The sequence below is a fragment of the Camarhynchus parvulus genome, chromosome 1 (assembly GCF_901933205.1).
Source record: "Camarhynchus parvulus chromosome 1, STF_HiC, whole genome shotgun sequence".
NCBI classification, from domain to species: domain Eukaryota; kingdom Metazoa; phylum Chordata; class Aves; order Passeriformes; family Thraupidae; genus Camarhynchus; species Camarhynchus parvulus.
Genome location: NC_044571.1, coordinates 7,838,801 through 7,971,508, shown reverse-complemented (window position 1 = coordinate 7,971,508; position 132,708 = coordinate 7,838,801). Strand labels below are relative to the sequence as shown.

The 132,708-nt window shown below is 39.6% G+C and overlaps 1 protein-coding gene across 1 annotated transcript; it reads left to right on the top strand.

Annotated features, from left to right (window-relative positions):
• The first annotated feature begins 32,377 nt into the window (after positions 1-32,377).
• Positions 32,378-130,453, top strand: USP9X (ubiquitin specific peptidase 9 X-linked). Its single transcript, XM_030955314.1, has 45 exons — positions 32,378-32,719; positions 56,359-56,612; positions 60,195-60,340; positions 60,644-60,723; positions 64,745-64,857; positions 65,197-65,415; positions 66,629-66,744; positions 66,998-67,249; positions 67,327-67,465; positions 68,964-69,116; positions 72,872-72,976; positions 74,463-74,669; positions 75,509-75,645; positions 80,708-80,841; positions 85,145-85,232; positions 86,816-87,158; positions 88,544-88,639; positions 90,232-90,443; positions 91,977-92,217; positions 92,426-92,575; positions 92,670-92,790; positions 93,257-93,387; positions 93,646-93,924; positions 97,084-97,209; positions 99,232-99,357; positions 101,529-101,695; positions 104,858-104,966; positions 105,538-105,684; positions 105,814-105,960; positions 106,756-106,978; positions 109,287-109,507; positions 109,905-110,095; positions 110,526-110,699; positions 112,596-112,737; positions 112,909-113,659; positions 114,165-114,288; positions 115,481-115,706; positions 116,762-116,891; positions 118,502-118,687; positions 120,371-120,591; positions 121,643-121,731; positions 124,099-124,255; positions 124,639-124,851; positions 125,297-125,392; positions 126,817-130,453. Exons 2-45 carry the CDS (start codon positions 56,517-56,519, stop codon positions 126,949-126,951), a joined length of 7,659 nt encoding a protein of 2,552 aa, XP_030811174.1. The 5' UTR covers positions 32,378-32,719; positions 56,359-56,516; the 3' UTR covers positions 126,952-130,453.
• The last annotated feature ends 2,255 nt before the right edge of the window (positions 130,454-132,708 follow it).

Sequence of the window (132,708 nt, the reverse complement as noted above, 5' to 3'; positions counted from 1 at the left end):
AAACTGTAATGATCTATGTAGAGCATTTTTGCTCAGTCTCTACTCTTAAAATGCTCAGCATTCACTAAAAAATGAATCAGGAGAAACTGGTAAAAATAAGTTGCAGAAACAGAATGAGATGGCTCTTCAGATTTATATATAGAAGGCTTTTTAGACGCCCACATCCCCTATATTAAAAACAGTGATTCAGAAAATCAGCCAGCGGATTCCTGAACCAAAGTATTGTGTGTGATTTTTGCAGTCCACATTTAAAGAGATGCATTGTTTACAAGAATGGAATGGGTATTACAAAGCACTTTTGCAATACTGCTGCCTTGTAGTGTGGTCTCTTTACTTGGATGAGATGATGCTAGTTTTAATTTACCAGTTTAGTTTGCTATATGCATCTATGCATTTATAAAAACAAACTTTCTTCTCAGAAATAAATATTAAACAATTCACCCAGAAATGTATGTGGTAATATTAAATAACCAAAACAGAGTGAGCCTGAAAATAGTAGCAAAGTCACATATCTGATGCCTACAGCAAAGAACTGGAGTTGGGAAGATATTGTGGTTAAACCTGCTTGCAAGTCAAATATTTGCCATCCAAATCCAGAATCCTCTTTTTGAAAGGACAGAAGGAGCTGACTACAGCCCAAACTCTCTACATCACTCTTCCAATCCTCCTTAAAGGTGAGGGGCCACCACTGGAAACACTTTGGTTTGTTGGTCAAACCACAGTGGCAAAAGTTAATTAAACTTCCTGTCACAACCTGTGGAAGTGAGATAAGGGGGAGGTTCCCAAAATGATGCCACCTACTCCCCTGGCATGGCATGTCCAAGGCCAGGGAGGTGCCTTGGGGCCTCGGTGCCAAGGATCCAGCTGGCAACAGGACCTGGTACTGGGGCAGCAGCTGCCCTGGACCCACCTCCCAGACTGGAACTTCCACAGCCTGGAACCTAAGGCAGTGCCAAATGCAGGATGATACATTTTGAATGGTCATGTGCCCCGAAAAAAATTTATATTGGTGTGTACTGATGAGCCTAGGTCTAGTTTTCAATAAAGTTCTTAGTGTTATTGACCCACCTCCCCAGGAGTGTGAGCCCAGACTGCAAAACTCCAAGCAGACTGACAGCTTGGCACCAAGAGTGGGGACTCTGCTTTCCCAGATGGAGAGGCTGCTGTGCAAGAGCTGCCAGCCCTGACAGCAGCTGCCCAGGGGGAGGCGAGAATGCCCCAGATGGACGGCTCCTTGCTCAAACCCTGCTCAAAAGACAGGAAAGAGAGGAATCACATACTGCAGAAACCCTCCTTCCCCACCAGAGAAAACAGCCTAGGACATCATTAAATGCCCTTGCTCAGCTGAGTGCTTGATTTTTGTCCTGAATTATATTCTAGACTCAGTATGGAACAGCACTGATGGTGGCTGTGCATGTTATATAGGCATGTGAGTAGACTGAAATCTGATAATTTTAAAATTATCAGATTTAATCTAAAATATCTAATTTTTTTTAAACATACACCCTAATGACATTTTAGGCATTATGAGTACCTAGTGGGGCTGAAGAACTTTAGTTATTCAGTTTAGTTATTTAGTTATTTAGAACTTTAGCCCTTCCTGGCTCCTCTGCTAGAAGAGCAGCGGAGAAACTTTTTAAAATATCAGTCAGTGTTTCACCCATGTATGATGCCATGTATGATCTTTTTCTGGACAGAATTAGCATTGGAAGGGCTTTTCTGGATGGAAGTTAAGAGTAGGTCTGGTACTTCAGAGAAACAACAAGCCTTTGTTTCCCTTCCAGTGTTAGCAAGGAAGAGAGGTTTGCTGTACAAGCTATGACATAACTAAAAGTAGCTGTCACAGAGGATGAAAGTTAAGAATAAGGAACATATTCAAAATACCTCTGTGTGCTCTTTCAGACTAGAAATCAGTGCTGTGCCATCTTCAGAGTTATGTGTGGATCAGGCTTTGCTGGATGCTAACACAAAGGCAGCAATCACTGGCAGAGCTCCCGTGGGCTCTAAGGAAAGGCAGGACTCACACCGAAGGAATTTGAAGCAGTCAGTTCCTTTCTGAGTGTGGCCTCTTGTGTGCTATTTCTCCTCTACTTTTCAAAACTAAGCTGGTGATCACAGAAAGGCATGTCCTGCATGCTTTCATTCCAGAGGAATTGATTCCAGAATAAAGCCACCCCTCCATGCATTAGCAAGACAAGGCTTGCTGCTCAGTGCCCTTCTATCCTGTCAGGCTGTGCTGGAGCAGCCTGCTTTTAAAGGAAGTGTGAGACCCAGCTGGGGTTGAGCTCTGCCAGCAAATGGAACAGCAGCTCAGCCAGCATGGCCAGTGGAAACAGCTCAGGCAGGCTCTGAGATGGTCATTTGTGTATGGACAGTCCAGGACAATTTCAGGAAGCAATGGGCTAAGTCCACACTGCTGACAAAGATGGTGACACACACATGGTGAGTTTTATTCTGTTGCTGTCACTTGGGGAATTAGAGACCTCAGAAGTGGCACCAGGAAGAAGTGAAGGGTCAGCCCTCAAAGAATGCTGTGTTTGAGGCAAAGGAGATTCCCCTAATAAATCTCTCACCCTCTCTCTCCCAGATTGTGACAGCCTGTCACAAGTCTGCAACGCTTTTGTCTGAAACTCCACGTAACCCAGAGCTAGAAAAAACAGCATTTCACAAAATGCACAGGCTCCTGCAAGTGATAGTTGCCTGATGTGTCCTAGGGGGAATCCACCAGAGGGATCCTGCTGTGGGGGATTTCTGGGAAGGGTTGCCTTTAACACTGGGCTCTGGCTGTGGGAGCTGCCCCTGTGGGGCATTGTGCAGGGTTGTATAATCCCAGTGAAAGACCTCATTGTGATGGGTGCTGCTTGTGGCATAGGAAATTGTTGTGAGATTCTCAGGCTGAAGTCTCCTGTTAACTCTATCCCAGCGCTGTGCTATTTGTGCAGAGATTGTGCCATGTTCTCATAAAGAGCTTTTGGAAGACAGTCCAAGTGAAAGATGAGTATGCTGGAAAGGAAAAAAGAAAAGAAAACCAGTGTATGGGTTGCAAAAGTAGAGGTATGCTGGAAACCTCACCATCTTCTACTCTAGCCTTTCTAGAGTGAAGCATTACATCCATTGAGCATAGCATTTTTCTTTTTTCTTACCCTGCAATTTTGTATTTAATGAAGAATATTAATGCATATTTAATGCATATTTAAATTAGGATAGAACCACAAAGTTGATAAAGCCCAATGTGGACAGACTGGAGCATTAGAGAAGAATCCAGGAGACTAAACATAAAAGATCAAGACGTCAATAGGACTAAAAATTGTTTAAACCTATGTCTGGACTACCAAAATATCAACTGTCACGTTAGATCACTTTTCGGATATTTGGAAGCCATACAAAGTTTCCTCTGTTAGTTAATTACTCCCTTAACTGTCCACTACAGAGTTTCTTTCATTTCCTCTCCCAAACATCTGGCAGTAGATGCTGCAGAAGCCCACAGTCAGCAGGATACACAAGCAGGGGCCTAACTTTAGTTCATGAGTCATCTCCGTGGCTCCAGTGGGACAGTTCAGGTGGTTAAAGTTAAGCATGTACTTAAGCACTTTGCAGAAATGAAATGGATCTGTGCCAGAGGGAGGTTGCTGCCTAGGTCGGAACTGGTTGTTCACTTGTCCTTAACCATTTATAAAAGGGATTTTTATAAAATATAATTTAAAGACACCCCTCTGCTGTGAGAGCAATGATTCTTGATTTTTAAAAGTGGACCCCTATCAGCCTTTACAGTCTCTCTCAGCCCCACCTTGTTTTTATCCAGCCATTGGTTGGAAATACTTTGATGGGGTTCAGCAGAGCAGGGAGTGACTGCTCACGCTCACCTTCCCCAGCTCAGTGAGCCTGCAGGGCACAGAGAGACAATCCCTGCTCCAGGGTTCCTGCTCTGTTACAAACCTTCTGCTCTCCTGGTAGCCCCAGTGCAGCTGCTGACCTGGAGCTGTGTTTGCAGTCTGTGGAGTCACCATCTGCCAGCAGCCCTTCCACTGCAGAGGCATGGAACCAGAGCGCTTCCTCTCCTTCATCCAAATATTCACGGCACTTTAAAAAAATCCTGACTCTTTAAAATTCCATTTGGAGCTCTCTTATCCAGGCCATGGAGAGCACATTCTCTGGAGCCTTGGTCACCACAAGGCCTACAATTAATTCTGCTCGGGCTGTGCTCCTGTCTCCACCACACCCAGAGCGTTTGCCTTCCCCTGGCTCCAGTGCCACAGCCCTAGCACAGGTGACCAGGTGGTGGGTCAGGTGAGCTGCACAGGTGAGCTGCAGGCTTCATGGGAATTCTGCTCATGCAGGATACAAGACCTGTATTGTTGTACCTATACAGGAGCTGTAAGATGTGTCCCAATAATCCCTTTAATAAAATCAGATAGTGATTTGTAGCTGAAAGAATGGTTTCAAAACTCTTTAAGAGTACCTGTGTCACCAGTAATTCCTTTTTTTCTGAACATAAAAAATGAAAATCAACTTTTTCCAAATAGAGAGCAATTTTTCCTGAGCCCTAATATCTGTGAAGTATTTCTCCTTGCACATTTTTCCCAACCTGTCAGAATCGTAAGACTGAATATTATAAAGCCAGCAGCTTTGCTAGAAAATATCAGGTAGCCACACATTTTTCAGAAGAACACAGTCTACTTTATGCTGGGTAGCATTGTTTGAAATTGAGTTTTCAAAGTGCACAATTTTTCATTTCCAAATCAAGGCTAATGGAAAAATTTCACTTCCAAAGGTGAGATATGGAGCAACTGAAAAGAGAGGTTTAGAAAAGAACTGCCATCTCAGCAATCATTTTGAACATCAGGATCATTTGACATTTTAAAACTGGTGGCAGTGATTCACTTATCAGGGGGACTTAACTAGGATTTGTTTATATGTCTTTCAAATGCTAAGTGTAAATCATCAGTCTTCTGTGTCTCTGTTTTCTCCTCTGCAGGGTTCCTCTAAGCTCCCAGAGTTTCTATCACCTATTGAATCATCATGTGAAGGGGACTTTAATATTTGCATTAAGCAAAACAACCTTCCTTCCTTCCTTCCTTCCTTCCTTCCTTCCTTCCTTCCTTCCTTCCTTCCTTCCTTCCTTCCTTCCTTCCTTCCTTCCTTCCTTCCTTCCTTCCTTCCTTCCTTCCTTCCTTCCTTCCTTCCTTCCTTCCTTCCTTCCTTCCTTCCTTCCTCCCTCCCTCCCTCCCTCCCCCCTCCCCCCCTCCCCCCCTCCCACCTCCATTAGGAGACTCTAGAACTCTAATAGGACTCTCTATTCCTACCCGCCTCAGAGGCCAAGATCATTCACATGAAAGGCAGATTGTTGCAAATTAATTAAGAAAATGAGGGTGAGTAACAGCATTATAGAAAACTACAGAGGAAAGTTTTGGGTTGACATGTTTGAGTCAGCTCAGGGGACTTTTTTTTTCTTACATTGCATGGGAAGGTTGCTTTGGCCAGATCCCAGGGAATGGATGCAGGGCATCATTGTCACACTCTAATGCCCTTCCTGCTGCTAAGCAAATATCATGGCCTTTATTTAAATACACATGCATAATAAATCTTTGGTAAACAACCCATGAAAACTACCAGCAGTTTCCTTGAAATTAAGAATGCTCAAGTGTTTCTTCATTGCAAGAAATTTTGGTGCAATGCCTCTGTTTTACCTGAAAAGCCTTTTCTGGTCCTGCCACACAATTAATTCCCACCTTCCACTGAAATTCCTGCTAGAAAACACTGAGTGGCAGCCTGCTGTCCTGGGCCAGGGTGCTCTCTGATTTAATTTCAAGGCAGGCAGAGGAAAACATGTGGGAGAGGAGCAGCATTGAAAGGGGACATGGGAATGACCTACCATGGCAAAGGGGAAGAGTGGTGGAGTCAAAAAACAAGGCCATTTTCTCCACAGGATCATCATCTGCACCATTTAATACACGTGGTCCTTGCAGAAATGTTTCCTGCTTGTTTTGACTAGAGGAAATAAGGTAGCAGGGAATATAAAAGTGTCAGGCAAAAGGATTTGTGTTGAATTACGGCTTGTACAGCTGTCCCTGGAGCAAGACTAGGCTGCCCAAAGAAGACTACAGAGGAGAAAAAGTCTAGTAGAAGAAATCCTTCTTTCTGCTCCTCACATTTCTTTTCCCTTCCCATACCTTTCGCCAGACTCTTCTGTCCTGCTTCCATTCCTTGTAGTAACCTAAGAAAGTTCTGGTAGCTTGACATTAATCTTGTCACCATTTCTTGTGCAACTGAGTAAAGAGTACAGCCTGAGCAAGAAGGCTGAGCATCACACACCAGAGTTTTGAATTAGTCTTGTACATCTTGGATTTTCCCTCTTGTCCCCACCTTGTCCCCATTTAGGTGCTTCATACTGAATTTATCTATAGCCTGGTCTCACATGCTGCTGTCAATGAGCTTTTCTTTTAGCAGTCATTTATCTATGATCCAACAGGCTCATAGATTTCATAAAACTTCCTTTAGAAAGCCTTTTACTTTGCATTAATAGCAGCCAGGATGTATTCTCTTGAAATGCATGCCTGAACTTGCACATCTATTGTATCTGCCACTTACAGAATCACAACAATCTTCTGGATTACTGGTCCCTAAACATGGAGTTTATCACTCAAAACACTTGAAAATCCTTCTAGAGGCCAAAGGCTTTTATCCAGGGCAATTATTTACCTATATGCAAAATTTTCTGAGGATCACTTTCATTTAGAGAAGAGGTTAAGAAAAGAAAACCTGCTGAAAAAATTAATTTTAAATTGCTTTGTGTGAAGGGAATGCAAGTGTTTGATGCAGTAGTCATATTAATGTGCTTGCTAACTGTGTCTGGAACAGGAAAGGAATATAAACAAATTATTTCATTCAGTGTAGTTCTCTCTGTCTGAGAGGAAGTGAAACTGCAGTGACACCATTTAACCCTTGCAGGATCAGGTATTAGCAGCCTGGTTTAAATTGATAGCATTATTTTTTAAGTTTTGTCATCCCAAGTAGAAGCAGAGGCAAAGGGATATGCATTCTTCTTAAAGAGAAAGGACCTGTCAGTGTATGCCTGCCTCCTTTCAAAGATGTTACAGGAGGGCATGGTTTTTACAAAACCAAGTAAATGTTGTTATTCAATGGCCAGTTGTGACCCTTCATTTAAATAAAACAGCAAATGAAGCCAAAACTTAAGGAGGGAGAAGAACTTATTGTTAAACATCTATTTTAGACTTCCATGAGCATGTCATACATATTAAGAAGAAATGTAATTTGAATAGATGCATATTATTTAGTAAGATAATGTAAGGGAAGTTTAGCAATCTGTGATGAAGTGTGACTGGCTGAGCAGTGTTTATTCCCATTAATATGCTAAAGAGCCCATCACCAGCAGCCCCAGAATGAGGGAGTCAAAATCAGCAGTGTGTGGTATTTTCAGGGTCCCCCATGGCAGGAGGGAAATGATGAACCTGACTCCATGTTCTTAGAAGGCTAATTTATTATATTATGTTACTATATTATATAAAAGAATGCTATACTAAAACTATACTAAAGAATAAACGATACAAAAGGCTTAACAAGATACAAATGAAAAACCCGTGACTCTCTCCAGAGTCCCAACACAGCTGGACCATGATTGGTCATTAAGTAAAAACAATTCACATGAAACCAATCAAACAACCACCTGTGGCTAAACAATCTCCAACCACATTCCAAAGCAGCAAAACACAGGAGAAGCAAATGACATAATATTGTTTTTCTTTTTCTCTGAGGCTTCTCAGCTTCCCAGGTGAAGAAATCCTGCTGAAGGGATTTTTCCAGAAAATATGACAGTGACAAACAGTGCAAACCTTTTACTTAAAGAAATAAAATGCACAGACATCAAGCACAAGCACACTTCTGCTGCACGAAAGTCCAGCCTGTGCACTCTGTTGTCAAAATGTCCCTGCTGCAGGTAAAAGGACCAGCCTCTGTTCCTCGCTGCCACAGAGATGCAGCCCCTGGAGGGAAGGAGTGCTGCCAGTGCTGCCAGTGTGACTGTGTCTGCACAAGGGGTTTCTTCTGGCAGCAGGGAGGCAGCTCTGCCTCTTGATACCCCCAGGAGATGGAGGTGGCAGTTCCTCACAGCTGGCAGAACTCTGTACCAGCAGCCTGGGCATCCCCACTGAACAGTACAGTCTGTTTCTGAGCAATTATTGCTTTGAGAGCTCACACACCTCCAAAGGTAGATTGATGTTCAGAAAAAAATTCTAGCAGCATCTACCTTTGGCTTTAGAGGGGCCAAATAACATTTTGTTAAACAAAAGAATACATCTGAAAATGCTAATGGCAAGAGAAACCAAACCAGAGTTCAGTACAGGTGTCGAGGCTTAGCTGCAAAGATGCACCTGGGTGGTCAGCATCACACTGCATGGAAATATCTGCCCCAGTCCAGAATGAAGCTGAATTTGTGGCAATTTTCTTCTGCTTTCTAAAGCTTTTTTTGGTTTTCAGAGAATGGAATGCAGTTCCTTCTTTCATCACTACCTTTCCCTTGGAGTCTGATGCAATTTTTAGTTATTGCTTTGCGAGGAGAATTGTTTATGATTCTGCTAACATGGAGAAATATGTTACTCACATTTCCTCATCCTTCAGCTCCTGGGAGAAAAATGGTGGGATTCTTCTGGCCAAGTGTGCACTCCTGAAGCCACAAAAAGATCTCTGCAGTGTCAGGTGGAGAAAAGCAGGCCCTCACAGGGCATGACCCTCTCATTTAAAAATAGTTGCCAATGGAGAACTTAGCCTTTTAAAGATATCAGAGAAGTATTTATCACCTTTAGCTGTGTGTATCTACAGCAGGATGGGATGAACTGCATCCTAAAAGGGCTTGCTCCTCCTCAGTTGACTCCAAAGGGAGCCTTGCCAGCCATGTCATTGCAGCTGTCTATATTGCAGAGGTCTAAAGTTCATAGAGACCAGTTTTGTCCCAAAATGTCCCTCCACATCAGCCTTTTCAGACACAGCATTGCACAGACATTGTGCTCAGCGTGTGCCTCATATTTCTGTAATTCTCATCTGACATCCCATCCCTGGCTGTGTTTGCCAAGAACCCAGGTGCTGTCTGTGCAGCACACAGAGCTCTCAGCTCTCCAGGGCCACCCCTGCAGCTAATGGGGCTCACCTGGTAATTGAACACTTCCTTTAAGGCTGCAGGGAATGCCAGCCTTGGCTGGGAAGGCCATTGCGCCAACAGTGTGACAGTAAAGTGGAGCAATGGCAGAAATCCATGTCACGCGTCCCACACGCTCACAGCACCTGGCTCTGTGCTGCTGTAACTCCAGGTGTGGTTTGACACACAGCAAAAGCCTGTCTAACCACTCTGTGCAGCTGAAACCTCCCCCTCTGCTGTGCCCAGCACCTGTTCCCACCCTTCCTCCCCCTCCTCCTCCTCCTCGCTGGCACTGGGAGTTCTCTTGGGAGCCAGTTAACTCACCCTTCAGAAGAAAGGATTTTCATTCTCTCCTTTTGTGTCCCTGGTCTGGCTCACATCAGTAGCTAAGGAGTGCTGGTGGGGAGGGCAGGAAGACAACAATAAGGCCACCAGGATGGGAAAGGGCAGGCACTGCCCTGGCTGAACCTTCAGGGAGTTTTCTGTCAAGGCTCAGTACCTCCCAGCTGAAGCTTGCTCAGAACAAGTTACCTTACCTTGGGTGATGAGAAGTAACATGTTCAACTCCAGTCACTTTATATTTACCTTGAACTTGTGCTTCCCAGCTCCTAAAACATGGGAGTATTTAATTTGAAATGCTGCTTGTTAATGTGCTGGATGTGCTTCCATCAAGGATGGTGTGGTGGGTTCAGTGCTGGCCAAACACCAGTGCACTCACTAGAATGTACTTACTCATTTCCTGCTGAGAGATAGGATTAGGAGGAAGGTAAAGCAGGCTCCAAATTTTGAAAGGGTATAAAGAAAAGTTTATTAACAGTAACTAAAAGAAAGGGTAATAAGAAACAGAACAAAACCTTCAGAACACTTTTCTTCCCCCTACAACCTTTTATTTCCCACTGACAATGTCAAGAGACAAACCCTAAAATTTTCAGTCAGTTTACCACCTCTATACTAGCCTTTCTTCAATTCACACAGGGAGAGAAGTCCCTCTTGTTAATGTTAACTTATTTCTGGGCTAAACAGACAAATGGGGATGCAAGCATCATAAAGTCACCCCAGGACACAGGGGTAGCCTTCTTCTCTAAGGCAGAGATAAAAGGTAGAGTTCAAAACCCTGAGATTGTTACCTGCTCATCTACTGCCTCTTCTGCTTCAGAGAGGAGACACTGCACTGACAGGAGACAGATGCCTTCAAACCTTGCCTAGGCTGCCACCTCAAAGTTCACCTGCCACCAGAATGGCAACACAGTAGAGCCAGCAGGTGAGCAGTGAAGAAGCAGTGATCACCAGAACTGTCTTCAACCACAATGGATTGTGGTTTTCTTAGTGCCCTTAACAGTAATTTATGATTAATCCATAATATTTTCAAACAACTGTCTCTTTATTATCATCTTTTAGTTCTTGGCATTATAAAAAGAGATTAGTTTGATTATTTTCTGTAATTTGAAGTGGTCACCAGTCTGTGATCTCTTTTCATCTCCTGTTTCTTGTTTCTCCAACAATGGACCAGCCCAGCAGCTCGTGAGAAAACTACTTTCAAGAGCCTGAGCTTAGTTAAGTCTAGCCTAAATCATAGGATTCTCAAATAAGGCTTCAACAAAAAGGCAAGTAGGAACAAAGACCATGCTGAGTTAGAAAAGCTTTTGTCATGATCATTTTCATGACCACCACAACTTCTCTTCCCTGATCCAAAGAGACCAACACAAGGCCAGGGCTGGGTCCTTTTTCTTGCTAAATGAGATGCCCCAATTTATCTCACAGCTATATATGTGATAAAAGCTTGAAAGAGCTTTAACCAAAGTCATTTGCCAAGTGCTTGGTCGTCTGGCAGCCCTGAGGACAAGAGCACCTCTCCCTGCTCTGCTTCCCTGGGGCTGCTCTCTGCAGTGGTGGGAGGCCCTTGCAAGCCTCATCTCCCTGTGGAACGATCTAGATCCTGCCCTCATCCCAGGAGGTTCCTCTCAGGTCCCTCGTTGCCTGGCAGCAGCTTCTGATCACTCCTGAGCAACACATCCACATCCTTCTCAGGAGCAGTTGCCATCATCCAATCCTCCAGGCTGTCCTGATTTTCCTATACCACTTATTAATGTTCATAATTGCAAAATAATTGGGCCTGCTGAGTTTGTAATGAAGGCACAATTTTAAATGCTGTAATCAAAGAACTTTCAATTGGATTAAGACTCGAGTGTCCTGGTGGTTTAATTACAGGCCCAGGTAAGCACAAACAAGCTTTGGGTTTACTCCTGTCTTTCAGATAGGCCACAGCAAAGTCTTTGTGCCCACTTGGTATCCCTGAATATCTGACACGAATTGAAGGTTGAGCCCCAGTAGCCAGGACTCCTGTGTGGCACCCCAGGCAGTGAGATCAGCCCCAGACAGGCACAGATCCCAGGGTGAGGCAGCCCTAGATTTACTTAGTCAACATAACAGATATCAGTGAAGAATTCCTTAGGAGACATCATCCTGTGAAATAAAAGGCTGAACTGAAGGGTGTGCAGCTTGACAAATGCTCCAAATCAGCACAGCCACTGAAAGGTGGTGTCCTCCTCTCCCCTTGCTCCCAGCCATCATTCTCAGCCATCCTGCCTCCTCCTCCCTCTGGCAAAATCGCTTCAATATTCGCATGGAAAAGTAAATATGGTTAAAGGCCACTTTTTTATTTCTTTCCTTTTTTTTTTAACCTGGAGGAACAGCACAAATATTTACAATAGCATGGTGAATCAGGGAGCCCAGGGACAGGGACAAGGTGCTGGTGGTGAGAGGAACCCCTTAAGAGAGATGGGAGCATCAGAACCCATATGCTGAAATGTTGGTCAAATTGAATCCTAAGGAGAAAGGTGAGAATGACTAAGTGTAAAGGGGGTTGTTGGAGCTTGAGTCCTATAAGGACAAATAGTTATTTCTGCCCTGCACTTCTGGAAAGGGCAATGTATTTCAACAGCGTTGGAAAATGGGATCTATCAAACAGGCTTCAGACAGTCCCTGGTGACAAACCTCCTAATCTGGGGCACGGGGTGGCACTGCAAAGGAGGTCTGAGCAATAGGCAAAACACTCTGGGACTTCAGTTTCACTTCTGCTTTGGCTCTTTGCAGCCCAGTCCTTTTCTAGTTGCAGTCTTTGAACTCCTCCCAAGCACACTCAGGGACTGGTTGGTAGGCAGGATTTGCTGCAACTGCCACAGAGATTAATTGGAAGAGAAGTGTAGATCAACACCATCAGCTGCACACACACAAAAGTGTCAATTTAACTACTCAAATTTAGAAAAGATTGAGATAAATTGGTCCAATCTTCTTTCTGGACAAGGTTAGAATGTAGATGCTTTCAGCTTGTCAGGTGCAAAACCAGACAAGCTACAGCATCACCAGGAAAGGGAAAATACATCTGTGGGTCTATGCCAGTTATAAAAGTGTTATAACCAAATATGTGAACATAGGTAGGGCCTGCCCATATTTTTGCAAAAATTGCATCTACACATGTCATACTAAGTTTAATTGTAGTTGGTAGCATTTTTCTAGTAGCACAGTGGTTGTTTTATTTTACTGTGGGGTGGTTTTTCTTCCTCTCACTAGGATGTGTCTGCTTTGATGCCCTATTAAAGCCCCTAAAAAGCTGTGAGTTATTTTGGGATCACCAGAATTTCACATTAAATGATAAACCTCAATGCAAGAAGAACTTAACAAATGCAAATCTGTAGTCATTGAATTTTGACTGTTATGTAATTCCTGAGGTTTCATGGACATCCACATTATATTTACTCAGTTTAGAGGTAAGAGATACAAACAGAAATGTATTATTTCGAAGAGAAAAAACCAACAAATTGCCTTTACTAGGCTGAAGCATCCATGAAAGTATCTAAATGCAATTTATCTTCATTATAAAGACTCAGCATTGAGACATGGGTTCTCTGCTGCTGCTCATACTAGAAATTATTCCAGCTCCATTTTCACATATTGATAAGAATTATACTAAATTACATTTCATAATTATAACGATTATATTGTATTTCTACAGATCTTATTTAACAGGTTAAAATTACAATCTAATCTTATTGGCAAATAATCATCTTTGGTCTATCTTTGAAGGGGGCAAATGGAATAAAAGGTACAAGGTGGGAGATTCAGCTGTCCAAAGGTAAATGTGTTGCTTTTTCAGAGAGAGGCCCTTGGGCTGCCTTTAGGCAGCACAGAGGTGGGTGCCATGGGAATGATTGCTCTTAGTCTAGAGCAGCCCAAACAAACCTATTTTGCCACTTTTTACACTCTTAAATGTACACAGGGGCACCACCTGATGTTTTATTTACTCAGTAAATTTGAGCAGACATCAGGCATTAGTCTTTCCAAGAGGAGAGAAAAGCCACAGTTTTGTCAAATGTGACTGAAAATGGAAAATTATGAGGGAAACAGCTGCTCTGCCTTTCGTCTGTAAGTGCTGCACAGGATCCATGAGCACATTTAGGGGGAAAGGGGAAAGCAGTGTTTGCTAAATTGATCTATTTGATAGCTATGCAATATAAACATCCCAGCAGCTATTCCCAGATAATTTCTCTTAACAGGGTGATGAGAACTGAACCTCCCCTGTGGTCCTGAACCAAGCCCATCACCTTCATCCAGGAGCCCCTGAGGGGATGTGGGGATGTTCCAAACCCCTCTACAGCTGCTGAAGGGGAAGTTTAAATAAACTGTGTGCTTCCTCTGCAATAAATCCTCCTGCTCCTGCAGTACTTGCTGACAAAGTGAAGTGGATTTTTCTTGAAGCTAATGTCCCTTTAAGGGTTCATGTAAATCCTTCATGGGTTTTGCTTTCATTTTCAGAATGACTGAATTTTATGGTAGAATCATATCAACTCTTCCATTTTAAATTCAGTCTTGCACCAAGGGATGGTTTCATCATTATGTCTATAGTTAGTAACAGCAAGGCTTTACCATCTGAGCTGCACAAAAACCAGCTAAAACACTTTACAGACTCTGTTTTCCTTTTCACAGTAGTTAGTTCCTCAGACAATAAGCAAATATATCACTCTTCTAGAGAGGAGTTTCATTTTCTCCTTATGTACATTACCTCAGGAATGATTAAACTTTGGGCTTAGTTTGCAGCATCCAATTTCTGCTTCCTCCAGCAGCTCTTGGCAGGTTGTTTTTTGGGATTATGTGGCACAGAGTCAATGTTGGCAGCACTGTCCATCCATGAGGATGCCCCTGACACATCCCAAGGGGTGTGAGGAAGAAATGCCCTCCTTTGGCTTTCTCAGAAGGCAGTGGCAGGAAAGAGGGAGCTCAGAGCCACCCTCTTTGGAAGAGCAAACAAGACATCAGCTGCTTCCTGAGGTCTCCCTGGGAAACGCACAGCTCATAGGAGCTCTGGATCTTGTGGTTCCCCTCCATGAATGTTGCCTAAAAATAGAGCTGAAATGTGGCTGTTCAAGATACAGCCTTGTGGTAAACAAGGAAATTGAGCACATAGCTCAAAGGTTTGCTTATTTTTCTATTGTGGTTTGTAAACTGTTAAAATCTATTGATTGTAGCTTTTTATTTTAGGGTCAATTGCCAATAAGCTTAAGGAAATCTTATGTTGTTCCACTAGTCCAGCTTGGTGCAGACCTCAGGGGCTTCTTGCCTGTTTCCAACCTTTTTCCAGCAGGAACTTTGATTCAGTTAGCTTACAATGTAAATGTTATTTGTAGATACAAGCCAAGTAGTATAGACATTTACAGGATGATTGCTTGAAACTGTCCATTATAACTTAATTTTCAGTTGTCTATCACTTGGGTAGACATTTTCCAGAATTTCCATCAGATTGAAAGTAGAAGCCATTTGCATGTGCATGCTGGACTCTTTCAGAGCCACAGACAGGCAACATCACACACTGGCCTTGCCACAGTGAGCTGAGCCTCTCAGGGGAGACATAGACAAAACTGATAAAACTTTTCCAGGCTTGCTTTGTCAAGGACAGCCATGATTCTGAAATTGCCAAACTCATCCTGAAGGATCCTTTAGTGCAGATGGCATTACCTGGGGTGTTTCCATGCCCATAGCTTTGTTTCCATGTCTCAATCCTTCCCAAGGCATTTTGGAGAAAGGCTGCTTGGGAGGGACTGCTGCTCAAGAGAGATTCTGGAGGATCTGACAATAAGGAATCCAGAAAGCCTAATGATGAACTTCCCTCCTTTCCCAGCTTCCTCTGGAGGCGCACAGCTCTGCCTGTCTCAGGATACAGGAGTGGGAGGAGGGGTGAGACAAGGATGTGTGAGACAGCTGAACTCAGCTACCAAAAAAGCTGCTGCCCTCCCTTGTTTAAGATGTACACAAGCTGAACTTGCAAGCCTTGCTTTAATGATGACTCCATACCCACTGTGAGCTGCCTTCCCAATTATCCATTTTATGCTGTGGAAGTAGAATAGGCTCAAATGTAGCTGAAGCTTCTCCAGCACTTTTTAAATCTGCTGTACACTCCTCCTTAGGCTCTGCTTTTGCGAGCTGGGATGTTTTATTTTATTCTGTGTGGTCTTTAACCCCACAACTCACCTGGGCTCTGCCAAGCTCATGCAGGCAGGTCAGGAGGCCATGCAGACATTCTCGAGAGTGCATGGAACAAAGGCTCCAGAAACCTCATTTTTTTGTCACAGCACTACAGTTGTTCACCATTATTGTGCCAGAAATGGCACCTCTGGCCATTGGCAGGACAAGCTGTCAGCACTGGTGGAGGAGTAAAGATGTTGGGCAGCAATACTGCAAGGTGGAAGCCATAAACTGGGCTGCTTTTCGCCTCTAACACCAAAGCATCAAAGACAGCTCAGAAAAGACAGAAAGAGGACAAAACCAAGAGCATGGACACTTGAGCAATGAGGATTCAGCAGTGTCCATGTTAAAGGCTTGTAAAAAGCCATGTAAGCCTTTAGAGACCAGCTTACACAGGTCTTTTAGGGGCCCTGCATCCCATGTCTTGCTGTCCTGCCTCCCCTCAGCATGCCTGACACGTTTTGCATCTTTGGTTCCCTCACCACCACTCCCCTTAGGGATATCTATCACCAGCCTAGTTCCTTTCCTAAAGAAGGAGTTAATTTCCTAAATCCTTCCATCATGCTCTTGGCTTCCTCTGGTTTCTCCCACATTCTTGCTGTATCTCCTTCCAGCTTGGGAAGATGATGCCTGCACATTTGTCATGCAGCAGGAATGTCATCCAGCCCATGAATGTAGCCAGGAGGGCAAACTTTGTGGGTCTTTTTTCCCCCCCCTGCAACTGACTGAGCCTTCCTGTCATCAATTTATCATGCTTTCATCTAGCTCCGAAAAATCCTGTTAGAGTGTTGCAGTAGGGCACCACACCAGTATGAGATGCCCCTTCTCTTCCTTGCAGAAGAGAAAGGAAATTTCAGAAATTTCATGGGTGTTTTTCTTTGGTGTCTCACCTGGAAAAGGATCAAGGAACTTAACCTTGAAATAAAGCCCTGCTAGCTACCATCCAAAACTCAATATGGACAACCAACTTTACTTTACATTTTCTAAAAACCATGGTGCTGAGTGGTGTAATGTTTACAGATGTATTTTTATTAAATTTACACCTACAGTTTGTGTGCAGTCAATCTCACAAATGACAAACACAGGCCTACTAATAAGTCAGCTGAGAACTGCACAGAGAAACCAGGCTGGGATGGAAAGGATTTTGTTGTTGTTGTTGTTAAGGATGACATGAACAAGGGGAAGCAATGAATGCATGGTCTTTCATTGGTGTGGCAGGATAAGAGCTCTGAAGGAGCCCAGGCATGCCCAGTCCACCAGAAGAGGAAAAAAGAGAACTGCAGATAACATTCTCTCCAGCGTGCAAAAGAGGAACAGAGACTGTAAGAAGATGTCACAGGGAAGGCAGAAGTAAACACAAAGCCAGCTGGAGAGTTCCTGGAACAGGGGAGGAGTGGCAAGGCCTGTGAGGTTGGGAATTGACTGAATCCTCTGTGCAGTCCCTCTGGTCACAGTTTCTCCTCTCTTCTCCCTGGGGTGGACAAGCAGGAAATCGGGTTATGCTCCCTCAACTTGTGGCTGCATGTGCACATGCCCAGGGAGAGGCTGCAGAGGGACCAGGCAGGGAACATATGGGATGGCACAATGTGGATAAAGGGAAATTTTGCCCAGGTCAAACTGTCAGGACAGAAGATAAGGTAGGAGTATGCAGTGGGGTTAGATGTACTCCTGACTTGTACAATACAGATGCTTTAAATGCCTCAGTCCAGAAAACCCAGCATTCTGAAAGCAAACTGTCCCTTGTCCTCTCCAACAGGCACACCTTTCCAGCACTGCCCCTCTCTTGGCACGGCTGGGACAGAAGAACATCAGAAACTAAAGCTCCAGGGCAGCTGGAGTGAAGAAAGGGAACCCAGAGAGAGAAAAGGCATCTCCCAGTGAACCACACGGCGCAGAGGCAGAAGGGTGAAAGGCAAAGGGCAAGGGGTAGAATGGGAGATAAAATGATGATGAATGGTATGGGAGAGGTAATTGTGCCACTGAAGGTCAGAGAAGAGAGAGGAGAGGAGAGGAGAGGAGAGGAAGTGCAAGTGCAAAGAGAAGAGAAGAGCAAGTGCAAAGAGAAGCCAGCAGGACTGGAGGAAGAGGAGAATATGCAGGAAGGATTGGGTGATGAGATTTCCTTGGAAAGACGAGTGTGGTTTTCGGATAGTGGCTTTCACAGCACTCTGGGAGAGACTCCCAGCTCCATGACCTGCACTCACATCCCGAGGCTGATGCTGCCTTGGAAGTACAAACCTAGGTGTCCTGAGTGGTGACTCTTTCTTCTGGGCAGCAAAGAAGCTCAGAAGCTGTTGCTGCTCACGCTGAGGGCTTTGGCACTGGCAGGAGCTGTTGCCATGTGTGGCACTGGCAGGAGCTGTTGCCACGTGCATTTACAAAGGTCCCCACCTCCAGCAGCATCCAAGCACACCAGGAACTCTCCCCAGCTGAGGCAGCCAGGTGCACAGCTGCCTACAGAGTGTGATGGTCACTGCTAACAATTCTGTAGCTCATTGAGGCAGCCCCTGCCCATTCTGCTGTGCACTGAGGGGAAAGCTCCCAGCACAGCCATTTAACTCACATTCATAACAGATTATAATTTTCAAATATTTGTCAAGAATTATCAAGAGCTATGCCAGAAATTATCTGTACATCAGAGTCACTTATAAAGTGCAGGAGAATGCCTGGAGAAGCTGAGGTTTAGATTGCAAATAATGTGGCACCATGACAGCTTTTCACTGGGAGTTGCAACACGTGCGTTTGCACTTCTATTATAAAACCTTACTCAGCTGCTGAAGGGGCTAAAGCCATTCTTAGGTTCTCTAAAAGATCTTTTTAATTTTCAGCTCTCCCTGTGGGAGGCTGGAGGCCAGCTATTCTTTCCACTTGAGGAGTAGGTACCTACAATTCTTGACAAGCAAAGTTCTTTGTAGGCAGACAAAAGTAGGCTAAAAGCAAAGATGCCTGTTAGGGGTTTTTCACCACATGAGAAACTGAGAATTGTTGGTTCTTATCCTAACTTGTCACCCCATTTCTAACATATGCTAAAGATGGTTATTTTTGAAGAAAAGACCTTTATCATAAGGAAAAAAAATCATATTTGTATTGCTCATAACGGAGAGTATAAAATGTCACTCATAAAACTATTCAGCAAAGGCCAATAATGTGTTTAATGCTCACCTATAACAATTTAAAATATTCACTCATTTATGTGTCAGTGGATGAAAAGTAACCCCTCTAGAACAAGTTTATAGCAATCTTCTCCTGGTTTTGTGTCAGTGGTGCTCTCAGGTGTGTCCTGGACATGGCTGGGAGGTTTGAAAGACAGCATGGTCCTGATGCAGAACCCAAACCTTTGTCCTCCAGACTGTACCCAGGAAGTCACATCTGACAGATCAAAGCAGTTGGACTCCTCAAGAGCCAGGGACTTATCTCAGCCATCATTGCAGTGCTGAGCTTCCTACAAAAACCTCTGAAATGTCCAGCCTCCAAACAGAATAGAAATATTCAATAAAGCATCAGAAAACTACCATTCTATACCTTTAACACAAACACAGTTATACTTTTAAATAAATCTGATTTTGTTTTTGTAGGCAGAGTTTGTTCCTCAGTGCCTAATTTTATCTCAGGAGACTTAGTTGCCTAAATCCACATTTACTGCAATGATTCAGTAAAACCTTCAAATGCAACATGTTATAGAATCACAGCATCTTAATATTGTATTTTAAAAGACATCAATTTTAAGAACTGGAATGCATGAAATGTAAGCCTGGAATTATCCACCCTAATTTTTGTGCACTAGGTAAAGTTTATTTCCATAAATGAATGCCTGTAAAGCAAGACACTATTTTTATCATCCCTTTAAATCATGTTAGATCAACAAATTAGGAATCATTCAGATAATAATATGTGGTTTAGGTTATAATAAAAAGAGGATTAATAGCACCAACATTATCCACATGATATATTCCTTATGCCACCAGCTCTCCGCTACCTAAGACAGCCTGAGCCTGACACCACGGACAGGAAAACCCAGTGGCAGAACTCTTGCAGACTCCAGAGTCACTCTGGCATCCCTGTAGTACATTCCAGTTTTTGCAAATGCTCATGAGTGGAGCTCCTCACAGATAAGAAATGAAAACATGGCACAGTGAACTCATGGCTGAATAATCTTCCCATGGGCTTTGGGGGCTGAATGATCTTAGCAGTCAGACTCTCAGAAACCCAATTTTCTAGATCTTAGACAATGTTCTTCCTCCTTGTCAACAGAGAAGAAAGCAATGAGGCCTTTCTTTTCTAGTACTTTGTTTAGCAGCTTTTCCCAATATAACATCTTAAACTGGCCTTTAAGGATGAGAAATACCTTCATGTATACAACAGCCTTCCTAGAGGCAATTAATGAATCCAGAGAATGATTTTTTAAAAAATTATAACTATTATTTGAGTTTGATTTCATTATCTGTTTGCTGCACGTTTGTTGAAGACCATTTGAATTTTTGCTTAAACTGGAATGCACTCCTAACACAGCATAAAATATTAAACATTTATATTTTCCTTTTTTTTCAGCCAGATCCCATCTGCTAAGACTTCTTAGATCTTTCAAATGTTCATCCACTTTCAAACCAAGGTTCTCAGAGTCCTGCTCCAGTACATAGAGGTATGCTGTGGGTTTTTTGTTTGTTTTTTTCTTCAGTTCCTCCCTAATACCCAACATTTTGAGCTTTTACATTTTAAGAAACGCAATTTTGTCATCTGCAAGTCCATCACATTATGCTTTTTTAATGCTTTGTTAATAAAAAGGCAAAACCTGGTACATTTCCTTTTATGATCTTGGAATAAATTTTCCGGGATAAATAAAAATGAAACAAACCTTATTGCTGACTGCATTAGAGATATTTACCCTTGGCATTAGTTACTTATGAACTTTTCTCCTGCATTATCTCATTTCTTATTGGGGAGGTGAACTTTTTCATGTTATATAATGTTCTTGTAAGTTTTACCACTGACAAAAATACAGCAGGAGTGAAGCTGGTGGTTTTAAGCAAATACCTGTGTTTTACTTTCACTCTCAAGCAGAAATAGCTCTTTAAAGTAATAAGTTTTATTTTAAAGAGACACTCAGTGTGAGGACCTCTGACTGTTGCATACCTTGCCTTCTAATCTATGCAGAAAATCATAAAGTCCTAACATTCCTTAGAGGAGAAGCTTTTACTTGGTAAGAGGGACAGAGCTGTCCATCCTTGCCTTCAAACCATTCTTCATTTCCACCAAGGGTGTGAGCAGAAGAAAAGTCACAGTCTTAAGTGAACCAGTCACATCCAGACTGCACCCAGCCAAACAATGTGGAACTCAGCAGCTCCTGCCCATCACCACTGCAGAGGAAATACCAACTACAGCAGAACGATCTTGGATCCTATCCCTGAGTGTCCAGGAATGTGACATGTTTCCTCCAGTGCATGACTGAGAGAAAGTCAAGTAAATAACCATTGTGACTCAGGGAGAATTCACTCAAAATGCCCCTACGGGAAGAAACACCTACTTGGCAGTCAGTGGTTGTTTCTCAAAAGGGTCATTTCATCCTAATCCTTCAGTCTGGACCCTCGGGGGAAACCTTCTGAGGGTGAGTCTGGTAACTATGGACTCGTTTATAACTCTGCACAATCCCCAGATATAAGAGGATTTTCAGAGATATATTTTTGACATTTTATAAACTCTCTTGTCCACTGCTTACCTCTTCATGCTCTAAGGTTATAGACTACAAGTCTCTCTATTTTTTTGCCCCAGGAGAGAGCAAGCCTGAAATTTCTCCATATCTCATGCATCCTCCTCTCTCTTGCAGTGAGGAGCCCCATTCACCTTCACAGGGACCCATCACCTGCACTATTAAGCACTATAACTAACCCAAGCAATCAAATTGGTTCATACCCATCTAAGCCCTGAGCCATCATCCTCCATTCATATTTATCTTACAGACTCAAAGAATCACAGAATAGTTTGGGTTGGAAAGGATCTTTAAAGATCATCCAGCCCAACCCCCAGATTTTTGAAATCTATTTCTTTTATTTCAGAACAATGCCTTTGTGTGTCTGAGATATTTTCTGAATTCTTCAACTATGACAGTTGGCATGTTAGAAAATTATTTCCTCTCCCTGTAAGCCTCATAGCTGCAGCAAAATAACCCACACTACCTTTAGCTGATGTTCCACCATCAATATATCTATGCCTTGTTAAGGTGCAAGAAAAGCCATACCATACTTTACAGTCATTTCTTAGTTTTTAATTAAGCATGCATAATTTGTCCATCATTTAACAATACACTGCATACACAAGCATGACAGGGAGGGGCTGAGGACTGTGTGGGTTTTTTTCACATTTATTCCTATGTGAACTGCTGTGTGGTTGTACCACTGCATTAAACACTTCTATATACTTATTTAATACTTCTAATAAAATTGACACTGATAGGTCATATTTTGATTACCATAGGATAGATCTTTCTAGTGTAATTTTCCTGTGTGGAATACATAACCCATTTCTGCTGTACAAAGGAACAGAATTTACAGATGAGTTCATCTTGCAATGCTAGGGATCTCTGTGAAGTCGAAGTTCTCTGCATCCACGGAAGGAATAGCAAGTCAAAGCTAATTAGTGCAGTGAGAATCTGGGAGGAGAAGTTGCTTCCTGTCTTTGAAATTTTTCACATCTTGGGTGAGCTGATCAGGCAGTGAGTGCTTTGTGACAAGCTGCAAGGCTGATTGTGCACCTTCATTTGCTATGAGTTTTAAGTGATATTTCCACACTAATATGGAGTTGTTTCCTAAGTGAATATGTGGTGTTTACTTAGGCAAGAAAAATACTCTTTTTTGTATGTACAAGACAGTTGGCTTAAAAATTTTGCATTCATAGAAGCTGAGTAATGTACTTAATGGCAAGTAATTTTTCTTGCCTTTACTCCCCAGTAGCTTTTAGTGAGAGAAGCTTCCTTAAGAGATGCGTCAGAAGAGAGGAAAATATGCTGGTCTATTACAGCTATGTGGGAAACAGTAATGCAGTAATTGTAATATTTATTAAGCTTCAGATTTTATACAAGCTACAACTTTTAGCTTGTATTTTTCTTTCATCAGATAAAGAAATCAGGGATTTAGCAAGAATAACAGAGCTTGCTGTCCCTGTATAATATGAAGACAACATGAATCTGTGAATGTGCTCCAAGTTAACTTCAGTAGTGTCACAAAAGCAATATTCAATTTCTCATCTCCCTTTTTGGTCTTTCACTAAGAGATTAAATAGTTAGGAAACAATATTCCTTCCAGAAAATAAAGAAATAGAGATTGAGAAAACTCCTTTCCAGAGGGTTTTGAATTAATCAGGTACTTATCCCAGATAGTAAGATATACTGGCATGACTTAAAATACTTGATACTAAATTTTGCCATTGAGGGCCTCTGTATAACTTTGAAGGATGACCTTTGCATACTGTTAAAGGTATGCAAAAACTGATCAGCCAAAGTAGAAATTGAAAAAACCCAGGTATGATCTTGATGAATTCTTCACATGTATGAGACAGAGCCAATCTGTAATTTATTTGTTCTTGCAAGCACCATCAGCATCTAAATTTAGCATTCATAGGGCAACTCCAAGATTCTACACCTGAAAAATGTGTGCAGTGTGATAAACCCTGCATTTCCAGAGTCCATGTGAAATTTTTTTAAGCAATTCTTTGAAGAATAAATTTAAGTAAGGGTCCCAAGAAAAGCTGGACAAAGAATTTTCAGTTTACACATGAAGCAATGGTTGTCTCGTAGTCTCTACTCCCTGATAAAATGAATTAAGCCTTTCAAGAGGGAAATGAACAACAGTGAAGTTGAGCAGTGAGGATCTTCCTGTGCAGGACAGACAGAAGATCAGCCAGAAGAACAGCTGACCAAAGCTGGAATCACACAAGTGACCACAAACACTAAGCAGAGGGCATAAATGTGGTTCAGTCCAACAGCTGTTTGCTATTAGAATGAGGGTTTTCAAGTACTAAGTAGGTAATTCTTGGACAGTGTAGCCCATTGTTTAGGGTAAGTTAAAGAAACCATTCCTGGAAAGAATTGTTTGTGGTCAGACTTTCATTATCAGAGCTCTTTTCTCACCCCATCTTTCTCTCTCACTGGCTGCCCTGGCACCTCATCTGTGTCTGGTGAAACAGATAAGTGGTTGTCATGAAGCCAGGACAGGCAGCAGTCATTCCATCTGCTCCCTGAGCACCTCTGGTGCTGTGGGCAGCACATTTCTGTTCCTGTGGCCCAGGCAGTTTGTGCCCCACTTGCTGTCTGTGTGCTATGAGGGGAACTGTGGTGGGCTCACCCTGCCTGGTGCCAGGTGCCCACCAAAGCCCCTCTGTCACTCCCCTCCTCAGCTGGGCAGAGCAGAGCAAATACACCAGAAGGTTCATGTGTGAGATGAGGACAGGGAGAGGTCACTCACCAGTCACCGTCATGGGCAAAACAGGCTCAATTTCAGGAAATTACTTTAATTTATCATCAATCAAAACAGAGTAGGGTAATGAGAAATAAACCCAAAGCTTAAAAAGCACTTTCACCCCCAGCCCTCCCTTCTTCCTGGGCTCAGCTTCACTCCTGATCTTCTCTACCTCCTCCCCTAGGCAGTGCAGAGGGATGGGAAATGGGGACTGCAGCCAGTTCACTGCACATTTTCTCTACCACTTCTTCCTTCTCAGAGGGAGGACTTCTCAAACTCTCACCTGCTCCAGCATGGGTTCTTCCCATGGGCTGCAGTTCTTCATGAATTGCTGCAGTGTGAGATCCTCCCTCAGGGTGCAGTCCTTTGGGAACAGCCTGCTCCAGCGTGGGTCCCCCATGTTCCAAGTCCTGCCAGCAAACCTGCTCCAGCCTGGACTCCTCTCTCCATGGGGACACAGCTCCTGCCAGGAGCCTGCTCCAGTGCAGGGGTCTCAGCCTCCTCTGGGTATCCACCTGTTCCAGCAAGGGGACCTCCATGGGCTGCAGGTGATCTCTGCATCCCTGTGCCCTCCATGGGATCCTCCATGCAGGTGATCTCTGCATCCCCATGCCCTCCATGGGCTGCAGGTGATCTCTGCATCCCTGTGCCCTCCATGGGCTGCAGATGATCTCTGCATCCCTGTGCCCTCCATGGGCTGCAGGTGGATCTCTGCATCCCTGTGCCCTCCATGGGCTGTGGGGGAATCTGGGCTCCAGCCCCTGGAGCAGCTCCTGCCCCTCCCTCTGCCCTGACCTTGGTGTCTGCAGGGCTGTTGCTCTCACATCTCCTCATTCCTCGCTTTGGCTGCTGTTGAGCTGCAGGGTTTTTTCCTCTCTCTGAACTAAGTTATGCCAGAGGTGCTCCCACCATTGCTGATGGGCTCAGCCCTGGCCAGCTGGTCTGGCTCAGAGCTGGTTTTGACTCCACAGGACACAGGGGAAGCTTCCAGCAGCTCCTCACAGAAGCCACCCCTGTACCTCTCAGCACCAAAACCTGGCCCCACAAACACAGGGTTCTTCCTGGATATGTGACCCATTGCTCATCTTGATTGCAGCTGCAAAACTCACTTCTGGACAGACACCCCACTTGCTGAGAACCCAAATTTCATTTCATAACTATGCCAAGATGAAAGTTACTTAGCCATTCACTTTTTCTCTGCAGCTCCTGGGGAAGGGAAAGCAGCTGTGGAGGGCAAAGGTGGAATGGGACAAGCTGTGCTCAGGGAGTGCTGCCTTTCCCCATGGTCTGCCCAGAGATGCCAGGGAGCCACCTCTGACTGCTGCCCCATTTGTAGGTGGCTACAACCCAGCGAGATGGATACAGCTGAAATGAGTATTAGTTACCATGTTGGGAGCCTCGCTCTCCTTTGAAATAGAGACAGACTTATGATGGATTTAGCCCACTAAGTAGAGGCTGGAGCTGTGCAGTCGGCCGCAGTCTTTCTGCCATATGGTTTTGATACTCATAACTTTCCTCGAATTAGGGTTCAAGGAAAACTTCAAAGTCTACTATTACTTGGTGAAATTAATGCTATTAGAGGCATTAATCTGTGGACTTCAGTTGGATTCTCCACCTGAGAAGAATAAGGAATTAGTCTTTTGTATTGATGTGTAGTCACAAAATCCTTAAGAGCTGTTGGCCATTTGGTCCATCTTATTCAGAGGGGAAAAAAAAGAGCACAAAACATGGGTGACTTTAGATTTTTTCCTGTTATTTCAGAAAGTAAAGGAATAATTACCTTGTCTCTGAGAAGTTAAAATACATTATTTTGTCCATTTTTGTTTTGGTTTATATTTCTATTAAATAGGTTAAGATTTTCTGTTATAGATTTAAAAAAACAGAAGTATGTCTAACCATGTCTTCCTATATGTACATCTAAAAGTACAAACACAAGGAAAAAGCAGATAATTAAAGGGATGTTATGATATGAAATTTGATTCTCATTTTAACCTAGGAAATAACCAGCAATAAGTTTAAAAACAGAAGAACTCTGGAACTGTAGTAGTTTAGAATTCAAAAAGAAAATTAACTTGTAGATATCAGTTTTGTCCATTTGGTCTCAATTTGTAACTGAGAGCAGTGCAAACTACAGAAGTCAATTCTAAAGAGCATTTTGCTTGATATTCACAAAAGTCAAATCACAGAAATAATCCTCTGTTTACAGCATAAATTTTAGCTTTTTTCTGTTGATGTTATTTCCACATATTTAGATTCTGAATTATACTTACCTTCCCAAAATAATGGTGTAGAAAAAAATAAATGGAAAAGAACTAGTGTGCTGAAAAAAAGCAGATTGCCTCTGGATGATAAAAGATCTACTTAAATATTGTTTCAGTCGACCAACGGATATGTCTAGTAAAAACAGCCAAGCTTTGATGCATACAAGCCTGTTTTCAGATCTAATAAAAGATATTACCCTCCATACAAGTTCTGGCTTGCTTAATGCCTTATACCATCCTGGCTACAAAGACACAGCTATTGCTCAAACATTATTGCTACTGTGAACCTTCCAGCCAAAATATCACTGCTGCTGCAGAAATCCTGGTATGAGTTACTTCACATTTATCCAACATATTTTAATGTAATCTCTCAGAAAGGCTGCAGGGCTACATAAAATACAGCATGGCACACAGTTAATCTGCATTATGTTCTGAAGTGACCTGTCACAGACACATGATGGAACAGCAGTAGCAGCTATCAAAATTCAGTCCTTGCAAATCATCCATGTAAGCTGGCATTTGCTTACTGTACCACTTCATCAAAAGAGAAATAATGATTGTTTTGGACAATGGGAATTATTTTTGTAGGTAACTGGCAATAAAATAGTTGAGAAAAACTTCTGGACAAAGTAAAGAAGGAAAGAGTGGAGTGAAAGCACATAACTAAAGTTCCAAAATCCTACTAGTCTGCATGCTACTGTATGAAATCACTCTTTAGACTGAAGAAAGAAAATCTTTAGTCACATGAAAGGAAAAAAACCTAGCTTTACAAAATTGCAAACTTTATTCCTGTAAATATTTTTAGATTTAAGCCTTTCTCAGAAGCTATTTTTATAAAGCTCAGATAAAACCATTGATACAAGATCTGAAATGGATCTGTGCTTTTGTTCAAATCATGTTTGCATGTCTGTTTCAAAATCTGTGGTTTACTCTTAAATAATTTTTTCCTATGGTTTCTGATCACACTTTTTTTTTCTTTCTTTTTTCCATTCCAAATGTGTAGTGGCAACCCTTCTCCTTTCAGGCTACCTGTTTTGAAGTTTTGGAACTTCTGATGGTTTCTTAATGACACTGGTTTCACATGAGCCCATTGTCTGGCTCTGCCTCTGCCTGTTGGTTCCCCTTGATTGTTTCAGCCAATTTCAGTAAACCCTGAATGAGGAAAAAGGGCTTTTCAAAGACATACTAATTCCTACAAAATTTTAGGAAGAGGAGGAAGAAATGCCAAAGAAATGCCCACTGTGAGAAAGGGAAGTACAACTCGGTTATTATTCCTCCTGCTTGCTATTAGCTAATTAAGCTCCTGCCTAGCCCAGCATATCCAACACAAACCAGGCACTCCAGCACATGAGGGATGTCATTTGGGGTTGAAGGGAGATCAGGGCTGGAAGGGTGGAGGATGCTCAGCCCTAGGAAAAGAAGCTGCTTCCCTTCTGCTGCACCCATGGCAACACTGGTGTTTACAAACCCTGCTGAGGAGGAGAAGATGGCCATGACATGTGGTGGATGGCGTTTGTGAGCAACAGGCTCCCTCAAATCCCCAGCAGTGCCATGACAAACACTCTGTGTGCAGAGGCATTCAAAAAAGCTGAGGAAATTGCAGTAGTTCACAAATCTACAGAATTTCTTGCTGGTTTTTTTTTAACAATGTCCTCATCTAGCACACTTAGGAAAAACATTGACAAGTTTTAAGAACAGTTTCCCTTCTTCCCTCACTCTACTCTTAAGGCTGGAAGGAAGTCAAACTTCTTCAAGGTTCATGTGGATGAAGAGGACCATATGGCTGTCAAATCCATTTTTTGAACTCTGTCCAAGTCCTACGAGATGGATGCTTTTCACATGGACACCACATGGTTTGTCTGAGGACAGTTCAGCTAGCAATGAACTAGACAGGGAAAATATTTTGAATTGCTCCCTCTCCAAAAGATAGGGGAGATATTCTTTTAGGCCTATAAACAGACTTTTTGACAAATGGTCTCTACAACATCTGAGCATTTGGTAGGCACACTGAGAATTTCTTTTCATGCTGTTCATTTAACCCATAAGTGCACCACTAAATGAATAACATGAAAATGCCACACCATGTTTCTCTTATCACAAGAACTGTTCTTCATCAGATAACATCCTTTCCTCAACATCAGAGACCACAGAATTTTTTCCTTATAAAATCTACAGAATCTTTTTCTTATAAAATTTCTATGATTTCTGCCTAAGCAACTATTCTTTTACACCTGTAAGTATGGAGCACAAACTGGATTTAACTGCTTCTATGAGTCTTTAAAGACTGACATTATGCCCATTCCAACATCACTGTTAATATCTCTTACAACCAGAAAACAGAAGTTGAAAGATGGAAAGTGAGTGACCACTATGAAGAGAAGTCTTACACTGATGTGAGGAATGGTAATTAAAGCAGATACCTCAGGAGAAACTACTACTTGACCTTTATTTGCAACAGAAAAGAGATAGAGCATCACTCCAGGAAAGTTTTTACAACTTTTAGATTCATCATTATCATGGGATTTTTTCCCTAATTTTGAATGTTAATTTATATGTAAAGTACTGTCATACAACCTGTTGTCTTCTGAGTGTTGCTGAACAGTGTCTGATGCAGCATCCAAGGGGCTGAACCAGAAAAAAAAGATCTTTTGTGGGTCTGTGGAAAAATTCTGCTTTCTCCCATCTGTTATTCCTCCTTTTGCTACCCCACTGCAAAACTCCACAGCTTTACTCTGCATCAGCAGCATTGTAAATTTTGTTTTTGTCTACTCATGGAGCAGTGCAGCATCAACCAGAGTTTAAGAACTGGGGATAAACACACCCATTAACAGAGATTTTCTAAATTCTGAGTAATTCCCTCACCAGAATGTTTTGGTTTTCATTTTCAGTTAGTTGACAACTGGTTTCACTTTTTGTTTGATGGGCTAGCTGCAGTGCTGGAGCAGGGAAGCCTTCAGGGAAATGCTTCCCTTCCCCACATTTTTACACTGAATTAAAGATGTCATAAAAGCATTTCTAATCATATCAACAATTTCTAATCATACCAACAGTTGTGTACAGCGGGGAATTAACCAGAATTCTGTCATAGAATTTGGAGCACTTAGTCAGATTTGTGAATTCCTACTGACTTCTGTCTTCATCTCATGGGTATTCTTTAATCAGCAATTTATCTCGCTTGTATTCTTTTGTTTCCACAGCTGCTGCACAAAGACAAACTGGTAACATTTATTTGCAGTGTTGGGGTGTGTGAACCTATTGAGGCAGAAGAGTGTAGCCCAAGGTGAGCCACAGCAAAGCCCTCAGAAGCCTGAGCAAAGAGGGGAAGGCATAGATTCCTGTCTGGGCAGGAAGAATTCCCCAGCCAGAAGTCCGTGTGCAGATTGCTGGTTCAGGAACCACACAGGGTGATTGCAGACCCAATACCATCTTTTATTTGGTGCCATAAATAGCTGTGTGCTTCAGCCTATTGTGACCTTTGATTAGCACAGCTTCAAGCTGCTGCTCTGTCAAGGCACTCCAGAATACACCTTTACACCAGGCAGGAGGGCAGATGTAAACAACAATAGTTTTGGTTTTTTCCCCATGCAAAATCCCTCCAGTATTGCTGTGCTTCTGCAAATTGTACATAAAGTAGAATCTAAAACCTGAAAAGTACCAGCAAAGGTCCTGGGGAGCTGAAGAGGAATCAGTTCTTCATCTCTTCCAAGCCTAAGGCTTCAATTAAAATAATCAAAGCTTCCACTCTTGCTCTTGGCTGAAGGAATGCTTTTTCACAAGAGGGAATTCTTGCCACAAGTTGTACCACCATTGTTCCCACAACTACTGTTTGTATCTTTTTGTTGTTGTTGTTGACTTTTATGTGAACTGACAGTCAATTTCTTGGTGGACAATTGCCCACATTATAAAAATCCACTGATGTGTCACTCTTTGGCTCTGCCAAAAAAAGCCATGATATTCAGAAGGAACACAGTATTTGGCCTGTCTTTAAAACAAGGGACTATTAAACAATAAAAGAAATTACCATCAACAAACATAGTTTATTTTTAAAGTGTCAAAATATAGGCAGCTACAATTGTCTGAGGTGCCACAATGCCTCTGTAAGTTATCATGAACAGTGAAGGGCTTGAGGGAGAATACTGTGGTGGCAAGGGAAGGTACAAGGATTATAGGTGCAGCTATTTTAAATGCTTTCCCTGGAAAAAAAAAAAGTAGATTAATGGGAAATACAAGGAAAAGCTGAAAGTAGTTGATAAGGGACAAAAAAGGAGGCCACAATAACATGCCCAGAAGCATGAAAATCCCACAGATAAAATGGCTGTTTTGATATGATTACGTGTATTTCTAACCCAAACATGAAACACAGACACTTGCAAACTTTCACTATGGTTATGGCTTGTTTTTATTGCTGAAGAAAGTGCACATGCAGCTATTCGTTCAGTAAACAAACTGTTGCATTTGTACAGTGATGAAGCAGCTGCATCCCTTGTTTTGTTTACTGAGTGGCTAACACAGCAACATACTTCAGATTTCCATCCCAAATCATACCATCTAATGATCAGCAAAAAACCTAATAATTCTGCTAAATTAGGAAACATCAGAACTTATCACCACTTGATTTTGAGCTCCAGCTTTTTGCTGAAAAACACCCACCCAACGTTGTTTCATCTCCTGCAATGAGCAATTGGTATTTTAGTTTTTTAGTCTTTTGTCACTGCGTGGTCCAAAAGATAAAACATTTTGCACTAGAGTTAGGATTGTTGGCCTGAGCCTCTCGAGCAAACTCCAACATGGGGAGCCTAAATTCCTCCTGTGTTTTCAGCTCAATACCACATCTTTCACTTCCTACTCCAAAACTCTTGAATGGTGTTGTTAAAATGAGACTTTTTTCTTGGAATACAGACTAACAAAACTGTAAGCAGCACTTCAGGTATTCCTGAAGTCCGAGTTCGCCCTATCTGCCACACTTCTGTCCTGCCCCAAGGCATCCTTTCCCGTTTTCCCAGGTTTTAAATCCAGGCTTGAAGTCCTCCCGGTCGCTATATAGAGCAGGTTTGGAGTGGGGTTCTACCGATCTCCTACTGTGGCCATGTAAACGCAGACGTATCAAAGAGAGGAAGAACCAAAGAATCACAGAATATTCAGAGCTGGAAGGACCCATGGAGATCATCGACTCCAACCGCAGGCCCAGCGCAGAACACCCTGACAGTCACCCATGAGCCCTGAGCGCCTTGTCCCAAGGCACCCTGAGCTCTGCCAAGCTCGGAGCTGTGCCCGCTGCCCCGGGGAGCCCGCAAGAGGAACAAAAGCTCCGTTCAGCTTTCGAAAAGCGCCAGCGTTCCGGAGCGCGGTGCGAGTTCTGCTCTGCGGGCCCTGAGGGCCGGAGCCGCCGCCGCCGCCGGCGCTCCCGTCCCGGCCCCAGCGCGGCGGGAGGCGGCCCTGCTGACGTCACTATCGTCACCACCCTGACGTCACCATCCGGGCCCCGGCGCGCGCCCGGCGGCGCGGCGCGGGCCACAATGGAGAGCGCGCGCGCGCCCAACCGACGCCAAGCAGGCCCCGCGCGCGCCCGCGCGCCGCTGGCCGTGCGTGCGTGTTTGTGTGTGTCCCACAGCCCTCGTCCTTCCCTCACCGCCGCCACCGCCCCGCACACCGACGCACCGGGGAAGCGGGGGCCGGCCGGGAGCGGCGGCCCCGGGCGGGCACACGGGCAGCGCGTCACCGCCGCGCTCGGGTGGCCGAACCGCCGCCGCGCTGGGCCGGGTGCGGAAGGCGCTGCCGGCGCCGCCATCTTGCCCACGGGGCCCCGCCAGACGCGGCTGCGCCGCCGCCGCCGCCGGGAGCGCGAGGAGCCGCCGCCACTGCCGCCTCCCTCCGCGCTGCCTCCCCCCGCACCGCTGAGCCCCTGAGCGCGGAGCTCCCGCCGCCCGGCCCGGCCCCGCCACCCCCGCCCGGCCGAGCCCCGGGCGCGCGTCCGCCCACCCCCGCGTGCGCCCGGTGCCCGGACGGGGCGGAGCGGGAGCGCGCAGGCCCCGGCCCAGCCCCAGCCCGAGCCCAGGCAGGGCCGCCGCCGCCGCCGCCGGGCAGCAGCTGGTGACGCAGGAAAAACGCCCCAGAGAGAGAGAAGCGCTCAGGGCCGGCACCCCGAGCGCGGGCAGCGGCGCCGGATTTGCCCTCCCGCTTCCCGCCGCAGCGCAGCCGAGTGGGAGCCGGGGGAAGCGGAGCCGCCCCCTCAGAGCCGCGGCCTGGCATGAGACCGTGCCCCGCCGGCCGCCGGGCATGAGGCAGCGCCCAGGAGGGCTCCGGGCCGCCGCAGCAGCCGCCGCGGGACGAGGGGAAGCGGTGCGGGGGTGAGTGCGGAGCGGTGCCCGGGCGGGGCCGGGCAGCTGTTTGTGCTCCCCGGGGATGGGGCTCCGCGGGCCGGGGCGCGGCTGGGGGCGAGGACGGAGCTCCCCGGGACCCGCGGGGCGTGAGGCGGTGGCAGCGCCTCCCTCGGAGCACCGGCGTGTCGGCCCCGCACCGCCGTGTTTTGGAGGGCGAGGGAAAATGGCTGACGGCTCCTCATCCCCGGCTGCCGGCGGGGGGGAGCGCCCGGCGCCCTCGGGGGGCTCTGGCCGCCTCTCCGGGGCCCCTGTGGCCGGAGCCCCCCGGTGAGGAGGGCCCGGTGCGTCCCCGCAGCGCTGCACCGGCATCGCCTCCCCTGGCTCTCGCTTCCCTTCGCCCCGAACGCCATTACTGAGGTGGAGTGATTGGGGCCGCGTAGGCCCGGGCGACGCCTGGAAATCAGGCCCTGCCGAGGCGCTTTCCCGACGGTCTCAATGAAATCAAGCAGCAGCAGCTCGTTCACGCCCGCTGTAAACACTGTTAACGCGTAGGCCACTCCTCTGGCCTCGGCTTCCAGCGCCCCGGCTTCCATGTACGAAAAACGTTCGTGGCTTTTTCATCTAATTCCTGCAGTTCACCTCGCCGCTTCTGCTCGGAGTTGTGTTTTAGGGCTTGTCTGTAACAATTTATTTTAGGCAGGACAGCCCTCTTCCCTTGCCCGACGTGTACGGCAGAGGTATTGCGTGTAATTTGGCAGCAGATACTCAGTGTTATTGTCCTCGAGAAAACGGGATTTCGCCAGTTGGATGGGTTGTTGGGGTTTTTGTGTGTTAGTTACCACTGTCTTAACATGTGCTGTCCCACTTTGTGCAGCTTTGTTTGTATACAGTGGGAATAGCTTTTGAAAATTACTTATTTTGTTCTTGGGTGATTTTTTTTTTTCTTGTAGAGGTATCCAGAAATGTTGGGGTAGTTTTTAAGATGCCATATTTAATTTTCAGCTTGCTCCTTCAGAAGTCCAGTTAGGTATTTTGAAGATTTGCAGTAGCTCGCAGCTGTACAGGAAAAAAAGAACCTTTCAGAAAAGAATTGTTCTAATTAAATGTTCAAAGGACTCCCAGGCTTGCTGCAGACATATTGTGTCTGTCTCAGCTGTTTTCATGTTATCTGTACAACTCGGTTTATATTCGCAGTTTTGCAGCTGTGTTCATATCACTGGACGTTTGTATCAGCCCGAAGACCCTCTGAAGTCGCAGGCTCAAAGCCAGCACCAGGCCTGCTTTTGCTGACCTACTTGCAGAACTGAGGCCTGTATTTTTTAAAAAGTTGTTGAATTGAGATACTGTTATGCATTCTTCAGTATACTTGTGGCAACACTTGCTGTGACAGATCACGTAACCTGGGTTTTTTGGCAGCTTCTCAGAGGCCTGACAAATGGCTGGTAAAATTGTTATATTTAGGAAGGGGCTATTGATGGGTGTTTGGGGGATTGACCTTTATTGATTATGGAATAGAAACAGTGTCCCTAGTAAGAAAGCGTTAGGGGTGGCTGAAAACTGTAGGCAGCTAACTTTATTATTCATATTGTACTTGGGAATTTTCTTTTTTCATATTTTACTTGAGAAATTGTCAGGCCTCCCCACCAAAAGTGTTGCTGATCAAGTTGCATATTTATTTCAGCAAAACCCAAGTCATACATGAGGGAGTTGGTTTGTTTGTTTGGGCTTTTTTGTTTTGTTTTGTTTTCTCAAACAATGCTTTTGATTCTTGGAGTTGAAGTAATGTTTATTCTTTGAACCAACAAACTACAGTAGTGATACCAAGAATTTCAGGGAGGCATATAGAATACATGTATTGATTATTCTGTTGCAATACACCAGACAACAGTGATACTTAATGATAGCTGTGTACAAAACCCAAAAACATAATCATAAAGCTGCAGTGGAAGAAACTCAAATTATCAGCATGTTTATGGGGAGGGAGTAAACCAGAAAGAAATGTAAGATTGTATCATAGTAACTTTTCCCTCTCCAGAGGGTCTTGTACTTTCCTTTTGTGTAGTTTTCTTCAGGGTGTTTCTTTTGGGAAGCTTCTGTCTTAATCTTGCCTGGCTGCTGCTTCATGTCTTGCAGAATTTGCCTTTGTGGCAGTTTCTCTGCCCATGGAATTGACAGGAAGACTACATCTGGAGGTGGTAATCAATAAAGATAGTGGTAGCAAAACTGTTTTCCATCTTTGTGGAACACTGTCACCCTTACATAAACATTTTATCCCCACATTGTGGTGCCTTTGTGCTCAGACCAGTGCAATTGCTCTGTGTTCTAAAGGCACACTTTTAGGTTTTTGCATTTTATTAATATGCTGAAATTCGTAGATGAGAGACTCAAAATAAACTAAAATAGTTATTAGTGTCTATTTTGCAAAATTAAAGAGACTTCTGAGAAAATAAAGGTACCTGTAATACTTTTGTTCCAAGACATCTTATATTTGAAATTAAAATTAGTTTAGGACCTTCCAGTATGAATACACCCTTGGGTAAAAATGGATAGGAATTCATTTATTTATTAGTTTGAACAATTTATTTTTAAATGGCTTTGAAGTCCTGTTTCTGTCAGGTGTGTATTGAAAATATATTAAATTCCATGGAAAGTATTTCTGCCCTTCCTGCTGTGGTTTAGACAAGTTCAGAACTTATTTCAGATATTTGAATGGAAAGTACTTTGGTGTTAAGCAGTACTCTGAGTGTAGAGATATATCTGTATATATGTATATAAATTTATATGTGTGTGTTTGTATTTACTCGCTTTTTTAAAAAGAAATATTGTTTTATCTAGTCTAAGAGATCAAAAATAGGTATATTTTGCAAACATCCAGATCAAGATAGCCTCATTTGTGAATGAATTCATTCATAAATGAATGAATCAAAGGTGTTCCTTACTGTTTTTAACTTAGAGCAGGATTTTATTTTTTTAAGGACAATCCAAACCCTGCAAAACCCTTGAAACTGTAGTACTAAGTTTAATTCTTTCTCTTGTAATCACAAGAGCCTTGCTTATCCAGCACTTGCAGAGACCAGAGTGAAGATGTAAGAAACTGCTGGATTTTGTGTTAATTTGAAAAGTTGTAAATGTGAAGCTTTTTTGCCCGGTGTGAGCATTAGCAGTAGTCTGGATGTGGATTCTCTTGTGCAGGTATCCTAAGTTTTCCTTACGTGAATGTGTCTTCTCTTCAACCTCTGTGTAGCTGCACCCAGTTTTATTGTCCATAATCACCCCTGTTTTAAATCAGAATTCCAAGTTTAAAGCAGGACTTCAGGGTATGTTTTGGGAAAACTTTGGGTATGTTTTGGGACACTACAGCTTGGTAGTGTCTGTCTTTCATTGCAGTCCTTGTCTTTTGCAAGGCTGGCAGCATTGTGTGCTGTTCCTGTAGGTTTGTCTCCTATCACACTTGTTATCTGTGATCTGTAAATACACAGCATTGCCTTTATTTTTAACATAACTGAGCGTTGTTCTGATATTGCAGAGCAGAGGCCAAGAAGGTTTTCTGTTAGCCCATACTTGCATGCAGTGAGACTTGAATTTTTCTATCTGGGAAGTTGGAGCTACTTCAGATTCTGTATTAGAAAAACACAATTACTTTTTTCCATGTATTAAATCTAGTTTTTTGTTCTCTTACTAATGTAGGAGCATCTGAAAGTTCTCACACTCTTATTATGAAGGCTGCAATTCATTATGAGTTCCCTTTTTAGAACAGTTATGTTGTATTGGCTAGTTCTCTTATGCTTAAGGCTAAAACATGACTTGAGAATATGGTTAACAGAGGTGTCTTCTGTACTTGGGGATTTATATATTTTGTTTAGAGTCTTCAGTAGATAGGGCAGAAAACTGTTCTGTCACTACCTTGCACCCTCAAAATGTCAACTGCTGCCTTTCTGATACATTACAGAGCCCACCTGAGCCCATTGGTTCATTGAGCATGTTCTCTAGATCTGGGTTGGTAAAGTAATTTAAAATGGGGTGTTGGTGACATTAGAGGAGAGCTGTTAATAACTGTCCTCACTCTAGAGGGTAGGAGGAAAGTAAGTAAGGTCTTAAACTAGCCAGTTGTGACTTGGTATTAAAACTTTTTCCTTCTCTTTTGGTTTTTGGTTTTGTTTTTTCTTGAGGGAGCTTAACAGCACAACTGGTTTCTTCTGCATTTTCTGTATTTGCTTTGTTTTATAAGAAGCCATTAGTTACTCATTTTATTAGAGAGTTGAATTCAGTCTGCTTGTTATTAAGGCTTTTTGGTTGTGAGTTGTTGACACATTTTCAAATACAAATTATAATGCTTGAAATGAAAACCACTGGAATATAGGTATGTTCCCAAGCTTGCTTTTTAAGAGAACATTGTTGATAAAGGATTTTCTTTAAGAATTAGTTACTCTTGACTATGAGAATGATTACTTGCTTTTGGTTGACTTTGTGTCAGTACAGCTCTGAAAGGTGTACATGGGATGTAGATTTAAGATCTAGGTGTATTTTGAATGCTGGTATTATCAACCATTTTCATGAAGTCAGATTAAAGATGCTTTGGAAGTAATGGGTAACTATCAGAAATGTTACTGTGGGAAGCTTGTATTTGTAGCATCCTTGATCTGCTTACAAAACCACTATGTAACCCTGTTTGGTGACTTAGTTTTTGATACACATGTAACCGCTAACAGAAAAATGTGATTTTCTTGCATTTAGATCTTTGCATGGACATTTCAGCAAATCCTACTGTTTGGTTGTTAGCATTCAGCTGTGGATTTACTCAGAAGAGGGGAATTCCACATTGCATCATTCCTTAGAGATGTGCTTTTTTTCCAAATTCCGTTTTTAAGCTGGGATTCAAGACTGTGTGGAAGGCAAGACATCCTTGTTGCATGAGTTTCTTCATATCCTCTCTGTTACAAATTGCAAAATACTTCTTTTTTTAACAGAAGTGTACAAGTGACTGCTTCTAAGTAATGAAAAGTATGTGGAGGGAATTTCAGGGCTGTCTTTTCATTAAGCTTTCGTGTAAAAAAGCCAAAACTCAAGTAATAGAAAATTGTCCCTAGAAGAGCCTTTAAGACAAGTAGTAGTTCTTTGTAACAGTCGAATGGCACATGGAATGACAGAAAAATGCATGTTCCTAATTCCATAGGGTTCAGTCCTTAAGTAATGTAACTGCTGCTTAACCTTTTCGCAAGCTTCAGCGGGACTGGGTGTGGGAAGAGGAAAAGGTTTGGTTTGTCTTAGCTGTAGCAACATGAAAATAAGATTGTTTAGAAGTGTGTTCAGTAGGAAACATCAGTAGTGATGTGTGTCAGTTCTGATCTCTCTGTTACCAGAGAGGCTGTTTTGGTTGGAGGATGGTGTCCTTGCTGCCGCTGTGCTGTGGGATAGTGGGGACAGGCCTGTGTTGGCTCTGGGTGGACCTTCAGTTTTCTTGTCCAGAAATAAATTTGACAGTGGGGTGAAAAAAAGTCTCATTTTAAATATAAGATAGGAATGAACATTTTCAAAATGTACTGGCATCTTGGTAAATTACCCTTGAGTTGTTTATGTTTTTCTGTTGTTTTAGCAATAAAGTACTTCAGTGTGTTTTTTAGTACATTTCAACAGGACAAGTTCATAAATTTGAAAGTTAAATGAGAAAGATGTATCTGTTTAACTTAATTCATAAGTAAATATGTTGATGTAATGCTGAAATTTTGATAAACCAAAACATTAAGCTATATTTTAAACTGCATTTTAGACTTTGTGAATTTCTGATTTAGAAATAGAATATTAATTGTTCAATAATTTCTGATGTTTTCTTTTAATGTGTTTTCCTGAGTCCTTTAGCTGTGAGGATTTTTTTTTAAAATCTTAAATTGTGACATAAATCCTCTGGAGGTTGAAGGTATAACTCAAGTGGCTAGTTGTACAGTTTCAGGTTCCAGTTTTGCACAGCTCTCCATGTGTGTTGACCTGTCTTTCAGACAGTGTTTTATTAACCACAGTGGGACCTTAAAATCCCAGGTGCTATCCCTTGAATACTTATAGTGCTCTGTGTGTGTATATAGAAACACATGTGCAGACATTCATGCAATGGGACTTCTTCTAGGATGTTGTACTGAGTTTTTTCGTAGGTGATGTGGTAATGTCAGATTTCTGAAGTGCTTTGCAGTTCTCTTGCTGTGTCAGGATGTCTTTGTGATAGTTTTGGTAATTAGGCAGGAACATAGACTGAAAATTCTTACAGTGTGTGTTCTTGTAGCAGTTCAGCCAGGTTCCTGTGGTTGACAGTTTGTCACATGTCTGGTGAAGATGCAGCTGAAAACGTGAATTCCCTTTGTGCCATTTGGGAAGCCTTTTTTTTTTTTTTTTCTTTCCTTCCATGTATAGGATTGCAAAACTGAGGTTGTTTTTTTGTTGTTTTTTTTTTTTAATGGATGCAGCAGCCATCAGTTGAGTGATGTTCAGTGAGATGTCAGTGAGTTCAGTGGTAGTGAAGCCTTGCTGTAAGCTAATGTGTAATGAAAAAACCCCAATCAGTCCCAGCCTCTGGTGAGCAGGTGTATGGCTGGAATTTTCCACTTACCTGCACCATTCTGAGATTTTTGACTAGATGAAAGAGGGTTTGATAATTTATCCTGTCATGAATGTTCCTTTTATTTTCTGTCACTTTCCTGATAATGGTATGAATATTTGGGACCAGTAGAACTCGGGGTATGTTGCCTGGAGGCAGCTGGAGGAGGACACTGGTTAGTTTAGTTTTATTGTTGGCAGGTGAGAGCCAATAAAAGAGTTTAATTTGAAGGTTCCACTGCACTGTGTTGGTTGATCCTTAGATGGTCCTTGAGAAGATCATCTTTGTCTGAACATGAAATTGTACTGGTACTCGATGCACTGTTTGTGTCACATTTGCCCAGGTACAAGTATCACCCTGAGGGCTGAGGTGTTGTGCAGGTTATGGGCTCATGTAGGCCAGCAGTGAGTAACTCAACAGTTTAAAGCAGAGGATCAAATTCCCTCCTGCTTCGTGCTCTCAAGTATGTGCTTACACTGTGCTACACCTGAAATACACTTGGAGGATTTGGCAGTGTTGATGTGTCACTGCAGCTCTTTGTGGGTGTGAAAATACAATAAATAAGTAGTAGTTCACACTTAAAATGAAGACTAACCCTGTAGTTCTACTTTCAGTTAGTCTAACAGCAAAATTTGCTTTAAATGTGAGTTTATCACTGTATATGACTTAAGTTCTAAATTGCAGTTGCCCACTAGAATTCTTTATTCCATATATTTGACATAATCAGTTTCTCTTGTGTTTTATCAGTTAAAGTTCTTGTCTTAGAACTTCTTCCAGAAATGAAGTGGGGGGAGGAGAAGCCTGAACAACCATGTTGACTTTTAAACAGTTCAGTTGCAATGATTTTTCCTTTGATAGGAATTGTGAAGAAGTTACTTGAGGAATACATTTCTATAGGTGTAAAAAAATCTTTGCTTCTCACATAGGCTGCCGAAGTGTTTGTTTTCTCTTAAGCTATTTTCATGGGTTTTGTGATGATTTTCTCTTAATAAGAAAATATTGTTAAAATCTTTGTAGTTTGCTCCTACTTGCCTTTTTGGTCAGGTGTTAGTAATCTGCTTTCAAGGAGAGTTGTCTTGTCTCTACTGAATAGCTGATGTTCTGTTTCCCCAGAATTGGTGATGCTAGGGGTGTACTATGGAGACACTTTCTAGCTGTGAATAAGAAAGTGCCTGCATTACGGACTACAACTTGTCACAGGGTGCATGTGATCAGTTGAGTTTTTTCTTTGCCTTGCTGCATTTGTAAATATAAGGTTGACGTTTGAGGGGCCTTGTTCTTGCACAGATTCTTGATAAATGGAAGTGAAAAGTTTGTTTTCTTCATATTATTTCATCAGGACATGGGGTTTGTATTTCAGAGTGGATTTCTCAACAGAACTAAAAGCTTATTTTTTAAAATGTGTCCATTATTCATTTTTTAGGTAATTGTCAGATGGCTTAGTGAAGTTACTTTAAAATTGTGTGTAGTGAAAAACAAATGATGCAAAGAGCCTTGGGAAAAAGTTATGAATCATGGCATTTTATCATAAGCATTTTATGATCATTTAAGAACCATTTAGGGGGATAGCAAATGGATCCTGTGGTCCAACCTGGCCATGAACACTTCCAGCAATGTGACCTCCACAACTCTGGGCAACCTGTTGTAGTGCTTCACCACCTTCACAGTAAAGATTTTGTTCCTGGCCCCTTGTCTAAACCCACCCTCTTCCAGCTTAAAGCCACTCCCCCTTGTCCTGTCTCTACATCCCCTTGTCAGAAGTCCCTCTCCAGCTTTTTTGGAAGTCCCCTTTATGTGCTGGAAAGTGCTTTAATGTGTCCCCAGAGCCTTCTCTTCTCTAGGCTGAGCAACCCCAGCTCTCTCAGCCTGTCTTTATGGCAGAGTTGTTCTGGCCCTCTGGTCCTTTTCCTGATCTGCTCTGGACCTGCTCCAGCAGGTCCATGTCTTTCTTGTGCTGGGCACCCCAGGGCTGGACACAGCACTGGGGATGGGATGTCACCAGAGCAGAGCAGGGAACAGAATCCCCTCCTTTGCCCTGCTGCCCACTCAGCTTTGGATGCAGCCCAGGACATGTTTGGCTTTCTGGGCTGGAAGTGCACATTGCCTGGGTTGTGTTGTGCTTCCTGTCCCCCAGCACCCCCAAGTCCTCCTCCTCCTCAAAGCTGCTCTCATTCCATCCTTTACCTGGCCTGTACTTGTGTTTGGGATTGCTCTGACCCATATGTAGGAGCTTGCACTTGGTCTTGAACTTCAGGTTCCTCTAAGTTTATATAAACATGGAAAATGGGGAAATAGGAGAATGAAGCTTGTCATTAAACTGATGTTTCCCTCACACCCCTTAATTAGGAGCTCTTCCTCCCGTTGGATCCTTGACTCATTCAGTCAGATGGAATTGGATTGTCATTCAGTATTTTATCTGTGGAATTCTTTCTGTAAATGCATGTGTGACATCAGTCTAAATACTGAGTAGAATTATTCCTCTGTTAATAAGGAAGCTTGATAAGCTTGATGGGTTCTTTAGGTTCTTTCCATTCTCCTCCTGTACATTACCCAATCATTAATCAAAAAGCTTGCGTTGTCTTTGTGTTATTGGTGAAGAACTGAGACTCAGAGGCTGTGAACTTCAAACCTACCTCCTTTCATAGCTTTTCGGAGGATTTTTGTTAGATATTCAGGTGTTACACAGTTTTGGCTTAAGTTTCTGTTGTGCCTCCTCACTCTTTCTCAGTTTTCTCTTAATACCAAGAAGAATGAGAGGAGGATGAAAAGGTGAATCTGAAAAAGGCCTGTGTGTTCTCCAACAATGTTTTTGAACAAGACATAGATTTAACTTTGGGGATTTCTGTAGAGCTGCCTTATAAGCCAGAGATCTCCCTTTTATTTCTGAAGTTCCGTTTCTTTCCTTATAAAACATCATTAAACTTCTGTGACAAATAAGGTACAGACAATTTTTCTTCCTGGTGCCTTAGTTGATTACTGTTTACCCAGGGGACTTAGTTCAATGGAAATGAAATTACAGTGGAAACCAGATTACTCTGAAAATTCCAATTAGGTAGGAGAAAAATGACAAATTCAGCCTTTGACAAATACAGAGAACATGTTGTGTCTGTCTCTCATGCAATTTTGTTAAATGAAAACTTGTGAAAAAGTCCTAAGATGTTGACTGTCACAGTGGATGTAGCTGTTGTGCTCAGCTACTCATGCTCTATCTCTAGTTGCATTTTGTTTTTTACCTGAGTTTCCATCTAATGTTTGAATTGTAGAGTTTTGCTTACAGTATCATAGCTCTGGCTTTTTTGTTTTTGTTGTCATCAGAAGTAAAATCTTGCCACCTTCTGAGTTTTACAACTTCTGTGTTGCCTGCTGTGGCTTTGTCATGAAGTTATCTGCTTGTAGTGAGAATATTCAAAGTATTACTGCCAAATAATTTTCCTGACTCATTGTGATCTGCTGAGTATTCCACTGGCTTTATCATAATTTCCAGGACAGTTTGTTGCCTTCACCTTCTCAGACTTCTTGCGCTTGGCATTATTTGCTGTGGCTGCTTAATATTTCTTTCATGACTGAACTTGTGCTGTTGGTGGACTGACATTCCTGGCATTTATCATCTGCTAAACTGCTTTCTCTGTGTGCATTTTCCTGTGAGATCCATTGTGCTTGGGAAGAATTTTGCTCTTTATGACTTTTCTGTGTTGTAAAGGCTCATTTGTGCTATAATGTACATGAACCTGGATTATATATTAGTTACATATGTGCTAATTCTAGTTGACTGTATTCTGTTTCCTTCCCTTTCCCTTCTCTTCTAGGGTGTAATTTCATGAGATTTGCAGTGATGCTGAAAGAGTTGGTTCTATTCATGGTTGTGTTCTTCCTGTTTCTCCTGCCATTGTTAGTGTTCATATGGCTTATGATGCAGCTGAAAACTAAAATTATTTTATTCCTATCCTCCAGTTACCTTTCAGCCAGCTTGACTTCTTGATCTGGCTGGTGATGTGGTGATGCAAGGGCTAATTCCATAGTGCTGAAAAAGTGGTTAGGATGGAAGCCAGCAGGACCACCCTTTTTCCATTCTTGTCACAGTGGAGATTTCCCTGATTTCAAACAGACTTGAGAGACTTTACACTGGCTGAAGGCTTGTCCACATGCAGAAATACAGTGAGACTTATTTTCTAAAACTGATCAGGATATAATACTTGCACTGGGGGATGAGATTGCTGTTGCACACTGAGATTCCAATGGTAGAAGCAGAATAGATCCACGCACACACTGTGGTAGCAAAACCACCTTATTGGAATTCTGTCACTCTCACATGGTGCTGGTTTAAGCACTGTCCCTGAGAAGAGCAGGTCCAGTGCTCTTCTTGTCTCTCCTGGCCTGTTGGTAGGCTCAGCTCAGAAGTGGGATCTTTGTAGGCTGTTTTGTGATGGAATGAGGGCTCATTAGCAAGGGGGTTTATGGGATTGGCAGTTTATGGGATTATTTCAGTGCAGGGAGAGCAGCAGCAGTGTGTGTTGTGGATTTTTTTATTTTGTGTGTGGTGGGTTGTGGTTTTTTTGAATGACTTTCTGGTTTTCAGATAGCTGCAACAGAATTCTTAAACCCATCCTCAGCCCTTAGGATGATTGTTTTGTCCCTTAGTTGATTGTTTTCTCCTGCATTTCTCAGTAAAGAGGGTTATGACATGCTTTTTAATAGGCTTTATGGATACAGGAATGCTGTATTTCTGGGACAGTGGTGTCACTTCTTGGCTCTGTGGGGGAGGGAGTGAACATAGTGGAAATAATTCTCTTATTTCCAGCCCTGCTTTGTTCTTAGTGTACTTTCTGCGGGCTTCTTGTTCCTTTCCAACCTCCTCTGCTATGTATCTTTTTGCATTTATATCAAACTACAGCCTTTTGTGTTGGCAGAAGGAACATGAACACAGAAGACAAAACTGCTGTTCTGTTGCCACTTCTCACTTCCCTATAGAGAGGCCAAGATTTTTAAGGGGAGTTGTTACGCAAGTTCTCTGGAGCAGGTGGATAGTTTTTGGGGATTTCTGGAGCATTCAGGGAGCATTCTGGAGCATTTCAGGGATTTCTGGAGCATTCAGTCTGCCTGGGAAGATGGGCTTATATGAGTTTGGTTGGAATGGAGCACGTTTAAGGCAGACAATATTAAAACACATGAGCTATCATCTTGTAACACCTCTTGGGAGCTTGTGCAAGCTTGATTTTTCAGGCTAAGTACCTTCTGACTGAAATGGTTGTAAGGCAGCAGAAAATGTCAAAATGTTTACTTGCAGTTATCTGGCATGGAGCAGTACAAAAACTGCCAGGCTGAGTAGGCAGTTGGTACGTTGAAACTAGTTGGAAGTTTGGCTAAGTTTGTTAAATAGTTGTGAAGAAGCTTATTGAAACACAAATTTTAATACTGGTGTCACTTTCTTCTGTATTAGAGGTATTTGAATTACACTTGACAATGATGATGGTAGAGTTTGGGTTCCTGTGCTTACTTTGTGCTGATTAAACATTACATGAAAAGCAGAGTTTAAAAAAAAAGTGAAATTAACATTAATACAGTAACAGGAATGCTTAGATATTTGAATTTAAAGCATTTAAAAATACATAGATATTTCACAAAGTTGTTATGATTCAAGAATGTAATCTGCTTCCAGCTTAATACCTCTGTTAGGTGTTGTATCATGCTCTAATTATTTACAATTAAACAAGCAGTAATTTGTGTTGGTTTTATACATTGTGTGAAAATTTCCATAATGTGTTGATAATGTCACAGAATATTAGATGTAAAGACTACTACTAGTTAATTGATTTTCTTTAGAACTGTGTTTAACATAGTTTAGAAAAGCGATGAAGTTTTCCATAGGGAACATGAAGCAAGCCAGAGGGGCTGAGCCTGATTTTTGCAGGCCAGTTTTAAACTCCACTTTTGTACCAGAATCTTTACAGTCCGGTTGCAGTGTTGGCATGGGGTGCTGCACACCACAGTGACACATCAGGAGCTGGGCATAAGCAGGGTTTAAGAAACAGTGCACAAGTAACATGTAACAATAATGTTGTAATATCCCTAATTTACTGGCCGAGTGACTTCAGCCAACATTTCAAATATTTATAGCCCTGAGTTTTGCAAAGCCTTAAGTGCAGTATATACACTATAAATAAGGCCATGTTTTAAAGCTGCAAGTGGGACAAATCTGCAATGCCATTATCCTTCCCTTCAGATACTTGAGAAAGAATGAAGGTAGCAGAAGCTGTTCGGTACTTACCAGTGGCCTCATAAAATGCATGAATCTCATCAGAAATTACAGAATCCACAATGTGTTTATGTGTCTCAGGAAGAAACCAAGGCCAGGGATGGCACTGAACATGAGTGAGGATTTGGACCTCGGTATGGTTTGCACAGTCTTCCAAGCATGGAATGTTGAAGAGTTATTTTGGTTTTTACTCTGTTCCATAGGAAGAATTGGAGTTGTGAACAGTATTAAATGGCTCTAGTACCTCAAAGGGAGTGTTTTGATTTAAGCTTTTTTAATTAACTTTTTTAGATTTTTGTCTGCAGTTAGTATTATCTGTAATCCTGAGGCAGTTGGACTAGATAATCATTGGAGGTCCCATGTAGATGAACAAAAGAATTCTATTCTTAAATATTCCTATGATAGAAGGAGGAAGTAGATACCTCATGATCTTAGCTTCATCAGTCCTGCCTACAAAATTGTGTTTTAAAAAAAATCTGAGCTTTCTTTGTGAGCCCTGCAGCAAAAGAAGGAAACAACATCCAAGGAAGTTTCAGAGGTTTATCTTCTGTTTATCCTCTGCTAGAGGTAGGGTACAAAAGTTCTTAATGAAGGGTTTGTGCCCCACTCATGAAAAGAAGTGAGACATTCTGTGGATGTCTTTTGGAATTTATAGGACCCATGTTCTCTAGTTAACAGTAGGACCTGGCTTAGAGAGACATTCTGGCTTCTAATGCAATGTAAAATAACAGCAAAATCTTCCTGCATAAATTGCAGAGCTGAAGTACTATCAGTGGCTTCACCAGTACTCTCACAATATTTCATACAAACCCCAATGTTTTTAGCAAGTTAAAGGTCCAAGCATTTCATGATGAAAAGAGAAAGGAGCCTTAAGCATTGCCAGGGTTGGGCATCCACAGCCTCCATGGGCAGCGTGTTCCAGTGTCTCACCATCCTCAAACTGAAACATTTCTTCCTAATATTTAACCTAAATTTCCCTTCTTTCAGTTTGTGCCCATTACTCCTTTTCCTGTCACTGCTATTCCTGATGAAGAGTTGCTCTCCAGTTTCCCTGTAGACCCCCTCCAGATACTGGAAAGTTGCTGTGAGGTCTCCACTCAACCTTCTCTTCTCCAGGCTGACCAGCCCAGCTTTCTCAGCCTTTGTTAGGGAGATGCTCCACTGCTTTTACCAGCTTTGTGGCCTCCTCTGGACTTGCTCCAACAGTTCCATGTCCTTGTGGGGACACCAGAACTGTACACAGCACTCCCAAGTGGGGTCTCACCAGAGCAGAGTAGAGGAGAATCAAAAGATTTTAGAGACTACCTGAATTTCTGTACTGCACTATAACACGCTTGTCTGATTAAATTTACAGGAAAAAATAGAGTTTTTAAAAAATAAACCTTTACTGAGTGAAACCAGAATTATTAACATGATTTTAACAAACAGGAACACATTCCTAGCCAAACCCTTCACCTAGCAATTCACAATTTCATGGTGTTAATATATTACCAATTACATAGATAAAACTATAAAATTACTAATAAATATTGCACATGGCGCCCAAAGGAATGGGGTGACAAACAATGAGAGCACATCACAGAGTAATGTGAGTTATCTGGTAAGCCTGGCACAATAAAATGTGCACTAACACAGCCAAGTGTCAGGTCATTTACCTAAAAAAATCACATACAGAAAACTTTGTATATATTGGTGAACATGACAAAAAGCAGTTATTTACAAAAGCAGCTGCCTGTGAACACCACAATTGTATGTTTGTAGCAAGAATAAATCTTAAATAAATCTGTTTTTTTAATAGAAACATCTCATTTTGGTCACAGAACTGATAAGAAACTTGTGAATTACAGCCTTTTACATCTAGGAAAAAATAAGTAGCCAAGAAGTTCTCCCTCCACACCAGTTTGCTGCCCCAGTGAGACGAGAGTGCAGTGGGATGAATCAAATATCTGAGCCCATTACAGAGCATGAGAGACCATCTGTTGCCAAGGTAGCCTGGCTGTTCTGGGGTTTGCAACTATTTGTCTACTCCCTTGCAGTTAGGGAATAAAGATGTCCTTTTAAGATTTCTGTTTCTATTCTCTTTGACTTTTGGGCTTATCAAAGAAGAAAAAGAACTGAGAAATCAGCAGAAAAGAACTACACAAACTGTACTTTTAACTGGCACTTTCCTTTCAAAAAAAATCAGAACTGCCAATCAGGCACATAGACAAAATCAGGAAGAGCAGAAGAACCTACCTTTTCCTTCAGCTTTTGAGAAGAGGTACAGCATTTCCTCCATGTGACATGGCATCTCCTCCTTGGTCCTGAAGCCCCAAATTATAAGTACAATAAGGCATTATTTCGAGCTAGGAGCTTTTAAGCTGTGGAGTTCAAGAACAGAACCAATACATCTAAAATGTGTGTTCTGCAGGTCTTTTAGCTTGTGCTGCAAGAAAACACCTGACTGCTTGAATTAGCACACAGAGCTAAGAAAAGCAGCTGATACCACTACCACCTATATATAGTACACTTTCAATTAAGAATAATGTACATACAGAGAAACCATCTCTAAACATAACTCCTAAAGTACAAACGATAAAGAGTAACATATTCAGTAAAAGTGTTCTTTGTGCAAGTGAAAAGGGAGGATGCCAGATGCATTCTCAGAACACTGAGACTGTTTTGTGCTCAAGTGTGATTGAACTTTGATGATGAATTTTGCTCCATGGCTTGCAGAGGTGTAGCTGTCACATCCATTTTTGAATTGGATGAATCCAGGACCAAACTGTGGCTTTAATAATCAGAAGTAAGGGACCAAGAGCATTTAATCAGTCTTCAGTGCAAACTTTGGACATGCTATTTTCTTGAAGTAGTGACAGATGTAACGATACAATAACAATTACTCCATAGATGATAGATTACCAACTGCTAATGTATTCCTTGTCCTTGCCTGAACTGTTCTATGGCTGCCTGAAAAGGACTGGGTTTGCAGTTGGACCTGAAGCATCAGCTCAGTCCTGATTGGCTCTATTGCCAAGAACATGTTTTTTGGGTTGCAGAAGGACAGCTTCGTGCCTAAATAAATTGTAGCATAATTGGAAAAAATATAACATAACAGTGTGAATTGGGTCTGACTAGAACAAATTACATTCTGAAGTTCTTTGATATTTTTGTTGTTTTAGTTTTGAATGTATTTCCTATTGTAGCTCATTCTGTTAATACTAAGGTAAAAGGAAGTCTTACCCACTTCTTTGCATGTTCATTGGGAATTCAAGAAAAGGGCTTTATAGTAAGTGAAAGTCATGGTTCAAACAATTTAAGCATTTTAAGATAGATTTTTGCATTTACTAGATAGAAGTCACTTAGTAAGTTTGCTTTTCTTACGTTCCAGTGTGTGCATTTTCCAGCACTTTTTATATTTACTGGATTCTGTTCTTAAAAAGTCTGGGTTATTTTACTGTCACAACTACAATTTTCATCTCCCGTCAAAAAACCCCATATTATTTAGCTACTTACCAGAATGTAGTTTCTTTATTGCTGGGAAATATTTAGGGCAGTAGTTTAAATAATAGAATTTTAGGAGCTGAACATTTATGTCCCTCTTCCTTCTGTCCCTGAGATACACTGAATATCCTTGAGGATGTATTTTGATACCAGCTGAACCAGTGTGACTCCCAGTGAAAGCTCCTGAGTGAAGGAGTGGTTGTACAGGATGAGGCCCACTCTTGCTCAGCCCTTTGTCTGTGACAGTAGCCTGGGACGTGCAGCTATGGCAAATATGACAGCAGGGTCACAGCTCCCTGAGGGGAATCAGTTAATTGTCTTAACATTTGGTGGGGTTTTGTCTAAGGCATTGACTGAGTGCTGTATATTTGGATTTGTCTCTGTTTACTGTCACATGAGCTAAACACTTCTTCAGAACAGGAGCTGAAACTGTTTTTTCCATCTGGTAGCCAGAATGAAGTGTGTGATCTGAAGGTCTGTCCTTCCAATACATTATTTGTGCAAAAGCATCATGTGCTGTAAGTAACCAGGGGTGCACTCTCTGACTGTTACATGTCCCAGGAATTATTGGCAGGTGAATGTCTTTTGGAGAAAGACACTTGCTGCTGCTCTCCAGTGCCCTTTCAACACCTGGCCTTCAGCAACTACTGCTTTGAAGCAAGACAGTCCTTTGATGTAAAGGGTTTCCTTTTTTTATTTAAGTCTTTTGGGAAGTTACTCCACGTGGAAGCACCTCTCCTCTGAAGTCACACTGACATGCTTGGGAGTGTTCAGCCTGGAGAAGGCTCTGGGGAGACCATAGAGCCCCTCCTAGTGTGGAGAGGGGGCTTACGGGACAGGCATGTAGTGATAGGACAGGGAGAATGGCTTTATACTGAGAGTAGGTTTAGAATGGATGCTAGGAAGAAACTATTTCCTGTAGTGAAGCACTAGTGCAGGTTGCCTAGAGAAGTTGTGGGTGCCCCATCCTTGAAAGGCCAGATTGGATCAAAGGAACAACCTGGTCTAGTGGAGGGTGTCCTGTCCATGGCAGGGGTTTGGAACTGGATGATCACTGCAGTCCATTCCAACCCAAACCGTTCTGTGATGCTGTGAAACAAGTTAATACATTTTGAGTAGATTGGCTTTGTTGCCTTGATGTGCAGAACCAAATCCTGTTGTCAGCCCTGGGTTGAACACAGTTTGTTTTGATTAGAATTTCTTGGGCTTCAAGTTTGACAGTTCACTTTCTTTGCTCTTACTGCTTGCTTAAAATCATGTGAGTGCTGCATGTAGGAGCATCTTGAACAAGGTGAAGTTGGATACTGTTAAGTAGATGTATCTTAGCTGAGCTTAGCCCCAACACCAAGTTTTGAAATTTAAAAGTAAAGAATCCTGAAAGAACTGAAGTACGTTGCAGGACAATTTCCTTTTATTTTGTTACCTGAATTTGAGGGCAAATAGAATTGCATGTTTACATGGATGTTCTCAATGTTTCAGAAACTTATGCTGCCAAATGATTTAATTTCAGGTGTATTATGTGGAACAATCACCAAAAAAGGTTACTTGAAGTAACCTGTTTTTCAGTGAGAATAGTTTAGTTTGTAACCATCACAGTTACTCAAATTCTGTCCTGTACTGTACCATTAAGACATTTATTGCTTTGAACTAATGTTGGAACCTGATGCAGTTGACTGTGTCTCATATACACTCACTTCTTTAGGAGGAGAAGGAGCTTAAAGGGTTTTTTTCTGTAATATTTGCTATTTGAGATAACATTTTCTGACTGCTGCTTATCAGGTATTTTTTTAAATGTTGAAAGTTAGATGCTTCTTGCTCTTCTGAATAGTAGCTTAATGACAGGTTTTGTATTAATCATTGAATGCATTTCACTTTCACTGCATGTCAGTGTTAATGAGTGAAATGCTGTGACCTCCAGTTCTCTATTCTGATTATGTAAATAATTTCCTCCTTCCTGAAAGATACAAGGCACAGGGAGGAAAGAAAATGGAAAATGTGTGGGGGTGTCTATGTGTTGTAACTACTGAATTAGGTCAGTGTTACAGATTTGGGGGAGGTGTTTCTGGTTGAAAAGTCATTCTGGTTGAAATAAAGGCATAGGGTAGAAGTCTAGAATTTTTAAACTAGAATCACATCATAATCCTTGTGATGAGTCAGTACTTATTAAGGTTTTAAGAAGGCAGTTCCTAGAATCCTGTATGAAACAAATCAGTGATACCTTTCAACCCCAAATTTGTATTGCTGCTGTTAAGCCTTTTTGCAGTACACATCAACTTGTAATGAAGCACATCTGTGAGCTCCCATTTCATGGGAACATCATTCTGTGAATAAATTGCTGTATGGTTGTTAGAAAGCTCTGTTGTTACATGTTAAGCAGCTCTTACTCTGGCATTCATTGTTACCACATGGCAAAGTAGATTTTGTGACATATGTCCTCACTTGTGTATAACCAGAATACTTTAGTTAAAGGAAAAATAGTTCTGTCCCCCTAGATAGGGCTTAGGTAAGGCTTATGAATAATAAAATGTATTTTGAGGTCTGCCTCTGTTATCTGGTACCTTGCATTTGCTTTTTTCTGAGACTCTGTATTTTAAGTAGCTAATTCAGGGAAAAGGACTGTATGTAGTGGGATATTTCAGTAACTTTTGAAGAGGAGACTTTGAGAAACTCAAATGAAGGCCATTCTAGAAGTCAGCTGTATTAGAAACATATATTTGTTCCTATATCATTGCATGCTAAGATGCCATCCTTTGTGTTGTCCTGTAACAGAGTATTGTGTACATGTTTGCTTCTTACCTAGCACTTATCCAGGAACCCACATCTGATTTTTTTTCCCCTGGCTTTTGAAAAGATTGATTTCTCCCCAGAACAAAATTAACCTATTCTGCCATGTAGGTATGAGACTGCAGCCTGTGGAAGCTGAGGTGAGGTTCAGGTGTGCAGCTGTACTGGCTGGTTGAGCCTGGAAGCAGAGGCCCCTCCTGGAGGACAATGTTGTGCCTGGTGTCTTCTGTGTGGGCAGCAGGGGCTCTCCTGGAGCTCCTGGGTGGTGCCTTCTCAATGGGGACCATGGGGAGTCAAAAAATCTATAGTAGTCTTTTTCTGGGGCTGCTGAAATTCCAAGGAGTCAGGTGGAGCAAAAACTGGCTTTCATTTAGTGGTGGATAAGGGTGACAAAAGGAGATGGGAAAAACATGTCAAATAGGAATTTTCTCAGTTGACATCAAAAGCAAGAGTCAGTGGGATTCATTTGACTCAGTCTTCATAGCCTCATAAACTGCTTGATTAGCAGTGGAGGAGTGAGTTTGTCACTTAGCAGGGTTCTGTCTCCATCTTGGCCCTGTGTTAAAACATCCATTCAGAGCTTTGGGTAAAGGTGGTACTTTTTTTTAATGTGACTTGTACCTGTTGCTATAGGGCAACCCTGGATGTATGGACAGACTGGGCAATGAGGTACTGGCAGGCAGTGCTGCAGAAAGGGACCTGGGGTCCTGGTCAATGGAGAGTTGAAGGTGGGTTAGCAGTGCCCTGACAGCCAGGAGGGACATCTGTGTCCTGAGGGGCATCAGGCACAGCATCACCAGCTGGGCAAGGGAGGGATTGTCAACTGCTCTGCTCTGGGGTGCGCAATGATGTAAGAAAGACATGAAGTTCTTAGAGAATATCCAAAGGAGGGCCATGAGGATGGTGAGGGGTCTTGAGGGGAAGCTGTATGAGGAGCAGCTGAGGGCACTTGGTCTGTTCAGCCTGGAGGAGGCTGAGGGGAGACCTCACTGCAGTTACAGCTTCCTTGTGAGGGGAGCAGGAGGGACAGGCACTGATCTCTGCTCTGTGGGGACAGTGACTGGACCCCGAGGGAATGGCCTGAAGTTGTGTCAGGAGAAGTTTAGGTTGGCTGTCAGGAAAAGGTTCTTCCCCAACAGGTGGCCAGGCACTGGTAAAGGCTCCCCATGGCAGTGGTCACAGCACCAGCCTGGCAGAGCTCAAGAAGTGTTTGGACAATGCTCTCAGGCACATGGTGTGACTGCTGGGGAAGGTTCTGTGCAGGGCCAGGAGCTGGACTGGATGATCCTTGTGGGGCCCTTCCAACTCGGTGTATTCTGTTGATTCTAGGATAGTATGCTGAATCCAAAATCAGAAGTAGTAGAAATGAGATGTATATAAAAACTAACAGGGTATTCAATAGAATTCAGCTGAATTGTTCTATTGGGCTGTCTGTACACTTGTATATACATATATGCCACTGCATCAGTTTACATTTGTTTATAAATTATCAAATTCATTGTAAATAGGTATAAAGGCAATTCTTGAGCTGAGCCAAACTGTGCCTTGATGCGTTGTAACTCTAAAAAATTGAATTGAATAGCCTGAATTTAAAAAGTGATGGGAATTCAAAGTTTCATGGTTAATTAGTTCTAGGGAGGTTAAAGCAGTGATGTGTTCTCTGTGGGCCTGCAGTTTGATGTTTTCTCTGAAACAGAAATGGTGAATGAGTGGCTGAAAACAGGACTGGTGAACCACTGCCTTCTAATACTGTTTAAATTGCATGCATTGGATTATAATTGCATTTACGAAAGTATGTTTGTATATTCTGTAATTAAAAGGAAAATACCTGAACAAGGATATCCCTGCAATTGAGAACATGCCTCAGACTACAAGAAGCACTCAGATGATTTATTGGAGGTGGAATGTTTTTAGTTAACTGCAGCATAACTTGAAGTTACTATTGTGTGTCTTGAGGACATCACATAAACTTGGAGGGAGAAGTGATGGACTCACTTAGGAAGTTGGCCTTGTCTAATGCACATGACTAAGACAAGTGAAACTCTGTGTAAGCCCTGAAATACGCTTTCCTGGGAATGTAATTTAAGTAATATGCGTGGAGAATCATCATTAGACTCTAAAGCAAACAATCCCTAAATAAGAGGAAGAAAAAAATAGATGAGTCCTTTATGTAAATGCTTTGTATTTACTGGCATCTACAAAATTCATAATATTTTTCTTAGATTTTATTTCATTCTATGAATTTGTAAGATTTCAAGTAAATTGGTTATTTCAGTAGTAGCTTTCTTGTATCTTCTTAAGTTGTGCTACTTGTCTTGAGCAGAATGGAATTTACAAGAATGCTTTGCCCACATCCTTCAGCTAAGCACAGAGGCAAAATGTGAGGGTAAGTTCACACTAATGTCAGTCAGTCTGGCAGGAGGGCTGCAGTTTGTCCTGGTTCCCTGGCTGGCATTAGGGTGAGTACTGTCTGGCCTTCACATAATTAAAGAAACTGAAAAATAATCAGTCTTTGTACATTTGGTGGGCTTTTGTTGTTGTTTCCTTTAGGAGTCCGAACCAGCTCACTTCATGATAATTCAGCCCAAAGCATTAGAATAGGGAAGAGATGAAATCAAGCAGCTTGCCCTTGGCACCAACTATTTTGGAACTGCAGCTGCTGGTGGACACTTCTGCCTGCAGTTTAAGCCGGCCTGGACCAGGATTGCTGCTGAAATGAGCTGTTTTACTATTTTCCTGCTTCTTTGCTACCTCGCTCCTTGTGCCAGCACAAGGTTTTTATGTGGCTGTTCTGTGACCCAGCCCTGTTAAGGAAGAATGGTGGTGATTAAAGGTTGATTGTGGTGGTGGCTGGCTTAGGGCTGCGGAAGAGTGCAGTGTGAGTTGGCAGCAGTTTGATTTCACTGGTTTTATGTGAGTACCTCCAAACCTCCATCAGGTAGTGCAGAACTGACTGCATTGAATTGCAGTAGACTGCAGTGTGTGTGTGTGTTTGTATATATATATATATGTGTGTCCGGAAACTTACTCTTGCTGGTACTATCTACTTAGTGATCTTTATAAACACCAGTAGAAAACAATTAAATACTCAGGAGGGCATTATTTAAAAAGCGCGAATTAAATACCAAATACATTCATTTCAAAAATTGCATTTCAAAAATCAGTTTCTTCCTGAAGAAAGCTTTGAGTTGGTAATGCATTTGTTCTGGACTTAGTAGGCTTACTAAGCCTTATGAATATGAATTATGAAAGCTAGAGATGGATAACAGTTGAGTGTTTTGAAACAGTACAATTTTACTGAAAAGTGAACATTATTCTAATGACATTATTAGAGATCTCTAAGTTTGTTGGTGCTGTTAATACTAGAGACTAGACAGAGGAGTTGGAGTGTATTCAGTCAGTTTTTATTGTATATGTCATGCCTTGCAAATTCACACAATATAAGAAAAGGTTTTAAAGTGTTTTGGAGAAAGATAACAGCATTGAAACTTAACTTGAGATGAGACATCATAATAAAACACTTAGGAATATGTATGCATGGTGTTATAACAGAAATTTCACTCCAGTTGTTAACTTGAGGTTTTGGTGATTGGATCAGGAACTCAGCACTGCCAAATGCATCTTCCTGGAAGCTCATACAACTCTTTGTATCACCTTACTTGGCTTTTTAACTTCCTGGGAACTGTTTTTGTTTTATGTGGTGCTTGGAGGTCTGAGTTGCTCTGGGAAATTACATTTCAGCTTCCATGGTTATACAATGCCTGGGGTATCGAGTAGAATTGCTGTTATAACTTCATGCAGCTCTTTTTGTCTGTATATAACACAGTGAAGTTGAAGCACAGTGAATATGGAACTGTTGGCATAGCATTACAAGGTCAACAAATCTGATGTCACAATTTTCTTCATATAACCTGCTAAACTGCTTGGTGGGGATGTGATGGGCTTTGTAGTGGGGCTGAAAAACCAGTGGACTCAGGCTTTCATAGGCACATGCTGGGTTAAGGGAATACAAGTCAAATTCCCTGGGTGAATACTGATGTGCTAAGAGGAGTTTGGCTGCATGGTCTCCATTACTCTCAGCTGAGGTAGGATCAGTCTCTTAACTCCCTCTGACATCTGCAGTTAGACAGTGTCAGGAGGAGAGTATTGCAAAGATTACAGATTTGGCTTTTTAGGCTCTTAACCAAGTCATTTCTACATAGACCTTGAGCAGCACCATGAATTCAGATGGAGAATCTACTGTAGGAATCCAGGAACAAAAGAATCAGAGCAAAGAGCTGCACACATTTACTCTGAACACAGGGTAAACAGACACACATTTGGAGGGTGTATCAGTTTCTCAATGGTATAAAGGTGATTGTAAGTGTAATTTTTACTTAGAACATTAAAATAATGTTAAATATTTCAAATGTGGCTTTGTCAGTTGTATTGAATAAGAACTAATAAGTCTAAAATAAAAGACTCTATAGCAATGTATTTGTTTCTGTAATGCTCTTTTCCAGGTGTGGATTGAGTTTCCTGCATATGTTAATACAGGATGTTGTCTTTTTTTTTCTTCTCCAGATTATGCAATGGTCTCTGCAAGATGGCATGTTCTTGAGTTGGAGCTTTTTAAGGCAAGCATATGCTGGTACTTCAACTTTACTAAGTGGACTATAATTTCTTCTCTCACATCAACTACATAAGCAGACAAAATTGCAAAGATCTGCCCTGTGTCGAGTATGACAGCCACGACTCGTGGCTCTCCGGTAGGAGGGAATGATAGCCAGGGCCAGGCTCCTGATGGACAGTCCCAGCCTCCCCTCCAGCAGAATCAGGTATGGTATTAACAATCAATTCATCTAAAAATAAAGGACTTTGTTCTTTAGAAATAGTGTTCCTGAATTATTTGAATTTGTATATTTCTGGAGATCTCTAGTTAACTTAGGACATTTTTGTGTGCGTGTCTGGAAGTACAACAATATTTTGAGGGATGAAGGCAGTGGTATTGGCAAAGTAAATATGGTTAGGGAGTATGGCACTGCAAAAATGCTCCCTTTCCAGGCAGTGGCATAGTTCTTTCAAGCATACCTGTTTTGGATAAGAAGTCTTCTTGGATTAATACCAGAAGCTTTCTCAGAACCACATTGTAGAACCTGCCACAGATTGGTAAAACCACACTACATCTGTGAGTTTGGTTTCTGCTCAGTTTTGCAAAAGCACTTTGTGGATAAGGCAACTTACTCAGGTATCAGCCCTTCCAGAGCAGCTGCATCCTGGTCTCTGTTCGTTGTACTTGACTTCCTGAACAGCTTCTCATGTTCCTTGCTTTCAAAAGAAAAGCAAAAGCTTTCATATATTACATCACAGTGTGATGATTCTTTTTTGTTGGGGAAAAAAATACCAGAGAAGATGCAGTATCATGTAAAACCAAAACCATTTAAGAGAAGAACTATGCTTTGTTATTTAACTCAGTGTGAAGATGGCATTTTTTTAATACCATAAGGTTTAGTGATTGCTCCTTCCTGAGAGTGGATTGTACTTCGATATGTGTGGTGGGCTGGCCCTGAACTGCCAAGGAAGTCTCCACTGTCTGACTCCCTCTGCCTCAGTGGGATGGGGAAGAGAATTGGAAGGAAAAAGTGAGAAACTGTTTGGGCTGAGATAAATGCAGTTTAATAAATGAAAGGGATAGGGGGAAACAAGTGATGCAAGTGCCATCACTCACTACCAGCTGATGATGCCCAACTGGTCCCCAAGCAACAGCTGCCTTGGGAAAAAACCCCCTTTGTTTTATTGTCAAATGTGATGCTCTGTGGCATGGAGCGTCTTTGGGTCATTTCAGGTCAGCTCTCCCGGCTGTGTCCCCTCCCAGCCTCTTGCCCTGCTGACTGCTGGGGGCAAAGTGAGAATCAAAGGATGGGTAAGATTCAAAGGGACAACTGGTGGTCATCTAATCCAGGTTGCCTGCTCAAGCAGGGTTCCCTAGACCACCTTACTGAGGATTGTGACCAGACAATATATCTCCAGAGAAGGAGACTCCAGAACCTCTCAGGGCAATCCATTCCAGTGCTTACTCAGCCTCACTGTTAGGTTTCTTCCTTGTGTTCAGGTGGAACTCTGTTTCAGTTTTTGCCCATTGACTCTTGTCCTATTCTTGGGCATCATGAGGCAGAGCCTGGGCCATCCTCTGACACCTTTCTGCAGATATTGATGAGATCCCCTCTAAACCATCTCCAGGTTAAATAGGCCCAGCTCCCTCAGCCTTTCCTCTGTGAGGTGCTCTAGTTCCTTCATCACCTTTGCTGTTCTCTGCTTGACCTGCTCCAGGAGCTCCACCTCTCTCCTGTACTTATGAGCCCCAAATTGGACACAGCACTCCAGGTGATCCTCACAGGGCTGAGCAGAGTGGCAGCATCCCCTCCCTGACCTGCTGGCAGTGCTCTTCCTAATGCACCCCAGGATCCTATTGACCCTCTTGGCCACAGAGACACGGTGCTGGCTCAGGGACAGCCCATTGTACACCAGGACCCCCAGGTCCTTCTCCCCAGAGCTGCTTCCCAGCAGGTCAGTCCCAGCCTGTCCTGGTGCCTGGGGTTGTTCTTCCACAGTGTAGGACCCTGCATTTGCCCTTGCTGGGTTCCAGGAGGTTCTCTGTCCATCTCTCCATCCTGTTGAGGTCCTTACCCAGGGCTGCAGGGGTCTCTGGGGTATTGGCTCCTCCTCCCAGCCTTGTGTCACCAGAGAACTCTCTGAGGAGGCATCTGCCCTCAGCCAGGTCATTGATGAATAAGTAAAACAATCCTGGGCCAAGTATTGAACCTTGGGGGCCACCACTGGTGCCAGGCCTCCAACTGGACCCTGTGCCACCAAGTAGCAACCTCTGGGATCTGCCATTCAGGCACTTCTCAGTCCACATCACTGTCCACTCACCCTGTCCTCGCTTCTTGAGCTTGTGAATGCAGAGGCTGTGAGAGACAGTGTCAGAGCCTTGCTGAAGTCGAGGCAGACAACATCCCCATCCAGGCAGTTGTTTCATCATAGAAAGCAATCAGGCTGATCAGACATGATTTACCTTTAGTGAATCCGTGCTGACCTCTCCTGATGTCCTTTTTGTCTTCCATGTGGGTAGAGGTGGCCTCCAGAGTGAACTATTCTGTTGCCTCTCCAGGGGTTGAAGTGAGGCTGACTGGCCAGTAGTTCCCTATGTCCTCCATCTTGCTCTTATTGAAGGCTGGGGTGACATTTGCTTTCTTCCAGCCCTCAGGCACCTCTCCTGCCTCACTATGATTCCAGCAGTTTTCTCAGCACTTGTGGGTGCATCCATCCCATCAGGGCCCATGGACCTGTGGATATGAAGTTTATTACATGGTCTCCACCCAGTCTTCTTGGCCAAAGGAAAAGTCCTTCCTCTAGACCTTCTGCTTAGTCTCCTGGCTGAGGCAGCGACAGGACCACATTTTCCCATGTATTTATTTTGGTTATAATGTATTTGAAGAAGCCCTTGTTGTTACCTGAGACCTCCTTAACCAGGTTTAATTCCAAGTGAGCCTTGGCTTGCCTCATTGCCTGGCATCTCTTCATACTCTGACAACATCCCAGGTGGCCCTTCCTGCTTCCACCTCATGGTATCTCCTGCCTATGTCTGAGTTCTGACAGGAGTTATCGAAGAGAAAAACAGGCCTTGAATCTGTGATAGCACTGTTCACCAAGAGACAAAACACTGATGTGTTCCCAGTGCTGTTTTGGTCCCAAATCCAAAACCAAGAACCCCACAGGCTGCTGTGAAGTAAATAACACTTTCTGCCAAACAGATGTGGCGCAGCAGGTGAAAAATGTTCTTGAGCTTTTGTCTTCCTAAGTCTTGCTCTTATTGTCAGTTCATACTACTTCTGTGTATGAATAATATGAGACATCTGCATAACGTGTTGTATTTTGCATGGCCCATCAAAGAGGATTTAACTTTTCTTCAAGGTTGATTAGTAGACGGTTATAGTAGTGAGTCACTTATGTGTAGCAAAGTCTTTTAGAAAATGTTTTTCATTATTGTTTCTTCTGTGCTTTTGTTGAAGACTTCATCTCTCTACTTAAAGTAATCAACTTTTCTGGACAAGATTTATAAAAACTGAAGCTTCAGTGTATTTATTTCACCTTCTGGAAAAATGATCTGCTGAAAATAGAAGCCGTTACCAAGAAAACCCCACTTTCCTTGCTGGGAAAGTAGCTTGATTTTTAACTGCCAAGATAGAAAAATATAGCACATTTTATGCTCTATTTTTGTTGATAAATCTGAAATAAAACTATTTTATATTGATACGTACTTGAGATATTTCTTTGGAATACATTATGACCGAAAACTGCCAAAACAAGTGGAACACAAGTGTAGGTAGTACTTGAAGTGTTTTCCATCTTCATTTTAGACTTCTTCACCTGATTCTTCAAATGAGAACTCTCCAGCTACCCCGCCTGATGAGCAGGGCCAAGCTGATGCTCCACCCCAGCTTGAAGATGAGGAGCCTGCATTTCCACACACAGACCTGGCAAAGTTGGATGACATGATCAACAGGTATTTTCACACTTTTTAAAAGAGGTGTTGATGAGTTGTGTAAACATCTTGATAGTGGAATCAGAATTTTTATATCTTTGTTTCACTGGACTTCTTGAAATGCTTTTTTTGTTGGGTTAAAGTTGTAAAGAGAAAGAAGCTTGAAGCAGAATATGGTTTTCTTTGGGTTGGTTAGTGTAATACTTGTCAGGGCATTTAAAAATCTATGTATTGAGCCTATATTTAAAAGCATTACAATGGGGCAAGAATTCTTGATTTTTCAGAAGCACAATTGAAATTGGGTTTGTTTGTTTTTGAATATAGGCCTCGATGGGTTGTTCCTGTATTGCCGAAGGGGGAATTAGAAGTTCTTCTAGAAGCTGCTATTGACCTAAGTAAAAAAGGTAACTGAAAGACATTTGATTATTGGACTGGTGTGCAAATTTTTTTTTGTCTTTTGAATCCCTGGTGAACGTTTAAAATTGTTAATAATTTCTGTTACAACCCTGGTTTTGAAGATTGTATCAGAGTGCTATGCAAAATCTTATGAGAACTTTAAAAAAGCCATGAATGTAGTTAGAAATAGGTGCCTTAGCACGAGTTGGGAAGTTGAATAAGCTCAGAGACATAAAAATCCTGTCATTCCTGTCATATCTGTTTTCTGTATTCACTTTGATATCAGACCTAGTGGGTTCGGTCTTTATAGCAGATGCTAAAACGCAAAAAATTCTAGTTGGTTTTATTTTTTAATAAGTTTCTAGTCTACTTTTCAAATGTCTTGCCAGAAATTTTTGTTCAGATTTGGCATTCGTATACTTTTAAGAATATTAGAGAAAAGTTAGAATTTTAAACCGCATGGCTTAGACTAATTAGTCCTACCAGTGCTGGTGCCTGACTTGGGAGTAAGAGGGTTCCATATCAGGACAGTGTGTGTGCCTGTTAAATTGTACTGGTCAGATTGACAGGTTTGCCATGTGTTCTGCAAAGTTCTGTTCTCCTGGGAGATTGCTTGTGTTTGGGTAATAGCAGGAGTCACAGCAAAATAATTTTTTAGGATATCTGCACTTAACAGCTCTTTGTGTTTCGAATACAGCATTATACAAAGTGCCTGCTCTTTCTTCTGCATAGGTGCTGGCCCAGGACAACTTCATTTCCATGTTAATAAATGTTATTCTTAGGCAGCTTCAAGACTAAACTGATTGTGGTCATGAAATTCTGGGTTGTCTTGATTGTTAAGTCTCTTTTGCTTTGGAGCACTCTGTGGAGAAACAGAAGTTAGGGTGCATCCTTGTGATCCAGCAAGGATAATGACATATTGTTGCCAACACTGATTTATCAGCTCTAGTTGTGCTTGAAATTGGTAGCTTTGTGTGTAGCTGGGTCTGGCAGGAATCCTCAAGCAAGTGTAGGATGTTCAAGGGATCACATCTGTTCTGAAGGGAAAAGAATGCCAGCTTTTCAAGAGAAAGTGCAGCCACCTTTGTGTCTGCGTTGTTGGAACACTGCAGTAAGAAGAAATTATCTAGTTGTGATTTGTGAGAGAGGAGAAGTATATTTTGCCAGCTGTTAAGTCATCTTTAAAAAGAAAAACAACCCAAAACCTAAAAGCTGTCAATGAAGTTAAGTAATAAGAGCAGAATGAGATTTCTAACTACTCCTGACATCAACGTACTTCCCCAAAGCATCCAGGCTTAGTTGGAAGTTCCCCAAAATAAAAGCTTATTTTTCTTCTTGAAGTTGTGGAAAACAGTGGAAACATATTCATATGCTTTTGCACTTTGATTTTAATTAAGTTGTTGGCGTGCAATTCTAAAAAGTACTTCTGTGTTGCTACTTAATTATGTTTCCTCTTGCCCTCTAGATGAATTGCTATGTGTAAACACTAGGATTATTAGATAAGGAGAAAACAAGAAGCCCTTAATATTAGTTGTTTACTGTGTTATCTTTACAGCTTCATCCTAGGTTTTTGGAGGTTTTTTTGCTACTTGAAGTTACATGATGGCTAATGTGGTTCTTTTTAAATAACTTCCAGTTCCCAAGGAATATGATAGGGTGTAACTGACACTGTTTTGGTAGCTCAGAGCTTGGCAGACACTGTTTGAGTGGGGTATATATAGAGAAGCAATAGAAATGGTTTGGTTGTGTATATTTCTTAATAGATTAAACTGCTCCATTATCTCAGTAACATCTAAAATTCAACCCCTTTCTACCTGTCTATGGGAGTTTTTCATATTCTGACAAGATCTGTTTTCAAAAGGAGGAAGTGAAAGGATATACTGAGAAATAATCAGCTTTTGAATTACATAAACTCTGTATTTCTGACTGTATCCTATTTAAATTGTGAAGCAACAAAACCTAGAAAGACACCACTACATGTTTTTGCAGGCACTATTTACTTGTGGTTAGGACTCTTAAAAACCTTTTATTCCTAACACGCCCCATGGCCATCAGCATTCTGGAGTGACTTCAGGGTAGCTACTTCTTTGTGACCTGGCTATAAAATCAGAGTGATATTTGCATCATCTTTAAATCTTTTCAGGAACTACAATTGGACATAACTAAACTAATTGAAAGTATTTATATGAATGAAATGTCAGCATTACCACCTTCAAGTGAAAGGAGCGAATTTGACAGAGTAGTGTGAATCCTGTTAGACTGTGACTTGCATTATTCCTGGCAGATGCACCCATTTGTGGAAAATTCTCTTTTTATGTGTAGGCATCGATGTATTATTCTTTGTTAAACAATGAGCCATGAAACTATCAACAGATAGTCTGGAGTTACTTGCTAATAGAAGAAGACCTATTTGAAAAATAGCATTTAATAGCTAGACTGATGTTTATCTTCACAATAAATCTGGAATACTTATGGAGTATTTTCAGTAATGAGATTTGCTCCAGAAGTAAATGCCGTGGTGAATTGGATACTATAAATTTAAAAAATAAAAAATTGTTTATTTTAAGGTTTTGGTTTTTTATAGGCAAGAATATTCTCTACTCTTTCTTTCAGAAGGATTTTATTGCTCCTAACATTTACACTCAGTTTTTAACATGCTGCCAGAACTTTACAATGTGTCACATGCAAGCAAGATGCAAGGCAACTTCTGGAATTTATAACTAACTTAAACTGAAATGAGATTTCACTACACAAAGTAAACCTTCATCCTTGATCCCAAATCTGTGGTTTTGATGAATTGCATGGAATGGGAGAGAGAGGGAGGCCCTAGGGACAAAAAAAACCAAAATCTGTGTGTGTGCATGGGCACGTGTGCATCCAAAAGTTAGGCCAGCCAAGCAATGAGATTTTTTCCAGCACCCTCTAAAGACCATCTCCATCTCTCTCAAGATAATTCATCTGCATTTCTGTGGGACCACTACTGAGTTCTTTACTGAAGCTGTATCTTCTTCATTTTCTTGAAATGGGTATTTTTACCTGTCTTCACTAACTGGTTTTGCTGTTAGCAAGTAGATAAGAAGAACATAAAGAAGAATTGTACCTATTCTTATGTTTGCTAGTATATCTATTGAAGTATGTTGTAAACATGGGGGAAAAAAACCAACCCAAGTCACATGTTTTTAAAAACAATTTAAAAATTATGTAAAGGAGTAATTTTTTGACGTGGTTTTGCTAGAACATTAATCCATCGAGTTTTTTGTCCATTTAAGCTTATGTAAGTTTGTTTTCATCCAAGATTTGTTTAGAATCAGTTCTGAAACTTTAAACACCAAGCCTTTGAAGTCCAAATACTGTGATTTCACCCCAGCCAGCAGCTAAGCACCACACAGCCACGCTTGCTCGCTGCCCCTCTGCTGGGATGGGGGAGAGAATCAGAAAGGCAAAAGTTAAAAAACTCAGGAGTTGGTATAAAGACAGTTTAAGAGGTAAAACAAAAGCAAAGTTTTTTTATTTACGTGCCAGCAAAGCAAATCAAGGAATTCATGCACCACTTCCCATGGGTGGGCAGGTGCTCAGCCATCCCCAGGACAGCAGGGCTCCATCACATGTGACAGTGACTTGGGGAGACAAACAACATCACTTCAAACATCTCCCCCTTCCTTCTTCCTCAGCTCTGTAGGCTGATCATGACCCCATATGGTCTGGGATATCCCTGTGGTCCTTTAGGCTCAGCTATCCTGATTGTATCCCCTCCCAAATCCTTGTGCACCCCCAGCTTACTTCCTGGCAGGGTGGTGTGAGAAGCAGGAAAACCTTGGATCTGAGAGCCCTGCTCAGCAGTAAAGAAAACATCCCTGTGTTACCAACACTGTTTCCAGCCCAAATCAAAACACAGCCCTGTACAAGCTACAGAGAAGAACTTATCAGCACCAGCACACCAAGTCTCTGCTTTCAGCATGTAAAATGTTCATGTAACAGCTAATGAAATTCCATGTCTAACAGTTTGTTTTTCTTTCTTATTTTAAATAGGCCTTGATGTCAAAAGTGAAGCATGCCAGCGATTTTTTCGAGATGGGTTAACAATATCCTTCACAAAAATCCTTACAGATGAGGCAGTGAGCGGCTGGAAGTTTGAAATTCATGTGAGTTTTTAAAGTTGTGTTTCTGAAGACCGTGGTAATTTAAAAAGGAAGGAAACTGCCATTGTGATTAGGGGGAGACTGTAAAAACTGGAGCTAATCTTTGAAACTCAGTAGCAAGTTGTGAGAAAACTGTTGTATGCATGGATCTGGACAGGCAGTGGGGAGTCATCTTTCTGTCAGTGTTCCACTTTATTGCCTCCAGAGTTTTGGAAGGAAATAAAACATGAGAGATGATTTGGGGAGAACGAGAACCATGTATGTTACAAGTTTATAGTTCATATTCATTGTACAGTCCCCTGCCACATTCTTACTTGTTCTTTTTTTTTTTTATATTAACAGAGATGTATTATTAACAACACTCATAGACTAGTGGAACTCTGTGTGGCCAAGCTGTCCCAAGATTGGTTTCCCCTTCTTGAACTTCTTGCCATGGCCTTAAATCCTCACTGCAAATTCCATCTATACAATGGTACTCGTCCCTCAGAAACAGTTCCTGCAGGAGTCCAGCTCGCTGAAGATGAACTTTATGCCCGTCCTCCTGACCCACGATCACCAAAGGTGTGAGAGCCTTTTCAGACCCCTGTGTTTTACTCTGTGCAGTGTTACCTAGTGACACAGCAGCTGTAGAGAAGTGTTCTTAGAGTGGGGGCCAAAAGCCCTCTTCATTCTTCTGTCACTGAGATGTTCTGTTGCTTATGACTCCTGATTTAATGTGCATTTCCCCTTCTTACTCCTCCTGTCTTTGGTCCACCATCAAACTCTGTCTCATGTTTCTGTGGTAAGCTGGCACAACTCTGCTGGAATGCCATTTCTACTGTGTTAATTGGCTTGCTTGCATTTGCCAGTTGATGGATTTACTTTCTCCCTTAAGAAGAAATTTTGTAGGTGACACACTTTGAGGAGGAGATTATGTGATAAATTAGGAATTTTCTCTTCCTTACAGTTTCCAGTGGTGGAAGAAATGTTTTCTAATTGGACATGAGATGCCACTGTCAGTGTGGTTTTTTCAGTGGCTTTGGCTTGGTTTTGTTTTGGGGGGATGTTGAAGGTTTGGGGTTTTTGTTTGTTTGGGTTTTTTGTTATTTGTGTTTTGTAGTTGTTTCTTGGGGTTTTGGTTTCGTTGTTTTATTTTTTTAACTGGAGGTGAAAATTAGCAATCTGTCCTGGTTCTTGAGTCTGAAGTTTTCAGAATTGATCTCCAAATGACATTGATAAGACTTCAGGAGTTAACTTAATTTTATTTATTTTATATATATATATATATATATACAGCTTTTTTAGGGTGGGTGTTTTTTAGTTTTGTTTTTTTTTTCTTTTTTTTTTCTTTAGTGGAACTGCTCATTATTTACTTGTAAGAGCCAAGGATAAAAAACTCCACTGTCCTTGGACTTCCCTTGCATTGCTATTTGTGTTTAGAAGAATGTTACTTTGCATTCTTAATGTTTTTATACATGACATTATCACATCCAGGACAAAGAAAAAATACCAGAACTGTCATACTTTCTGTAATAATTTAACAGCTAAAAGTGGGCCTAAATTATAGTCACTTTTATTCCTAAATAAATTTCTTGAGTAGCTCATCTACAGCATCTGCTCTTTGACATGATAACAGAAAAGATCTTGTTGCCTGTTTCTGAGCATTTCCTTAAAACTGAGTATGTAAACTGTGTAAAGACTATTTTAAAGCAAATGTTGTCATTAAAAGGTACTTGAAAGTATTTCTAGATGATACTTTGTGAATACCAGAAAATAACTGTTTGTTTTATTACAGGGTTGGCTAGTAGATCTTATCAACAAGTTTGGCACATTAAATGGATTTCAGGTCTTGCATGATCGATTCATGAGCGGATCAGCATTGAATGTTCAGATCATTGCAGCTCTCATCAAGTAAGGTTTTTTCTAAGTAATGATTTATGCATTTGTAAAAGTTAAACTCAGTATTAAATACTTGGTTAGCAGAAAGCTTAAGACTTTTATTGAAGGGCTTCCTTTCACTCCATCTCTTCAGCTGGTTGTGTCTACCTTCAGCATTTCATGTGCTTCTAAGTAGATATCAGTTTCTTTATTAATTGCACCGTATTATCATAATGTTGCATGACTACTGATTTATGACACTTTCCTTTTTTTCTTTGTTTTTTAGGCCATTTGGACAATGTTTTGAATTTTTAACATTACATACAGTGAAGAAATACTTCCTTCCAATTATAGAAATGGTTCCACAGTTTTTAGAAAATTTAACAGATGATGAACTGAAAAAAGAAGCAAAGAATGAAGCCAAAAATGATGCTCTGTCAATGATAATCAAATCTCTAAAGAACTTAGCTTCAAGAGTTCCAGGACAAGAAGAAACTGTAAAAAACTTAGAAATATTTAGGTTAAAAATGATTCTTAGGTAAGATGCTACTTCTAATATAATATGCCACTGGTGATAATTTTTTCCACACTTCTTACATTAAATTTTTCTCACAGGTTGTTACAAATTTCCTCTTTCAATGGTAAAATGAATGCACTAAATGAAGTTAACAAAGTAATATCCAGTGTGTCATACTACACTCATCGACATGGTAATCCTGAAGAGGAAGAGTGGCTCACAGCTGAAAGAATGGCAGTAAGTGCTCCTTTTCAGTGGAGTTCATTGCATAAATTTGGTTTCTCCCTTGTACTTCAACTGTAGAAGTAGCTCTATATTGTGGATCCAGCACACATTGCTTATTTTCATATACAATGTTAGAAACATTAGGCATCATGTCATGGTAATAAAGCATTTTATAGTAGCTTTTCTGTGAAAAAAAACCTCTGCATTTGTGTCAAAGCTGCTGTTGAGAATTATTTTTCAGTCCTGCTAAAATCATGGCTTAAAAATGGATCCTAGGATAGTGTGTGTTTTATGTAGAGTTTAAAAAAAACCAGAGAAACCTAAATAAAACAAATGTGATTCATTTGCAACTGCAGTGTTGCAGTAACTAGAAATGTAATGGTCACTTAAATAAGGATGTAGTCTGGGTTTGGTGCTTCAACTTTTTCTCATTAGAGTTCTAAGTGACTGCTCTGCTTCTCACATTTCAGGAGCTGGATGCTTCACTACAGAAAACTCTAGATACCACATTTTTGTTTTAATCAATATTTTTGTATTATGAATACTGTTGCTTGAGTGTATATATAGGGAAGTATGAAAATGAGCAATTATAAAACTAAAATAAGAACTATTTTCTCTTTAATTTTTGTGAAATCTAGTTGTGTTAAGTGATTTTTACACTGTTCTGCCCCATCTTTCTGACTGGCCATGTGTTGTGAGGTTTGTAATCTACAAAAGGACATCTGACAAGAAAAAAAACCTGCAGTTTTGACTTTTTAAAGCAACAGGAGGAAATAGGTCTCTTTTTTACACATTTCCTACAGTTTGGCATCTCATACAGGACCTGTGTTTTTAACTGAAAATGCCTAGATTTCATTATTTCATGAGACCAGCTTGAATATTGTAAGTCTGATCAAGGACAGTGTTGGAGGTGATGATGCTGTGGGTGTTTGTTTTCTCTGTCAGTGCTCAGAGCACATCTTGCTTTGCTTCACTTGGAACAAAATGGTCTGACTGTGTCAGTGACACCACTGAGAAAATTGCATCTCCTTAAATATGACTTGAATATTTGCCTCTGGTTCAATAAGAAGTATTTCAAAAACCCTAAAAGTGGCAGTACTTTAATAATAATTTTTATATTTCAGTCCTTGCTTAAGTCTTTTTATGGGATATGCTGTAGGTGTACCAGTAGATTTAGACATGTCATAAACAATTTGGTTTTGATACTTAGTGACTGTGAATTGGAAAATAAAAATTTTGTTGCTTGAATAGAAGAGTTAACTCTGCTCTTCTCCACATTGGCTTCTTATGTCTGAAATTGTTTGAACATTTTCCAATAATAATCCAGTAATATATTGGATTATTTTAAATTATAATTTTTTTTTAGAGAGAGGAAATTAAAGATTAAACCCTTTCTGTTGTGCTGCATCTTTTTTAATCTGTAACAGGTTGGATTTTTGTTTTGTAGTTTAAATATTAATGATGGCATCTGAATAATTTGAGATGGCACTACTATTCTTTTTATATTCAGGAATGGATCCAGCAGAACAACATTTTATCAATTGTATTAAGAGATAGTCTTCATCAACCTCAATATGTAGAAAAACTTGAGAAAATTCTCCGGTTTGTCATCAAAGAGAAAGCTCTCACTTTGCAGGATCTTGACAACATTTGGGCTGCGCAGGTAAATAATTCAGCTGCTTGTCTGCTGCTGCACAGGAGGCGTCTCCTTGTATGTCGTGTGGAGAAGAGAACCTGGGCTGCTTCTGCTCTGTGTTAGACAAAGCTAAAGAAAATTTGAGGTGAAATGGTGTTTGTTTTTGGGGTCTTGGAGCTTAAAATTGTCATCTCAAATGTCTCCAGTAGAAGGGGTCAGCCACACATAAATATAAAGCCTGAGGGAACAGTTCAGAACATGGTGCAGAGGTGATCCTTTTTAAATATTAACAAACCTTCAGCATTGAGCAGAGACATGATGCACGATAGCTTAGTATTTTAAAATGCATGGAGAAATATGTGTTGCTGATCTCTGAGTTCCATGCAGTTGTGGAAGTTTTTCCTGGGCAGAATGTGATTAGTAAGGCTTATAATGATGACTGTTCTAGAAGTTATTTAGCTGCAAGTTCTTTTCCTTGTGTTGCAACAATGATTTTTGAAAAGTTATGAATTTTGCAATATTGATTTTTTTACTTACATGACTGGGGAGGTGGATTTCCTTAGCTGTGGGCTGCATGATTTTAACACACAGACTAGGCAGCTGGAGAGACAAAATCATTGACAATTACTAAGTATACAGAAAATTTAAAAAAATAGGATTGAAACATAAATAATGGGTAGTGAAATTCTGATTGTACAAAAAGGTCTTCAGGCCAGTCCTTCAAGTGTGGGAAGGCTAACTCTGGTTTCCAAGACAAGGAGGGAGGGCTGTACTGGTTTGGGCAGGGACAGAGTTACATTTCTCCATAGCAGCTTCTGTACTAATTATGTTATCTCAACTCTGAGTTTTCTCACTTTCCCCCTGTCACTCTCTTCCCCCATGGCACTGTGGGGTGGAGAGCTGAGTGAGCAGCTCTGTGGTGCTTATTTGCCAGCTGGGTTATACCCTGACAAAGGCCAATACAAGTTTGGTTATTTTGGTAACACAGTTTACATGTGTTCATGCTGTTCTGAGACCAGAACAGTTTGGCTTAAGTGGACTTATTTTCAGGTTACATTTATAACATTTGGGGCTGCAGGTGATGTAGGGGAGATCTCTGGTGTTGCAAGTAATTTCATCATGCCTAGGCTTCAGTTCCAGCATGGCAGTAACTGCACAGGCTGAAACTCAATACAGTCTTGTCTTATTATCCCAAAATCCTCTTAAGAAAATTTCATCATGTAGCTGAGCAATGCACAGATTACTTGAATTAAGGTCTGGGATCATACTCTTAGTTTTCAGCTTGCAGTTTGTAGATCTTTCCAGACTACAAGATACCTGTGGTGAAAAAATAAAAACCCACAAAACTTTGAGAGGTTAGTTTGCTATTAGTAGGCCTCTTTTACCTGTTTTAGAGCCTCACTTTTAATAAGAGGAGAAAAAATCTGGAATTTGGGGAAAAAAGTCTTCCAAGCAATTACCTTGCTCCTAGTGCTTGGAAATAGGACATGTGGATAAGGTAGTGTCAGTCAAACTTTCTACCCTTCCAGAAAAATGTGAATACATCGTGCAACCCTTAAAAATGGGGATAGTCCACTTTACCAGTTGAAAAAAAAAATTAGGAGTAAATGGGAGTAATTTCAGAAGGAATGTTCCATGCCCTTGCTCTGCTCACTTCTTATGCTATCAAGTAGGTGGCTACTGCAGTGCTCTGGCTGTAATTTTGCCCTGTACTTTTTTTTGTGTGAAAGTAACTCTTATTCAGGTGGATGGTTTCACTGTGGCTTTAGCCATGGGATTTTAATGGACTAAAAATTAAGAATACTAAAATTTGCTAATACAGAATGATTTTCACCTACTCCACTATTCCCTGTGTATAGTAGTTTTTAGAAGTTCTTATTAAATGACTGCTCCTGAGAGCAGCTGGGGCATGAAATCCAGTAGTGAGGAGTTGATTTACTGTGTAGCTTTATATAACAAGCTATTTTAGCTTGGCCTCAGTACAGCAATGGGGGGGATTTTGCTTTCAGGCTCAAGCACTTGTGTTGCTGCCTGGCTTTAGAGGGTGAGCCTGCACCTGAGACTCTTTAGTATTACTAAAAGTAATGCAATTATGCTGCTTTTGCCTTTCAGAGGCAACCTAAGTTTTAATTTTATTGAAGTGTTTTCATGTCTTACAAAGCCAGTGCTCACAATATAGGAGTGTATTTGATTAAAGGAATAATGTTGTAAGTTTCTGAATGCAAGCATTAAGTTGCAGGGAAAGATCCAGCTGTACAAAATACAGAATGGCAGAGGTTGAGGTCTCATGACTTCTGTTCTGGAGTATTTAACTGGAACTTCACAGGCATTTCCCTGTTCCTGTGCAGCAAGCTGGCAGGTCACACATCAGGTTCTTTACCTCCTCCCACTGTCTGGTTTTGCTTCCCCAGACCCTTCAGTGCTTCACAGCTTCCCCATATTTGTTAAAGACCTCTCAAATCAGGGTTTTACCTGCTTTATTCTTGCTTCCCCCAGGAGCTGGCCATATTTCTGTATTATAGATGCTCTTTCTGCCTTGCATGCTTTCAGTTTTTCTTTCTATCCAGGAAATGGTCTGGTAAGAGGAGAAAAATTACATGATGTTTTCCAGAGTCAAGTGGAATTATGGGTTTAGTAATTCCCCCTCTTGTAATCTGACCTATAACATGAAAACAAACATTACTACTTAAAATGACTTTTTTTAAAACAAAAATTTATGACACCTTATAAAGAATTTAAGGCACAGCATGTAACAAAGCTATTAGTCTGAGTTTGGTTTTTAGTTTTGGTTTTAAATTACTGATGAAAGCTTTTAGTAGGAATTGAATTTCAAAAGTGCTTATACATGTATTTTTAATAGTGTACAGGATTAATTACATCAGAATGTGTATTCTAGGCATTTGTTTTGCATTTTTTATTTCTCACTTACAACAAAAATGTCTACAGTAAATCAGCTATTGATTCTCATAGTCCATATTTGTTGGTTTTGACTGCAGATGTAAAGTACAGGATGTTTTCCAGCCTAGGCAGAAAATGTTCTTCATGCTTGGAGTTAAATGGAACTAGGTTTTTTTGCCCTCATTGTCTTCCTCCTTAAATGTCAAAATTGTGCGGTACACCACACTCTCAGTTAAAACTGTGTCTAGTATAAAACTCAGCATCTTGTCCTTAGTTGTTTAATTGCTGGATTTGTAAGTTTAGAAGCTGCTGGACTTCAAAACATTGTCTGGTAACAAGTTGTTTGTAATAGAAGGCTTTAGTTGTCTATGATCCACTAAAACATAGGAGATACTTCAGCCTGAGAAACTGGCAAAATACTAAAAATTGGTTTACACCTTAAAATACCTCAGTGAAATTCAGAAGTGGATTTTGAGTAATTTATTATTAAAAAAAAACCCAAACCACAAAAACCCTCACAAAACAACATAAAAATACCAGTTTGTAAGTTAAAATACCCTTTTAGATTTTAATGTCCTCTGTCCCAGTTTGATTTTGTAGCAGGAACAAAAAAAAATAAATATTTTGATGCTGCAGTATTTGTGGTCTACATAAATACTTGTGTGCACACATACAAAGCACTTACACTTAAATACTTACACTTGAAAGAGAAATCTAAATATTGTGAATTCCCAGTGAAGTATTCAGTTTGCTGTGCTGCTCCCACAACATCAGCTTTTCTTGCTGCCACCTCTAATAGTCTTCCATATAAAAATTATGTAGAGTGTCTTGCTGCTTGACTTAATAGGAATTGTTGGTGGATTCTTTTTTTTTCTTCCTGACAGGCAGGAAAACATGAAGCCATTGTAAAAAATGTACATGATCTTCTTGCAAAATTAGCTTGGGATTTCTCTCCTGAACAGCTTGATCACCTGTTTGATTGTTTTAAGGTAATTTTGTATTTTGACTGTATTCAGGAAATGGGTTGTGAGGGTGTGTGTAAATCTGTGGCTTTTTCAGTCTTTCTTTCTCCTTTTAGATTTGCTCAGTTTCTGTGTGTTAAAAGACTTCTTAATGTGCAGCAACAGTCTGTAATATTTAATTCTAGAAAGGCTGTTCTTTAATGAGCACTCCTTGTGAGATTTTCTGTTTACTTCCTGTCTAAAACAAAGGCCTCTTATTTTTGTTTAGTAGACAGTTTTGTTTTCTGGTTTGAACACTTCAGGATAATGCAGGTCTGTGAAGTCTGTAGTGTTAAAGTTACATTTAGCAATCCTAGGAATATAAAATTTTCCAAATAAAATAAGTTATTTGTTTTAGATACCTTTTTGCATTTGTTCCAAATTAAGAAGTGGTGGTGGTTTAGTAAATTATGTTTTTCTCCTGGCATTAGAGTAGCTTTTGTCAGGTTTACTGGGCAGTGCTACTTTTGATCTTTTAAGTAGAGGAGATCAAGGACTTCGGTTCCCTGCTCCCCCAACTTCCTCTTTATCATGTAATAACTTTTCTCCGTTTAGCTTACATACAAAATGAAACAGTCTCGGGAAGATAAAGCTGAATGTTTATAAACACACAGTGATTTGTTTGAAATGACAAAACAACTTGTTTCTGAAAGTTTATGTTATTCACTGGCTTTTATTTGCAGCTTCCAGTAGTGGTGCTCTCTGACTTGTTTTACTGTTTCACTTTCAGGACATGGTCTGCTGTACTGCTTGAAAATGCAAGCCAGCTTTGTAGACTCAGTTTTCTCTTTTTAGATAAATGCATTATAGTCATATTTTGGCTTGCATACAATTTGTGTTTTGTTATTGTGGTCCTGTAGTTTGGTGAATGTGGGTCTAATGTTCTGTAGATCAGATACTTAACCCAGTGCTCTGAAATGCTGTGTGTAAACTGTTGTGTCTGACCTTGAGATGGATGTGAAGTGATGGCATATTGAAAACTTATTCAGGAGAAGGTTAATGGAATGCAGGGGCCATGTGTTTCAGTCTAATTCAGAGGCATGAATGATACTAAAGTTTTACTTATATAGTGATTATAAGTTATTTAAGAAATCTTTGAAGTGTAAGCACAGGAGTTTTGTGAAAGCATTTAAAAGAAACAGCTGAGCCCACTCTGATTGTTGGTGCGATTGTTAATGGTAATGTTAACTCTTACAAAAACATCTGTGATTTTTAAATAAAGAGCCATCTTTTTTTAAGCTTCAAGGTGAATATGCTGTAGCTGTAAATACAATACTGAAGAGAAGAGCTCTTCAGTTGTGTCTGGCTTATGTCTTGCTCTAATTTGCTATATATTATTAATGACAGGAATTAATGGGAAAGTTCTTTATGTAGTTGCATCACCTTATTGTTGCATTGTTTGTTAACAGTGCAGGTTATGTGTGGAATTTTGAAAAAAAGACTTTTATAATATTTTTTTAAAATACTGTTTTAGGCAAGTTGGACAAATGCAAGCAAGAAACAGCGTGAGAAACTGCTGGAGTTAATTCGTCGCCTTGCAGAGGATGACAAGGATGGAGTGATGGCACACAAAGTGCTGAACCTTTTGTGGAATTTGGCTCACAGTGATGATGTGCCAGTTGATATCATGGACCAGGCTCTTAGTGCCCATATAAAAATCTTAGATTACAGCTGTTCACAGGTGAGTAAACCAGTATGAAATCAGTCTCTGAGTTTCCTTCCATTCCCCACAAAAAATTCAAGCTGTTTGGTAATTTAACAGAAGTGTTACTTACATAGATTTGGATGGTTCTATCAACATCCTAGTACTTTTAAAATGTTACAGGACATATTTTAATCAACACCATTAGTGCTTTAATGGGTGAGAGAGAGTGTAATACATCAGTTTGCCTGTCTTGTTGCAGTTGGTGACGTACTATAATTAGCACACTGGAGGAATTGGAAAAGAACCCTACCAAAATAAATAGGGAGAAAGGAAAAGCAACCCACCCCCCTCCACCCCTTTGCTTTTTCCCAAACTTCATGCTAATTTGTTTCAGTGGGTTTTGCTGAGGTTTTTTTTGTGCCAGTAAGTCCTTAGCTGTCCTGTGTATTAGAAAGGACCTAGCAAGATCTTTTCCATTCTATTATACACTCTCCTTCCCTACCCAAACCTCTGTGAAAGTCTGTCAGAGTAGTAATTAATTATGGTTTGAAATGAATCCATTATTCATCTTGTTAAGAAACATTTTCTCATTGTTTCTTGATATTTTATGACAGTGAGTAGAAATAAATGGAAGAAGATAGGAAATTATTTAAACACTTGTTAAATAAGCAGTGCTTGAGTGCAGGGAGGTTGTAACACAGTGGTAGCTTCTGCCAGCATGTAGTGCTGCTCAGATACTTCTGTTATGCTTTCATGCTTCAAAACTCAGGTGATCCAGTATTTGACTTTGAGTGTTCCATTTTGAACACAAAGAAAGGGAATTGGGATAGTTGTGCAATATGCTTGATATTGATTGTAAACTGCTGTTCTTTAAGGATCGAGATACACAGAAGATCCAGTGGATAGATCGTTTTATAGAAGAGCTTCGCACAAATGACAAATGGGTCATTCCTGCACTGAAACAAATTAGAGAAATTTGCAGTTTGTTTGGTGAAGCACCACAGAACTTGAGGTAAGAATGGGATTCAGATAAAATTTTGTCTGTTGAAAGTTGGATGGGTTGGAATTTAATTTTTTTTGCAAGAGGTCTGAAAAGTCTAGGTAAAACCATAACCTGTGTTGGAAGATGGTCTTGAGTTTGTTCTAGTGTGTATAAATAGTATCTAAAAAGTCAGACATCTAAGTTTAGTAAGAGAGCATTAACTGCTTCTTCATACATGTTTTTAATAATTTTTATGGTAATCTAGAGGAAAATCTGGATTTCTTTTACTGTTATTCATGGGGTTTCCTGCCTAACAATGGAATTAGCTTACAAAGCATAAATATGTTTTACGTGCCCATGTGGCTGTATGTACACAAATAACATACACAAACACAGCAACCCATCCTTGTTCTTTGATGATAAATTCTTGCAGGTCATCTAGTTCAAATGCTTAAAATCAAAGGTAGCTTTGTGGTCTGGGTAAAATTCTCTACTGATTTTCTCTCCTGAATGGAATAGGTTAGAAATGTGTGGAATTTGTTTTATTGGGGTGAGGGGGTTTGTTTGTCGGTTTTGTCGGGGGTTCATTTGATGTTTGTTTCTGAAAGGAAGAAATAATGAGAAGCCATTATCAGTTTGGACTTGTTAAAGTATACATGATTATTTTAATTATTTTTAATGTCTTCTCAGTAAAAAAGACTGAGCCCCTAAGAGTATTCGTATTCACATCAGAATTTTTACATATTCCTGAAAAACATTGTTGGCTTATCAGTGCTGCACAATTGCTTTGTTTTAATTCTTGTAAGCAGATAAAGTATTCAAGTCAATGTTGCTATTGCAGTCAGCTCACACAAAGGATCAAATCAGGGAAAGCTGAGGAAAATAAGCTGCAGTTTGCACAGCACTATCTTCTTACTGATAGCATTTTCAGGGGCTGTGATAATGTTGCATTTCTTTATTAATTTGGTTTGCAGCATACTTATAAAATTTTCAGTATATTTTAATTCCTTACAGTTTTTCATTAATGATTGTTTGAAGTTTATCCAAAAAAGTTACAAAGTTACCTGCCAATTAGCAGAAAATTCTGTTTTCTGTGGAGTCCTTAACCTTTTTTTCATGCTGTAAGATCTAGGAAAACCAAGCTACCTGGTTATTCAAGTTGAATGCTTTTAGCACAGTGCCTTAACAAAGATACTTTGCTTTAAGTAATTAATTACTGAAGCACTTCAGGCATTCAAGGCACTGATTTAGGTTTCTGCTCCGAAGTAATCTTGGGAGGAACTGAACTTTTTTTGGTTGTGGAAGTGTAAGTTTCCTGTATGGTCTGTGTACAGTTAAATGGTTTGAATGTCTCTCCTCTATTTTTTTTTAATCTGACCATATCTTCCTCAGATTTCAGGGCAGTCTGCATTGCAGTGTGTAATAGCACCTTATTTTTATGCTGAATTTGAAAACAAATATGCCAGGAAAAGTGAACTTGTAATTAAAAGTTTCAATCAAGGAACTTAAAATGCTGTGTTAGCAAGATACTGTTGAGGGAGTTGTTTTTGTCAGGTGTTATTACTGCCCAGGTGACTGGGAAATTTGCAAACACAGTTTTGAAATAATCCCTGATTTTCCAGTCTTGAGTTTTCTCATAACTCTTAATATTGATACAGTTTGGAAATTGTAATGCATGCATACAATACTTCTTCCTATCAGCTTTCCTTATTTGACTTAAAACTTTAACATCCTTCTAGAATTTGGAGTGAAAATAGGTCCAAACAGGTATTTGTGACAACTTCCTCGAAAACATGTCGAGCAGACATGACAGAGCACATATTCTTTATGCTACTCTTTTGAGGTGGGCCAGCTGACTGGCACTGGCAATGGAAAGTTCAGTCCAGATCAGGAAGTGCTGCTGATTCTTGGCAAATATCTGTATAAATTATCTTATGCCATTGGCACTGTAGAAATTCTTTTGAGGGGGAGGCTTTAATTGTTGCTAGTTATTCATGCAGTTGAACAAAGTGATGAATTGGTTATACAATTGCTGTGGCAAAATTTAGCTCCCTGATCACAAAGAAGTGCTACATGTGTCAGGAAGTTCAGCTTAACCAGAATTGCAACAGAAAATAATATTTATGTAAGTGCAAGGACTCTTATGAATGCAAAGATGCTTATTAATACTTAGGAATAGTCACCTTTATTACTCATAACATTGACCTTTAGTTTACAGATAATCATCATAATTCTCTCTATGTTGGTTGGTAGAACCTCTGTAGACCAATATCAAATGCTTAAGTTTGACCTTATCTACCTGAGCAGAAGAAGACCAGTCTCTTAAATTACTTGCCTAGGAGAATTAACTGAACACTGAGAGTTCTGTGGTTTCATAGTGCTTTAGGGCAACAATGATGCTTCAAGTCACTTTTTACTGTAAGTAGTGGAATTTGTGGGGATCAGTCACTGCAATTTGGATTTTTCATCTGAATAATCTGCACTCTTTTAGTGGTACATAGCATTTGTTCAGTTGGCACAATTGTCATCTTCAAAAGCTGAGTTACATATGTAGTATTATATTGGGTGAGTTATATGTGCAGATAAATAATTCTTTTTAATCCATTTAAATTGTTTGGAATTTTGCCTTTGCCAGTTTGTGCCAGTATTTTTCTAATAAATAAGCATTCTAGCTATGTTGTTTTTCATAATCCAAAATACTTCATCTCTTTCAAAATGTTATTTTTTCTTTTTATACATTGACTTCTGGTATCCATTTTGTATAACACAATGAAAATACGAGTTTTACTGTTGACTTCAATTTTTCAAGCTCCTCAGTTATTGCACATTAATGACTGTCTAGTAACTAATGTGTAATAATATTAAAGGTTAAATTATTGTGTCCCAGGGACAACGTAATATTAGTCTAACCTTAGATGCATAAGGAAAATTTTAATTGCATGTAGACTTTGTCTTAATACTAGAAAACATTCTAGAGGCTCTTGTCAAATCAGCTTATTTTCCTGTGCATAAAGACAATCATTTTGCCTTTGAGTCCATCCTAGCAAGGGATCAAAATAATATTGGAAGTGTTATTCACGATCACTGTTAAAACTCACAGCTCATAACTCTAGTTATTTCAATTATTCAGCTTTTCAAAGTCATTGCTAACCAATATGGATCCGTGTGCAAATGTACTTTTTGTGCCTGTGGCTGAGAAAGGAGAGAAATAAAAAATGTCTAACCCAGAACATTGTAGTCTTCTGCTGATAAAGGTTTGGTTTTGCTGTACTGTGTGAGATTGATACAAATGCATAATATTATGAATATAAATACACACTTTAGTATCTTTGATTCCACAAAACACCCCATCGTGGTTCTGTTTGTCCCTTTAGTTGTTTGATCATATGTATTTCCCAAATAATCAGTGTTCCTCTTTTCTGTTACCCTTCGAGAATGCAGTTCCCTGTCTAGAGGTAACGTCTTGGGTAACCACTAAAATAGACATCCAGCTTTTTGCTGGATTTGCTGCTGCTTTATTCTCATAAGGAGGTTGGTGGCGATGAAATGAAACATAATTAGAAAGTTTCTTAAAGTGAAAACAGAGAATGTTTTGAATCTGTGAAGTCCTGTATTTTTTCTTTTTTCATGCTTCCATCCATTTTGTTTTCTGTCTGAGAAATGTCTGGGTATTTGAGTGTTTTTCAAACTATTTTAGAAAATTCTGCATGTTATGAAACTTAATCTTCTGAAAACCACAGTGCTTAGCAGCCCAAAGTCTGTTGGTTGTAGATAACAAAATTACTGGCAGGGTGTTGGTGGCTTCTGTCTTTTAAATCCAGATGGACATTGATATTTGGCCAACGAATCAATTTATCTGTGCTGTTATATCTACAGTGAAATGTGGTTATCAGCTGTAAAGATCACTGTCAGCTGATGCTGGAACTGGGATTTCTTGCCTTCCCCACTGTTCTCTAAAGATGTGGAAGTAGTGTGCAGTGCTGTAGGCCATGTGGTATAGACACCCTCTTTCCCAGGAAGCATGAGAATCCTGCCTGTAATCCACTCAGCTCATTCTGAGGTCTACTTGTTTAAGTGTTGAAAGAAAGGAGAACAGGTTGGAAATCAGATCTTTGTTTCTTTAGGGCAGGCTATGGGATCAGCTGAGTGGCTGTGAGAAATGCTGCTCTTCCCCCTGACAGCCACTTGTTTTCTTTTTTCCTCTCTTTACTGTGGAAGAGCAGTTCTGGTTTATGCAGTCAAAATCATTGCTCTGATTTACAGCAGCTGAGGCACCTGAAGAATGTTCTGCAGAGGTTATGAGTCCTCAGGCTCTAGAATTTGATAGTGCTCATGGCATGTGGGTCTTGGACACAAGCTCAGTAGTTTGCTTTTGTCATCTGAATATTTCTGGTGTAGTTTAAGAGAAGCATTTTTGGTCAAGTCTTGATAATACACTTAAATTACAACATAATTATTTATTTGGGATATTTCCTTTCTTGAACTTCTGGGGGCTCTTAGGTTATACGCTCTGTGTGACAGGTTTTTTTTTTTTTGCTTGTACCAACATTTTTCCACATAGTTATTGTTAGGAAAAAATCAATACTATTTTTAGAGTTTTTTTAAGTATTGAAATAATTGGTGTGGTTATTGGTTAGTGTACTTTGACTATGGTAATGAGTTTTACTTGGTGTTTTAATGTTTAATGTAGAAAAGAATATCAGATGGCTGTGGGAGAAACCAGGGTTATGCATATTGTAGTTATACTGTAGTTGAGGGTCTCTACTGTGCATTTTGGGTAGGTGTTTATTTATCTTCTCTCTTGCTGCAGATATTCTCCTTCCACCTCCACTGAGCTGCTCCCATTGCTTTGATGTTTTCCATACATTTTGTAACCATATGATCCTCATAAATTACCTGCTTTAGTAACTCCTAAGAACTGTTGATACGTCAGAAGATAAAAAAATATTGTCAGAAACTTAGTCTGTGTTCTGTTTGAGATATTGTAGGAAAATTTGGATCTTGCATCAAAGATGTGTCTCTTAAATTGATTTCTGGACTATTGGGTGCAAAGCTTCTTTCTTTTCCTCTAACACTTGTATTTTAATTTCAGTCAAACTCAGAGAAGTCCCCACGTGTTTTACCGACATGACTTAATCAATCAACTTCAGCACAATCACGCCCTCGTTACACTGGTTGCAGAAAACCTCTCTGCCTATATGGAAAGCATGAGGCAGTATGCTAAAGGTGAGTTTGAACATCAAAGTTGCTCATGGAGCATAGGAGAACTCTAGTTAACAATAAGAGTTAAAAGTAAATTCCCATAATAAAATAACTATTAAGTTTATTTGTTTAATTTTCAAGCATCTGTGGGATTAATAGCCTTTGTGGTGACTGTGTGAGAAAAACAATACTAATTTTTTCTTTTTTATAATTGAAAATGTGTGTTTTACAGCAGAATATGAGAATGTGGCAGCCATTGTTCATGTGTGGATTGATAAAAATCATCTTGCCCTACTTAGGTTAGTTTTTTTGTGGAAGGTTCTAGTAGTAAACCCCTAGTTCTGAATTTTGAAGGCTCCTTTGACAAGTTTTTTAATCACCTCAGTTTGCAGCCAATATTTGGAATTTGTTAGGGAGAAGGACTTCAAACCACAGGGATACCATTTATTTTTCCCTTGTAACTCCCACATCTGTTCAGGCTCTCTCACTGTGTTTGTTATTAGCAGCACTTGAGCAGCACATTGTGTTAGTATTTTTGTATTTTAGGCTAAATCCAGCTCTTTGCTGATGAATTTACCTTCTTACTCTGCATTAACTTTTAGCTACTGAGGTAGAAGCATGAAAATTAAGGAGAATGGTGGGCCAGGAAACTTGGTACACTGGACCACAGTTCTTTAAATACAAAATTATGCCAACAGAAGTGAAGGAGGAGATGTATACTCCTCCTTCCCCACCACTGACTTTACTGACTGGAACCAAGGACTGTTCTACCCTGGCCTCATAACAGCCTGGCAGGCTTTCTGTTGCATCTCAGAAATAACACAGTATGTTCTGCAGGGATTCAATGTAGGTCATTCAGGGAAGACAGAATATTTGCACATTGAAGAGCTTGTAGCTTCCAGTGCACAGGAAAGTGGCCTTCCTGGAATTCATGTGTTTTGGAGTATTAAGTGTATATATATATATGTGTGTGTGTATGTAGATATATGTGTATATATATGTATGTATGTATGTATTTTATATAAGAGATGTCCAAAATACATACATACTTGTGGACTTGTGTAAATAATGGTGCTCTGTGAAGATGGTCACTTCAGCAAGGTGTAGGCCAGTGAGAATAACATTCAGTTAAATCTACACACTGCAACTGTATTTCTCTATTCAGGAATACATGGAGGGGTTTACCCTAATTTAAGTACCTTAACTAATTATAGCATTGCACTAATAATGTTAAAATAATACTAAATTATTTCCTCTGTTTTCAGTATTAGTGTAGGAACTATTTTTAATTTATCTTATTTTTTAATTCTCAAACCAAAAGGTCATTGTTGAAAATATTGTTTACATATCAAATTGTTGAGGGCAGAATTATTAGGCTGATGACTTGCATGATTCTTTTCCTTTCCCAAAAACCCACATTGCCCTGCCCCTCCCCAGCTGTAGTGACTCAGTTAAGCAGTGATACAAACATCTTCAGTGCAGTAGGAATTACAAGTATGTAAAGGGTTTAAATTTAATCTAATTACAAAGCAATTAAAATGCTCTTTCTTGAGATTAAGCTGCTACAGAACTTCTCATTTGTATCAAGAGTACAAAAACAGAAGAATAATAGTGTGGGGTTTTTTATTAGGCACTTTATTACATTATTAAGGGTAACCAGGAAATCTTCCTCATGTTCCAGATACTGTGTTCAGACTGTAATCCACAGTTCCTGTGCAAAAACTCTTTAATTTTCAGTTTTATATACTAAATAGAGCAGAACATAGAATGCTGTGATGTTTGTCTTCCATGCCTTCATGGAGGGGGAGAAAATATGCCAGGGGGCTGTATAAATGAAAGGGAATAAATGAAAGGGGAAGGAAGAAGATTATGCATGTGAAATCAGAAAGAACTGGAAGCTGTAGAATTAAGCTTGGCTGGAGAAGGTGAATGAGACAGAGGGGGAAAATTCAAGACCAAGATACAAACAGCACAGGTCAAACAAATGCCATAGAAACAAAAAATGCAGTTGTTCACAGATATTCTTGGCACTTCACACTGCAAGTACTATGTAATTTGGATATTTTAAAATTAATTTTGAATTTGCCATATGTTTGTTTTCCTTGAAGTCTTCCCTAGTTGTGTTCAGTGATGGAAAACAGTGTTTCTAGTCTTCTGTTATTCACTAATGCATAATGTTTTCTGGGATACTCTCCTTTAATGTGTTTGCCCTTTTAGGGTTCAAGGGAAGCCTGATCTATATTTCTGATTTTTTTCTGTGCTCTGTGGTTTTCCCTTCTCTTGAACTCATCCTTTCCTTCAGCTCTGCAAAGTCCTCCATGAGATGAGACAACTGCTTTTGGATTTTGTAGTCCTGAAGGAGGTCACAGTTTCATCTTTTCAAAGATTTATCAAAGATCTTTTGAAAATTTCAATTCTGCTTTATTTATCTTTTTCTGCAATAATAAAAAATCCAAAGTGTTAATGAAATAGTTTCGTAGAAACTGTACCATATGATCTTCTGTGTGTGTTTATCACTAATTATACTTAAATTTTCAACCAGTTGTTTTCTGCTCCAGTGTTTAAGAGGAATTTTTAAGGAGATTACACTTTGACTTGCTGTGGGATGTACAGAATAGAAAATAAATCTGGGAGATGTAGAAAGAATGTGATACACAAAATATTTAGGGAAGTAGAATTTTTTTGTAGTTCAGAGTTTTTCAGAATTCTGAAGTACATCCACACTGCCTGTCTGCAGCTGGCTGGATTTGAGTTCTCCTGTCATTGCCACTATTGATGTTGTGTCTGTGAATTAAACTTTAGTCAGGAAGAAAAAGCCCAGGTAGTTCCCACAGTGAAAATAAACAAACACCACCACCTCCCCCTCAACAAATGAAAATCAAACAAAAAACCCACCCTCAACACCCAACACTTCAAGTAATCTATTTTAATTTCTCTGCAATATGCTTATCTACCCCAATTTTTTTCTACTGGAGACACAGCATATTTTACTAATTCTTAAATAATTTTTGTTTACATACTTTTATATTATGTCTTCAGATTTTTTCCACATTTCTCCTTTCACTAATTGCTCATTTATGATCATTTAATGAAAGTTATTATTTAATTTTTAAGGATTTCTGATGAACATAATGTCTTCAGTTTTGCAGACATTAGTTAACTACTGGTCTTGTGTTTCCCCTGTCACTCAATATTTAAGGTAGTGTAGCTTTTACACTTGGATATAGAGAGGAGTATTTATGACAATTATTTTTCTCTTTATTTTGAAGCACTGATGTACTTCTTTTTACCTCCTGCCTGATGTAATGGGACGTAGATACTGATTTTCAGATTTGAAGATAAAATTTACTTTTAGTCTTGATGTTGTCATGAGATGGTCTACCCTGGCTGGGTCACCTTAGTTAAAGGCAATCTATACATCTTTGCAAATAAAAAATAAAGCATTAATTAGTTTGTAATGGAGCTGTCATAATGAATGTGTCATGATGAAATACTGCTAGTAGAAATGAAGGTAATGCAAGTGCAGATCTAGATTGTATCTCTTTAATTAAAAAAAAAAAACCTAAACAACAGCCAATCACCAAACAAAACCACACCAAAACAATGTTCCTGTGAACAAAATTGCTGTTTGTTAAGAAAATATTATGCTGAACTTTGACAAAATGCAGGTAAAAATTTGCCTTCATGCCTTACTTTCAAAAGATGACTTCTGTTTCCAGCTTGTCAGTATTACAGGCATTTGGGATTTATGTTTGGAAACTTGCAGTAAATAAAGTTGTCTTATACTTTCTTCCTCTGAGTGATATTGTGTGCATAGCTGTGTATAAAGGTGGTAAAGAAATGGAGTCATGATTTCCTCTGGAGAGGAAAAAGCCTAAACAACAGAAAAATGAAATTTTGGAAAAGATGCTGTGTAACAAAATTAAAGCATCCTCAGAAAAAAAAAGCACTGGATAATTGAGTTATATGCTTGGTGTATTTCTATTTTCAACTGACTTCTGACTTCAAATTGACTACTTGAAAATAGGAAAAAATTATTTGAATATGTAGAGTGCAAGTTCATAATTGTTCTGTAGCACTTTGATTATTCTGAACAATGAGCACATAATTGTTGATTTGATTATAGACCTCAGGAGTCTTTGCCTGTGTTTAGCATAGGAGAAGCATTAACTGGTGGCTGACTGCTGAAAACTCTTTTCACATGCCTCACTGAAAATGTACTGGGCTTGGATTATACTCAGAGTAAGAAGTCTTCAAACACACCCTGTCTTCTGGAGCCAGCATCACTTTTCTGAGTGTGTTGTCTAATAAAATGTTTTATTTGCAGAGCATGGTGAGTATGATCCTCAGACTGTGAGACCAGGAAGCCGCTACAGTCACGTGCAGGAGGTACAGGAGCGACTGAACTTCTTACGGTGAGCTTTAATTTGAACGTTTAACTTCTTTAAGAATGCTTTAAATGCTTTTTGAAGAAAAATGCTTTGCATTTCTCTCTCTTCTATAGCTTTAATTTGTTTTGTTAACTTCTTTCAAAACTCAGATGCAAAAATACATTGAATGTTTTTGGTTTGGTTTGATTTTTTTCCTGGAGGGCTTTTATGCTGCTGTTGGATATATGAAGTAAAGTTTATTAGACTATTTGGAATCCAAGGCTTTTATTCTGCACTAAGATTTGTATTTTTTCCTGTCTGTGTGCAGAACCTTACTGACTTAAATATAGTGTATGGTGGATACAGTTACATTCCTGTTGGGGTAACTTAGTTTCAAATTTAGAGTGTTCCAAGTAGGGATATGGCCGTGTGTCCTTACTTGTATCACACCAGAATTAAATCCATGATCATAAACTGACACATACTTTCCTCAGTCGGTGATGATGTGTTGGCAGCAACTAAGCCCCAAAAAGAAAGTGCAATAAAAAAATTATTTGGATGATTTTGGCCAACTCCTGTTGGAGTAAAATAAGAAAACAAAAGATCTCTGCTCATCATAGAGCTGCAGAATGCTGATGCTTTTTAGGCCGAGTCTCTCTCAACTTTTCATACTCTGTTTTAACCTTGTTTTAAATGAGTAAAACTACTTGAACTGTTATGTTTGAATTATTTCTTCCTTGTTTTGTAAAGGAGATTTACTTTTTAAAATTTTACTGAGAATTTTCATTAACTAAACTGAAGTGTTAACTGTTTAATGAAATTATACAATAGCACATGGGTAGCACACTTAATGTATCATTCCTGCATTTTCAAAATTGTAACTTCCTTAGATTTAAGTTCACTGTTTGTTAATGTAGAGACATTTATGAAATTCCAGGGATGTCAAATGTAGAATATATATGTAGCAATTTCTGAAAAGCAGTGCCATAACTCAGTCCCTGATTTCTTATACATTAAAAAAAATAATAATAAAAATTAATCTAAAGAACTTTGATTATCATTCGTTCCTTCTGAAGCCTCCTTAGTGTTAGCTCTCAGAATTGAACTTCTTAATAATTGTTTCATAATAACTGAACACAAATTAAAAACTTGCTTAAATAAAAGGGAAAATTTCCAGTTCATTGATTTCTGTTTCTGGCTCTGCTCCATGCTATTGATACCTTTTTTGCAATTTTGCTAAATCAAGTCTTAAAACATAGTGAATCATTGCAGAATTAATTTTTTCTCATATGCTGTGACCTGATTTTTAAACTAAATAGTGTGCATTAGGAAATGTGCATTTCTTTGTATATAAAATGGAAACAATGTGTGGTATTTTTGTGTAAGGCACTTTTTTACTGAATTGTGTTCCTTTTTTGTTTGGAATTGATTGGTCATGATTCATTCAAACTTACTAAGATATCATGGGGCTGATTATGAGTGGACTGATGATGTAAATAAAATTCTCATACTTGTGATATATACATGTATAATGTGCATATCCAACTTTGTGCCTGTACTTTTTACTGAATTGTAACTCTGGCTGTGTATTAGACAGTGCTGTTAATTGTCTCTTTGTTTTGCTCAAGATTTTTATTGAAGGATGGTCAGCTGTGGCTCTGTGCCCCTCAGGCGAAGCAAATATGGAAGTGTTTAGCAGAAAATGCGGTTTATCTTTGTGATCGCGAAGCCTGTTTTAAATGGTATTCCAAACTAATGGGGGATGAACCAGACTTAGACCCTGACATTAATAAGGACTTCTTTGAAAATAATGTGCTTCAGCTGGATCCTTCCCTATTAACAGAAAATGGAATGAAATGTTTTGAACGTTTCTTCAAAGCTGTGAACTGTCGAGAAGGAAAGCTTGTAGCAAAGAGACGAGCCTATATGATGGATGACCTGGAATTAATAGGATTAGACTACCTTTGGAGGGTGAGTTAATTGAAGGAAGCATCTGAAAGGTTAACTGCTAAGACTTTCTCAGTCTCTTTATGCTTTTAGGGATGTGTAATTTATTAGTAATGGACTGAAATTACAAAAATGTGCTTTTTCCAACTAAATACATGGCTTTTGACTCCACTGTCTTTGCAGTAAGTATGCAAGTTGGTAACTTTGCAGACTGATGTTAAATGGAAAGTTACTTGAAACTTAAATAGATTTATGTACGTGCATGAAATTAAAAATTTGCCAATACTGTTGGAGAAGGAGAGATCCTTCCAGGTGAATTATCAGTAGATTTCTCTTTTTTTTTCACATGCACATTATAATTAAGCTTTGTTTCTTGCACTTCATTAAGCTATTCCATGGCATTCCTTCTAGTGTGGTAAACTGGAGCAATTCTAGATCAGACCAAGTGATGGCTGGTCTGATTCTTCCTCTTACAGCATTTTGGCTAAACTTGGTGGTTTTCTGGGATCTGTAGATTCCATATAACCACCTATTCTCTGTATATAGAACCTTCCTTTTCAGTAGAAAGGTTGAAGCTTCCTGAAGCTTGCCAAATCTGTTGGTGAAAACCATCAGTATTTAAACTGTAACCTAATTTTTTCAGAGTATTTCTAGTTCTCAAGAGCTGCATTAGAGCCCACAGTGGTGCCCTGTGACATGATTATCCTGGCTATGTGTTTGTAATATGTGTACAGCAGCAGTCCAATAATTTTGGTTGTGGCTTCTTGAAGGGTTGGGTATTTTAATCCTGGTGATAATAGTTAAAACCAAAGTAGATGCCAATTTTTATACAAATAAGTTCACATCGTGTTTGTGAACAGAGACCCCACAGAATGTTAGCATGTTTTAGTTTTGGGAATCAACTTACTCTGATCAGCAAAACTCTTGAGCTGCATACCCTGCAGGCGTCTGTAAAACCTGCTGTCAGACCTGGTGACTAGTAATTAAAATTTAGATTATCATGTTAGAAACAATTCATTTGCTTGTCCCCTTTCCACCCATTCAGAGCCATTTAAATACTTGAAAATTCTGTCTTGTGATGCAGATTGTTGAAGCATCTGAAGTTTTCTTATTTTCTGAAACAAGAGAAAATTTGGAATGTTATGCAAACATGAACATATAAACAGTGCTTTTACTCTGTTTATAGAGCATCAGCCTTTCTTGCCAACTCTGAACTTCAAAACTAATTAATTATTAATTTGAGTGTAAGTTTTATTGAATGTATTTTCTAACTAAGTGTTTTAGTCCCTTTCACCTCAAAAATAATTAGACATGCTGTTGTGTTGAGATACTTATGTAGTAGTTTTGGTTTGCATTTTTGCGCCAGCAAGTTTTAAGAGATGTAAATGCTTTTTTTTCAATTGTGCTAGGTTGTGATTCAGGGAAATGATGACATTGCAAACCGAGCAATAGACCTTCTTAAAGAGATCTATACTAATCTTGGCCCAAGGTTACAAGTTAATCAGGTAAGAAAAAGCAACAAGAAGACTGAATGGAATAAAAATAAAAATAGTCTTTTAAAATAGTCTTTAAATAATAGTCTTAAACATCAGTTTGATGATATTTTTGTAGTTGAAAGATTTGAAAACAGGAAATAGTTTCTGTGTTTTGGCAGGTGAGTCCAACCATCAGATTCTGGGCAGATGCAGAACTAAAGTTTTTTTCTCATTTTTGCAGACTGAACACTCATTAATTTTTCCTACTAAGTTCATCTGCTGTATTTGCTCTTGTTACTCAGAAAACAGTTAATGTCATAAGAGGAGAGCCTTTTGTTGCGCTGCAAATTGTGGCACTTACTCATATGAGTATGTTCAGGAGCTGGGTCTGTGGGGTGTTGTCACAAGCTAATGTAATCTCTTTTTTCTGGCATGCCCCTTACAAAGAGTCACTGAGTTTCTATGTAGTGGTCAAGCTGAGGTCTAGCAAATCAGATATTATCTCCCTGCATTAATATTTGCTGGGAGCTGTATGGAGTGGACACAAAAGAGATACTGGGTTTCTGGGAAGGGGATTTCATCCACAGGGTCCTTGACAGGCTTGAGTAGTGGACCCTTGAGAACCTTGTGAAGTTCAACAAAGCCAAGTGCAAGGTTCTGCAGCTGGGTTGGGGCAATCCCAGGCACAAATACGGGCTGGGGGATGAACAGATCAAGAGCAGCCCTGCAGAGAAAGACTTGGGGGAGTTGGTTGAGAAGAAGCCCAACATGCACTGGCAGCCCAGAAAGCCACCGGTGTCCTGGGCTTCATCAACAGCAGCATGGGCAGCAGGTCCAGACAGGGGTTCTGCCCTTCTTGTCTGCTCTGGTGAGACCCCACCTGCAGTGCTGCCTCCAGCTCTGGGACCCCTAACATGGGAAGGATGTGGATCTGCTGGTGAGAGTCAAGAAGAGGGCATAAAAATAATCAAGGCCCCTTCCAACCCAAACCATTCTGTAATTATGTGACTGCACAAATTTATTGGAGGAATATTGTCCTTTGGACAATCTCCAGTTGATAACTTGCCAGGTGTATTTCTAAAAAACTGATATTCTACTTGTCTACAAAAACACTTTCATCATCTTCAGAGGTGCCAGTCTGCCAGGTCCAGCACAGCTGCTCTAGGTGGTGAATTCACAGCCATTCAAGCTGTATTTTCCTGCAGTGGCAGATGGCTGGAGGCTTCTCTCTTGCTGTAGGTCTGGGCTTACTAAGCATGCACTGATCTGTCCATCTGCACATGCTTAGCTCTGACACTTCCAGAAGTCCTGGATTTACATGCACACAAGAATTCTTTAACATAGTCTGAGAAAAGGAGAAAGTCCAATTCAGTGTTCTCTGTCCAAATTTTCACTTTTTCTATTTACATACAGTACAGTTACAGCTGCTGATGATGTGAGATTATTGAAGTGCTCACTAATTTAGAGCTATGTTGATGGGAGTTGCTGGAATAAAACAGGTTGATTGAGTGACTTACCTGTTTTGGGTTTGGGGAATTTTTTTCTCTATCATTTGGTCATCCTTCTGAAAAGATGGATTCTAATATGTCTTATAATTACTCCAATTTCTTAATGTAAATTAGGTAGTGATTCATGAAGACTTCATTCAGTCCTGTTTTGATCGTCTAAAAGCCTCCTATGATACATTATGTGTGTTGGATGGAGATAAAGACAGCATCAACTGTGCAAGACAAGAAGCAATAAGGATGGTGAGAGTGTTGACTGTTTTAAGGGAGTATATAAATGAATGTGACAGTGATTACCACGAAGAGAGAACTATTCTACCTATGTCAAGGTATGTGTGAAAAAGCAGTATCATGATTTTGATTTCTGTAAAACTAAACCAGTACTATTATCCCTGGGATTTTTAAATTCTAAATGGTTTCTGTTCAGGAAATGGTTTCATAGTGCTTCAGAATTCCCTTTTCTATGTTACTATATGAAACTATATTTTAAAAAAATTATTTTAAAGATCAGGCAAATACAAGTATATAGGAAAGGGGCAGCAGGCCTAAAAATAAACTTGGTGGTTTCTTCTGTAACTAGCATAACATACCTTGAGGCTCAATTGTTTTGGATATAATTCTTTATTTCAGATAATTACTTAAAAGCAGTACTGTTCTTTACATTAGCATTGGCAAAACTTTTTTGCTTCTCATAGTCTTATTATACAAAAACATGTTGTAAATGTATATATTCACCTTCCAGAATTGTTTGTAGAGATCTCAGTCTTTGCAAGATTAAATTTTTAATTATCTCTAAGTGAAATATTCTGTAAGCTCCTCATGAGGAGGGGAAGAAGAGAACGAGTACTTTGAAGTATATTTATTTTCTGTACACTTTCACTCTTCTTATACTTGTCCTTGAGTGAAAACTTAGCTTAAATCCTTGGTGTCTCTATGGATTTATGATGCAGCTAACATATTTTTAAACATGGTGGAGGTTTTTCATCCACTTACTTTAAATGACCTTTTTGTCAAAAAAATTGCTATTTCTTCATGGTATGCCAGTAATTTGCTGTGTTGCTACAGCTTTTTTTGCTGCATATATTGATTGATTGATGAGTCCTAACAAAGTTTTCTTTTTGATTGTGAGTACATTTTTTATGGGCTGCTTATTTGATTAGACTAATCTTTCACAGGCCTTGTTAGCAAGGAGCTTTGTGAGGAGTTTTTGCCTTTTCTTACATGGGATTAGTTTGTTTGGCTTATCTGGGCGCATCTTTCCTAATGAGCTCTCTGCCATTGTGGGGAGTGTGATCACTGCTAATGTGAAACCATTTCTTCCTTTTTTGACCACTTCAAACTTTCTTTAAAAGATTGTGATTTTAAAAACTGGAATCCTAGCATAAAACTTATAACAGCTTTTGACAGAGGGCATTAAGGCTGATTTTGACAGAAGGCATTAAGGCTTGGCAACCTGATGGATTTTATGATCTTGGTGTATTTAAAGCTTGAGTTGCTTTGCTAAAAGAGCAAAACATCATTGCCAGTCTGATTAAGCTTTGTTTGCACATTTTGATCAGGAAGTTACAAGACAGAGAAGAGACCTAAAACTCTAAGAGACTTCTATAGTTTCTCTCAGTGTTCCTAACCTGACTGTAAATTTGACCATATGATTAATGCATTGGTACTGAGTGTTGGCTTCTTGAAAGATTCTGTGTATGTTGTTGCCATAGTTGCTGGGACTTTTACTAAATCTTACACTGGAAAATACCACATAAAGATTTGATGTTGAAATACCTGCTGCAAAAAATGCAGGAAAGAAAAGAATTTATTTCATGAGAGCAAAAATAACTTTTGCTTTTTTTTTTTCTGTTTATTTTCAGAGCTTTCCGTGGGAAACATATCACACTTGTGGTTCGTTTTCCAAACCAAGGCCGGCAGGTGGAAGATTTGGATATTTGGTCTCACACAAACGACACGATTGGCCAAGTGCGGCGCTGCATCCTCAATCGCATTAAAGCCAACAGTGCACACACAAAAGTAGAGCTGTTCATTGGGGGTGAGCTGGTAGATCCTGCAGATGACAGAAAATTAATTGGGCAGCTGAATCTCAAGGATAAAACGGTAAGTGTTGCAGGCTGGGTATTTACATCAATTTAGATGTTCCTTCCCTTTTGTAAATGCTTGAAAAATATCATGCATGGCATCATTTTTTTTTGTGGAATAATTCCATTCTTCTTCTTATATTATGCCATTAACATTTTATCAGATGCTTATTTGTTGAAGAATCTTAATTTTTGGAGAGTATTAAAACTGTGATTGTGTTTTTCAGCTAATTACAGCTAAGCTTACACAGATAAATTCTAATATGCCCTCAAGTCCAGATAGTTCTTCTGACTCTTCAACTGGTTCTCCGGGCAACCATGGCAATCACTACAGTGATGGTCCAAATCCAGAAGTTGAAAGCTGTTTACCTGGAGTGGTAAGCATTTTCTGAAATTACCAGTTCAAACGTGTTTTGTCTTACACTTTGTCTTTGGCTAACAGGTTTTTTTTTTAAATTTGCTTATTTTAAGATCATGTCACTGCATCCTCGATACATCTCTTTTCTTTGGCAAGTTGCAGACTTGGGCAGTAGTCTAAATATGCCACCTCTTAGAGATGGAGCTCGTGTTCTTATGAAGCTCATGCCACCAGGTAAAACTTGACTTGATCCTTTTTTTATCTTGTAATATGCTGTAAAATAATTTCTCACCTGATACATAAAAGTAAAGATAGAGGAGTATTTTCTACTTTCTGGTAATTTATTAGTACTGTAATTCATTACTGTTATCCTAATTAGGACTGTCAAAGATTCCCAAGTAGTTATTTCTTATCTGCTATATGAGGTTGCATAGTTTGCAGCTGGTACTGGGGTTCATTGCCACAGTGCAGTGAAAATGGGGAGCATTGCATTTTAAGGTGATTTTGTAGCCCTGCTTTAATAGGATCACTTTTGACTGTTACAATCATTGGAGAACGGTCTGTAGTCTGATTTTGTCTGTAAGTTTTTGCAACTGTTCTGAGACACTTAATTTTTTTCAGATTTATAGTTGTAAATAGTACTAGCTTGTTGTGGAGTACTTTTGCTGCAAAATGCTTATAAGTTGTGTTTTTATTGCAGACAACACTACGGTCGAGAAACTAAGAGCAATTTGTTTAGATCATGCAAAGCTTGGGGAAAGCAGCCTTAGTCCATCTCTTGATTCTCTGTTCTTTGGTCCTTCTGCCTCACAAGTGCTGTACCTAACAGAGGTTAGTGATATTTTGCCTGTTCTTTAAAAATTGTCAATTCTCTCTGTGGCAGTCCTGTCTGTAACATTATGGAAGCCTAAGACCAAACTGTGGTTTGAAATTAACAGTTGAAAATACTGAACAATTTACTGGCATAAATGTATGTGGCCAGTGCTGCCAAAGCATTGCTTGTGTAGTATTGCTACAAATTCTCATGGTCAGTCATCTATATCCAAGCTGATGTATTTCCATTAGTTAACTCTGTATTTCCTTCTACAGGTAGTTTATGCCTTGTTAATGCCTGCCAGTGCACCTCTGGGAGAAGACGCCAGTGACTTCCAGTACAACTTCCTGAAAAGTGGTGGTTTGCCTCTTGTGCTGAGCATGCTGACCAGAAATAACTTCCTGCCAAATGCAGATATGGAAACTCGAAGGGGTGCCTACCTTAATGCTCTGAAAATAGCCAAATTATTGCTAACAGCAATTGGATATGGCCATGTTCGAGCTGTGGCAGAAGCTTGTCAGCCAGTTGTGGAAGGCACGAGTACAATTTCACCGGTAATATAAACCTTCCTTGCTGCAAATAGCAATGTGCTCTGTGTTTTATAATGTGTGCAGCAACATCTCCTTGCTTTTCACTGACAAGCTGTTCTTTGAGTGCATTGCACATCAAGGACTCATGGTACTTTCAGATAATGTTTTGCAGTTCTGAAAAAGAGATCAATTTACTAAACAAATCCTATTTCTTGGTGACTGTCAAAAGTTAGATGTGAGGTGCACTTGCTCCGTATATGATTTTCAATGGTTTGCATGATTGTCAGTACAGGTAACTTCTCATTTTTAACTCTATTCATCCTTCTGGACAAAATGTCCTGCACACAGCAGGATAAACACATCATGTGATGTGTGAGCAGCTGGCTCACAGGTTGGGCACAAAGGGCTGTAGTGAATAGTGACAGAGTGGTGACCTGTCACGGGTGGGGCTCTGCAGGGCTCCGTCATCAGCCCTGCACTCTTCAACATCTTCATAAATGACCTGGGTGCAGGACTGGAAGGGATACTGAGCAAGTTTGCAGATAACACAAAACTGAGAGCTGTTGATGCCCTGGAGGGCAGGGAGGCCTTGCAGAGAGGTCTCAACAAATGACAGGACTGGGCAATCACCAACCATACAGAGTTCAACGAGGGCTGGTGCCAGATTCTGCACCTGGGATAGGGCAACCCTGGATGTATGGGCACACTGAGGAATGAGATGCTGGAAAACAGTGACTCAGAAAGGGACCTGGGTGTCCTGATTGGCCAGTTCAATATGAGCCAGCACTGCCCTGGCGGGCAGGGGGGACATCTGTGTTCTGAGGGACGTCAGGCACAGCATCACCAGCTGGGCAAGGGCGGGGATTGTCCTGTTCTGCTCTGACCTGGGGCAGCCTCACCTTGAGTGCTGGGGGCAGTTTTGGGCACCATGAGATACAAAACTCTTGGAGAGCGTTCCAAAGGAGGGCCACAGGCATGGTGTGAAGGACCTTGAGGGGAAGCTGCGTGAGGAGGGGCTGAGGTCCCTAGGTCTCTTCAGCCTGGAGGAGACTGAGGGGAGACCTCAGTGCAGTTACAACTTCCTCATGAGGGGCAGAGATGGGGCAGGCACTGATCTCTGCTCTGACAGTGACAGGACCTGAGGGAATGGCCTGAAGGTGTGTCGGGGGAGGTTTAGGTTGGGTATTAGGAAAAGGTTCTTCCCCAGAGGGTGGCTGGGCATGGAACAGGCTCCCCATGGCAGTGGTCACAGCACCAGCCTGACAGAGCTCAAGAAGTGTTTGGACAATGCTCTCAGGCACATGGTGTGATTCCTGGGGATGGTTCTGTACAGGGCCAGGAGTTGGACTTGATGATCCTTGTGGGGCCTTCCAACTCAGCATATTCTGTGATAAATGTGAATTCCCCATTTGTGAGGTTCCATCTTAAATTTATTTCTTGATGTATCAACTTGTCCTCAAGAATACACAGAGAGCCCCACTTCAGAGCACTTAATTCCAAAATACTGACTGAGATCCATCTCTGAATTGGAGAAGTGCATTCCCCTTAAATCTCAAACATAAGTACCTGTTCTGGTTAGCTGCATCCGTTAGAAGATACATAATTAATTATTTTTCAAGTAAATCAAAACTCTTAATGATTACAAAGAAGTGAAGATCCTTTTTATGCCTCATGTTAGAGTATAATAGGAATATATTAATGCAGACATGTTTGCCACCCTGTCTTTCATCTTTTTAAAATGAGTACATTTTACTGCCCTGTTTTCTTACAACAGTTATTTAAAGGGCAGTTTGGAACACACATTGCATCACTTGAGTCTTGAAGTATTGTTTGGAACAGACTTAGGCTGACTTCTTAGGAGGTACTAACATGTGTCTGCAGTTGCTGACTTTCACTATTTGGAGTTGCAAACATCTGATTTCATAATAACTGATTTGTTGGGAAAAACACTTATTCTTGCTGTCACCATCATCCTCTTTGAGGGACTTTTGGTATTTTTTATTCCCCTGGGATGCAGGTGGGATTCGTTAAAATTTTTAAATTCTCTTACCTTAAGCACAAGTACCAAAGCATAATTTCTGTCTTGGCTTTCCATCACTATTTAGGAGAAGTAGGCAACCAAGGTTATGTGTCTGTAGTTTTTCAGTTATTGGTTTGTTGCTGTCACTAGTAACTTTAAAATTGTTACTTTCTTCCTTGTTTTCATAGAAGGTTGAATTAATAATGTTAAATACAGTGTTCTTGTACACAGAACTGATTTACCCCATATATACTGCTGTTGATCACTACCAGTAGCATCCAATAGCTGAGTGACTGTGGAAGCTCTGTTAGTCTTCAGTGGAGGCTTTGTAACTTTGCTCTCTAAATCAAGTGTCTTAGTGAAGCTGACAAAGCAAGGGATGTGACTAAAACCAGACCTTACCCAGCAGCCTCACAGTGTGTCTTTTGAGCAGCATTTGAGATGGGCTTTTTGAATAAACTGGTACAGGAAAATGAAGATACTCTTCTGTTTTAATTTGTAACCACAGCTCACCATCTTTTGTTTGTCTGTGAGAAGGAAACAGCCATTTCAGGTTTTGTCAAAACTATGGAGCTCTGGCAGACTAAGGAGAGAGGAATCTATGCTCAAACCAATACAAAAAAAAGATAAAAACTTGTCTTGCTGTTTCTGTTTTGAAAATATTATTAAAAACAGGAGGGATCATTTTGAGCAAAATTCTTCAAGAGTAACTGAAATATTTAAAATGTACTTTAGTATAATAAAAACTGCAGCTGTATTCTGTCTGAACACTCTTATCTAATCCAGAGGGACCCCCCATGTTTGACCAAACCCTTTCTTTCCCACATCTACTGAAAGGGAAGGAGGCATTGTAACAGAAAAAAATTCTGTCAGCTTAAAGTAATCCGATCAATAAACAAGCCCCCAAACCTAATGAGTTTTGAGCAAGTGCCTTTCCTTTCAGCTACTTGTACCCTGTGATCGTCCAGTGCAGCATAGTGTCTTCAGGTGTGATGGTATCTGTTTGAAAATGAGGAGATTTATTTATGTTGGCCTTTGCACTAAGTTTTCCTTCCAAGATCTTATCTACTTCTATCAAACTTTTCCAAGTAACTTTAGATCTTCATATCTTTTTGCTTTTTTTTTCCCATGTAAAAGTAAGTATGAGAAATACTTTCTTCCAGATAAACCAGGCTACGCATGACCAGGCAGTGGTGCTACAAAATGCCCTACAAAACATTCCTAATCCAACTTCAGAATGCATGCTGAGAAATGTAGCAATACGTCTTGCACAGCAAATATCTGATGAGGTTGGTGAATTCCTTTCTGTATCACCCTTTTCCTTATAGCATCTTTTCTATTTTCTTAATCCTTCAATTTGTTGCTTTGTAAGACACAGATTTTCCTTTTAAAATGTTTTAGGTAATGATCATATGAAAGAGAAAAATCTCAAATCATTGCCAGTGTATCTTTATATATTGAAGATGCTTTAATGACACAAATGAAAACCTCAGTAAGGCTAAACAATGTGCTTTGCAAACATAGTGGTCTTATGTGTATGGTGTGGCCAAAGCCCATTTGGATCTGGAATCAGGAGTCTTGTTAGAAAACGTCAGTGAATTCAGCTGAGTTCAGCAGGAGCTAAAATCACAGCTGCTTTACCTTCCTCTTCCACCTGCATCTGGATCCCTTGGTTTCCAGGGTGGAAGCCATAAATACTGTGTTTCTGTACTGAGTAGCAAATCTGCAAAACCATCTCCAAAACATTTCTGAGCTATCTAGATAGAAGATATTATTGTATCCTCATCTTGGTGTTGACAAGTTCACTATCCCTTGAGAACAAAGGGCAGTGTCTAAAGAAAACACAACATGCTGCACTGCAAGACTGAGCCATCTGCCTTCCATCAGTGATGGTTTTGCATCCATAGGTGTAAAATCAGCCAATTCAACTCTGATGTAATCAAATTTCTTCTATAGAAGAAGTATCTTCTGAGGTGATATGTGAGGAAAGGTTGTTTAATTCTGCCTTTGTCTTTCCTAGAGGCCTGCTAATAAATAAATAATTTTTCTTTCACCAAACACATCAAGCAAACAAAATCTGAATGTGTTTAACAGTATTGCTGTGGAAGATTTGTCTGTAATTTTATGAAATTATGAATACTGCTGTAGATCTAAATTTCATGTGTATTGTAGTTTGCCTTTGAAAGGTTTTTTTGCTTTTTCATGTTTTGATGGTCAAAGACTCTTTACAATGGATCTCACAATTAAAAAAAAATCTGACATAGTTTTCATAGGCCAGAGAGACAGCTTTAGCACAGAGAGGAATAGTTCACCTTTTTTAAAAAAGTTGATCCTTAAAGACTTTGAAACTACAATGAGATAAAAAAAACCCTTTTGTTTTTCTTGTGGCACTGTTGCTGTAAGGTTGCTTTGCTTGTGACAAATATAAAATACCTTTTTATTTTTCTTGGAAATACTGTTAATGTCCATATCAGTTCAAGAAGGCACATTGTTCAGGTTTCCTGATGCAGATACATACCTAGCTCAGCTTCTTAAGAGTCCCCTTTTTTCTTGTCTGAGCATTAGAAAAATGAAACTTGAAATCCATCTGTCTGCCTTCTGCTTTTAGAGATCACCTGTTTTTTGGACAATTCTGTTTTGAATACAGACTGCAGATAAGTTTTCTAGTTTTTTTGAAAGTTGATGTAAACCCTAAACAATAGCAATTGGAGTACGTTTTGTAGTGTGTGTATATCAGTAGAAACTACTGGATGTTACTCAGACCATGCACAAAGTACTGAGGAGTGACTCTGCATTCATTTAGTACATGAGCTGTGTCCTTATTCATGTTCAACCCTCTGTGTCTTGAACATGGATCAGTCCCTTTATATAATGATCACATACTTGATAACATCAGTGTGTTCAAGCTGGCTATCAGCTAGCACAGCATGGGGAGAAACCCTAAAATAAGTTCAACTTTTTACATTGCTTAAGAGGCTGGCTGCCTTCCAGGTGAATGCTTGGTGTTTTCTTGGGTTTCTTTCCTAAATAAAGAAGGTTTTAGCATTGAAATTGGTAGTTTCTGCTAAGTCTTAGAACCAGAGTTGCCTACATCTTACTTTAAAAAATTAAATTTTACATAAGTGAAGTATAAATACTCTTCAAGATACATCATCTGTTTTCTATTTAAGGGGAAAAAATCTTTGTTTTAACATTTTAAATCTTAAATTTTCTGTGAAATACATTTGTGGGAATTTAGAATCCATTGCAGTGTTATTTGCAGCTGTATTTCAATGTTGTTTTAGTTAATTTCTGGTTGGTTTTTTTTTCAGGCTTCAAAATACATCCCTGACATCTGTGTTATCAGGGCAGTACAAAAAATTGTTTGGGCATCAGGTTGTGGATCAGTTCAGCTGGTTTTCAGCTCGAATGAGGAAATTAGTAAAATCTATGAAAAGGTAAGAATTCCTGAACAGCTGCTTTTCTGTACTGTTTGTTTTTGTACAAAAGGGAATGGGTGCAAAGGATTGACCTGGTCAGGTTTAGAGTGCAATGAGCTTTTAGGAGTGTACAATTATGTATTTCAGGATCTAGTATATCATTGTCATAGCACAGTTTAATTTTCTATTCCAAATTCCTTTCCTCAGTAACCTGGTGGATTGTAACTTGTATTGTAAATCTGGTGAATTGTAACTTGAATTGTAAATCTGGTGTCAGTTAAAAAATGCACCAGTTCTGTAACATGTTTTCAGCCCAGTTAGATTCTGCATCTAAATAAGGAGTAAGCATTTCCTGCTAGGCTAATTTGTCTAGTCTTCAAACTTAAAAGGTCTGTTCTGCAGAAGTGATTCAAAGCATATGTGCAGTCTAGAATGAGAAAGAAGAGCAAAGTGATGTGAGAAGTATTGGGAAAAAAGATTTAATTGCCAATTCTGTATGACTTTTCTTCTTTTATTCATGGGTTCACATGTGGTTTACACAGCTGGTTTGGAGTTGGGAGTTCTGTATCAGTGGATTATCACACATCTTGTGTTTAAGTAATGTTACTTACAGTTACAGGAAATAATCTGGATTTGGACAGTGATTTTAAAAAAGCATCTTCCTATTTTTATCTTGTAAAATCAGGTTTAGTATTCATCAATACTTGCCTGAGAGTGAAAGGAAAAGGAATATGTAGGGAGGCTTAATTCTTGGTGTGTTTGCTGTTGTGGTTAAATGATCGATTGAAAGAAGAATATTTACTTCAGCAAAATGCAACACCTCTCCATTAGCTTTCACAGGGTTATAATGGCATCTGCTTCTATTGCTGTGAGCATGACTTCTTCATAAACTGGGGGTTGGGTTTTTTTTAGGTAATACTTCCATATAAAACATGTTTAGTTGGTGTGACAGTCCAGGCATGTGAAGATAAACTCTTATATCTGTACATGGGATACTTTAAGAGTAGTAGTGCACTAGAGAAAGCATACCTGAAAGAAAAGGGGCCTAAATTTGCTTTTTAAAAATTAAGTATTTCATTGAGTGTAAACTGGACTTTGCCTTTCTCCTGGGTCCTTGCAGCTGTGCAGAAATTACATTCCCTTCTAACCAGGGCTTCACTGCAGAGCAGGTGCAGTTCTGGACTTGCTGAAGGAATTCTGCTTTTGCTTTCTGATCTTGTGTCAGAACTGCCACATCCTCCTGCTGCAGTGCAGTGACTGCCTTTGATTTTTTAGTTATTGTGCATAGACAAAATAGTGTTTGCTGCCAGAGTGAGGCATATTTTGGCCTGTTCACAATTAGTTCTCTCCTCTGCATTGAAATCCCTTCTTTCTGCCTAATTAATCTTGATACCTTTCCACATATAAAACAAATATTTAATGCCTGTAGTTGATGTGACTAACCTGCAGTTATGATTTATAAATGATAAATTGAGACCTGCTCACATTCAGTTTCTTTGGAACTTCTTGAATGTAATTACTTCTAGATGGAGGAGAGGTTTGCCATTATTCTCAAAGTGTTTAGGTTAAGACGTAACCTGTGCACCAATTAGAGGTAATATTATTTTCTGTGTCAAAAATCATGACAGCAGCTATGTTTAAAACTTGAACTTAAACTCTTTCCTCTTTCTGAAAAATAGCAAAGTGATTTACAAATTCTAGCAATACTAAAAAGCTTTTGGTCAAATAAGTTGTGTCAAAGCCTTGTAAAAGTGAGTTGATGAATTAATTATACAGCACTATAGCCTTTCTCTGTTTAAGTAGTAGAGTTTTCCAAGTTTAAAATGCCATTTTTTGAGTGGTAAAGAAAAACAAAACAAAAAAATCCTGAACAAAACCCCAGATGCAAACCAAGAAAAACTCCCAACAGTACTAACTGATGTAACTGTTGCCCACAGTTGTCCTATTACCTTCTGTCTCCATAAGTTCATGCTTGAAATCCTCCAATGAGAAGCACAATTCTGGAAGTTCAAGTCATCCCACATAGTGCTTTGGCTCAGATATGAGTGCATAAAATAGTTGGCACTGATAATCACTTAGTATACAAAGCTGTGGTTTGTATTTGTGTTCAGTGATATACCTTGGAGCCAGTTGCATTTCTTGGGATTGTTTTCTGTACCCACTTTGTGCACTCTTGTTTGTTTTCACAGACAAATGCAGGAAATGAACCAGACATGGAAGATGAACAAGTTTGCTGTGAAGCCCTGGAGGTGATGACCCTGTGCTTTGCTTTGATTCCAACAGCACTGGATGCTCTCAGTAAAGAGAAGGCGTGGCAGACATTTATTATTGATTTACTATTGCACTGTCACAGCAAGTAAGTTTTGGTCATATCTATTATTTTACAATTCAAAATTAATATGAAGCCTAAATGCAGAGCAGTGGCTTCAGCCCATCTGAAATTGTGAAGTATTGGGTGTTTTCAAAAACCATCTAGATGGAAAGTTAATGTGTTATTAAACTTGGTTGCCAGTGCTTTGATCTGTTACTAAAGAGTTAATTTTAATTTTTTAAGATATTGTTGTTTCATGAGTATTCTAACTTTTCTTTGAGAAATGACAGAGATCCGAAATTAGTAGTGTCTTAAGTTTTTCAGTATATTTTAAAAGGGTCAGATTATGGTGCTCTCAGATGAATGGGGTCAGAATTTGAGCAGAATTTGGTTTTTGGGGTTTTTGACTTTTGGATAAACAGGTTGAAAGATCTTATGTTTAGGAATATTTGCCTTAGCGAAAGGATCTAGTATCATCACAGCATCTCTTTACAGTGAGCTCTTTGCACACATTGGTGAAACTGAAGGGTTACCAGAAATACCACAAGCTTTATTAGTTTGCAACCTGTGGTACAGGGTGTTGAATTTTTAGTTTCACTGAAAATACTTCATACTTCACTGAAAGTACTTCCATACTTGCTTGTATCACTCATCATATGGAAAAACAGTTCATACTGTCAGTACAAGAAGCTACCACTTCTCTCATATGCCTATAAAACGTGATAATCTCACGTAGAATGGTGCAACTGTTCATTGTTACATGGTAAAAGAGCATAAGCATGAGTGGAAACAGAAGACTGCTTTGTAAATTAAGATGGTGAAGTTGAACTAAGCTGCTGAAAAGTTCCTCTTCTGAATTAATGTGGAAACAAATCAGTGTTTGCGGTGCAGAGAAAGTTTAGCAAATACCAGACAGATCTCTGAATATCCTTCCACAACTATTGTTCTCTAATCTCCTATGCTCAATCAGAGAACAATGTGAGTAAAAATATGCATGTGAGAAAATATTTTTGGTGCTCCATGAAAGACAAAGACAGAAGATGACCAAGTTAGATCTCACAAATAGGATCTTGCCAGAAAAGATCAGATGGATTGTTGGTTTTTCAGAGTTTGACTGGGACTTCTATTTCCTCAGAGCATAACCATGTTATACCTCTAAACTGAGAAACAGAATGCAAAATGTTTAATACTAAATGCTAGAGTAGCTTTTCTCCTGCAAGGTAATTGATTTTGTAATGGTGTCCTCTGAATGCAAGACCAGCTTAGTTAAGAGGAGATAGCCAAACAGTCCTAAATAATCCTGGAACCCAGGGGTGTTCTGCTGATCTCTGCAAAGTGTTTGGTGGCCACATGTATGTGGCCTAAATGCATGAAAATTCTTTGTGCTGATGTAAAGCAATGGCACTTGCACCCACTGAAGGGACTGTCTTGTATGAACTGAACAGAGACCTGTGTCCTGGAGCTCTCAGTAGGGCAGGATTCAGGTTTGCCAGCCTTAAGAGGGGTGCTTTGACCTCCGGCTATTCCTCCTGCTGAGTATGAGTTCATTGTGCCAGCTCTGTGCTGTCATCATGTGTCTAAACCAGCATGAGATGCTTAAGAGCTCTTAGATTGTTACAGCTTCACAGAAATGTAATACCTGTGTTCAAACATTGCATACTCAGAAACATAACAGAGTGAGGCATGTCACATTGGTCACATTTCTCACTGTGGGAAAATATCACCTTTGTCTATTTCATTCTGCCTTGAAGTGCACAGAGCTGAGGAGTATCTGTGTGATGTGTCCCAAGCAGTTGAAGGATTGTATCTTAAAATAACTTTCTGTGAGGTGTTCTACAAAAACTTCAGCTCAGCAATCAGACCCCATAAAATGTCAATTATTGTTAAGAACAAAACAGAGCAGCCCCACCCCACAGTCTGGTGCAACTCAGAGCAGAGTAGAACTTGCAAAGATCAGGGAAGGGTGACAAGGGAGATCAAAGCTCTGCAATGGCTTCCATCTGAGGAACAGCTGACTAGCTGGGGGCACTTCATACTGGAGGAGAGATGAATGGGGGGAGGAGAATACTACAGAGACCCTTAAAATTAGAATTAGCAAAGGGAGAACAAGTGGAGAGCTGTGTTTCTTTGTATAAGACCTTCTTGAGCATAACATTTAAGCAGTGCAAACCTTCAGTTTGGAAATGGTTTGAGGAGTTCTTTCATGTACTTGTCCAGTGAGGACTATGAAATACTGCTCTTGGTAGTTTTCTTGAACCACAGATTGTTAGAAGCTGAGAGAACATTCTGGAGAAGTGACTCTGCGTGATTCCTTCTTCTTGTGCACTTTGCTTTGTGCATGGTAGTAGAGATGGTGCTCAGCCAGGTGCATCTTTGCTCTGACCTCTAGGTCATCCTAATGTGGCTTTGAAATCACAGTTAACCACACATGAAAAAGCTCTGAAGGGAAGAGGATTCTTTGGTGTGCTCTCCACCCTGACTCCATGGGCACAAAACAGAGACAGCCACACCAAACAGGCACTGCAAAACTCAGTTTTTCATATGTTGAGATACTTCCATGAAATCATTCATTCAGCATTCATTTGTAGTCTCTTCCCACACAAAAAGAGTTGCTCCTAACAGTTTTTACAAGGCATACTGCTCAGACAATTAATCCTACAACTTGAAGAAAAGGATTTGCCCTAATTTTTTTAGGTTTTTTTTTGAATTATAGCCACTTGAACTTTTAGGACGGTCATCATCTCTCACATCTTACTAATGATAAATTTTGATCGCTTCAGAGATATTCAGCAAACTGCTGCAGTGACACATAAAAGCAGTTTTACTGGAGTAGCTCTGGTTTGTACCTGGTTTTACCAGGTACAACTGGTGCTTGATTAGGAAAAAAATTATTTAGGATTGCAAATTGTTGTGTTATGCAATATTTGCTGTCAGTTGCAAAGGTGTAGTTGCTAGGTGTTTCTAAGTTTCTTTTTCTTTTACCTTTAAATATTTGATTTGTGGAACAGGTTTTGTAATATAATTCATGCATCTGAAATTTCACTGCAAGGAGAAATAATATGATGGGTAGGGCATAATTAAACTACTCCTGTTTCCTACATTATGTACAGTTTTAGAAAATGGCATTAAGCAGATAAACACAAATTTAATTAATGTCCTGTTTGGATAGGGAGGTTGAATTTAATGTTTCTATTCAATTATTTCCAGAACCGTTCGTCAGATGGCACAGGAGCAATTCTTTTTAATGGCTACCAGGTGTTGCATGGGACAGAGACCTCTCCTTTTCTTCATTACCCTGCTGTTTACTGTTCTAGGGGTAAGTTTTCAGAGATAAAGTCTTCAGTATGGGAATGTATGTAAAAAGTAATAGGACAAAATACCTGCAAGAAAGGACAAATTGCTATTAATAACAGTCACTATAATGTAGATTGCTTCTGACTTACAGACAAATAGCACAGATGATTTCCATTTGAGCTAGATCAGGGGAAAAGGGACTCTTGCATTTTCTGATAAGAACATGAACAGTAGGCTTTAATGTCTGCATTTGATCTTTGGTGATTGCTAACCTTTACGTAAAAATCATTAGCAGGTTAGAGAATACCTGCAGTTAGTGCCTTCTCCTACTGGTCCTGCCAGGACTTTCCAGCTTATGGCTCTCTTGAACATTTGATCAAAAGTTTTGATTTGGTTTTCTTTTTCCCATTCAGGTATAGAAATTGCTGCTAAAATAGTTGAGAAGTCGTTCATCAGCAGCTAAATACAATTTTAAACTTCTAATAAACTTACACTTGTTTTCTTTTACATTTACTGCGAGTTTCAAGGGAAATATGTTGGTGTTGCACTGTAAGTAAAAGGACTTACAAATTTTTTGCTTTTGGTTTACACAGAGCACTGCAAGAGAGAGAGCTAAGCATTCTGGAGACTACTTCACCCTCTTAAGACATCTTCTTAACTATGCTTACAACAGTAATATTAATGTACCCAATGCTGAAGTTCTTCTCAATAATGAAATTGACTGGCTTAAGAGAATCAGGGTAAGTTTCAGGATCAGCTTATTCCTGATAATTAGGTTTTTGCTGCAAAACTGTAAACTTTCTTGTAAACTGCAGTTCTGAGCTTAATATTTGCTGTTTGGAGTATCCTAAATTTCTCTTAAATGGCAGGATGAAGTAAAAAGAACAGGGGAAACAGGTGTCGAAGAAACGATCTTAGAGGGTCACCTTGGAGTAACAAAAGAGTTGTTAGCATTCCAGACACCTGAGAAGAAATACCACATTGGTTGTGAAAAAGGAGGTGCTAATCTCATTAAAGTAAGTTCAAGTTTTTTGACCTCTGGAGGGGATTTTTTTCTCTTTGTGATGTTTTGGGGGTGAGAAGGAGATTGATTTTTGGGGTTTTTTATTGTTTATTTTTACCTATAAATAAGTAAAAAAGAAGCTTGTGCATTGTATCCATAAAAACACTTTTAATTGGAGTTTAATGTTTTCTTAAAAATAATTAAATTGCATGTTTCATTCATAAAGTGTATTTAACATTTACATTCTTACTTAAGTACTGTATTTAACATTTTAATTCTTTTTCCAGTACTTGACAAACATCACACAAAGATAGTGAGATACTGTCTCACTGTACAGGACTGCTTTCCTTCATTACCTCTGTAATGGCTTTCCTGCACTGTTCTTAATTAGTGCTATTAATGCTTAGGGCACGTTTGAACAAATGCCTCACATCTGAGCATCTCTTTAATCAGACATGTTTTCTTTGTACCTCTGATATTATAGAGCAGGAGTGTTGGTTTTTCAGCACTAATTGATAAAGGGCTTTGTAGATAATATTGGTTTTGCAAAAGAAATTTTTTACCCATCAAGAACAGTACAGATTTATTTTTAACTAAAGAGTGGGGAAGTGGGTTTGCAGGGAACCACTTTAGAATGGAGTTCTTCTGTTCTAAGTTGAAAAGCTCATTATGCTATTGGTCTCAGTTTTTACTTTTTTTTTTTTTTTTTTTTGTTAAGTACCCCTCTGGTTCTCAGACATTCATTTATGTAATAACCCTTATAAAAATAATTTCCATGGTAACCAGTGATTTATTGTTTTTTTTTCAGGAGTTGATAGATGATTTCATCTTTCCAGCATCCAATGTTTATCTACAATACATGAGAAATGGAGAATTGCCTGCTGAGCAGGCCATACCAGTGTGTAGTTCACCAGCCACTATTAATGCTGGCTTTGAGCTCCTCGTTGCACTAGCAGTTGGATGTGTGCGAAATCTCAAGCAGATTGTAGACACGTTGACTGAAATGTATTACATAGGTACAGCAATCACTAGTATGTAATACTTTTTAATTATCTATTTTCTACTCTTTAATGTATATATCATGTATAGGTTTTGTTTATATTATCCACTGAACCAAGTGCTGAGTTTTTTAGTTCGTGGTTTGTTTGTGGCTGCTTTTAATGCTGCAAAATCAGTTTGCCAGTGTAGGCTTTATTTGTTTTTCTTTATGCAGTAAATATACTGACCTGCATTCCATGGTCACATCCAAATTCCAGCCCCTGTCACAGCCTGACCCTTCCTGTCCCAGTCTCTGACTACTCCCCTTTGTCCATACCAACTCCCAGGACCCACATTCTGTCTGTATCTTCTATTTCTATCTCATCATTTCAGACTCTTGCTAACCAATCCCAGAGCCTTTCCAGGTATCTTCAGCTTAGTTTTAGAGCCAGTTTTTTGGTTGCTTACCTGATTTGTCATCATCACCCACACACAGACACAGGTCCTCTGTCTTGCTTCTCTTTTTAGTTCTGAACTCATTCTCTGCTTGTCATAGTCCTTTTTCAGGCTCTTTTTTGGCCTTGTCTCAGCACAGCTCTGCACTGAAAGAACTTTCTCCCTCTCACTGGAGAAAGACTGTAGTGATTGCTGTCTGTTCAAAAATGCTATGCTTCCAAAGCCAATAGTCAAGTGAAACTTGGGCTGATTTTCACAAGGATAGCAAAAGGCTTGTTTTTAGCACAGATTATTGTTGTCATAAAATGAACCATTTCTTAAAAATGATCAAGCAGGAAGATATTTTCTCCAGCCCTAAAGGGACACTGAAACCATTCTGGTGTAATATTAACAGGGGAAGCGAAAAAAATCACCAACCACCAAACACAATCCAAACACCATCAAACTAAGGAAACCCAAGCTCATATGGTGAGAAAGGCTGGGAGAGTTGGGGTTGTTCAGCCTGGAGAAGGGAAGCCTCCAGGGGTACCTTATTGTGACCTTCATTACTTAAATGTGGCTTGTAAGGAAGATGGAGAAAAAGTTTTGTAGCAGGGCCTGTAGTTACAGGACAAGAGGCAATGATTTTAAACTGAGAATAGATTTAGATTGGACACAAGGAAGAAATTCTTCACTGTGAGAATGCTGAGACACTGGAACAGATTGCCCAGTTGTGGATGCCTCATCCCAGAAGTGTTCCAGGCCAGGCTGGATGGGGTCCTGAGCAATCTGGTCTAGTGGAAGATATCCTGGCCCATGGCAGGGGGTTGGACTAGATGATCTTTAAAGGTCCTTCCAACCCAAACCATTGTGTGATTTAACAGATATTTAAACTCATAGAGTTGAGCAAACCCATAAGCAACTAAAAATAGTATCCAAAAGTGGAAATTGTCCACTACCTCTCAGAATGTCAGAGCTACTTGCTTGAATGGTGTTGTCAGTGAGTCACTTGAGGTTTTTCAGTCTCCTCCTGTTCAGTTCCATCTCAGATGAATAAACTAAAAGGGCAGCTTTATGGTTTTCCCCTCTGCCTCATCTTTCTTTCTTCACCCTTTTCTGTTGGGAAGTAGTGTATTTCTTATCACCTCACAATTAGGGGGATTTCATGACATTCTCTCCCATTCAAGTGTTTGATAAGCACAACAGAACACCAGATCTCTGTGGTATGTCAGACAGGAGAGAGAACAAATGTATGAACTGTGCATGCTCTGGGATTCATATACCAAATCTGCTTGTAAATAAATATGCATGCTGTCTTATATCAGAATTATTAATATCAAGTTTTTTGTGTTAAAACTACAGACAGAACAACAGGTTAGCTTAGGTGATCATAAATGTTCTCAAAGAGATGTGAGGGACCTGAAAGAGAAGATTCTGGAGGAAAAAAATATATATCAAGTTATATAGAAAGCATTTGCTAAAACTGTTTCCCATCCTGGCAAGAAAAAGTGAGACTTTAGTGAAATTGTATAATTTTTTGAAAGATCATAAATTTTTGAGAGTACTATAATTTTTAGAAGGTTTATAAATTGATTATATATTCTGTATTCATTCAGCTGAATTCTTCAGCTAAGAAACTTGCTGGTATTGAGGAAAAACTTCTGTTTTGTATATAAATAGACTAAATTTTTGCCTGGCCACCTCTTTAGTTATGCAGTTATGTTGTAGTAAGATTACAGATAGAACAGTGCCTCACAGAAGTTGTGTTAATTTTAGCAATTAAGTTGTATGATGGAACATTGGTTTTTATTAAATTGCAGTATTATACAGACTAATAATAACATGCAACTGCCCTTTGCTGCATTGATGTTTTCTTTGTTTTATAACAAACCAATTCCCTGACCACTCTCTGCTGTTTCCTCTTAGCTTGTGAAGCACTCACAGAATGGGAATATCTGCCACCTGTTGGGCCTCGGCCACCAAAGGGATTTGTGGGACTGAAAAATGCTGGTGCCACTTGTTACATGAATTCTGTCATTCAGCAGCTGTACATGATTCCAGCCATCAGGAATGGGATTCTTGCAATAGAAGGCACAGGCAGTGATGTAGATGATGACATGTCTGGGGATGAAAAGCAGGACAATGAGGTAAATTTAATTATATAAAATTATCTAATCTTTAAATTGTAATTACTTTTTTTATGAAAAGGTTGTAATAAATTTCAGTTGCTAATCAATCACTTTGATTTCCACTGATACCTGTGGGGAAAATAGGATAATATTTCATACTTGAATAGGTTTACTGCCAGAGGGGCACTTCAGAAGATCCAGGTGGCAGGCTTAGCAGAATTTCTCCTCAGGCATTTCTGCTGGAAAGCACTGCACCTTATTTCAGCCACCACAACTTTGTTAATGCAAAAAAAGACAGTATTTGGGTTTTCAGTTGAGTATGAAACACCTTAGATTGTCAGATTAAACAAAGGATAAAACTAACTATGCGACAGCTACATATGGAAGTGAATTGCACAAATTTTCTGCTTTTCAGAGCAATGTTGACCCACGAGATGATGTGTTTGGTTATCCACATCAGTATGAAGATAAACCAGCACTGAGCAAAACTGAAGATAGAAAAGAGTACAATATTGGAGTTTTGAGGCATCTCCAAGTAATTTTTGGCCATTTAGCAGCTTCCAGGCTACAGTACTATGTACCAAGAGGGTTTTGGAAACAGTTCAGGTAAGTAGAAAATTGAGTATTGATGTTGATTCACTGGATCACTGAAGTGCAAAAAAGCGAATCATAGTAGAATGGCAATGATGTAAAGTGTAAATTAGCAGAAGTAGTGCAGCTTTATCTGCCTTTTCACCATTCTGTTAGAATGATAGAAGTCTGTTAATAAACTATGTTTACAGCAGGGTGGTTCTTTCGAATTTTACCAGTTTTTGATAGTGAGACTTTGAATTAAGTATTAAGTTATACACAAGAGCTTGTTTTCACTTACCAGAAAGTGTCAGGGACAGAACAACAGATCGTATAGTACATCAAAAACCAGTAGTTTGGCTCTTCAAGGAGGAGGGTTTAGGAGCTTGAATCATATATTTTTTCAAAAAGAAATTATTGTCAAACAAACCAAAAAATATTTGACAAAATATGCTTTCATTTTCAGACTCTGGGGTGAACCTGTAAATCTACGTGAACAACACGATGCTTTAGAATTTTTTAATTCATTGGTGGACAGTTTAGATGAAGCTTTAAAAGCTTTGGGTCATCCAGCAATGTTAAGTAAAGTTTTAGGAGGGTCCTTTGCTGATCAGAAGATTTGTCAAGGATGCCCACATCGGTAAGTGTTGAAGATTTTAATCTTTTTTAATAGAAAAACAATGCATGTTTGTGTACTTATAAAAGGAATTAGAGTCAAGAATGGGCTTTTTGTGGGGGTTTTTTAAGCTAATAGATTTTACTACCTTATTTTTTCTACAGCTGAACATTCATTTGTCTACAAGTACCTTGAAGTACTTAATCATTATTGCTTCTACTTCACAGATTGTATGTGAAGCATTGTGTATTGATCAAGGCAGGAAAAGATTATGTTTTTTCATGCTAAAAGTGAAAACAATTGTAGGGACCAAACGCAATGTAGAAAATTTTAATACCTGGCCAACAATTGCTGCTGTCTTTGGTTTTCCATAATGTGTGTTTAGAGCTGAGCCAAGTAGGAGTCTTCCGTTCCAATGAGTAAACTGTTCATACTCACCATGTAACCTGTAATTAAGGTCAGTGGTGTAGAAAGTTCATCTTTTTCTTAAGACTTCTGCTGTATTTGTAGGTATCTTTAAATGTGAATACTGAAATTCAGTTTTGCAGAAGGCATGTAAGAAACCACCCATACCAAATCAGACTGCAAGTCTGTAGCTCACTGTTTTGATGATGGTTATTAATGAAGGAGTAGAACTCAGTGTTGTAAAGTTTTAATTCCCCAGACTTTTTAATTTGTCTCTCTTTTTATGATGGATGGTTAAAATTGCATGCAAAATTCAGGATGACTTAATGATGAACTTTTTTTTTTTAGCATTTGGCTTTTTTTTATTATTGTGTTTATTTCTGTCACTATCAGTTGGCCTTCTTACTGTTCAGATCATGTGTGATTCTTTACCAGTACATACCTCTGTACATTGCCATTGCAAATTGTCTTTATTTTGAAAGCTGACCATTTCCTTTAACTTCCAGTTAGCAATTAAAATACTGGAAAAATTATACAAATTGATTTTATTGTTGTAATCTTTCAATTTCAATTGATCTAATGTATGAATAAGAATAATTTGTAAAGTGAAGATGTTAGGTTTCATGGGTTACAGTGAGTGACTAGAAGTGAGTTGAAATACTGCAAGGTAAAATGATAGCACTGATTTCACCTTCTGTGCAATGGGTAATGAAATGGCGGATCCAGACCAGAAGCACTGTGAGTTACCATTCATTCTTGATATTATGTATTATCCTGAAGTAGTTCTGTGTTTTCTGAACTCTACTGGATTTGCATAATGTTACTTATTAACAAAAATGTAGTTTAGGGAGGAGAGAACTGATAGTAACTAAACTGTGGATTTGTGTATGGCAAATTAAAAGCCTTTATATTTTTTGTAGGCTATTTATTGGATGAATGAATATTGCTGTTGGTTGAAGTGTTTCTAAATATTTATTTATTCATCCTTTGAATGCTTGATTGAAATCAGGGAAACAGGCCCTTCAGGGTTACACTGAAATAGATGTGGCTTTTTAAATTTATTCATCACTTCTTTATTTTAAAAACAAAATGTTGCTTCCAGGATGTATCAGCTGGTTGTCTCTCAAGCATTGCTGGCTCATTGCTAAAGATTTGTTCACAGATTATATTTAGAACATGATGTCAAAGCCAGTCATAAACATTCAAAGAGATTTTATGAAGATGGTGATTCAAGGTTTTTTAGATAGAAAATAAAAAGGCTTTTTTGTTGTTTTTTTTTTTGCTGAACTGGCATCTGTTTTGAACTGTTGTCTTTAGGTGTGATACAGTATTTGCATTTATCACTTTATTTCCTGACTATAAAAATACAGTGTGCAGATACTGTAATGTAACTATAGGAAAACTGCAGTAAAAAAGAGTTCAGTTCCTTTACTACTTACACACTGTAGCACAAGTAAAACATGAAAAGTTGAACACATTCCTGCCTTTCTCATACATTTACCTGTTCATTGCTAGGTACGAGTGTGAGGAATCCTTCACAACTCTGAATGTAGATATAAGGAATCACCAAAACCTTCTTGATTCTTTGGAGCAGTACGTCAAAGGAGATTTATTGGAAGGTGCAAACGCATATCATTGTGAAAAATGCAACAAAAAGGTAATGATTCCTTATATTTTTAATTTGTGTACAGCTGTGATGTTACAGCTGTACTAAGTTCAGTCTTAGTTCATGTTTGGGGAGAAAAGTAATTCATTACTCGGTTTGGTATTTGGTGAGAGTAAATGAATGGAAATTTGAGAGCTGGTAACTGTTCATGTCCTTTTTTAGGTGGATACAGTGAAACGCTTGTTGATTAAGAAGTTGCCTCCAGTTCTTGCGATCCAGTTGAAACGATTTGATTATGACTGGGAAAGGGAATGTGCAATCAAATTCAATGATTATTTTGAATTTCCACGAGAACTGGACATGGAGCCTTACACAGTGGCAGGTGTAGCAAAATTGGAAGGGGATGATGTGAATCCTGAAAATCAGATAATACAAAATGAGCAGTCAGAAAATGAACACTCTGGGAGCACAAAATACAGACTTGTGGGTGTACTTGTGCACAGTGGCCAGGCCAGCGGTGGACATTACTACTCTTATATTATCCAGAGGAACGGTGGAGATGGTGAGAAGAACCGGTGGTACAAATTTGATGATGGAGATGTGACAGAGTGTAAAATGGATGACGATGAAGAGATGAAAAATCAGTGTTTTGGGGGAGAGTACATGGGCGAAGTGTTTGATCACATGATGAAGCGAATGTCCTACAGGCGCCAGAAGAGGTGGTGGAATGCTTACATTCTTTTTTATGAACGCATGGACACGATAGACAAAGACAATGAACTAATAAAATATATTTCAGAAATCGCTATCACCACTAAACCCCACCAGATTAAAATGCCCTCGGCCATCGAGCGAAGCGTGCGCAAGCAGAACGTGCAGTTCATGCACAATCGGATGCAGTACAGCCTGGAATATTTCCAGTTCATAAAGAAGTTGCTTACTTGCAATAGTGTCTACCTAAACCCTCCTCCAGGTTAGTATGGTAGTGTGATAATTATGGATTCATTTTTTACAAGAAGAATTTTGGTCTGTGTGGCCGAGGATTTATCTAGCCAGTGAAAATTTGGTGTGTCCTGCTTTGAATACTCCTGTCCTTCTGCAATTGAGCACCTCTTGTTGAGTTGTTCATCAGTGGTAACTTGCCTGAATATTTAGCAAAAAATACTTGGATAAACTATTGGCTATTACTCAGTTGCTGTACTAAATCAAGTTAAAATACTCAAGTTCGAGGGCTCTTTTGTTGAAAACAGTTCTCAAAGGTGAGATGCTGAATTTGTAAAAGACATATGTTAGCCTCCAGGTACCTGTATTAAAGCTTACATTTTCAAGTGATACATTATAGAAGCTAGGGGCTATTTTGATCAAGTTTCTTCTAAAATTGGAGCACGATGTCAGACAAAACAGTAATCTGAAATCAGTTAAATTATTAAAAATTGCTTTTACTTTGTCTACATGTGAGTATTCTGATTTTTCTTTAGGACAAGATCATCTGTTGCCTGAAGCAGAAGAAATAACTATGATTAGTATTCAGCTTGCTGCTAGATTTCTCTTCACCACAGGATTTCATACAAAGAAAATAGTCCGTGGCCCTGCTAGTGATTGGTATTTTGTCTTTTAACAACAATTACGATTTTGGAAGTTTGATGTCTGTTAAAAGATCTCATTTAGATCCATGGTGAAGGTGCATGTGAAAAGGGGAAAATTTGAATAGAAAATACTGGGAAGAATTTGAACCTTGAAATGTCCTGCTGATCTGAATAGCTTCAAATTTCATTTTCAAACAGAGCTTAACTCTGTCTTTTAAAAAGAATAAAAGAATGGAAGCTGTCACTAGCACAGAACTAACAGGTTATGTTTTCTGACAAATTCAGAATGGTTTTTACATTGTTTTAGTAGTTTTAAACAAAGCTCTTTACAAACCATTGTTGCAGCTTATATTTGAATTCTGTTTGTGAAATATGTATAGTAGTCTTTGAGACACTGTTGGCAGAGTACTTTATGTACATTGCTAGAGGGCCTGTAATTCAAATGCACACTGTGACAAACAGTCCCATCTTACTCATTTTAGTCTTTCAGCTGGGTGGGGAGAGGAGTGTGGGTTACTGCTGGTCAAATTGGACAGAAAATCTGGTATTCATGGCCAGTAGTTTACCAGCTACTAGTAAGTAGCTGTGTAATAATGACAAATTCATACCTCCAGCAGCAACTTCCAGAGTAGCTTAAGTTACTCATTTTAATTTAAGATATCAAGAAGAGTTCAAATATTCCTGCTGAAAGGACAGAGTAATGCAAGGCCCTCGCTGAAACAGATGTTTTATTCTTTGGGTATTGGTTTTTCATTTTGTGGGGCTTTGGCTTTTTAAGGTCTCTAAATGAAACTATAAATTCTTGTTAGATTACATATTTAGTTGTGTGTTGTATATGAAATCCACCTGTGTTCTCTGCTGCTCACCCTCTCCCCCAGTTCCAGTACAGAGACAGTGGTGGCTGCCAACATAGGACCTGCTTTAGGTAGTTAGGGGGTGTAATGCTGTCTTAATTCTTATAGGTGATAGAAGTAAAATGCTACAGTTCAGTGTTAGGTTTTTAATTGAAGCATATCTTCCATTTCTGATTGCTCATAAGAGTATCACTATAAGAACTACAAAGTATCTAATTAGAATCATCTTGTGAACAAAAATGATTGGATATCACCTTTAAAACCCATATTTTCTTCAAATTCTGCAAAAGAACATGTCTGCCAGAATTCCCTAATGTCTGCATTTGGTCCTAACTGTGCCATCTCCTGTTCCAGGTATGATGCCCTGTGCATCCTGCTCCGTCACAGCAAGAATGTACGTTTTTGGTTTGCACACAACGTCCTTTTTAATGTTTCAAACCGCTTCTCTGAGTATCTCCTGGAATGCCCCAGTGCAGAAGTGAGGGGTGCATTTGCAAAACTTATAGTATTTATTGCACATTTTTCATTGCAAGACGGACCATGTCAATCACCTTTTGCCTCTCCTGGACCTTCCAGTCAGGTATTTAATTTTCTAATGAAAAGCTTTTGAAACTTATTCTTACTTCTTCATTATAAGCATTTAAGGTAAAGTAAACTTTGGAGCAGATGCACCAGTATTGGCTGGAAAGATGTGGAGCCCATCTGCATTACGAAACAGGATGTAATTCAGTCAATTAGAGTTGCTGTCAGAGGGTTCAGTTTCCCCTCATTTGTAAATCTCTGTGACGGCTCAGTGAGACCTTTGAGCTGGGAGTGTGAAATCTGAAAAAAAAAGCGGTGGTTATTTTAGTGAAGTAGTGTCTAGGGAAATGAACCCTTGTTTTTATTTAGAACTGTAAAACAAACCAACCCCCACAAACAAACAAACAAACGCACTAACCTGAAAACCTGCAGGAGTTCCCTATGTTTTAATCCCATGTATCTTGCAAAGTGAAATTGTCAAAAATTGTAACTTAGTGTAGGAGTAGACAGTGAATTGCCTGATTTTACACACCTAAAATTGACAAACAACAAAAAAAAGCCTACATCTTATTGTGATACTTGTGATAATAATGTTTGAAAGATCAACTTTTTGAGCCTTTGCTTTGTCATGTTTTAATGTGTCTTTTTGCTTACATGGTCCCATTTACCTTCCCAGAATGTTTTCACTACTGTGTCCAGCAAAAGAATTTGTTAAGAATTAAGTTGAAGCTCTCTAGGCTTAGGAAGTGTTCTGTGTTGTGAGGTACTTGAGATATACCTGTAGAGGTGATTTGGTTGTCTTAGTCTACAAAGTTAATAGTGGAATTGCATGTGTGTTTCTTGAGTATTTAGGTCTATCTGCTATTGGAAAAAAAGCCCAGTTAAAAGTTTCTGTAGCTATAGTTTATTGGACTTACACAGTATCGAGTGATGGGAGTCTTACTCCCCGTGTCTTTTTGTCTGAGACACTCAAGAACAGCTGCTGCCACTTTGGAGCTTGTATAAATCCCATACCTTGTAACCACTTCTGTTTTCTGTCGTAGTAAAAAGTAGAAACTAAATCAAGATATGATAGACTCAACCACTAACAGTAGAACTTGTTTCTTTCTGTAGGCTTACGATAACTTAAGTTTAAGTGATCACTTACTGAGGGCGGTACTGAATCTTCTGAGAAGGGAGGTATCCGAGCACGGGCGCCACTTGCAGCAGTATTTCAATCTGTTTGTGATGTATGCCAATCTAGGTAAGCAAATTGCTTTTACTGACAACACTGTAATAAACTGGGGCTTTATTGATGATCCAGTTACTGAGATAACAGCAGGAAGATCCAGTTTTCCATCCTTAGGCAGATTGTTATAGTTATGTGTCATATAAATGCTCCCTAGCATCTGTGTTCCTCTTCTTTGGAGTTTGGGGCTTCAGTCTCCCTGTCATCCATGGAAGATAAACATGAGAAGCTTGGAGCTGTAAAACAGTGTCCTGCTGAGAGGGTGGGGGTGAAATTATAAAATACTTGACTGTTGCTGTTTATCAGCTCATGTGCAGGAAGTAGACAATTTTAAATGAATTTAATTTCCTATCTCTAAAATTAATCTAGACAATTGTGTTGATTTAATTACAATTGTAATGGCTGTTGCTTTCATATATTTTGCCTACCAAAGCATTCTCTGGCAGGTTTCTGTCATGACACCAGAGTAGAATTAGTGTCATGGCAGAGAAGAGAGATGCAATTCTTATGCTCAACTTCTCTTTTCTTCTTCACTAACTTTTCATAGTCAGTGTAGTTCAGACCTCTGAGTACTCTCCTACTCAGAGGCCAGATAGGAAAATACAATTTTATTTGTGAGTCTGATCATTATCACGATCTACCCTGCAGAGATAAACCTGGAAATACTAATACAGTAAACAGTTGTCCTTGTCTCACTACTGTTACCTGAAGGCTTCTGAATGAGTGTAGAGTCCATTCAGCAAAAACCACAATAACATCATTCCTGCATTTTTTGGAAAAGATTAAACTGTATGACATTTTGAGAAATCAAATAGTAGATTGTTCACATCAGAGCAAGTGAGAGGTCAGTTCTGCAGAGGATGCAACTACAAAACTATCTAGCATAATCAGAAAAACACATTAAAAAAACACTCCTCCTTATCAGAAAAATGGAAGGTAAGGCCCAGTTGTATTTCAGAATAAGACAGACTTGGAAATTTATGAAAAATCATTACTTTTAAGCAAAATAAGAAACAGAATGCAAGAAGGGATATAGTGAATTTCCTGGTGAGTACTTGCATAGTATATGCATGGTATTCTTGCAGTAAAACCAGATGTAAGTTTGGATTTTTTAGTTGGTTGGGGTTTGGGAGGTTTTCTTATTTATTTTGTCACTTAATTTACATTTATTACATCGTGTGGCACAGTTAAGAAATGTCTTAAGTTTGTGATTGATGTATCTAGGACATGATAGAAAAATAAGAAAACACACTGTGGGGGTTGTTTTTCCTATCCTGGGCCTCACAATAAAAGGATTAATTTATTGTCCAAAAGACTTCTCTGAGGCTTTACTATTAACACAGATGCTACTTGTGCGTTGCTTAAGTGCTAATGAGCACTGTGAAGACATGGTAGTAATTTACAACTCTCCTTCAATGTGATTTTTCACCTGTACATAATTTTCTTGTGCATCTTTATTGATGTGACTATTTTTTCCCCAGAAGGTATAAATGAGGGTTTAATAGAACCCAAGAACTAAAAAGTTACAAGTCATGTAAACTCTTGTTATTTTTCTTTTAAAAAATTCTAAAAATATTTTCAGTGCCAGAAACAAGATTTTTTTTTTCCCTCCCTGCCCCATAAAGGTGTAGCAGAGAAGACACAACTTCTGAAACTAAATGTTCCTGCAACCTTCATGCTTGTGGCTCTGGATGAAGGTCCGGGCCCTCCAATTAAGTACCAGTATGCTGAGCTGGGGAAGCTGTACACCGTGGTGTCACAGCTGATCCGCTGCTGCAACGTCTCATCGCGGATGCAGTCTTCTATCAATGGTACAGTGAATCTTCAGTTTGCTTTAGATCCATTGACTAAACCAGTAAATGTCTTTTTGTGCATGTTTAGCTATTATTTATAAAGTGGATCAGCTGGAAAAATGGTTTTCTTTTATGGGTTAGCAGCTCCTTTCATTTAAAGAAACAAATCTGTTTGTCGTAAGCAAAACTGATTTGTTACAGTAAAAAGACCAAAACAGAAATCTGTTCTGTATAAAATACAGATATTTTATACTGCTTGGCTTATTCCTTAGAAATATAGGGAAATAATTAGTAAAGTAGGAGGCTCTTCATTACAAAATAGTAATGCTTTTAGAATAGTTTAAACCCATTGTCAAGAGTTGTCCAAAGATGTTTTTATCCTGAGTAGGTGATGAGAGATAGACTACAGAAATAATCTGTACAGGAAAAGCACCACAGCAGGTTTTGAGATAACTGATAGTGCTTAGTGCTGAAGAGATGTTGCATTGTTTTTGGGTAACTCTTGAATATGATTTGATGCTCGTTCACAGTCTATACAGCAAACAGCAGCCAGCGCTTCAATTTATAAAAGATATAGAATCAGTTAGAAATTGATTACCACAGTGTAAATCATTAACATTTCCAATAGCTCAATAGAGTGCAGTTATTTTTGAGGAATGGTGACAAGATATTGGGCCATGTGGACTTTATAGCCTGTATCTGTACACATTCTGCTAAGCATATTTTAGAAAACCTAATTAGAAATCTGTAGAGAAGCTATTTAATGGGAAACTCATTACAGCCTGATGTGTCAGGCTATAAAGTCAATAGGCTAGACTGTGCTGTAGTGAGATTAATGAACTGAAAATTTTACTGTGCTGTAATAAGCTTCAGAATCATGTGGCAGTTTTGGTTGGGTTTTTTTCCAGTGCATTACTTGAAGCTTAAATGGAAAAGGTAGTCTACCTGTGAAAAATAGTTGTATATTCAATATATTTATAATATTGTACTAAAAAAGATTATTTATATGACCTTTGACTACTAATTATGATTACTGTTTGCATAATAAAGTTATTTTTTGCTTCAGCTTATGAAACTAGAAAATTTCTCCCTAGTCTTCTGGGCATCTTCAAACAATAACTCAAAACACTGCTAAATTTAGAAACATCAGGAGCTAATCAACATTCTTTCACTACACAAAATGAAGCTGACTAAATAAGATACATTAATTACAAAAGCATATTTATTCTCTACACTCCAGAGATTCAAATGGGACTGTTCTAACATAGATACTCCCCTGAACACTTTTGCATTGTCTTGTGAAGTAAACAGACATTGTGTCCATAAAATATGGCTTGGGCTGTGTTACACAAGCAATGAAGTAGATAAATGCAGGAGATAAGAGGATTTCTCTGAGAAACCTCAGTGAATTCTCCTCTGGCATGTGAATATGTCTCCAGCTGTTCTGCTTTGATTGTCACAGCATATTCTTATCAGAGAGGGAGAAGTAGCTCTCTCAGGCAGCAAGTGTCAAGCTTCACAAACATAAAAATAAAAATAGTTATTTCTTACTATTTTTTTCCAGAGAAAGTCAGTTGTTAAGGGGGGAGTTGTGGTTTTTTTCCATCTGTGTTTTTTGATGAGTTACACCAGTTTGTATTTTGGAGTGTCTACACTGAAGTACTTTAGCAACTTTTAATCTGTAATAACTGTTTGTTCCAGGTAATCCCCCACTTGCCAACCCTTATGGTGATCCTAATTTATCTCAACCTATAATGGCACTTCAGCAGAACGTAGCAGACATTCTGTTTGTGAGAACTAGTTATGTAAAGAAAATTATTGAAGATTGCAGCAACTCTGAAGAGACCATCAAGTTGCTTCGTTTCTGCTGTTGGGAGAATCCTCAGTTCTCTTCTACAGTCCTCAGTGAACTACTTTGGCAGGTAAAAATAAAAAGCTAGGAGAAGGATGGGAATAAAAATATGAATGATTCTGCATTTATATGTAAGAATGTTGTACTAAATACTGAAGGGGTGCTTGATAAATAAATTTCCTCAAGATGGCATCCTCTGTCAGTATTTACAGTCTTAGGTCTGTACATCACATTGGAGTACTTTGGGAAGTGCTTTATGAATTTAGGGAAGCACTCAACCTTTAACAAGTCAGGAATGATGTGTTAAGGGTGGAAAGTAGACTGAGGTGATCTTTGTGTATTTCAAAAGCATCTGCTAAAGCTTTCTGCCATTATCCATAAAAGAGATTCATAGGTGACATGAAAAGTTGGAATAATGTCCTTAGATCTCCCTTGTATTTATTTCAAGTATGTTTGTTAAATAAGGTTTTTTACAAGTCTGCAGAACATTTTTGGCTTCAGACTCAGCAAATAATCTTTGATACTGTCTTACAATTCCATTGTAATTTCTGTAAGGTCAGTTACACTTTTCCACTCCAAATAAAATTCTTTACTTCTCTTAGCCCCTCTTTATATTTGCACTTTTTTTTCATGTAACATGACATTTTTCTATGTCCCTTTGTTTGACACTTGAAAGATTCATAATACAAATAACTTTATTGATATTTTGCTAGCCACGTATTTTACATTTTAGGATAACCTGTGAAAACAAGCTTTGTACACATTGCCTAAAAGTAGCAATATCAATGAAAAGTGCCATTTTGAAATTTTTCTTTTCTAAAGGTATTTTTAAGGTACTGTCTTCAGCATATCATGCTTGAGGCTTCAGATCACCTGTGTCAGAAAATCATAGAGACATTTTTTCCTTTACAGAACCTACTGTATTTAAAAACAAATCAAATTAAATTGCAACCCGCAAAATTCCTGACACAACCAACACCTTCTAGAAAAGAAGTATTGTATCTAGAAATACCCTTTGAATTACAGTAAACTTCAAATTGAATTGTGTTCTTGTATTTCACTGTGTAAGCTGCCTGCCTCAAGAAATACTTTCTTGTGTTCTCTGCACTTTCACTTTTTAGGTTGCATATTCGTATACATACGAGCTTCGACCTTATTTGGATCTGCTTCTGCAAATCCTATTAATTGAGGACTCTTGGCAAACTCACAGGTCAGTATTTACCTGTCCTTTTATAATTCAATATTGTTCTGTACAGATTGTTTTTCCAGTGGTTCTGTTGCTAATCTTTTCAATAGGTTTGTTTTAAATAGGTATTAAATCAAAATTCACAAATAATGCAATTTTTTGTGGTTTTATCTGAAATTTTGAGATAAGTACAATTTTTCTTCTTCCTTACTATAGAGAAGTTTGCTATAAAGCCAAGATTTCTCACATACAAGAGAATGTGCTGTTTAGATTAAACTCAGGTTGAACTTCCCTGTGAAGTGCTCAGATTGATTCACAGAAATGTCCCCTTGAGGTGGGTCAGTGATAGCCTGGGCTTGCTCAGGAGCACATCAGATGTAGGAGTGGTACCAAGACACACATGAAGTGTGAATGTGGGAGAAATAATATTTCACATTTAGGTATTCTCCATATAATCACGTTTCAAGAGAATTGTAACTTCAGTCTATTACATATTAATCCAGTTGAAAACCTAATTTTTCTATGTCTACAGCTTTTCAAAGTTATTGAAAATTTTAATTACTGCAAATGCTGTTTCTGAGAACAGTCAGTTTTTCAGAAGTTTAATACAGAAGTAGGTGAAATAACACAAATGTCATCAATGTGCTACCTGTCAGTGTTGCAAAATGTCAGTTTCATAATAAGCAGTTTTAGGTAGTATGGGATTTACTGAATCATTTCCAACTGTGTCTCATAGGACATTTGAAATACTTTCAGTGAGAGCACACTTGTTGGGTGTGGGAGTGCACTCCTGTCCTTAGCTGTGGAAGCAAACTGCTCATTTAGAATGTTACCAATTGCCTGGGCTTATTTTAGGAGGGACTCAAAGGAGATGCTGGTCTGGCTTAACCACACTCCAAAATATGATGACTGAGCTGTAGGGATTTGGTCCCATTATATATGCATAGCAAATCCCATTTCCTTTATGGGATTTGCTATGCATATATAATGCAGTTAGCTTATATTATCTTCTTGATAAACAAATAATTCCATGAAGTAAGTCCACAGAATGCTGGAGGATGGACATACTTTAATAGATATTAAGCAGAACAATGGATTTTTAGGGTTGAACAGCAGGTGAGAAATCATGGAAATGGTTGTTGGGGATAATGCTGTATTTGGAATAGCAGGGTATGAAGGAGGTGGAATGTTGTAGTGTGGCTTGCCTGGAGAAGTACATCACTCCATGTCCCGTTGCAGTGTGAGGAGTAGCACTGCTCCATGGAATTGTGTTGGGCTTCCACAGAGGGTATTAAATGCCCCGCTCCAGTCATCCACTACTTCTTGCTGCCACTTCTGGCCATAGCTTGAAGTACTTGTCTCTGCCCTGTACTTGGTTTTACTGTGATAATCAGAGAGTTTAATGATCTCATCCAATAAAAAAAAACTCCAAAACCCAACAAACAACCACAAAACAGTGAAATTGTACATTGTAAATGGTGTCTTGTAACTCCTGGAAAATGAGTGTGATCTGACCCTTGGGACAGCTTGTCCTCTCATACTGCAAGATCACTGCTGCTGGCCCTTGGCATCAGACCCACTCTCTTAAATTTCTCTTGATTTGACAGGTTCAAGTGCCAAGTTTGGAATGGTGCAAGTGCCATTAAATTAACTGAAGTAAAGCTCATCATTGCTTCACAGATGGAGCCTGGGCTGACGGCTGCCAGGGCTGTGAGGAGAGAGGGCAGTTCTTTCCCTGCCATGAGTGTAGCTCTTTGAGACACCAGTGTGGGTTCTGTGCCCCCTCTGACTTTTTTTCAAAGCCAGAAGTGTGTCGGTTCTCAGTTTTTGCACAGTTTCAGGGTAGCAGTTAATTCCTCTGCCCTATTGAAGAGCAGAAGGCACAGAAACTGGGCTTAGTTCCAGGGAGTGCCCAAGTCCCTTATCCCATGCACAGATATGTACCACTCATTCCCCTTTAGAGGAGCTGCATGTAAAGGGTGTCTTTGAGAAGCATAGCTGAGTGTAAGTAACCATTCTATGAGGATTTAACTGTTCCAATTCTGTAAGGACCCACTGGGTTAACAGGGCTGATTTGTAAATGCAGTAGATACTTTAGTAATACAATTGACCTGTTAAAGTTGATTACTGTGACTAGAATTAATCATAATTACATTTTTTATGTATCTTGTTCAGTTATATTTTTAGCATGTTTAGTAATTTTTAAACTAAGTTATATATATGACATGCCAGGTTAATTTTCTGATTTTTAGAAAACCCTCTTGACTAACACCAGAAGTCAGAACATCAACTGTCCATTTTGTAATTATATTGTATATAGAGCCTTAATTCAAATGCTAAAACTCTTTAATACTGTAAGTTTTGTCATTGTTTTGGTTTGTTTTTTTCTAGGATTCACAATGCACTTAAGGGAATCCCAGATGACAGGGATGGACTCTTCGACACCATTCAGCGCTCGAAGAATCATTATCAGAAAAGAGCTTACCAGTGTATAAAGTGCATGGTAGCTCTCTTCAGCAACTGCCCTGTAGCTTACCAGATCCTTCAGGTGATACCATTTATTCTGTTTCTTGGTGCTTTTTTCCCCATTTCTGTGTTTAAAAAAACCCAAAACAAGCCCCACCATTATTCCGTTTTTAACACCTCAACTAAATTACAACTTCCAGGGACAACTCATTTGAACCTTCTGTATGAAAAGGTCATTTTAAGGGATTGAAGACAATCTGGTTAAATTCACACTCATTTGCAGCTGTGATGCAGACTTCATTTCAAATTTGAAGTTTTCTTTGGAGAAAAAAAGATATTTGTGACTCCTTTAAACAGGAGCAGATAGGGTGGTGGTCTCTGACAGCTGATGTATAGGAAAGGAAAAATGCTTCAGTTTTCCAGAACACAAGAAATAATTGTGAATTGTTCATTTTCCATCTGCAGAGCAATGGAGATTTGAAGAGAAAATGGACCTGGGCAGTGGAATGGCTTGGAGACGAGCTGGAGCGTAGACCATACACTGGCAATCCCCAGTACACCTACAATAATTGGTCTCCACCAATACAGAGCAATGAAACATCAAATGGCTACTTCCTAGAGAGGTCACACAGTGCTAGAATGACTCTTGCAAAGGCTTGTGAACTCTGCCCAGAGGAGGTAATGAATTTATTTGACTTTCAATTAAAAAATAGAGTAAAGTGCTTCTGTAAATAATTAACCTTAGCGACAGTCTCCACTCATTTAAGAGGTAGCACATTTCATATGTACTTTTTAAGTATGGATTTATGGTTTTATTTTTCAGTTTTTATTACTGTTCCTGTATACATCTGTCACATAGAGAATTAGCAATATAAAATTGAAATTGACCATTTGAAGTAGATTATGAATGGATCTGTATTTCCAGTAATACATTGATAGAGGGAATTTTCATTTATTACAATACAAGCTATAGGTGACAGGGTGGGGTGGAATTTTTCTCTGAATGTCTAAAACATGACTCTAGCATGTCTGAAACAATCATTTTCACATAGGAATGGTTTGGGCTAGAGTAATTATAATATGTTCTTAAGAAGTAAATTAAATGGGCTGTTTCAAACTTTAGGAACCAGATGATCCTGATGCCCCAGATGAACATGAGTCTTCTCCACCTGAAGATGCCCCACTGTATCCCCATTCACCTGGTTCCCAGTATCAACAGGTAAAAGCTCTGAGCTGAACTATTTATTCAGAGTTTCAGGTTTGCTTTTTTTTAGCATTTATAGTGGTTTAAATTATAGGCATTTAGCCAGAAGCATGTTATTGTCAGATAGCATGTTTGGAGAAATAAAGGTACAGCTCCATTTCAGCAGGAGCAGTTTCACCATCAGAGCTTCAGGTGGGAATTTTATCAGATCAGGGATTAATCATCCACAGAAAGAGCAGAGAGATTGATGTAATCACAGCTTAGTGCATACTGAATTTGATTCTGTTGTATTTATTGACATTGATAATATTTTGTGAGCTGCTTGAGATCAAGTCTCAAGGCCTGAGTTTGGATAAAGTGGAAGGCTTTTGGAAAAAAACAGATGGCTTTGTGGCCATGTAACTCATGCTATGAACAGTGATCTCTCAATTTTAAGTACATATAAAATCCAAATCTGTTTTTATGGTAAATGGCTGCTGTGTTAACACTTCCCAGTGGAAAGCCAGATCTGGAAGAAATCATAACCAGGGTCTTATTGAATTGACTAAATTATGGGATCCCTCACTTAGTTGCCATATTTTGTTCCAATTCATTTTGTATATTCCAAATCTGCTAATTTAATTTCCTTTCCTGCCCAAATCCATTTTCCCCTCCATCTTGCTTTCCTTACTTGATGTTCTCAGCAGAGCAGTTGGTAAGTCATGCAGATTTCCCCACTCCTTCCTGAGCTCCCGAGTTCAGACACATTCCGTAACCTCACCATTGCCCTTGTCATGTGTTCACTTTCTTGCAAGAGATAGCATTTCTCACTAACACACACCCAATCCTCAAACTCTTGGTTTCTCCACAAACTCTGCAAAACAGTAGATAAATGAGGTGGTTTTGTTTGCCAGATCTGTGTGTGACTTCTTAAACTGGGGCAGAGCATTTGTAGAAAACTGCTGGTCTAGGTTTCATTCAGTTCTGTAACATTGAGGTTTCTCCCTTAAAAATTAAAGTGTGCTGCATAAACACAGGTTTGCTTTTTCCATTGTTTTAGGGAAAAAAGTCAAGCTAGATGAATCTGTTAATAAAAATGTGCACAGTGTAATGTGGCAGCACATAGACAAACTCTCTTGGTCTCCTTTTTTCCTTTCTTGCTGCTTTTGCTTTGCATGTAACTGTTTGTGATTCAAAAGCTGAGATTACTGTTTCAACTGATCCTTTTATCTTTACAAGTTGAAAGTTTGTTTCCCTTGTGTGTAAATTGGCCAGGTAAGTGAAAGGTGTGACTCAGAGGAATGAAGCAGCTGGGATGTGTGTTCATACCATGTAGGTACACGAGAAGTTGGTGTGCTTGAGGATGCTTCCCAGTGGTCTGAGTGGAAAGGGGGAAAGCAGGGAGTCAGGAGACAGCCCACAGGGTTAAATCCCTTTGAAATGTGTGTGCTTTGTTGCAGAATAACCACGTGCATGGACAGCCATATACGGGCCCGGCAGCACATCATATGAACAACCCTCAGCGAACTGGCCAACGAGCACAAGAAAACTACGAAGGCAGTGAAGAAGTTTCCCCGCCTCAGACAAAAGATTAGTGAAATGCACATAATCAATTAACTTGCTCCATCAAGACTGTGCACCCAGGCCTTACAGTCCAACTTTTCTCTGTGTCTGGCTAATATTTAAAACTAGAAAAACTATTCCTAATCAACATGGAGTGGAGAGTCTATTCACTGTCTTATCTGCAGAAAATTGCTGTCAATATATAACCCGCCTGCAGTGGAAAGTGTATAGTGTTTTGTAATAAATGGCCTGATGCTAATGTGTAAATGGCAAAGGTGTATATAGTATATTAATGTTTGACTGTTAATTCTTGAGCAAGAAACATTTTTTTTTGTCTTGATGAGACTCACAGATCTACAAAAACAGAAAAATAATTTCTTGATATATCTGCTGCGCTCTGCAACCAGTGTTGCCTGCCTCATGGCAGTTGGATCAACTCCTTTACGAAAAAGCCTATCCATGTCAACCACAAAAATAGTTTCATGTTAATTCTTTGCCACTGGAGTCGATTTTACTATGAGCAACGTAATGGCTGGTAACCTTTTAATTATTTGGTTGATGTGGAAAATTGGTGATGTAACATTGTTTCTAGATCTTTTTTCATTGCCTTTTTCATTCTGGTATTAGGTTAATCACTTTGAAGCTATAGTTATGCTGTAACATTTAGCATGGCTTCACACCAAGTTAGTGTAGCCAATGAGGGGAAAAAAAAAAAAAACAAGCGTGACAGCAGTTGTCCCAATGTGACAACTGTATTGCTCAGAACTTTTTCTTCTTACACCTAGACTATAAAATGGGGAGGGAAAATGTGACAAACAAGTGGTTTTCAGTTTCACATATGTTCCTCACATCTGATGTTTGACAGTTCTCTCTCTGGGTGGGATAAAGAACACTTAGTTTTCAGTAATAGGAATTTAAAAGATTTAAAACAAATATGCAAAAATTTGCTATGCCAGGATGCCTGGAGCATAATAGACTGTATTTGGTGTGCTTGTTTTGTTTCTTTGGTAGAGCTTATTAGATAAACTTCTAACACTTTCCTTCTACTGCATCCCAGTGAAGTGGAAGTCAACAAAATCACAGAGTACTTGTGAGTGCCACTGCACCAAGTTAACTTGCTGGTTTTCTGCTCGTTCACAGTTCTACTTGAAAGCGAGAATTGTCTTAGCTCTTTATCCATTATACAGAAAATCTTAACATTAGAAGCAGGGTTTAAAGATAAAAGAAACTACTGGTTAGTCAAATACAATTCTGAGGTATCTCTATTCCAGAATAAACATTTGTTTAAAGACTTAAAGAAACGCATCAGTAAATACTGTATTTAAATGAAAATTGGTAACTTGAATGTGTGTAATTTTTTTGGAACCTGTCTAAAAACCAAATACCCCTGCAAAACAGATACAGCCCACCCTATACTATTTAAATATTTTGCTGTTTTATTTTATAGAAATTATTTTGCTGAATTCACAAATAGAATTTGATTTAAGAAGAATGTTTTGTCCTGTGGTGTGTGTTGTTTTTTGGGGTTTTGTTTTTTAATGGACTGCACAGAAAGGTGAATTCTGTGCAGTGGCACTATGCTGAATTCTGGAACAACAGTCACATTGAGATTCTGTGCACAAAAAAAAAAATTGGCCCTCAAGAATAAAATAATCAGGACAATTACACTGTAAAAGTTTCTTAATGTGATTTATCTTGTACTTTTTGTATGTTTTTATATATACATATATATATTTAAGAGCACAAGCTTGATGGTGTTTTTTACAAATGAGTTGATAGAAACAAAGCTGCTTATCAAATTAAAGGTCTGTAGTTTTGAAATGAACAATGGAAAATTCAGTCCAAGTGCATTCTTAGGCATTTAGTGTAACAAGGGAGAGACACAGAAGATTTTTGAATATGCTGTGTAGCGATGATCACTTTTATGCTTCCATGTTTTTCCTAGTGCTCAAGTTAATTCAGATTTTCTTCATAGTTTTTTAGTAATACCATTTTACCTGGATTTAGTAAATTTGGATAACGTGTTCCCATTTATGTTTGGGGATGCTTGTTGGAGGTTTTAACTACAAAAATTCTACCCTGAGTTCTCAAGTTGAAATATTTATTTGGACCAGTAATTGTTAAACAGGCTATCTCAGAGGCAATTATTACGTATTTTGTACTATATAGGTAAAATATATAATGTGCTAGTTCAGCCTTGCCAAATGTGTTTGCTTTTAATAGTGCAATGATTGTAGAGACATGTCAAACCTGTGACACTTTAAGGCTGTGGCTTTCTCCAGCCATACCCAGCCCTGCCCCAGAATTGGGAATGGCTGCAGTGGCAGTTGTTTTCCAGGCAGCAAACTGAGGATTTTGTGCATCTTTGTGACATGAAGAAGGATAAACCCATATTGTTTGCTGCAGCTGTTGCTTTTTAAACAGGCAGCTCTGGTGTAAGGTACAATGTTTTCTTCACTCTGGGCAAAACCATTTTGAATTGTACTTCTTAACATATACTGTACAAGCAAAAAGTTTGATATGCACGTTTCTGTCGCAGCATTTTGGCAGGTGACTCCAGGCAATGCACCTGGTCATACCTCGTTGGTGATGGCACACTCTAAAGCAGTACCCCTCAAAGTGCCTAAAGATTTCATTCCCCCATCACTGATTTCAGTCCTGTTTTCTGTTTAGAACAGTTTCTAGGGAATCTCTGGTCTTCCATAAAATGAACCAATAAATAGTAAAGCAATTCCTCGTGTTCCTGGCGGTGTAACGTGGAATACATAGAAACTGAAAATCCATAGGTGATGTTGAGTCAGGGTTAGTGTGTAGTTTGACCTTGGGGGAAATCCATAACCTTACTGAGCAGAATTTCTCCATCTTGTACATTTGGATTGTGGTTGTTTAGTGACTAAATTCAGCTTTTAACACTTGCTACTGTCAGTGTTAAAAATAGTACAGCCATATATAAAAAGAATTCAGTCACTGTTTGTGTACCAGTAAATGTACTATGTTTTGGTTACAGAGTTGGTCACCTGCACCTGTGTTACCCCTTTGACAAGAAGGAGATGGCTCAGGGTTCTGTCAAAGCTTGTTTGTCCTGCAGGACTCAAACTTGTGGGAATGGACAAGCAGAACAGGACTCTGCTTGACTTGGAATTTTTCACATTATTTTCCCAGCTGACTACAAGCTCTGAAAATTTCAGTTCTCTGTTTTTCAAGCTTGTGTATCTTGCTGAAATCGAGCCAGAAAGAAATGAAACTCCCCCATTGATTTTTTTTTATTTTTCTGACTGAAACTTTAGACAACATGAGAGATTTGTGTTATCATATTTGCTATTATGCCTTCTCAGCCACTCTGTTGTGCCTAGCTTGTGTGTTTTAGCATATGTATCACGAAAAAGCACTTACAGTTCCAAAACTTCCTGTATATTTCCTGAGATCCAGGAGAGAATGAGATTAGCCATTCTGCCAAAGCTAAAATGGGCAAAAATTGGCTGCTGTAGCAATTTACTTCATTTTTGATTTCAATAAATTTTGTCTACCTCTTAAGTCTTTTGCCAGAAATGAATAGGCTGATGAGCTGTGTCAGGGCAAAGTGGCTCCATGTTTATGTTGGTGTGAGTTCCAGTTACTGGGCATTGCAGGGAAGCTTTCAGTGCAATGAATTTAACTAAAAATTAAGATTGACTATATAAATTAGAGGAAGAAGTGGCCTGGTGGGGAATTTGCAGAGTAACCAATTAAGTATATAAATATCTTAGTTAAACCTTGTTAGCCCACACTTTCAAATCCACATTGAAAGCAAATTTTCCCCCCAGTGACAAAAGACACACCTTTATTTTTGGGAGGGTGAGATGCTGATGCCAACCTCACATTTCTGAGGACAGGTGTGGGAGTTTCCCATTTGTGGCTCTGCTCCAGCACAGCATAATCAGGACCACAGTGATCTCGGCTCTCTGTCTACTTACTTGTCATGCCCTCCACCATGTTCATGATACCACTTTCCCCCAGCCATGAGGTTTGGGAGTGAAGTTGCACCTGCCTTGCCTAGAGCCAGACAGAAGAGGTGTTCTGGGAGCAGTAGGAAGTGATTGGTACAAACCAGGAGCTGCACCAAGGCGCTGCTGGCAGGAGGCAAAGTGGAGGGATCCCAGCTGCTTCCTCCTGCAGGATTCCTGCCCTCCTTGCAGGTGTCTGGTGGGGAAGGTGACTCCAAACTGCTCTTTAGAGCTCTGAATTTTCTCCTGGCTGGCAGCTGGGCTCACAGTGAGCTGTGTGCGCCCTCTGTGCCATTCCAGGGTGTCCCTGTCCCTGCCTGCCAGTGGGGTTGCCATGTCAGCACAGCCCTCCTTGTTCCAGACTGGAGGAAGGGCTTTAACCCAGCCTCAGCACTGTCACTTTTCACACTGGAAATCCCTAAGGTTCTTACACAAATGTCCTTTTATTTCTAAGGGATAAAAGTCTCCCCTGGGCTTTAAATGTCCAGTAACCATTCCTGTGTCATTTTTTCACAAGAGCAAGTGCACAGCCCCACCCCTGCAGTATCTGTGGTAGGCTGTGTCTGGAAGTGTGTTGACAAGAGATTCCAGCCATTAAATTCAGACATCCCCATCCTGCCCTCTGATTTTCTAATGCAAGTTGTGGTGGATCCATGGATTTCAGCAGCATTTGTACCAGTTCAGTTGATTTCAGCACTGTAAGAGTGGAAGCTGGTGAAATGTTGGGGTCAAGCCAGCTCAGTCAGCGGGTGGCACAGAAGACAGAGCTCTTGTTAGCAGACAAATCAAAACAAGCATGGAGGAACCTGAAGGAGAAAAACACTCCTGAATAAGGGCTAACTTTTAATCAGATTTTTAAATACCCAACTCTGAATTTTTTAGCTTTAGAACTCCTTGAAGCCACTTTTTGATAATAAAACTGACCTACAGGCTGTTTCCTTGGAAGAATTTAATATAGCCTTAAATCATAGCAGCACAATTCTGAAATGACAGGGTCATTGTTCAGTGATCAAAATAATGTGCAAAAAAATGTCTTCTAGTTTTTAACCATTAGATAACCTTGAGTAAAGAAACAAGAGGAAAAAGGTTCCATGACTTCATCCACAATCTGACCATAACAAAATATCCACTGCAGGAAAAAAAGATCATTCCCTTCTCTGTTTCTATAGCATTCAAAGTGTCTGATAATGTTAATTTTTTGTTCTTAATTTGGAACTGCTGTTCCAGTAAGTTGGTGTATTTTGCCCAAAGTGGTGTGAGCTGCACAGTCTGCATTTGCAGTGATGTCCCCTTTAGTCCACACCACAGCAAAATGTTTAATAAGTGTTTGGTTTTCCCCTATAAGCTGTTCCCTGATCCACATTTCTGCTGTGGTGTTGTGCTGTTCCTGTTTTCATACAATGCCCAGGGCTGGATGAATGCTTTCCAAGTGTGGTTTCACCTGAGCCATTAAGTGAGCAGTTCTGTTCCTTTGCTGTAGTGATACCTCTGTAGGTGCAGCTTTTAAAGGTATTATTGGCCTTTTTTGTAGCTTTATTTATTGAAATGCTGCTCAGTTCTTGTCCCTCACTCTTAAATTCCTGTCCATCATTTCTTGTGATTCTTTCTTACAGAGTTTTTCACTCTGGATTGCAAGGATCATTTTTATATTCAGTATTTTTGTATTCTCTTGGAATCAAATCCCTTCACTTGCCATGATGGTTGTTTACCTCCTGTTTTTACCCACACCTGCTGTCCTGCTGTTTGCTGCTGCAAGAAAAAAAAACCCCAAAAAACCCCACATTTGCCAGGCAGCCTGGAGCCTTT

Bases quoted from the DNA above. Each gene is read 5' to 3' on its own strand.
- USP9X (XM_030955314.1), top strand. From the start codon at position 56,517: ATGACAGCCACGACTCGTGGCTCTCCGGTAGGAGGGAATGATAGCCAG. The intron at 106,979-109,286 runs GTATGTAATACT...GTTTCCTCTTAG, and splicing joins CATAGGTACAGCAATCACTA to CTTGTGAAGCACTCACAGAA. The intron at 116,892-118,501 runs GTAAGCAAATTG...TGCCCCATAAAG, and splicing joins TGTGATGTATGCCAATCTAG to GTGTAGCAGAGAAGACACAA.